At 39.4% G+C, this 144,179-nt stretch overlaps 3 protein-coding genes and 2 long non-coding RNA genes across 22 annotated transcripts in view; 3 read left to right on the forward strand and 2 right to left on the reverse strand.

Annotated features, from left to right (window-relative positions):
- Positions 1–3,184: 3,184 nt before the first annotated feature.
- Positions 3,185–55,124, reverse strand: GPR63 (G protein-coupled receptor 63). 4 transcript variants are annotated; one of them, XM_058734750.1, is made up of 4 exons: positions 54,753–55,124; positions 54,247–54,324; positions 49,161–49,271; positions 3,185–8,696 (listed from the first exon to the last, which is right to left on the reverse strand). In XM_058734750.1, exon 4 carries the CDS (start codon positions 8,546–8,548, stop codon positions 7,289–7,291), a length of 1,260 nt encoding a protein of 419 aa, XP_058590733.1. In that variant the 5' UTR covers positions 8,549–8,696; positions 49,161–49,271; positions 54,247–54,324; positions 54,753–55,124; the 3' UTR covers positions 3,185–7,288. The 4 variants fall into 4 exon arrangements, with proteins under 4 accessions (XP_058590733.1, XP_058590730.1, XP_058590734.1 ...); XM_058734747.1 differs by having other exon boundaries at positions 54,243–54,324; XM_058734751.1 differs by lacking the exon at positions 49,161–49,271.
- On the forward strand, positions 55,124–106,131 carry LOC131514578 (uncharacterized). 2 transcript variants are annotated; one of them, XR_009263137.1, is made up of 3 exons: positions 55,124–55,241; positions 75,722–75,884; positions 105,643–106,131. It is a non-coding gene; the product is annotated as an uncharacterized LOC131514578 (long non-coding RNA). The 2 variants fall into 2 exon arrangements; XR_009263138.1 differs by lacking the exon at positions 105,643–106,131 and adding an exon at positions 96,249–100,063.
- Positions 106,132–108,457: 2,326 nt separating this feature from the next.
- Positions 108,458–115,996, reverse strand: NDUFAF4 (NADH:ubiquinone oxidoreductase complex assembly factor 4). The gene is made up of 3 exons (XM_058734752.1): positions 115,763–115,996; positions 115,148–115,251; positions 108,458–110,530 (listed from the first exon to the last, which is right to left on the reverse strand). Exons 1-3 carry the CDS (start codon positions 115,896–115,898, stop codon positions 110,243–110,245), a joined length of 528 nt encoding a protein of 175 aa, XP_058590735.1. The 5' UTR covers positions 115,899–115,996; the 3' UTR covers positions 108,458–110,242.
- Positions 115,997–116,095: 99 nt separating this feature from the next.
- LOC131514580 (uncharacterized) lies at positions 116,096–117,907 on the forward strand. The gene is made up of 2 exons (XR_009263139.1): positions 116,096–116,367; positions 117,722–117,907. It is a non-coding gene; the product is annotated as an uncharacterized LOC131514580 (long non-coding RNA).
- A 25,367-nt stretch (positions 117,908–143,274) lies between these two features.
- KLHL32 (kelch like family member 32) overlaps positions 143,275–144,179 on the forward strand; it is a 241,027-nt gene continuing 240,122 nt past the window's right edge. For 6 of the 14 annotated variants that reach the window (XM_058734758.1, XM_058734755.1, XM_058734756.1 and 3 more), the window contains exon 1: positions 143,300–143,736. The gene's annotated coding sequence lies outside the window, so the exon portion shown is untranslated. Of the gene's footprint in view, positions 143,737–144,179 lie in introns of all 14 variants that reach the window. The other 8 variants (XM_058734767.1, XM_058734769.1, XM_058734762.1 and 5 more) reach the window with 5 other exon arrangements.

The following is a 144,179-nucleotide window of genomic DNA, read 5'->3' on the forward strand; positions in this document are numbered from 1 at the left end:
GAGCTCAACTGCTTTTTAGTGGTAAAGTTTGGGTGATGAACTAAAAACAAAACAAAACAAAATGTATTTCTTTAAAATGTAAACATTCGATTATTCTCTTTTCTACTAATAAAAATGCAGCTATTCGATTAAGGTATCTTCCAGGACCATGTACCTGGCCTCTGCTTACTTGATCACTGTTTTTTCCAAACCTTGCAACCTTCCTGTCCAGCCCTCCTGTCCATAACAGTGAAATCTCACGGACTCAAAGTGGAAGGAGCTCTACAGTTGGGAGCTATCAGTTGGCTTTGAATCCCAGCTGTACATCCTAATTGCTGTGGGAATTTGGGCAAGTCACCTGGTTGCTCTAAAACTGTTTCTTCATCTGTTTATTAGGGTACAGTGTATTTGCCAACCTCTAATAGAGGTACTGTCACAGGTGGTCAATAAGATAAATTACACCATTTAAAACATCTTTTCAGGGGTGCCTGGGTGGCTCAGCCAATTAAGCATCCAACTTCAGTTCAGGTCATGTTCTAGTTAGCTGTTCATGAGTTTGAGCCTCCTGTAAGGCTCTGCACTGACAGCTGGGAGCCTGGAGCCCGGAGCCTGCTTCGGATTCTATGTCTCCCTCTCTCTCTCCCCCCGAACCTGCTGTGCTCTGTCTCTCTCTCAAAAACAAACATTGAAAAAAAAACACGTTTTCATAAATATATAACAAACTATAGTAATGGGCTTTTGGTACAGTATCTTTTTCAGCACAAGAATTCAGTTGATTAAACAATTCTAATTACTATACCAATCATGCGTTAATGGATGTCTTAAAACACTGCCATCTTATGTGGGGCTGAAAGAGATCTAGTGACACAACAGGATCGTCAAAGCTCGCTCAGGGACTCCAGAGCTCTTGATTTCATCACCTTCACCTCTTCACCCCCAGTCTTACCTACTATAGATAAACCCTGGTACTTTAGACAAGTCAGCACATAATGGAACCTCAAGTGTGCACCAGGGTAAAAGCTTTTCCAAAAGGGATTCTGGGATCTATGCAATTTAAGGGAAGTGTCTGGGTGTCTAAGTGTCCCCAAAATTTCTGTCACAGTCAGCAAGGTCCATGAAGGTTCTCTGCCATGAGAGATGGTGTGCCCGAGGCTGCCAGGGGCCCACTCAGCTTACCAGTCTCTTTTCTGATGTAGCAAAATAGAGTTAACAACTTAAAACCAAGAACAAACCAATCTACATTTTCTGTTAATATCCACAACTTGGTGTATAGGTTTTGCTGCTATTATTATCTAGTGCATGCAGTCACCATCCAGTATTAGGTGTAAGCTCTTCTCAGTAAGGACTCAGTTCTGTTATCAGAGAATAATAGGAGCAAGGTAGCGTAGAAAAAGATGAACTTCAGCATTAGGCCAAAGCTATGAATCCAAGCTATGCCTCAAAAAATTAATCTCCTGGCAACATAGTTTCATCTGTTGGATAAAGGAGAAAATATTGTGAATTCAAATAGATATGGTGTATTTTGATAGAAGCGGCCAAAAACGGCACTCAACATTATTACTATTAGCATAATTTTATGCTAAGTGTTTATATGGCTATAAGTGCTTTTAAATTCTTTAAAAAGACATCATCACAAACGTGGAAGCTTACATAAAAGGAAGTTGGCTTACATAATCTTCTGACCAATTGTTATTCCCTTTTGGGAAGTTTCAAAATAGATACAGTGAAAACCAGAGGTAAATATGGTGTGCCATGATTGTGATTTGAATAAAATGCAGTCAGAATGTGTACTCCACCCTCTGCAACAAGCTTATCTTTGTCATTTTACTAACCTCAACATGTATTAAATTTTTTAGACTAGCAGTGTAGCATCATAGGAGGATTTTATTACATCTTAAATTTGGATTTCACCATTATAATGGTCTTTTGATGCATCAATTTGTCTAGGCTACAGTCTCCAGTTAACCCATCAAACATTAAGTGTTGTGAAGATATTTTGTAGATTGATTAAAGCCCATTATTAACTGAGGAATTATCCTAGATGATCTGGGTGGGCCTGATTCAATCAGTTGAAGGGCCTTCAAAGCAGAATGAGGCTTCTCTGAGGAAGAAAAAGTTCTACCTATGGGCAACAGCTTCAGCTAGTACTTGTGATTTCGTTTGCTCTGATGGCCTGCCTTTGGGATTTCAGATTTGTTCTAGCCAGCCCTACAATCACATAAGCCAATTCTTAGAATAAATCTCTTAAGAAATATCTTATACCAATTTTGCTTCTTTGGTTAAATGCTAACTGACATAGCCATAAAATTTTTGTTTTTTTTCTTTTTGTATTAAATCTAATTGACTGCACCTTGATATCTACATTGCTCCTAAAGGTTCTCTTTATTATGTATGAGTTGAGTGGGGTTCACCATAGACATGAAATGTTCTTTTCATTTTCATGGTAGATATGAAAATGTCTTTTTGTGTGTGGGGTTTTTTTTAGAATTTATTTTTGAGAGAAATAAAGTGCGTGGGTTTTCTGGGAAGGGCAGAGAGGGAGGGGTACAGAGGATCGAAAGCGGGCTCCGGGCTCCGAGCTCACAGCTGGGAGCCAGAAGCAGAGCTCGAACTCACAGTGAAGTCATGACCTGAGCCAAAGTCAGCTGCTCAACCAACTAAGCCACCCAGTCACCCCAAAAATGTTTTTAATTCAATGTGTTCCTCTACTCCACTGTATCTTTCTATTTCAGAAAAAAAAACTGTCAAATGTAGATTCAATGACAATCTTCTTTTATAACTTAAAAAGAAATATATTTAGCTATTGCATGAGTGAAAAACAAGAGCAAATAAAACCCTTATGTCTAATTGGCAAGAAGTTGAAACTCATGTACAAATAATTGATATTTCTTATCGATTTAAAAGTGCATCTTAGAAAGGCCTTAGGTTTTAGAAATGGAAGTGCAGTCTGAAATCATTTTGTCAAAATAAGAGCAGACATTGTCATTGCTTTGCCAAGTGACAATCCAATTTTAAATAATTCAGCAGTAAAATTTTCATAATTCTCCTAGAGAGAATTCCTTAAAACTGGTTCTTAATATCAGTGGTCTTTTGCCAAGTTTCATTTCATCTTTAACTTCTCTGAGAACTTCTAAAACTGGAATATAATTATATACACACAGGCTTTGAGAGCTAATTTGAAAATAAAAACCCAAAGGAAGCAGGGTTTGAAACTCAACTCAGATTTTAATTTAACCGAAAGTATTATTCATGACAAATTTTTCTAAGATAAGATGAAGTAGTCCTTTTTTAAAAACTCCACTTTTAGCAATGTTAAATATTTACTCATCTTCTTATTGGGAGCTCTTTTCCTGGTTGTAATAACAATATGCACAAATAACCATAGTTTTTATTTTTGAATTACAACCCAAAATTCAAAGGTTTTTTTTTTTTTTTTCATATAGGTCAGGGGCTTTGTAAAATAAATTAATTTTAATTACAAAGGACTAGTACCAATATATAGCTAAGAAATGTATTACCATTTACCTGAAATAACAAACATGTGCTTTGATATTTTTATGATTTAAAAACTGAGTTTTCAAAGAAGGCTGTTTAGCAGTACTATGGTTGTGAAAATAAATTTGAATTAAGCAGTCCTTTAAACTTAAAATTCACGGTAGAATAAAATGTCAAGCAGGTAAAATTTTTTCTGTGATATATACATAAATATTTTCATGTAAACAAAAGCAAAGATTAGGAACAAATTATCTTTGTCAGCAACCAAAATACATATATTAAAAAGGTTATTTTATTTTCTTCATGCTTCCATTGAACATAACTGGCATAAGCAGAGCAATAATTAGATGAGTCTTTACATTCCCCTCATACTCTTCTGGAGATTATATACAATAAAGACATCTCTCTATAAGAAAAGAAAATATTAGAGGAACCAGACTCTTGAAAGTCATGACTTTTAAATATTAAGTCACTCTCTTTCCTCTACCGTGAAACAATATGGTCTACCAGAATTTGCCAGCTGAGAGAAGGTGTGGCTAACACTGGCGAGATCCAGCACTAATGCATATGGCAGAAAATGAAGCACAATGATGCACAGACTCTCCCCTCAATGTGAATTACCCATACACTAGGAGATAATGGCTTCCAATGCAAACATAAAACAGGCAATATTAAAATGCATATATTTTCAACAGGAGTGCTTCTTGAAGCACCAGCATCAGAATCAGGAACCCAGGGACGTGCATCAGGATCCAACTGAGCGCTCAATAAAATAAAAGCGTTCATCCCTGGGCCCCACCCCCAGACCCTCTGGGGAACCCAAGCATCTGTAGTGTTAACAAGCTCCCCTGGGAATAGACACAATTTCGTATTAAAGTTTGAATATCCCTACTCCAGACTACTGAGGATTTCTTTTGTCTCTTTCTCTTGACCACAAATATCTCATTGTCTCTTTCACGCCTCTTTACTTATTAGCCAGAAGGAAAATGAAAACAAAAACATTTCTGATTATGTCAGTCAGCGGCGATAATTAGTAGTGATACTTTTTTTTCCCTCAAGGAAACACAGGGAAATAGGCAACATAGGATTCTGCACCTAAATTTTTCAAAGGTACACCAGAGTACTTTTTGTTTAAAGCTTTCAAAATGTATACATAATAAAAACATTCAAAATGATTTGTAAACTGTCCTCTGATCAAGAGTATCCAGTGTGAAGAGAACCGCTGTTCAGTGTTGTTGCTGAGTTCTCACTAAGGCCCCACATGGTCTTCTTTCCCAAACACCAAGCATCTCAGCAAGCGCTCCGTGCTCCCACCAAATGATGCTCTGCCCACCAGGCAGCATAAAAGTACCCAAGGGTGGCTCATAAAAAAACAAGGACAAAGAAAGCAAAGCACAGTTTCAACTCCTATCACAAAAGGAGTATCGAGACCTACTGCCAATGTAAGATGAATACAGATCGTGCTGACTTTCCTTAGAGAAAGCCAAATATACTTATTAATATCTGCTTGAAATCCAGTTTATATTGAAAATGGAAAGCATGATTCACTTCCATGTGCTTCTACGTATCTACTACAGTGTTTATGTTCTGTAAGATCCCTAGTGGACAAAACAATTTTAATCTGTGAATAATATAAATTAGAAACCAAAGAGGTAGGTGATTATCAGCAGAAGCTGATCCCAAAACAACATGCTGAATAATATGCTTTGAGAACCAAAAGAGTTCTTTACCTGGAAAATGAGTTCTAATACCATTACAACTGTCTTAAGAGCAGGGTTCCCCAAGTCCTTTGTGATGGAACCTTCCCAAGTCCTAATTCCTGATACTGTGCTATAGGCTCTTCAGACATTCAGTAGACATTCCATTTTAAGAGACAGATAATAAATAAAATGTAAAGAAGTAATACTGTAAGCCAAAGACTGATGCTGACATCAGCTGGACTCTTCACAAATCTCTACTCTCATGTGGAAAAAAGCACATTAAAGTTGGGCACGATTCATTTAATCCAGCTCTGTGGTTGTAAAACTGAAGAAACAGAGGCTTTTTCCCCACTGGCTCACAAAGCACTAAGATTCCAAAAAGATGCTATAAAAATCCAAAAATGGTTAACTTAGCTATTTATAAAGCCCATGAGGGGCGGCTGGGTGGTTCAACTGGTTAAACATCCGACTTCAGCTCAGGTCATGATCTCTCGGTTTATGAGTTTGAGCCCTGCATTGGGCTCTGTGCTGACAGCTCAGAGGGGCAGGTCTTCAGCAAGAGAAAAATAGTTTGAAACCCCAGATTTGCCCTATTAGAACTTGCTCTATGCTCAGACCAGGGCTTATCTTTGCCTCTTTGTGGGAGACACACTTTTGAGCATATTCACAAATTCCAGCCCTGCTGTGGGCAAACCCCAGGGCAGTAATGCTGTTCCGCCCAGAATATTTAGAAACAGCTGGACAACTGGAAACCTCTGAAGCTGCAAGGCCAAGACTTCCACACAGCTGTATTTAACTTCTCCATAATTGTCAGTCACTTGTTTTGAAAAAAAAAAAAAATCACCTTATTTCTTTATAGCCTTATTTATCTGAGATCTTTAAATTCCAAGGGTGATTGTGAATAATTTCTTTTGTATCTTCCACACTTACTGCAATGTTTTCACGTTTCTTTTGGTAATAAAAAAAAAGTGAAGCTATTTTTAAAAGGAAGGTTTTAGTCTAAAAAAATTACATGATACCCAGAGTTCCTTCTTGACTATGAAATAATAAACCAGAATGATATATCTATGTGGCACAGTAGAACAGGAGTCTCAGGATTCAGACAGATATTTTGGAGTCCAGCTCTACCATTAACCTTGGGCAGGATTTTAGTCTCTCTGAGACTTGCTTTCTTCACAAAAAAGAAAATACTACCCACCTCACAGGATGCTGTGAGGATAAAATAATGCACAGTGCCTGGAAGATGGTAGGCGTCCAATAAATGGGAAGTCCTTCTCCCCACTAGACTCTGTGAGAATTCTTGAGTAAAGGAAACACCAGCCCACTCAACTCAATCCCATTTAAATTAGCAGGGATGCTCTGTCTCCTCGACTTTGCCCTATTTGCTCCAAAGAATCACTATCGTGCTTAGAAAAATGTCTACATTTTTATGTTCTCTCCTTTAAAACTGGACATGCAGATAAAACATATTTTAAAAACTATCTTCCTAGAAATGATAATGCAATGTTCCCTAAAGCACAACATGTATAAAAACAATTCTGAAAAACATGACTAAATCAGTTTGTACATTATTTCTTAAAGTGCACCAAAGTAAATATTAATGACCTTTAAAATGTCACTAACCCCCTTGGGTTATTTTTTTTTTAATAAAAGTAAGTATTTATCTACTGAGACATAGGTGGTTTTGGCTCCAATGTGATGGCAAAAAGCAGCAATGTCTTCCAGAAAAAACCTGATAAACTCAATTAAGCATACCTTAGCAGCATACAAAACACCTACAATTCAATGTAACTGCAGGCTCAATAAGCACAATCCTGATTCCTGCTTCAAAAACAAAATCAATCAAAGAAACAAAAAAACCATCTCCCCACACTAAATCAAGGATTTCTCTTGAACCTTGGAGGTAACATTTGTGATCATTTCCCTATTGTGTATCCTCGGTAACAGAATTATAACTAACCACCATTCTTTCTTTACACTGCACGCACACACACACACACACACACACACACCCTATAAAAAACAATGAAATATACTTGGAGAACCCATGTGAGAGAAAACTCAAAGTCCGATAAAGAACAACCATCACCCAAAATGTTAGGCAGTTCCAATATTCACACCACTGTTCGGTGTTCCCCACACACATAGACAGCACTGGGACGGATTCTTCTCCTTGTGTGGCCAGGAAGACTCGGCAAAAACTTGAAGGATTTAGGCATCATGTCCAGGCAGGCGTCATGGAATTTCTTAATCCTCCAGTAGTAAATCAGTGGGTTCAATGCAGACTTGAGGTAGCAGAGCCAGAGTAGCCAGGTGCTAATCTCAAAAAAGTTGTGCTTATAGTAAAAGTGTTCACTGAACGTTGCCACAAGGCTGTAAGTGGTGAACGGGGCCCAGCAGATGATGAAGACAGCAAAGAGAATCAAAATGGTGGTGAAGGCACGTGTTTTAAAGCCCATGTCAATGCTCATCTGGAAGGGTCTCTGTAGACTCATGAGACCCAGTTTGCTGGCCTGGCTGAGGCATATCCCCTCGGGGTAGCTATGGATCCTCAAGGCATTGTGCCGAAGGGTGTTGAGTATGCCCATAAATGAATACAGTATCACCAGGAAGGGTATGAAGAAAGAAACTAGAGTAATCAAAATCACATAAGCTTGATAACCTGGATTGGTTGTATACCCAAACACACACTGGGGGGCTCGAGAAGGGATCTGCAGGTCAGGGTTTCCTACAGCCAAAGGAAAAGCTATACAAAAGGAAGCCGTCCAAGAAACAGCAATTAGAATCTTTGCCCTATATGGATTTAGTTTATCCTGCCTCTGGACTATAATAAGGAACCTATCAATGCTAATGATGAGCAGGATGGCTACTCCCTCTATCACAAACAACCAGAAAAACATAGCAGATACCCTACAGAAGAATTTCCCAAAAATCCATCTTGTAGTAAGAATAGTTACCAAGGCAAAGGGCATGTTCAGCACTGCAAGCAACATGTCTGCAAATGCCAGGCTGGCAAGGAGAATGTTAATTGCAGAGCGCATGGCAGCTTTTTGGTAAACCATCAAACAAACAACCAAGTTCCCAAGAAAAGATACAAACAGAATAAATATCATTATAGCAGAAAGAATGATCTGGAGAGGCAAGTTTAGGCTCTTAAAAACTGCTGGTGTTGGGGTTACAGCTGTGCTATTCACTGTCAAGGAACTGATCCCAGTGGGAGCCATGGTTTCCATACTGTATCTGAGCAATGGACCAACGCCGTGATGTTGGAATGGCGGAGGGACCGTAATGTTCATGTAAGTGTTTTCATAGACTACAAATGTTGTGTTCGTTGCCCCAGTATGGGACGCAGTCAACACTGCAGAGAAGACCATGGTTTCAGCAGGATGAAAGGCGCTCGCAGAGATGTGGGCGTTCTTCAAGCATTTCAACACACAGCAGCAGTATCATGTTTCACTGATGGACTTGGAAACACATTCTGGAAAACGGACAGAGTTCCATCTTCCAAAGGAGACCTTTTCCCTGCAAACAAGCCCAAAATACAAAAAGTAAATGAGAAATGGGCTTTGTAAATAACATTTAACTTCTTACCTTCATCATGAAATACCACTTTTTTAAACCGTGAAAAATACCTAAGTCTCTTAGCCTAGTCAGCACTAAAATATTGTTGTTCTGTTTTGTATTTGTCAACCATGATGGAATTTTCATGACATTTATAAATAAAGTGAAAGTGAAGAGAATCAAACTGTATTACTGCCTCAAAAGCAAAAGTTACAACCTTCCAGTTAATTTTTCTTTTAAATTTCCAATAGCAGCATGGCCTTTCCACAGTTGCTATTAATAGAGATTTTAGTATCTGGTTCTCCTGAGATTACTAATATTTTTCTTAATAACTCTTTGGTACAGGTTCATATTCCATTTTTACAATAACACAAAAACTATTTGGCAAAGAATACTGAATTCAGTTTCTATTTAACACATGATAATCACACACTTTTGTTCTAACCCCCTATAGGTACTAGGTTATTTTCTATGAAGGTCTAAAATAAGTTTCCTGGCTTTCTATTTTTGTGTGTGTTTCTTCTCTGAAATCCCAACACCAACCATACTGGAGAAGTTATTCAAGAAGAGAAGAAAATTATACATTATAAGTCTTGGTCATATTTTTAAGACTTTTTTTTTCTAAAGCTCTCTTTGCTTCTCATAGTCCCTCTTCTTGCCCATGCCCATCCATTTCCATCTTTTAATTTCTGGTTTATATAATCTTCTCAGTTTCTTCTCCCTAAAACAGACCTGGCTAGGTGTTAGCAACTTGATAAAATATGTCAAACAAATAATAAAATGGGGATTCTAAAGGAGATGACCAGAAAAACGTTCCAGTATGAAGAAATCTACTACAGAAAAGTTACTAAGATATATGGTTCTCTTGTTCCAAAAAGTTTCTTATCACCTTTCTTTTATCCTTACCTCCAACTTCTTATCAATTTCTGTAACCCTAGAATTTTCTATAAGGGACTTTCTTAACCTACTATCTAACCTACTTTTGTGGTATGGGCTCTTCTTTCTTTACTGGGGAGGTAACCTTTTTAATAGAAAGGACTCTCTTTGTATTCCTGAGTAGATTCTTTTAATAAATCTCTTTTAATAAATTTTAATAAAATTCTTTTAATAAATCCCCAATATTGGGGGGGAAAAATAAATGCACAGAAGTTTAAAACAACACTGTAATTTGTTCATTATCTGAACTTAGAATTAAGACATCAGTTTTAAGTGAAAATGCAAAAAAATTCACTTACTTCTTGGGGTATGAGGGGTGGAGGCATCCCACTTGCAAGACCAAGATCCAGCACTGGACCCAACTCACAGGCTCTCTACATAGTTGTATCTACCCCTCTTCATTGTCTAGGGCTGCCTTTATGAATAAAGAGAATACTAATCTGTTCAAAATATTAATTTATTTATTCTCATTTTTATAGCTTAAGTTCTTTGTCCCTATTAGGTTTTTATCCATCTTCACATAGTCACTTTCAAATGCAAAATATATCTGAATAAGAGACCACACTAATCCAGTAACTTTCAAACTTTATTAACTACAAAGGTCCAATGTGTAGGGAGCAGTGGCAGCTGGAAAGCTTTACAATATAATCACCATAAGTCTCTTTAAAAACTACCTAAATATAGTGGCGCTTGGGTGGCTCAGTCAGTTAAGCATGTGACTTGGCTCAGATCATGATCTCACAGTTTGTGAGTTTGAGCCCTGCATCAGGCTCTATGCTGATAGCTCAGAGCCTGGAGCCTATTTCGGATCCTGTGTCTCCCTCTCTCTCTGCTCCTCCCCCATTCCCTCCCTCTCTCTCTCTCTCAAAAATAAACATTAAAACTTTTTAAAATTACCTAAATATAATAAATAAAATTGCCTAAACATGCATACAAATAAGAATAAAGACTGTATTTGCTACACAAATCAGTTTCAATACATCTATCTCTAAAGAAAAACCATAAAGGCAAACGTGTATCTTTTTTATGTTTATTTATTTTTGAGAGAGACCAAGCATGTGGGGAAGAAAGGGGCAGAGAGAGAGAGAGAGAGAGAGAGAGAGAGAGAGAGGAGAGAGAGAGAATCCCAAGCAAACTCCATGCTGTTGGCACAGAGCCTGACACAGGGCTCGATCCCACAAACTGAGCCAAAATCAAGACTTCGATGCTTAACTGACTGAGCCAAACAGGCACGCCACAAATGTATATCTTAAGCCTAATGTAATAGCTATAATTGTGTGTCACCAAGTAAAACAAACATATTTCCATCCTAGAGTAGTACATGATTTATTATTTATTTTTTCTTATTGCGATATAATTGATATATAACTTTGTTTCATTTGCACAACATAATGATTCAATATTTGTATATGTTGAGAAATGATCACCACCATATAGTTAACATCCATCACCACACAGTTACAAAATTTTTTCCTTGGGATAAGAACTTTTAAGATCTACTCTCTTAGCAAATTTCAAATATGCAATACAGTATCATTAACTATAGTCACCACACTATACATCACCACGACTTACTTACTTTTTAACTGGAAGTTTGTACCTTTTGACCCCCTTCACGAATTTCACCCACATCTATCCCCCACCACTGGCAACCATCAATCTTGTTCTCTTGTATCTACGAGCTTGGTTATTGGGGTTTTTCTTATTTTATGTTTGTTTTAGATTCCATTTAAAAGGTCATATAGTATGTGTCTCTGATGGGTTTCACTTAGCATAACGCCCTTGAGGTCCATCATATTGTTGTAAATGGCGAGATTTCACTCTTTTTATGGATAAAAATGGATAATATTCCATTGTGTATATATGCCACGATTTCTTTATCCATTCATCCATCAATGGACCCTTAAGTTGTTTCCGTATCTTGGTTATTGTAAATAATGCTGCAATGAACATGGGGGTGCATATATCTTTCTGAGTTCATGTTTTTGTTTTCTTCAGATACTCAAGAGTGGAACTGTTGAATATATGATAGGTCTATTTTTAATTTCTTGAGAAATTTCCATACTGTTTCTATAGCAGCTGCACCAATTTAGATTTCCACCAATAGTGCATGACAGTTCCTTTTTTTCCACATCCTCACCAATACTTATTTCTTGTTTGTTTGATAATAGCCATTCTAATAGGTGTGAGGTAACGTCTCACTGGTTTTGGTTTGCATTTCCTTGATGATTACTGAAGTTGAGCATCTTTTCATTTACCTGTTGGCCATCTGTATGTCTTCTTTGGGAAAATGTCTATTCAGATCTTCTGCTCACTTTTTATTAGGATTTTTTTTTTGCTGTTGAATTATAGGAGTTCTTTATGAATTTTGGATATTAACTCCTCATCAGATATATGATTTGTAAATATTTTCTCCCATTCAGTAGGCTGCCTTTTTATTTTGTTGATAGACACACTTTAAAACATTTGGTCTCCTTGACCATGTTGAAGAACAAAAACAAAAAATGGGATGGAGCCAAAGAGGAACCACAATTTAGAAGATGCTTTTTAGGTTGTTATATAAACATATACAGTCATAATATTTTTCTGCCATCAAACCCTCCCATTACTATAAAAACTTCTAACTTAATTCAAAAATTCATTCATCAAATATTTATTCAAGTACCTTGTATGTACCAGGCACTAGAGAGGCAGAAATTAATAAGTGGTTCCTGGACTTCTGGTTAAAAAGTGCAGACCAATGGAGCACTTGGGTGGCTCAGTTGGTTAAGCGCCCGACTTCAGCTCAGGTCATGATCTTACTCTGTGTTGACAGCTCAGAGCCTGGAGCCTGCTTGGGATTCTGTGTCTCCCTCTCTCTCTGCCCCTCGCCCCACTCAGGCTCGCTCGCTCACTCACTCTCTCTCTCTCTCTCCTCCCCCTCCAAAACATAAACATTAAAAAAAATTTTTTTAAGTGCAGACTGACCATAGACCCTGCATCTCAAAATCATACTTGAAATGTCAGTAAAGGATTTTCTAAACAAAATGTACATCCCAAAGGACAAAAGGTATGAAGGAAATATACACTAATAGATAAGGGATTTTTTTTAAAGTGTCTCAAGACAAAAAGCAGATAGCAACATGGTAGCTGACTGAACAGAACAGAGACCTCTTTATCCTCAATACTTCCAGGGAAATAAGCTTAGAAGAAGCTGACACACCCTGTAGACATATCTCCAGAGCAACTCTGGATTGGAAGGTAGGATTACAGAAAGTAGGTGGCACTGAAAACTGTTAAACTGACTGAAAACCCATCTCCAGAGCCACCAGAACCCCACTCCATGCCCAGGTCTCCCCTCTTGTGAGCAACCACAGGAAATCACACACTCTCATTCCATCAGCACAAGTCTGTGGCACAACTGAATCTGATAAGCATAAACTTAAGAGTATCAGTGCAGGGCTGAAAACAGAGAGACTCCATGAATAGCTGCACATTCCATAAGAGCACCTCGCCTTCTTCTCCACCCAAAGTGCTGTTCCCAAAGCACCAGCAGCCTGGCATGTGCTACCCATGCAGGACTAAAAGGTTTGTCGATTCCAATAATTAGAAAGCCCTAGAGTAAAAAACTCTAGATTCTAACATTTGATGGCACCCTAAGAAAAATGCTACCTTGGTGCCCAATCACCTTGCATACTGAAGTCCACCCACTATCAAGCCAACCCATGCACATAGAGCTTTGCATCAGCTTTTTGGTGTCTATTAAATATAAATGGTCCATTTCTCTAATATATAAGGAAGCTACAAAGGAATTAAAGGCAATTTTATAGTTAAACATTAAGAACCAGAATTTATAAATATCAAGGAACACAGCATGCATGGACTTAATAATGCCTTTGCCCTGGTATCTATACAGTGTTCTTTATTCACTGTACTTCTGGCTTACCAGAATGTAAATATTCTCTGGCCTTCTTCTTCTTACTTTGAACCATAATAAGCAAAGCAGCAGCTTTGAATGCTCATAGTAACTATGTTAAAAGATTCTTCCCTCTCAGGACTCCTCATCAAATACAATTGTGATCTGAAGTTTCTTTGTAATTTTATATAAAACTAAATAAAAGTTTTAAAAATTTTTAACGTTTATTCACTTTTGAGAGGCAGAGACAGACAGAGCGTGAGTGGGGGAGGGGCAGAGAGAGAGGGAGACACAGAATCTGTAGCTGGCTCCAGGCTCCTTCCGAGCTATCAGCACAAAGTTCCGTGCAGGGCTCATACCTAGGATCCATGAGATCACGACCTGAGCTAAAGTTGGACGCTTAACCGACTGAGCCACCCAGGCAACCCTAAATAAAAGTTGTACAGGGGTGCCTGGGTGGCTCAGTCGGTTAAGCATCCGACTTCGGCTCAGGTCATGATCTCCTGGTCCATGATTTCGAGCCCCGCGCCGGGCTCTGTGCTGACTACTCAGAGCCTGGAGCCTGTTTCAGATTCTGTGTCTCCCTCTCTCTGCCCCTCCCCTATTCACGCTCTGTCTCTCTCAAAAATAAATAAACGTTAAAAAAAATTTTTTTTTAAAGTTGTACAGTTAAAATATGCATTTCCAAAAAATAAAATAAAATTTACATTTCCAAAGGAAATGGGACAGTAGCAACATGAGAACTAGAAAATTAGCTTATTTTGATAATATCTGTATAAGAGTCATAATGTTTAATCTATCTTTATTTGCCATCAGGGGAAACTCTTACTACATTTTCCAAAGAAGAAGAACTTAAAATTCTGTGTAAATGTGTGCATACATGTATATATACACACCCTACATGTAATGTGCACATGTAAAACTCACATAAGGCAGAAGTAATTGGACTTATGATTCTTTCCTTCTTCTTAAGGGATCTACAGAAACAACACTGGGGTAACTAGGTTAATGATATGAGGAAAGTGTTTTACATTTGGACTGTGCCAGAATGCCACAATTACTGGGGTATCAGTGCCTAGAATGGACAGTGGAGGTTGTAGTATTCTCTGGCCTTACCTGCTACTGCTACCTTATTCTCTGCAAAGATTATATTCTAGAAGGCATAGACTGATTTTATTAATTTCACAGTTCCCTCTATTATGCTTTGCATACAGCCCAATACATATTTAGAAAATTAAGTTCATTTGCACTGTTTTGTGAGATTAAGGAATTTCTTCTTTACTCACTTTAATATTTAATTATGTGACATATGCACATAATTTTTAAATAATCAAATGATTTTTTTTCACATTTATTTATTTTTGGGACAGAGAGAGACAGAGCATGAACAGGGGAGGAGCAGAGAGAGAGGGAGACACAGAATCGGAAGTAGGCTCCAGGCTCCGAGCCATCAGCCCAGAGCCTGACGCGGGGCTCGAACTCACGGACCGCGAGATCGTGACCTGAGCCGAAGTCGGACGCTCAACCGACTGAGCCACCCAGGCGCCCCTCAAATGATTTTTTAAATGACAGTTGAGCCCTGTACCACCCTTCACCAATCCATTACCATTTTCTGCAGTAGCCATTTTTAATTATTTCAAAGGCTTTTCAAGTACTTATTCTTTATATATCTAAATAATATGAAGAAATTGCTACCTTTTGATTCATCAATATTATATATTAAATCTTGACTTCCTATTAGAATAGATGACAATTTAGATGTCATAGTAACTCCAACTTATTTCTGCTCCCTTCATACTACCAAAATCTTATTTGAAAATTTGAATTACAATAGACATTAATATAAACATTAATATATTTATATAAATAGTATATCTGTCAGTAAACCAATAGAATATTTTTCTTTCATATATAAATTTTGAATTTCCTAGAATTAACTTATTTTTTATTTTCAATTTTTAGAAGTAACTGCCAATAATTTTTTTCACCTGTTCCACCTGATAAATTCTATACCTACAAGTATTTAATTTTGAAAGGCCAAATTTATCAACTACATTTTTATATCCGAGTCATACTTTCATCCTACTATCCCTCCCTGGAGTGGTTACTTCCCAGATCTGCTATGCAGAAGGCAGAGACACCCTTTTACTACCATCCTGGAAATCCTCCTTTCTGCTTTTGGCTCTTGGCTTCCACATTTCCTAGGCCCTTTTTCTTCCACTTCACTGCTTCCTTTATTTCCTTCTTTCCCAGGAACTGTTTGCTCAATTGCTTTCGAAGGAAGAACACAAGGAAAGTAAATTTTGGGGCGCCTGGGTGGCTCAGCTGGTTAGGCGTCTGACTCTTGATTTCGGCTCAGGTTGTGATCCCAGGGTTGTGGGATGGAGCCTGGCGTCAGGCTCCATGCTGAGCATGAAGCCTGTTTAAGTTTCTCTCCCTCTCTCCCTCTGACCCCCTTCACCTCTTTCTCAAATAAAATTTTTTAAAAATTTAAAAAACAAAGGAGGTAAATTTTGAGTCCCTGGATGCTTGAATAAGTCATTATTCTGTCCCTTAATTGCCCTTGCTTAGAATTCTCCAATAAAAATAATTTTCTCTGAGAATTCTGAAGGTGTTCAGGTGGTTCTCAAAGGTAAGGGTTCATAAGAATCACCTGGAGCACCTGTTAAAATACAGACTGCTGAACCCCACCCAGAGTCACTAATTCTGTAGTCTGTGGTGGGTCCCAGAATTGCATTTCTGTTAGATGGGGGTGGGGGGGTGTGTGGAAAGTAAATCGAGAACTTTACATTTCAGACACAAGGGTTAGATGAAGAACCAAAAAGCTTTATTAACCACTATGAAAGTAACTTCTATCTGCTACAGCCCCAGAGATGACATTTCTGAAAACTAAACCAAAGTCCAATCCTGTGGGTGGCTCTATCACAATGTAAATTGTATTCTCAATCTTATAGAGTCTTCTTCTGTTAAAATTAGAGCACTGATTGGGAGGGAATCAGGGCCTGAATATTGACATGGGTGTACATGGGGATTTTGATGAAGCTGAGGACCTTGTTCTGTGGTCTTCCTGGCCAACAGAAATGGCCTTTCCTCCCCTTAAATAAAGAGGTTAGTCTCTCGTCGCCTGAAGAGTCACTGAGAAAGGGCCTCACCTTACGTAGTTCTTTGCAAGGGACTTTTGCTCTTCCTACAGCCCTTGCCCCACCACCTCTATTGTTTCTGTACCTACAACCAGACTAAAGTCCAAGCAGAATCCAGAGGATGAAGCACAAAGTGTGACCTAGGAAGAAGTACCACTTACATAAAAAGAAATGCAAGGGTTGCCTAGGTGTCTCAGTCGGTTAAGCATCCGACTCTTGATCTTTCAGCTCATGACCTGTGCTGAGCTCTGTGAGCTCATGACCTCACAGTTGGTGAGAATGAGCCTACATGGGGCCCTCCACTGACAACACAGAGCCTGCTTGGGATTCTCTCTCTCCCCCCCTTTCTCTGCCCCTCTCTTGCTCGCACGTGCACTCACTCTTTCCCTCTCTCAAAATAAACATTAAAAAAAAAAGAAGAAGAAAGAAATGCAAGACTTTTCCAGTTAAAAACCAGGGAATATGAATGAAAAAGGATTCTGAAGGTAATGAGTCAGGTCAGAAGGAATATATTAGATCAGATCAAATTTATTGATATGGTCATAATAAAAAAGGATTCTAAGATTCTTTGTGTTAGCTCAGCTGACTAATAATGGCTCTAACAGTTTGCTCAATTAATTAACTGAAGGCTGGTCCCAAAAGTCACTTACAATAGATGAAATTGAGATCTCTTAACATCTTTGGTATAGACGAAGCTATCCAAAGACTTGGGCAGATAGGAATGCTGGACTGGATTTATCATATAATACCTGTTCACCCACCTCTAACTGTCACCTGGTAGGATCTAGAGGGTACTGCTTCCACCAAGGCTTTAAGAGATTCACTGATTAAGAGAACCATTAGCATTCTTGAATCTCTATCAAAGCTATTCTTTGCAGACCAAGAGTGGCAATGGGCAATGCTGCCATCCAAGAACTGGGGTTCCTGAATTAAATGGGGATGGCAGTACCCCAGAGTGGCAGGAGCTAGGTGAGAGCACTTAACCAGAGATGAGGTGAGCACAGTTACCATAATGCAGCAGAGCAAAAGCTAAGTCTGACCTGCAGGATCATTGGTGTCTGATCATGGTGTCTCTAAGAGAGAAATAACTAGAAGCTTATCAAGTCCTACTTGATATGTATAAGCATCAAGGCTATCAAATAGAAAGCAGCAGCCCCTTGGGGTGCCTGGGTAACTCAGGAGGTTAAGCATCTGACTCCTGATTTCAGTTCAGATCATGATCTCACAGTTTGTGAGTTTGAGCCCCGCTTAGGATTCTGTTTTCCTCTTCTTCGCTCTCTGCTCCTCCCCCCACCCATCCCCACTGTCATAAATAAATAAATATTTTTTAAAAAAGAAAGAAAGGAATTAGCAGTCTCTCAATCATTTCCCAACTTGAGCCAGTACACAGACCTAGAGCCCCTTGAGTAAAAACAAGCCAGGTCCCCTTCAGGAAGGACCTTGCTACACAGCCCAATCTGTACTATAAATTTTCTTACCAGTCTTCCTCAAAAAACCTGCAGCCAATTACCAGAGTGACTATACACTGAGGAAGGAGAAATAATCAGAATTTTGTGGGATTGCTGAATATGGCTCTGAACCGGCACTCATTTCTGGAGACCCAAAATGGTACTGTGTTGCACCATTCAGAGTAGAGGCTTATGGAAACCATGTGATTAATGAAGTTTGAGCTCAGTTCCAACTCCCACTCATCCCATAACTCATGCCTATATTATTTTCTGAAATATGGAGTTGCAACAGACATATTCAGTAGCGGGAAAATTCCCTTACTGGTTCCTTGACATGTAAGGGCTATGATGGTTTCATTCCTGTAGAGAATACAAAAATTGGGATCACCATCAAGGATTGGAAGGATGAAGATGATCCTTCCTATCACATCCACACTCAACTTGCCTATCTGGCCTTACAGAAACAGATGGGTTTTGTAGACAGCAGATGCTGTACCAGATGTGACTTCATTACTGGAGTAAATCAATACATTCCCTGGCATGTGGCACACAGCTATTGATCTGGCAAATTATTATTTTTTTCTTTACCTGTGTTACCAAAGAACATCTGAGCAGTTTACCTCCAGCTGGCACCCTACTGTCCTACCCCAAGGCTCTATCAACTCTCCAGCACACTGTCAAAATCTAGCCCACAGAGACCTCAATTGCCTTTGCATTCCACAGAATGTCATGCTTTCAACTACAGGCTGAGTGAACAATAAATAGTACCTACTCTCTACACCTTGGTAAGATACGTATGTCCTTTCCCTAAAGGGGAAAGATTCCTGCAAAACTTCAAAGGCCTGCCATCTCTCTACATTTTCTAGGAGTCTTGTAGTATGTCAAAATATCTCTTCCAAGGTGATAGCTGGCTCCACCTATCACTAAAAATCTAGTCCACCCCTTAGTAGGTTTTTTTGAATTTTATGGGTATGTTATTCTGACCCATTTATCAAATAGCTTAAAACTTTTATTTATTTCTGGTTTTGTAGTTGTTGTTGTTTCTTTCACACTAAACCAACATTGATCTTTATTAGTGTATCACACTTTTCTTTACCCGTTTCCTGTATAAAAGTCCTTGAGGATGCAGGCTACCACCTATCTTCTCTATAACCTACCAGGCCCAACACAAAGCTATGTACTCGTGATGCTTAAAATGCAATACGCACTTGTAGCACGCTTTACCCATAGAGAAGAAGGTGAGCAGCAAACCAGCCAGATCATGGATCCTTTCAACAGGTGGGCACAGCAAGGACCTGGCTCAGGCTTCTCAGGTCTCCCATTAAAGACCTCTGACCACTCCCGGTCCCAGCTCACTCTGAAGGCTGGCCTGGAGTCCACTGAGCCCAGACTACTGAGAAGAGTTGAGGAGCACCAACTTGAAACAATTACTACTCTAGAACTCTTCTGTACCTTAACGAGCAAAGTCAACACATAACTGGCTACTGGGAAAGACCAGGAGAGGACTAATAGAATAACCCAAGTGTTCTAGCAAATTCATAACTGACAGAGCAGAATATAAACAGGTGAGAATTTGAAATACTGTCCTTACTCAGACTGTCTGCTTCTGTCTTGAACAAAGTGTAAGTCTACAAGAAAGGAGAAAGGAGAGCTCTTGTCTTGACTAACTGAGCATCCTCTCCTATTCTGAGCCAGAGGCTCTACTAAAAGGAAAAAAGGTCTCACACCACTGTACGTCCTGATATTTGCCACACTCTTAGCCAAAAACAAAAAAAAAAATTTCACATGGCCCCAAAACCTCCCTCCCTTCACCCCTACCTTTCCTCTCATTAAGAAATTAAATGGAAAACTTCACCCCTACCTTTCCTCTCATTAAGAAATGAAATGGAAAACTAAGAGAGGAAAGAAATGATGTATCACACAAAATCCATACTCTTTGCCTAGATTAGACTCTGACTACACATCTAGAGATTCTAATTGGAAAAGAATGGTAAACAAAGAACACACCAGGATGGAAGCAAATAGGCTGAGTATACTCCTGAGTTCTGTTAGGAAGTAGGTGGAACCAGAAATAAAGAACCAGGCAGTTCACCTAAGAGACAGCCCAAATTTCAACTTTATTTCATTAAAAACAAAAAGAGTAGTCACTTTCATTGGGCAACCTGCTTTATAACTAAAAAGAATAGTCCAGAGATAAATTTGTTTCACTATAACAATGTCTACATTTTTTTTGGCTGAATTCTGTTATTTTTGGTTTACCTGTAGGTACAGTAAAAGGAAGCTTTGAACAAACTAACCAAAAGAAAATATGTAACAATCAAGTGGAGAGGATGGGGTAGAGGAGGTCTTATTTAAAGTTTTTTATTTATCTTTTAATGTTTATTTATTTTTGAGAGGGGCAGGGGAGGGCCAAAGAGAGAGGGAGTCAGAGAATCCAAAGTGGGCTCCGTGCTGTGAGAACAAATTCCAGTGTGGGGCTCAAACCCACGTACCACGAGATCATGACCTGAGTCAAAGTAGGACGCTCAACGGACTGAGTCACTCAGGCACCCCTAGAATTATTTTTACAAAGAAAAAAATCATCACTGAACAAAATTTCACCTATTTTAGAGTATATCTAACTTAAAACCTATATGCAGTAAAGCTAAAGAAAAAAAATGTGTGCACAATTTAAATACGAACTATAAGCAGTGTTCTATTTATAACACTGTTCCATTCCCAATATATTTCTAATTCCAACCAGAATATTCAGCACAAAAAAGAATTTTTTTCACTAATGTTCAATTTAGTTCTTCCGTGGACATTTGGAAAATCAGATTAGTAAGCATGAGAATTTATTTGCATTCATGTTACTTTTCCCCACAAACACTGAGAAATTAAACTAAATGTCAGCAAGGGTCTGTTTCAGAGAAGAATATTCTAAGTGACATCTGATGACAATTAAAACTGAAATTCGAGTAGCGAGAAAGGTCAGCATTTAATAGAAAAGTAAATTAATTATAATTACGAACCAGGAAAATATATTTTTAAGTGGTTAATAGAAGATTAACCGAAGGAAACTTTCTAGAAATACAAAAAGCAAAAAAAAAAAAAAAAAAAAAAAAAAGATGAGCCCCACTGGTGACAGGTTTTGTTCATATTCCTTTTGTCTCTTATTTCTAATTCTTATTCCTTGGCTCACATTCGTTAGGTCATTGTTCTACTGAGAATCTTTACCTGCCTTGAAACTATTATTGGGGAAAATGCAGGCCAATTTAATTTCATCAGCCTTTTTGAATAGTTCACAGATATGCTATTTAACTACCACCGATGTTTCTCACAATGGTATTTGACTGAAAATTCAACATTTGGAAGGAAATACCAAGTCTTATTAAATAGTGAACCTGGAATCTCAAATCATACTGCCTAGATCTATAACCGCTTAGTTAAAACTTGAATATCTCCTCTTATCACCTATAAATTATTTGCACAGGGCAAGAGTGAAAATAAGTTTTGTTTTCATAAGGGACTATATTGGACATTCAGATTGAAATCCACATGCTCATTAAAAGCAATATAATCTAGTCTGATTTTGAAAAACACAGGTTTTTAAAAAAGGTTTAAAAGCTTGGTTCTTTTCTTTGGTGCCATTAGCAATCTCCTCCTTGCTTGCTCCAATTACTCCCTGATGCAGATACCTGCCAAATGTCTTTCAATGGTCCAAACCTTACTTCTGAATTTCAGCCTCAAGTACCCAACTGCTCATTTAACATCTCCACATGGATATCTCAAAAACACTTCAAACTGTGCACATCCAATTACATGTGGGGTAGGGGTACAGTACCCTGGGTGGCTCAGTAGGTTGAGCATCCAATGTGGGCTTAGGTCATGATCTCGTGGTTTATGAGTTTGAGCCCCACATTGGGCTCATTGCTGTCAGCCTGTCAGCATCCTCTGTACCCACTCTCTACCCCTCCCCTGCTTGTGCTCTCCCATAAATAAATAAATATCTTTTTAAAAAAAGATTTAGAAATGTGGGGTAAATATTACTGCACATCAGTGTTCCCATGTTCAGTGACAATTGCCACCCATCTGGTTATACATGCCAGAAACAAGAGTCACCTTGACATCTACCTCCCTCAGCTCTAATTGTCAATTTTGACTCCTAAATATTGTTCCTATCAAGCCACTTGTCTCAAACTCCTCTGCCATTATCCTGGTCCAAACTATCAACAACTCTCACAAGGTAGGACTTTTTGCCTAGGTTATTCACAACTGGATTCCCAACACCTACGACTGAGCTACCACACAGTTGGTGTTCAGTAAACTTTTGCCAAATAATAAACAGCCTCCTGCTACCACCTACCCCCATTCCCTGTTCAATTCACAAATTCTTACTCTTCCATTACAAGAGGAACCTTCTCTTGGTCCCATGACCAAGCTATCCACCACCCCCATTCTGTTGTCTCGTTTCAAAATGCACTTCTCTGTGACAACCCTCAGTCAGCAGTCAATTTACAGGTATCCATGGCATCCTTTGATTCATGCCTGTGCCCAACCCTGCCATGCCCCTGCCCCAACTAGAGAGCAAATTCCATGAAGGTAGAGGTGTGACATTTTTTGGTCAGCACGGTATCCTTGAACTCAGTTAAGAGCCTGGCATATAGTATATATTCAATAAAAAGCTACTGAGTCATTAAGTTAAAAAAATTCTGACATATTCATAAACCAATGTCGCCTCTTATGCCGTTATGACATCCTTAAAAGAAGAGTTTATTCAAATGCATTGCCTTTAGAGTTCTTTACTGAAACATTTGGTATATCTTGTCTATTTTGGATGCAAGCTAGAGATTAGCATAGGAATACACAGAGAACAGATGAAATCAAGTACCTACTTGGATCCAAACCTTAGGGCAGTCATCTGTCCTGTAAGTAATGAGCTGGAGAATCTCTATAGTCTGAATGGCCCAATGTGATAGTATTAGGAGGTGGGGTCTTTGAGAAATGATTAGGTCATGATGGTGGAGCCCCCGTGAATGGCATTCATATCCTTACAAAAGAGGCCCAACAAAGCTCACTTGCCATGAGAGGATATAGTGACAAGCTGGCAATCCGCAACCTGGAGGGCCCCCAACCCAACCATGTTGGCACAGTGAACTTGGGACTTCCCGACTCCAGATCTGTGAGAAGTAAACCACCCAGTAAATGGTATTTAGTTACAGCAGCCCAAACAGACTAAGATGAGAAAAAATAGAGGAACACAATTATATTAAACCCATAGTCTAGAAATTATGTGAAAGGAGGTATTAGGTTCATAAACTAGAGGACTATGAATCTAAGATTAAAACCTGAGCAGTAATAAAAAATAAAACATTATAGTAAAAATCAGAGCACCATAAAACTCTCACAGACTATAAATGGGCAACTAGGGAAAGAGAACAGGGTTGAGAGTAGTTGGGAAAATTTTTTGGACTCTGTTTACATGCCTCTCTATCTTCACTCCCGCCCCTGCCACCTGTACCTCCATAAATCCCTTCGACCTCAGCTGTTTGCCCAAATCTGACCCTGCAGAAACCACAGAGGTTCCAGCTCCTCCAAACACCCAACTCATATCACCCACCGTGTTGTGGGGCATGGGATTTGCTTCCCACTGGCTGCCCAGAGTAGCCCCTTAACCCCAATCCAAGGGTGAAGGTAAAACAAACCCCCATGGGGTGAACTTCAGCCTGAGAGACATAGAAGATGAAAAGGACGTCTCTCTCCCTTATGCCCCTAAATGACCACCAGGCCCAGGGAGAGTTCTTTAAAGCCCATCTAGAAGGTAATTCACTTGATGAAGTCGTTAACACACCACCTTGCATTTGCTTTTCAACTTCCTCCCTGTCTCACTTTCCTATCCACCCCCCCCCCCTTGCTACCCTAGGATTTCACTTCTCAATATAGCATTCCAGGGGCACCTGAGTGGCTCAGTCAGTTAGGCGTCCGACTCTTGGTTTCAGCTCAGGTCATAATCTCACATTTGTGAGTTCAAGCTCCATGTCAGTCACTGTGCTGACAGCGTGGAGCCTGCTAGGGATTCTCTCTCTCTCTCTCTCTCTCTCTCTCTCTCTCTCTCTCTCTCGCTCTCTCTCTGCCCCTCCCCCACTTGTGATCTCTTTCTCTCTTTCTCTCAAAAATAAATAGACATTAAAATATATATACTCCTTTGCATCAGGCTATGGTGTCTTGAAAACCCCAGCTAAAAAACACAAAAGCACTGAAAAAGAGATACTAATCTAAAATACTACTGCCACTACTTTTCGTCCTAATTGCAGTTAATGGCCACACCATCCATTTACTTCAACCTAAAACCTGGAAGTCAAACACTGTTTCTTCTCATCCTTCTATCAGCACACCAAATCACTCTACACTGCCAATTCTGCCCCCCACATAGTTCTTTGTTTTCTCTCCTCCTTACCCCCCATATCATGTCTCCAGTCCACGTAGGAGCCTCCTAAATGGTCTTGTCCTTCCTTTTTATTATATTTTTATTTTAATTCCAGTATTATTAGCATTCAGTGTTATATTAATTTCAGTTGTGTAACAGTGATTCAACAGTCCTACATACTATTCAGTGCTCATCAAGATAAGTGTACTCTTAATCCCCTTGACCTATTTCACCCATCCCCCTACCACCCACCTCCCGTTTGGTAACCATCAGCTTTCTCTGTAGTTAAGAGTCTGGTTTTTGGTTTGTCTCTTTTTTTTCCCTCTGTTCATTTCTTTTGTTTCTTAAATCCCACATATGAATGAAATCATACAGTATTTGTCTTTCTCTGGCTTATTTCACTGAGCATTATACTCTCTAGATCCATTCAAGTTGCTACAAATGACAGTATTACTTCCTTTTTATGGCCAAATAATATTCGTGTGTGTGTATGTGTGTGTATATTCTATTGTGTGTGTATATACATATACACACGTGTGTATATATACATATACGTACACATATACATACATACATACGTATATATACATACATCCATCTTTCGATGGACACTTCAGCTATTTCCATAATTTCACTATTGTAAATACTGTTGCAATAAACATAGGGGTGCATATATCCTTTCAAATTAGTGTTTTCGTATTCTTTGGGTAAATACCCAGTAGTGCAATTACTGGATCATATGGTAGTTCTATTTTTAATTTTTTGAGGAAAAAACTTAAAAAATTAATTAAAAAAAATTTTTTTAATTTGATTTTTTGAGGAACCTCCATACTGTTTTCCAGAGTGGCTGCACCAGTTTGCAATCCCACCAACAGTGCAAAAGGGTTCCTTTTTCCCCCCACATCCTCACCAACACTTGTTGTTTCCTGTGTTTTTTATTTTAGTCATGACAGGTGTGAGGCAATACCTTGTGTTTTTGATTTGCATTTCTCTGATGATGAGTGATGTTAAGCATCTTTTCATGTGCCTTTTGGCCACCATGTCTTCTTTGGAAAAATGTCTATTCATATATTCTGATCATTTTTTATTGGATTATTTGTGGGGTTTTTTGCGTTGAGTTGTATAAAGTTCTTTATATATTTTGGATACTAACTCTTTATCAGCTATATCATTTGCAAGTATCTTCTCCCATTCCGTAAGTTGCCTTTTAGGCTTGGTTGTTTCCTTTGCTGTGCAGAAGCCCTTTATTTTGATGTTGTCCTCCCTTTTTAAATTCACCTACCAACTGTGGCCAGATGAATAATTGTTTTAAAAAAATCACAATCCTAATCATTTAAACACCTGATGGATTCAACTACAGCAATAGTGGTCAACCTTTTTTTTTTCTCCTCAACAAACCTGAGGAAATCAACATACTCATAATTGATAAGAATTCAGGAGCTAAGGGAGTACATTAGGATGGTCACTCAAAAACTGTTTATCAGAATTTGTAAAGGATGCTTGAGTAATTAAGACAAGCTTCCTTCTTCTCTGCTCTCCCAGATTATATTATATCCACTTGTTTTTCTTTTTTGTTGTTATTGTTTTTGACTAGTACCTCTTCTCCCATCATTTGATAAGGACAGGGTTCCTGAGCCATGGAGGTAGTCGTGTGACTACCAAGCACTCCATCTTCATGCAGTGACTGGTCTGAGAATGGGCCCATGACACCTGCTGGTCCCTCTACTTAAGAAGACTTCTACATTTCTATGTCAGGTCACTCTTATACACTCTAACACTTCCTTTAAGAAATCATTCTCTCCAGGAATTCTTCTCAAGGCTGCAACCTGGACTAAGCACTCCCTCTTTATATTCCAACTATATTCTACGCACACCTGTAGGTTAGCATTCTGTTTCAGTCACATTATCTCCCCAAGAGAAAGGAACCTGTTAGGAAGATTTATCAGGCTTTTAACTAAGGCCAGAGAGTGAGGGAAGACTGATTTTAAAAAGTAAATTGGGATTCCTTTGGAGGCAATACATTCTGTTATGGGGTGCCTGGGTAGCTCAGTCAGCTGGGCATCTGACTTCGGCTCAGGTCATGATCTCACAGTTTGTGAGTTCAAGCCCCAAGTCGAGCTCTGTGCTGACAGCTAGGAGCGTGGAGCCTGCTTCGGATTCTGTGTTTCCCTCTCTCTGCCCCTCCCCCACTAATGCTCTGTCTCTCTCTCTCTCTCTCTCTCTCTCAAAAATGAATAAACATTAAAAAAATTTAATTAATTAAAAAAATACATTCTGTTACATATAACTACCAAGTAAAATACCCATCTCTATGAATCCCTTTAATAAAGTAATGGAGCTGTCTTACACTTTTCAAGATTTAGAGATAATTTTATACTTAGAGGGGGAAAAAAGGTACCAAAAAAGAACATTTCCTTTTCTTAATCATCTACTTTTACTTACCATTTCCATATATATCAAATGCTGACAACTCTTTAAGGATCTTTCAACTTAAATGACCAATATTTAGGGACCTAGTTAACTCAGTAAGACATGATTCAGTCACTTTAAGTGTTATTTATGAAGACTTTAAAAACATAGAGAATTGCTTATAATGTAAAAATCATAAAAATTGCTTTCACAGCATAATTATAACTCTGTTTTACACACACACACACACACACACACACACACACACACACACGCTCAAGGGAAATAATCACCCAAATGCTGACAGTCATATGTAAACAGTGGTAGCAATGTGGGCCTTTTCTTTTCTTATTGCATTTTTAATGTGCTTTTATTATTTCTATGAGAAGTAAAAATAATTAAATTGAACCCCACAGAGTAACTTCAATGTATTGAAGAGAGCACAAAGCCATGCCTCAATGAAATTCTAATACAGTAAAACCTCAGCCTATAAGAATTATTCATTATAGCCAAGTAACACAGCTCAACTGAGGTTAGTGAATGAACTTCACCATCTTTTGGACATATTTCAACAAGTACTATTCACTTTCCTAGCCTCTTTAGTTACAATGCCGTGTTGTTAAAGATGCAGATCAGATGTGCAGGACACAGGGCTGAAGGACCCAGCTTTGTGGCTGCTCTGCTACTGTTCACCTTGAGAGCTCCCAGAAGACTGCAGAAAGACAGGTTCTGAATGGGTTGCCTTCCTTAGTGGGACAGATGGTGGTCCCTGGGAGTTAGTGAACTGTATGTGAAGCCCACACTGAGGGACACATTTCAAGGAGGCTCCCACCGTGTGCTTTTTCAGGCTAAAGCAGAGAAGAGCAGGTAGCTAGCTATTCCACCCCAGCCTCCACCACCCCAGGGAGCTATTCCAACATCTGCTTTTGATTGCTCCTCTTGGTGGAAGTGTCTTCAGCCTCTACCCTCACCAGTGCTGCTACTTCCTTCAGCAGGCTGCTGATGGTCTAGGAAGGACTTCTCCAGAACACTGGCTATCTCTCCTCTTTCCTCCTTTTCCTGTGTCGTCTTCTGTCTCCTATCATTTCACTCATACTGTTTGATTTGAATAAAAGGCTAAGCCTTTAGTATGAAGCCATTTGCTATCCTGTCCCTTCTATATGAAATACAAAATGAAAAGCTGGCAAATCTGTAATATTACCTAGGAACTTGCTACTCAAAGGGCAGTGTGTGGACCAGCAGCACCTGCATCACCTGTGGGCTTGTTAGGAATGCAGAACATCAGACTCCAGATCTACTAAATGACAATCTGCATTTTAACAAGATCTTGAGATGGAAAAACAGATGTTAGTAAGGCCTCTCTGAGCATATTTTTATACAGTTTTGACTTTTGAACCATTTAAATATTTTATATATTAAAAAAAGTACTAAATTGGTGGGATAAGTATGTCAACTCTCAAAATTTAACACACACAAAAATAAATGAACCTGAACCTATATGCCAAATTGATAAGCACAATGAAGAACTTATCTTTTGAATATAGTACTCTATTGTATGCCCTTAGAACACCCTGTATTTTAAGGGGAAAAAAAAACACCTGCAAAGAAACTCTGGACTTTAATTAGCATAATTGTTGTTAGTAATGATAATGATATTTGGTAAAATTATTTTGTATATGTAACAAAGAATAAAGCATTTGGGGGCACCTGGGTGGCTCAGTCGGTTAAGTAGCCAACTCTTGATTTTAGCTCAGGTCATGATTTCACAGTTTTGTGGGTTCAAATCCCGTGTTGGGCTCTATGCTGTCAGTGAAGAGCCTGCTTGGGATTCTTTCCCTTTCTCTCTCTCTCTCTCTCTCTCTCTCTCTCTCTCTCTCTCCCCGCCCCCCACCCTTCCTCAGTTTGTTCAAGCTCGCACTTTCTCTAAACAGATAGATAGATAGATAGATAGATAGACTTAAAAACTAAGTCATTTGTATATTTACAATATACAAATTATAAATTTATATATAGGTGCCCTCCCCACCTAGCTCTATCCACACTGAAGGGGTCCAGAAGCCCCCATACTCCAGATACAATGAGCACATTCAAGTCTTAGTTTCCAAACACCACTGAACATCAAAAGAAACCAAAGCTCCTTAGAAAGGTGGCTGACCCCAGGTCCAAGATAGGAAAAGTATGAGACGAGGCTCAAGTGCCTCAGAGAAGTGTTCAAGACTAATGAGGACCTGACAACCTCACTTCCATCTCTAAAAGCTTTGAGGATCTTTTCTTTACACTTAGTGTCCTTAAATTTCTTAAGAATTAGTCTGAATTTGAAGTTATCTTCATCCATTCCGATGGGCCCTCAGAACTTGTCACTCTGAAGATTCAGATTATGCCTCTGAGCACAAAATAAGTTTCTATTATTAATTTGATCTTTTCAACTCTTCATTAACTCTGTCATATCTTTTGGAATTCTAAGTATGTGGTCATTGGGATCAACTTGACTAAGCCTATCTCTCTGCTCTTCTTCCAAGTTTCCAGCCTCTCTTCTTGTACTGCATTCTATGGGATTGCCTTATAGGTCTTTCAAATTTTCCATTGCACTGTTTTAATTTCAGCAAACAAATGTCTGATTTTCAAGAGTTCTTCCTTATTCTTGAACTGTTCCCATTTTGCTGCATCCTGTTATTGTTCAGACGTCATCTTCTTGAAACGCCCCTCAAGTTTTCTTTTATGTATTCTCCTCTATTTCTTAATTAATCACTGTTTCTCCCAGGAACATTTGTTCTGTTTATGTTACCACTCTTGTACTGCTGTTTCTTTTCATGTATCTAATGCATGTTTCTGAGTAAAGGACAGGGTAACTTTTTCCTCCATGACTGCTGTTGGGTTTCCTCTGTTTTTCTGTGGTCTCTCATAATAAAGCAGCTGGCAGAGAGTGCTATATGTGGAGAGGCTGGACTCCTCAAAAGACTGATTTCCTTTTAAGGTAAGCAGGGTGTGGGCTTTCAAACACCAAGAAGACAAGGGCTTTGTTTGGGGCAAATGCACTGCCCTTATCAGCTCCAAATGTCCACCAGGCAGTTCCTTTGATTTCTTGAGAAAATAAGACTCTAGTTTTCAACTCAGGGGTAAAATGATGGGCTGCTCTATTCCACACAGTAGGGTTGCAGGTAGAGGAAAAACAGTGCAAGTGTGGGGTACAGCCTAACTATTCATTCCACCTCCTCCATTCATTGTACTTAGCACCATCAATCTTTCTTTTAAAATACCTATTATGACCAATGGAAGTCTGCACAAAACAAAACGTGATGAACTTTAAAGTATTCTCAATATTCATGCTAAGAAATTACTGAACCCATCTGCTTTTATTCTTTTTCTTTTTAGAAATCTCTGTAAAATTTGAGATGGAGAGAAAAATCACTCTGCCATAAAAAAACATTTCATTTCTCATTTTATAGTACACATTCTTGAGTATCCCCTACAAGTTTGTTTTACCTTTAAGATGTCTTCTGTTCTTTGGCTTATCTCTGGGCAGTAGCTATGGTTTTTTTTAATATAAGTGTGAACATTAAGGCAAACATATGAGCATCTGTATAAGTCTACCAGATACTCAATTTGTATTAAAACAAAGCCTTATGTGAAGATTGGCACTAGCTCAAATGTAGGATATAAAATTATTGTAAAAATTCAACGAAAAAACACAACTCTGGCATTATTTATGCTAATTCAAAGTAAATAAAACATATTTTATGTACAATGACATCCAATGGTACTCAGAAAATAATCCAGACTTCTCTGACCTCCAACTTTCTACCTGAAATATAGATATATTTATAGATATATTTATAGATATGTATGCCAATTATATATATATATATATATATATATATATATATGTATTTTTTTCGAGCCAAAGGAGAAGATGTATGGTGTTCTGGAGTGCTGCATGGAAGTACTTTCTGCCCGAGTCACATTCCTCTTCCCTTTGGTCTCCTTCCTGACAGCGGAGAACACGGCAGAAACCACTCTTGTGAGAACATTTCTCTGCAGGCTGTCAAGAGAGGAGCTAAAAGTAAATATCTCCACCACTCTGATATTCCTACTGATCAACAGCAGCCATGTGAATCCGTGCCAGCTTCAGAGTTGCCAAGTCTTATCCCGCTAAATTTGTCTGCGCCTGCTTCCCTTACTTGCAGGCCATCATTTATCACTCAGCAATGCTGTCACTAGCCCCATCTCTAGTCCTATCACCTTTATTAACTAATTAATGTCGGCTTTGTTTACTTCTACATATCAAATACTTAACTAGTGCTTACATATCAGCAGAAACCCTTCCAGAGCTTCACAAATATGAAGTAATTAACAACTTCAGAAGATAGCATCATAACCGTTCTGACAGATGAGGAAGCTGAGCTACAAACCAGGCCACTTGCCCAAGGTTGCACAGCTATGAACAGCAGCGCTAGGATTAGCACCTAGGTAACCTGGCTCTAGACTGTGAATCACCATCCCATTAGGGAGGGGGGGGGAGAAAGTCTTATTCTAGCATATGAGAAAAAATTTAAGATGTGCAATTACAGCTACCATTTCTTAAACACCCACCATGTACCAGACCTTCAATATATTATTGCTAATCCTGACAAACCACCTTCCCCATTGTGAAGAAAAGTAAACCAAGGCTCAGAGCTTGACATGCCTCCGATCACATAAACAGTGGGAAAGCTGAAATTGGAACCCAGGGCACCCCAGCTCCAAAGTTCCTGCTCTTTACAAAATGCTTTGCTGCCTCCCTCATCATCCGAGGAAAGAGAAAGAGACTTTTATTCCATTTAATACAGCAATCTGTAATGTTAAAAATGCCGTCCCTAGATTTGGCCTATGCTCCTGGTCGAACGCCTTGAGGATTTTATTTTTAGAGCAGCCTTTCCCAAAGGCTTCTATTTTTCTTCATAACACCATTCCCTGAGGGCCAGACTCAGCATGAGAGCAGACACTATGTTTTATGCAGAGTTGATGAAATGACCAAAAAAAAAAAAAAAAAAAAAAAAAAAGGTAGGGCAGTAACTAAAACAGGGACATTTCTGGGAGCAAAATCCTAATTTCCACAATTAAAAAAGCCAAAGTATCCCTGACATGGCAAGGAAAATTCCACTATCTCTCATCCTCAGACACTAGTTTCATAATGTTGACTAAAAATTAAACTGTCTGATTTCTTCAAATCTAAACACTTGGTTAGAGTTGGATAAACTCTGTGAATGGAGAATGCTTTAGATTTTTAAAATTTTTTATGGGCATGCTTTGGAACTCTGCAGCCAGTCTAAAAATCACTTACCCTTAAATTCTTTCAAAATGCAACTGGTAAAGTTGCCATTCAGCATTTATACGACACTTCCAGGAATGACACTAAGTTAACTTCATGGGAGGAAGGTAAGACGTTTAATTCCTCTTTTATATTTGGGGAGGTTTATGAAGAGATACTTATCCCCAGGGAATGTGATATATCACAAAGGACAATCTGATCCTAAGTTAGTGATTTGGATGGATGTGACAAAAAAGTTAATGACTCAAAAATGGTATGCCTCACAATCTAGACTTGAGGCCATGCTCCTAGATGATATAGTACAAACCAGTAACTGAAGAGATTTTTCACAGTGATTAATCACTGAACACAGCATGACATAGAGAACAATCTTCTAGAGCTCCTGGCTCCTATCTCTACATGACTGTTTAATACAATCTGCTTCATGTTAATATGGGCTGTACTGTGCACCAGATACCAAGAAAGAACACAAAAGGAGATACAACTGCTGCCTTCAAAAGTCTTGAAATATTATAAAGAATGGAAAGGACAATTATTAAGTCCATTAAGGCAATAACCCTTTATCTTCAGATGTATGAATTCTTGTTAATACCAACCATGTTATACAGTTCTTGAAAGTCAGTAAGAAGAGAGGAGCTGGGGGAAGGGATGGGTGAAGGGAATTAAAGAGTACACTTAACATCATGAGCACTGAGCAAGGTACAGAATTATTGAATCACTATATTGTAAACCTAAAACTAATATAACACTGTATGTTAACTATACTGAAATTAAAATTAAAAACTTAATAAAATTTAAAAACTTTAAAAAAAATAAATGAGAAATAATGGAGAGTAGTAAATAAATCATAAATATAAGATGCAAAAAAATCAAGCATCATTTCAGTGTTCAATCTCGCTAAAATTGAAATTAAAAGAAAATTACAATGTTATTTTTGCCTAACAAATTTTCAAAGGTTTAAAAAAGATGAAAATAAGTCTAGGAAACTGATACTCCACCAGTTAATGCAACCTTACAGTATTTCAGCAGGCTATATCAACATTCTTAAAAATATCCCCAGGGACTTCCTTTCCTGGAAAAGAAAGACAAGCTTGTGGTAGACCAATGCTCTCACCAAGAACAACTGAAAAAGCTGGATAATTTTTCTTTAAACTTCTTTGGGGGTGCCTGGGTGACTCAGTCGACTGAGCATCTGACTCCTGATTTCGGCTCAGGTCATGATTCCAGAGCATCAGGCTCTGTGATGAGCATGGAGCCTGCTTAAGATTCATTCTCCATCTCTCTCTCTCTCTGTCTCTCTCTCTCCCCCTCTGCTCCTCTCCCTCCTCTGGCACTCTCTCTGTCTCCCTCTAATATAAAAAATAAAATAAGTAACTAAAAACTTCTTTGAAGGCATCTAAGAGTTACCAAAGCAAGGAGAACTTGAGAGGTCAAGATCTCAGAGAGAAGGAAGCACAGAGAAACGTGAGGTGGCTCTGCATTTGATGATACTTTTCCTCTGAGGTCTGAGCCGGTTCTAAAATGCCAGCTCAGAGGCTTTCTCAAGGCAGTTGAGAGGCAAAAATCCTGAAACGTGGCAGCTGAAAGGCTTAAAAGCAGCTGAGAAGCTTAAAGTTGAGTAATAGAGGCAGCTGGGAGGCTGAGAAGCTAAGCAGAGCACGGTCTGTACTAGCGTCCCGCAGCTGGAAGCTGGTGTTCAGGGCTCATGGGAGGGTGGTGGAACGACTTCCAAAGGACTTCATTCTCAGACAAGGCATGGACAGGAAATTGAAGGGCTCTCCTAACAACCAAACACCAACCTAATTGGCTCAAGTTTGGGTTTCTTAATTAAGTTTCCAAATGAAGTTTATTTTTTAAGACACAAATGGAACATCAAAAGCACTAGCTATGAAGAAAAGATTGATAAATTGACCAAAACAGATCATTATGGAAATGAAAAGGCAGGTCAAAAGGAAAAAGACACTTGCAATCACATAACTGACAAAGGACTCATGCCCTGAATATATATATATATATTTTTAATGCTGATGAATTTTTATGAAAAACACAAACACATCCAGGTGAGAAATGAGCATAGGAACTAAATAAAAACTTCACAAAGAAAGATACCCAAATAGCCACACACACAACAAAACAGGTGCAGTCCCTCATTATTCACCAGGGAAATGCAAACAAACAAAACAAAACACAAAAAAGGCAAATCTAACAGAATGGGTAAAATTAGAAAGACAGAAAACAATGACTACTGGTCACGACGAGGTGCAGATGGAACTCTCATTCATTGCTGTTGGGAGTGGAAAACTGGTACCATTTATGGTAAATTTGCAGTTATGCCTGCTCTATAACCCAGCAATCCCACTCCTGAGTATACGCTCAACAGAAATGTTCACATTTTCTATACTACAAGTCAAGTACAAGTATATTCCTAATGGCACTATTTGAAATAGCCAAATATTAGAACAGACATGCCCATCAATTGTAGCACTGATTAAAAAAAAAAAGTAGCACTGACAAATGTGGTATATTCATATAATGAAATACTGTACAACCATGAAAATGAACAAGCTACTGCAACATACCACATGGATGAATCTCACAAATACAATACTGAGCAAAAGACATGGACACAAAAATGTATACACAGTATTACTCCATTTACATAAAATTCAAAAACAGGTAAAATGAATCTTTGGTGTTGGTATTACTGCTTACCTTTGGGGAAGAGTACAATTAATGACTGGGAAGGACCTTCTAGGAGGTTCTGGGGTTCCTAGGATGATGGACCATCTGTGGTGGTTATATACATGTATTCACTTTTTCAAATTTCACTGAGCTATGCCCTTGATTTGTACACCTTCCTGCTTATATGTAATATTTTTTAACTTTATTAAAAATAAATGTATTACAAGTTTGTAGACATTTTACTTCTCAGGATCCATTCTTAAATTTTTTTTAATGTTTATTCATTATTGAGAGACAGAGAGAGACACAGTGTGAGCAGGGGAGGGGCAGAGAGAGAGGGAGACACAGAATCTGAAGCAGGCTCCAGGTTCCGAACTGTCAGCACAGAGCCCGACGCGGGGCTCGAATCCACAAACCACGAGATTATGACCTGAGCCAAAGTCGGACACTCAACCGACTGAGCCACCCAGGCGCCCCTCTCAGGATCCATTCTTAAGAAATATTTTTAAATACCCTTTAAAAGTTCAAGTAATTAAAGTATATATAAAATCTTCCAGACCTTGGGTTAGGCGAAGAATTCATAGATATGACACCAAAACAGCAAAACTCAAAAATTTTGCACTTCAGATAACATAATTAAGAAAACAAAAAGCCAAGAAACAGACTGAAAGTATATGCAAAACTCCTATCAAATAGAAGACCTGTACCCAGAATGTGCAAAGAACCCTCATAACTTAATAATATTCAAATCCATTTGAGAAAGGAACAAAAGAGATGAATAGACAAATCAACAAAGTAGATATACAAATACCTAATAAGTGTGTGAAAAGATGTTCAACATCACTGTCATTAGGGAAATGTATATTAAAAATGCACTGAGGGGCACCTGGGTGGCTCAGTTGGTTAAGCATTCAACTTTGGCTCAGGTCATGATCTCACGGTTTGTGAGTTCGAGCCGCCTCGGGCTCTGTGCTGACAGCTCAGAGCCTGGAGCCTGCTTTGGATTCTGTGTCTCCCTCTCTCTCTGTCCCTCCCCTGCTCATGCTCTGTCTCTCTCTGTCTCAAAAATAAATAAAACATTAAATTTTTTTTTTAAATGCACTGAGGGGGCACCTGGGTGACTCAGTTGTTTAAGCATCTGACTTCGGCTCAGAGCATGATCTCACGGTTCGTGTATTCGAGCCCCCATTGGGCTCTGTGCTGATAGCTCAAAGTCTGGAGCCTGTTTCAGATTCTGTGTCTCCCTCTCTCTCTGCCCCTCCCCTGCTCACACTCTGTCTCTCAAAAATAAATAAATATCAAAAAGAAAAACTCACTGAAATATTTCACATCCACTAGAATGACCATAATAAATGACAGACAATAACAAATGTTGGTAAGGATATGGAGAAATAGGAACCCTCATATACTGCTGGTAGGAATGTAAAATGGTGGAACCATTTTGGTAAACAATTTGGTAGTTTCTCAAGTAGTCCAACATAAAACTCCCATACAACTCAGCAATTCCATTCCTAGGTATCAACCCAAGAGAAATGAAATGTGTGTTCAGACACAGACTTGCATGTGAACATTCACAGTGGCATTATTCTTAATAGCACAAAGCTGGAAACAACCTAAATGTCCATCAGCTGAAGAATGGATGGACAAAATGTATATATCCCTACAATGGAATACTGTTCAGCAATGAATAGGAATAAAGTACAGATATTGCTATGTTGTTAAGGATGAGCCTCAAAATATACTAAGGTAAGCAAAAGAAATCAGTCACAAGAAACCACATAATACATAATTTCAATCATATGAATTATTCAGAAGAGTCAATTACTTGTATAGAGAAAGAGAGTAGATTAGCAGTTGCCTGGGATTAAGGATGGGAGGGGAGATTAACTGTAAATGAGTGTGAGGGATCTTACCTGGGGTTAGAAAATGTTCAAAAATCAATTATGGTGATGGTTATATCACTTGGCAAAATTACTGAACACCACTGAACTATGCATTTGAAATGGCTGAATTTTATGAAATGTTAAATATATCTCAATAAAGCTGCTGGGATGCCGGGGTGGCTCAGTCGCTTAGGTGTCTGACTTCAGCACGGGTCATGATCTCATGTTTCGTGAGTTTGAGCCCTGCATCAGGCTTGTGCTGACAGCTTGGAGCCTGGAGCCTGCTTCATATTCTGTGTTTCCCCCTTTCTCTCTTTCTCTCTCTCTCTCTCTCAAAAATAAGCAAACATTTAAAAAAAATAAAACTGTTAAAAAATTTCATGTACATGATAGCAAGAAAATAAAGCCAACCTATTCAGATTAAGGAAAGAGTTTGAGCTAATTATGTGCTTTATATCATAGAATGCTATACAGCCATTAAAACTATTTCTGAAGAGTATTTAATGACATAAGAAAATATTATGCAAACATGTTGAGTGAAGGAAACAGACAAAGCTGTTTATACAGTATGCTCTTGCTATGTTTTTTTTTTTTTAATTCTTAAAAGGGACTGGAAGGAAACACATCAAAATATCAATACATGTTTCTGACCAGTAAGTTTCTTAGCAATACTTTTTCTTTGTATTTTCTGTATTTTTATGTATTTTCCAAATCTTGCCAAATGAGATTTCCTATATTCAAGAAAAAATTCTGCTTAAACAACATTTTCACATAACATTTTCAATGATCATTAAGATATTTCTTTAAAAAAAAAACTCTATTCCATAGGAAAGACATTACAGAAGCAAAATAAGCATCCTTCTAGCTCATGATGCCTACTGGCCATAGCTAAAACATAATACAATATTTGAAAATTTAGAAACTGGTGACCAGAGGAATTAATCAAGTGTACCATCCTATTCCATTATTATGCAAGAAATGTACTCCCATCGATCCTTGAAGGGTATAACAGACTTATGAGAATAGAATTTGTTATCCCCAAAACCATAAATTTTAAATATGATCATTTATCTAGTCACTACTTTTTAAAGTACCCCATATTTCCTCCAATTATTCACCTACTAAAAAAATTAAAAAATTAAAAAATTTAAAACCATACACACACACACACACACACACACACACATACACACAAGCAAAAAAACAAAAAACCAGTGCCTACTTTTTCATATTAATCTCTATATCACCATTCTGGTTCCCAGAAACATTCCCTGGGAATCAATGCAATTTAAAGCAAAAAAAAAAAAAAAGCCAAAAACAACAAATAAACAAACCCTGCCTATTTTTATTTTCATGCTAACTCAAGAGTTTTTAATTTTTTTTAACATTTATTCATTTTTGAGAGACACAATGTGTGTAGGGGAGTGGCAGAGAGAGAGGGAGACACAGAATCCAAAACAGGCTCCAGGCTCTGAGCTGTCAACATAGAACCTGACATGGGACTCGAACTCATGGACCCTGAGATCATGACCTGAGCTGAAGTCGGGATGCTTAACTGACTGAGCCACCCAGGCACCTCAAGAGTTTTTTCTTTTAATCCCACTTTAGCATCATCAGAATTTCTGGGTACAACTCAGCTATACTCCACTCTTTGAACCTGTTCTCTTAAAATACTGTTTTAATGTTTATTTATTTTTGAGGGAGACAGACAGACCATGAGCAGGGAAGGGGCAGAGACAGAGGGAGACACAGAATCCAAAGCAGGCTCCAGGTGTCAGCACAGAGGCACCCAGGTGCCCCTAAACCTGTTCTCTTAAGTAACGCTCTACCCATCCTATCTGCATGAGAATTAGAATTAATTTTTCATTAATAGACACAAAGTTAGCACAATGAGAGTTTGTTTCCAAAGCCTTCAAATAAATTTATCTAATCAAAACTGATGTTTTCTACTATCGTACTGGTATTTCTTCTCCACTGCCTCTTACTGCAAATGATTTGGCCTGTCCTTTGGAAGGAATAAAAAGTCAGGGCCACCATAAGTGTCCAACTGAGCAACTTCCATACTCTTCCTCCAGATGCCCACCATGTTCACCTTAGCAGTGAACCTGGTTCACTTACAGTACTTGGTTGCTATTTACAAACTGTGTCACAGGGCAGATTACCTCATCTCTTGGTTCCTCAGAAAAATGGAGATCACAATAATACACCTTAGTTCATGAAGCTGTTGTAAGCGTTACATTGAGACAGAAAATGTAAAGTACTGACGCATTATCAGTGCTCAATAAATACGAGCTAGCAGTTCAATTCAGGCCAAAAAAGAAAACCATGTCCTCTACAACGCCAGCACTGCAGTGACATTTGGGATGCTACTCCATTACCCTTGCAAATGACTGTTTTCTCTTTCTCACCCCAAACTGAACTTAAATCTGTTTCTCACTTCAAGATTCTGCACTATGATTTTGACATACCTCTGTTTCTCTCCCTCTGACCTTCTCCACTCCAGCATCTGCCCCCTTTATTCAGAACGGTGACTTTTAATAGTCTTTTTTCAGAACAAAAGAGATACATACAGCTTCTCTTGTTCTTTCGTTGCTTCAAACATGATGGAAGTCTATATATTCCTTCCTAGACCTTTCAGAAACAGTCCATTACAACCATGCCCATTTTATTCCCCCATCTCTAAGCGCAACTGAAGTATAGCCTATTTCTTTTTCGTAACAACATGATTTGTGACTGTGACTATGACTGCCCCTGAGAGCTCAAGCCAAATCAGTTCAACACAAATGTCTAGGGCATCAACCACGTGCCAGGTCCCGTGCTGGATTCATATGACATGCTACCTGTCTACTAAAAATAAGTGGGGACAAATATGCTTAGGTCGTAGTCTCTTTCTTCCTACACATCTGGACAATGTCACTGCCTAAGATGGTTCAAACATGATCTCTTGATATAAGACAGTTTATGAGACTCCCTACCCCACCACTTTACTACCTCACCTCACCTGCAACAACTAAACATATGTTCTCTTACGGTATCATAGAAATTTCACAGAATGTGGAATCAGAAGACCATAATGATATCACAAGAGATCTCAAATAATCTCTTGATTATGTATGTATAGTGGCCAACTGTATCTTTTCTTTTTTTAAAGAAGGCTGCTCAAATCACTGGCCCCTTGATCCTGTCATATGGAAATTAATTAATTACCATAGCAAATTCCAATAATGAACATACAGGAAAATATGCAATTACTAAGCTAGAAGATAACACAGGAGTAACAGCACCGAATTAAAGATCATTCTGTTGTTAGTATGCCATTTCAAAATAAGATTGCTGTAGAGCAATGTTGACTCATCCTCAGAAATAATGGCAAATCTGTTTGACCTTGATTCACTGCCATGATCAAAATAATTCTGGTTAACTTGGGAAGATTCTGAAAAATCTAAAGGTCATACTTAAAATACTTAGAGTCAAAAATCTATGAAGACTTTAATTTTAGTATTCAAAGGAGCCACCAGACAAAGACGAACAAAATGTCAATAGAGTCATTCCATGCCAACTGAAATTACCTTCACTTGCATATTTTGCCCTGATGCGCAGTCTTCCACCATGCTACCCATGCATTTTAAACATCTTATTTTTAAGTAATCTCTACACCCAACGCAGGGCTCAAACCCACAACCCCAAAATCAAGAGTTGTATATTCCACCGACAGCCAGCCAGGTAGCCCACTACCCATGTATTTTATATAAATCTTTGACATATAATTTTCAATCTGACTTATAAATTTCTTTAAATCAATTTCCTTCTTTCCTTTAACAAATAATTATTAAGCACCTGCTCTAAACCAGCTTCTAAGCATAGCATACAATGGAGAACAAAACAGATCTCCTGATCTTACGTAACACAAGTCTTAGTGTGTTGACTCATTGTGATGGACAGGGACATAGGGTGCCTGGTTTAAATGTTATTTCTAGATGTGTCTGTGATGGTGTTTCTGGATAATATTAGCATCTGAATTGGTAGAGTAAAGAGACTACTCTCCCCAGTGTGGTTGAGCATTATCCAATCTATGCAAAGTCTAAACAAAAAAAGGCAGAGGAAGGGGGATGTTGCACTCTGCCTGACTGTGCTGAAACACCAACCTGCTTTCTACCCTCAACTGATACTTATATCACTGGCCCTAACTTCCCGGGGTCTCCAAGCTTGCAGATGGCAGATCATAGGACATCTCTGCCTATAGAATCATATGAGCCAATTGCTCATAATAAATCACATGTATCTCCTACTGTCTGTTTCCCTGGAGAACCCTGACTTATACCAAGCACACACAAACATAAAATAAACAACCAAAGGATTCTGTGTGCTGTGAAGGAAAACTCAGGACTCTCAAAGAGAAGAAAACAGAGAAAACATCATTTCTCATCTATATGCATAGACTTGCCATAGTCTCTGAATCTCATGCTCTGTGTTAGTATGCTACTATCCACAATAATGAGCCCAAAAGTACTAGGCTAAAGACCAGTATAATTTGGTTTTAAAGTTATGGTTTATGTTGTATTCAGTTTTATTTTTGGTGGGTGAGGTGGGAGAAAACAGGTCATAGACAGTTAAAAATAATAAAATAAAATAAAATAAAATAAAATAAAATAAAATAAAATAAAATAAAATAAAATAAAATAAACAAATAAATAAATGAAGACTAAAAGTGGGAATGTTTCATTGCAAGAATAAATAAAACTTTATGAAATGCACATGGTCCTAAAAAAAGTTTTCTAAAATCAAATTTTTGACAAATAATTTTTAATTCATAAAAATGGTTCTTGAAACCTCAGTAAGTGAAGGATTCCACTGAATGTTACCCTAAAGCAGAATGCATGCATAAAAATAATTATCTCCTCTAATCTAACCTTATTTCCATTTCTGTTATTTCTAAATTTAAATTTTCAATCAGGTTTGCTGTACTTCCAACAATGGGAAAGGATCATTCTAAGTAAAAAGTGTTCCACAACTGGCATTCTAAATTCAAAGTACTGCATATCACCTCCCAACCCCACCCTGCTCTCCCCTCCTACACCACAAATCATGCCTCAGCAAACAAATCTTTTAAAGAAAATCTGCAATATTCATTTTGAACCTTTAGAAATTAAAGAAAAACAAAATCAAGGTGATAAAATAGTTGCATTCTAAACACCAAAGAACAATTCCTCATCATGCACCACAAAATCACAGGGAGAAAGGATTTGGGTTGAGGTTGTGGTGTTTGTTCATTAGTGGGCTACCCACTGACTTTACCAGTGATGCTGCTAGTGATGCTCTAGTACTCTGCTCAAAGATCAAAGCATCAGTAAAAGCCTTACAAGTTTACAAAGTGCCTATGCAACTGACATACAGCTGGTAAGACCAAGTGCCCATAGGGACTTCACTAGCCAAATGTCAACTGCACATGCAGTAGTCGAAATTGCAATTCCTAGATTGCCTCTTACACAAAAAAAAGGGAGGATGGAGAGCACTAAATGTTGCTGTACAAACGTCATTGCTTATACTTACGTGGGGTTTTTCCAATTGTATTATAGTTTATTCACGTCCACTTCTCATTTGATTTCCCCTATAGCAGATACAGCGTTATAAAGGAGTGATGCCAGAAAGTGGTGTGTGTGTGTGTGTGTGTGTGTGTGTGTGTGTGTGTGATATCTATAATCAATAAGGGCAAGAACCACTGCACCAAAAGGGCCCAAATGTAGTTTGCCTAATGGTTGATTAAACAAATGTAAAAATTCTTCTTATATGCAGAATACATATTATGCTGGAATTGAGTAGAATGCGCAGAATTTAACATAGATTCTAGAAGGGGCAGCATTCAGTGAAATGATCAATCCAAGTCTCAAGTTTATATTAGATAAACAGAAAACTCCCCTTCGACAGGGCCACACACAAAATGGATGCTTTATGTAATGTGGGTTTTCATATGAGTGTTCTGTCTATTCGTTACAAAAAATTACCAGAAAGATCTTTTCCTGGAATTTTATTACAATTTAGAATCTAGATATGAACAAAGACCTTAGCAGAATAAGATTCTAATATTCAGAAATCATTTCCATACTGGTGCCTTGCTATGCAAGATGAGGAAAATTAATAGGATAAAAAATGGACTTTAAAACTCAAAATGCAAAAGAAAGATTATTTCATAAAAAGAGCAGAGAAAATAGTAAAAGCTAAGTTTATGACATGGGTAATTAGCACCTGATGAATGGAATAATTATCCAAAGGTATTCAAGTTAATTACTTAGGCCTTTTTTTTTGGCTTCATTTTATCACTGTATCTAAGTTTTTATAGCTAATCCACAGTAACTGAGCATGGAGAAATAAATTCTGACGTTCTTAAACTCCTATTTTAACTGCTCATCACAACCAAGGCTATACCCACGCATCTAATCTACGTAGGGTTAAAGGGAAAAAAATGAGTATGTTATAACAAAAGAGAAAACTATACGCTTCTTAAAATATTTACCAAGATGTAACCATTTGAAATAATCATAGAATAATTACTCCTTTTCAGAAGTGAGCCCCCCAGAAGAACCCTGCCGCTTGCCATCTTTCACTTGCTGCTTTTGAGAGTATAAATAAGGGCAATGCAGACCCTGGGTAGCTTTTAAACTTTCCCTACTACCATTTTAAAGGCAGAAATCTGAAGCAACAGACAGCTAAATGTGACTGGCAGTGTTTTTCAAGTTCAAAGATGTAACCAGGTGTAACCAAATAATTGAAAAAATAAGATGCCTGCACTAACTCCCTAAAGAACAAAACCAAGATTAAATACTAAGGGAAGGTAAACGAGATGAAGTTTATGGCTTAGGAAGAGAAAGTGCTAATACCAATATTTCAAATTTATCAGCAGAGGAAAATAAACTATAAAATTGGAGTTAAAACGGGAAAAAATAAGAGGCTTGCCATCATATGCTGACATATTAGTGTCTGCTTTTTCTTTTCAAAAGCAAACACCTTATAGTTAGTAGCTAAGGTTTGCATATTAATCTGAAAAACAAAGATATCCTATTTTGGACATGTCTACAATCTCAGAAACAAAGTTTCTTCAGTACAGTCAGATTTAAATTGAATTTTGAGTTGGGATTATAGCATTATAATATTTGTCAGAAAACCCCAACAGCAACCAAGCTTCAAAGGGCTACATTTGCTGTGTGTTTGAAATGAATAAAAAATTCCTCCATGCCAAAAGGGCAAAGAAAAAGAAAACTGTAGGTCTTGAGTCTGGTGCTAGATGGATGATTTCCCCAAAGGATTTGTAACTACCAATTAGTACTGAGATTTCTTTTTTAATTAAAAAATAAATAAAATAAAACCTTCAAGGAGAAATCGGATTTAAAATGTGTCCAGGTCAAGACAGTGCCCAAGCTAGTCGCAGAAGCAAAATACGTTTCCCCTCTGGAGGAACCCACCTTCAACCCAGGCCTGATACAAGTACCACAGATAAAATTCCAAAGAAATTGAGCAGCTCATAGTCAAAAATCATAACCTTAAAATGATAAAAGCAACATTAGTGATTAAGAAGCTGGGAGTGGGGGTTGGGGGGGCAGACAGAAACCGACCCATCAAATGACTTCAGTTATAGATGTTATTAGAATATAAAATAAAAAATTGTTGATATTATGAGTAGGAGATAAGCAAATACGAAACAGAATCAAATAAGGTTCTAGAAATACAAATACAATAACCAATATTAAAAACAAAATCAGCAAAGTGAAATATTAGACACAGCTGAAATGAATTAGTAAACTGCAAATAGAAACATTAGTTTTTCCAAATGTAATCAAGACATTAAAGGGGTAAGAAACAAGGAAAATACAGAAGGCCTAACAAGCATGCAGTTAAGGTTCCAAAAGGAGATCTTTAAATTAATAGAGAGGAAATATTCAAAAGATAAGAAACAGAACTTTTCAGAATTCCTAAAGATGCTAGTTCCCAAATGTAATCTGTCTAATGCCAAGCAGATTTTTAATTCATATCCAGAAATATCAGACTGAAAATTCAGAAACAAGAGAGAGCAAGTAGGAGAATATCTTTAAGAAGAAAGAGAATACCTGAGTATCTTTAAAAGATCTTAGATGGTACTAGAGGGGAAGACAGATTTCCGTACAAAGGAAAACAATTCACTTGACTGCTTAATTCTCAATGGCAACAGTACAATTCTGAAGACAATGAAAGTATATTTCTTGATGCGCACAAAGAAAATAACTGCCAAATTCAAATTCAATAACACGGAGTCTTTCCAGAACCAAGGTGGAATAAAAGGATTATCACACAAAAATCTGTCTCTTTCTTCTCTCACACACACACCCTCAATAAAGTAAAAGAAAAGCATATACTTCAGGCAGAAAAAAAGTGATCCCACATAGAAGGTCTGACATCCAGGAAGGAATGGTAAGGACAGATACAAATACATGGTTTAACACCTTTATGTTAACAACAATTAACATTTAACTTAAAAGAGAAAAAAAAATAGGCTACAACTAAAATACTCATCAGCAAAAACACATAAGTTGGAAATGAGTATCATTAAGAGTTAAAAAATTCTAAGGAATTTGCGTGTTTTTAAAAGAAGAATGAGGGCCCCTGGGTGGCTCAGTCAGTTAAATGTCACGTTCATGAGTTCAAGGCTCACGTCAGGCTCTGCACTATCAGTGTGGAGCCTGCTTGGGATTCTCTCTCTCTCCCTCCTCTCTCTCTCTCTCTCTCTCTCTCTCTCTGCCCCTCCCCCCCACCCACATTCTCTCCCCCACTCACTCTCTCGCTTTCTAAAAATAAATAATAAACTTTAGAAAAAAGAAAACAGAAAAAAAGGAGAATGTATTAGTCTGCTAGGACTAACATAAAATACCACAGACTGGTGGTTTAAACAACAGAAATTTACTTTCTAATAGTTCTAGAACCTAAAAGTCCAAGATCAAGGTGATTATCAGTGTTGGTTTCTGGTGAGACCTCTCATCCTGGCTTACAGACAACCACCTTCTCACTTTGTCCTCACATGACCCTTCCACTGCGCATGTGCGGAAGGAAGAGAAAGATCTCCGGTGTCTCTTCCTCTTTTTTATATGAACACCAGTCTTAATTAGATTAGGGCCATACCCAATGTCCTCATTTAACTTTGTCTCCTTATAGGCGCCGTCTCCAAATAAAATCACATTGGGGGTTAAAGCTTCAGCATATGAATTCTGGGGGGACACAATTCAGTCCACAACTTTAGACAAGATATTAACTTTAGACAAGATTAATACAAGTATGCATAGAACTGTCTGGGTATCTACTAAAAAAGTAGATACTGACTATGTAGTAATCTCCTAACCCTCAAAATAAAAAGAATAGTAAAGAAAGTGGAAAATCAATCTATCTAAAAGAAAGCAACAAAGGAGAGTAGAAAGACACAGAAAAAGAACAGAAAATACATAATAATATGAGAATAAATGAACCAGAATATACCAGTCTTTATTCTAAATATAAAAAGACTAAACTCTGAAGCAAAGATCCAGCTATATGCTATTTACAAAAGACACATCTAAAAACATTAGCTATGTCAAGTTGATCATAGAGAACCCTATATCATTTTATTAATATCAAAGAAAAAATATTAAGTCAAATAGAACTATTAGAGATTTTTTTTAATGTTTAATATTTTGAAAGAGAGAGAGAGAGAGAGAGAGAGAGTGAGTGGGGGGGAGGGGGGCAGAGAGAGAGGGAGAAAGAGAATCCCAAGCAGGCTCCACACTGTCAGCACAGAGCCTGACACAGGGCTGGAACTCACGAACCATGAAATCATGACCTGAGCTGAAATTATGAGCTGGAGGCTTAATCAACTGAGCCACCTAGGCATCCCAGCACTATTAGAGACTTAGAAGGTCATTACATATAATAAAAAGTTTAATTTACCATGACAATATTTAAAAGTCTGATTATAAAGCATCTAATATCAAACCTCAGAATGTATAAGCAAAGGTAAATAATCACGATGAAATTGACAAATCCATTATTATAATTTCTCAGTAAGTGAATGATCAAGGAGACAAAACTGCCAATAAGTATAAATATTTAAACAACACAGTTGAAACTTTCATCTTATGGATACCCATGGACCCACATGCAACACTGCACCCAGAAACTGGAGAATACACATTATTTTCAAGTTACATGTGGAACATTTATTTAAAAACAGAACGTTTGTGCTAGCCCATGAAGCTTACATCAAAAAGCATCAAAGAACTACTATGATAGAAACCACATGCTCTGACCACATCACAAGTAGAGTAGAAATCAGCAGCAACAACAAAGTATATTTAGAAGCTAGAAATCACAGCAAACGGCACTATATGATAGCAAAAACACTACACAAAAATTCATTTTTAAAATTTTTTTTAATGTTTATTTATTTTTGAGAGAGGGAAAGAGACAGAGCATGAGTGGGAAGGGGCAGAGAGAAAGGGAGACACAGAATCCAAAGCAGCCTCCAGGATCAAGCTGTCAGCACAGAGCCTGACACGGGGCTGGAAGTCACCAGATGTGAGATCACGATCTGAGTCAAGTTGGATGCCTAACCAACTGAGCCATCCAGGTGCCCCCATAAAAATTTCTGATAAGCAGCTAATGTAGTGATTCAAGGGAAATTAACTATCCTCTAATAAGGCAAGATTCACAGTTAATGAGCTAAGTACCCAACCTAAGAAATGAGAATAGCAGAATAAACCTGAGAACACAGAAGAAAGACAATAAAAGAGCAAAAATGAAAGAGAAAACATGATAGAGATGACCAGCAAAGCCAAAAGCTGGTTCTCTGAACAGATTAAGAGAAATTATATATCTCAGGACTAAAGGAGACCGAGAGAGAAATTAGCAAATCAGCAGTTTTTTTAAAAAATGGGACATATCACAGATGCAGCGATAATTAAACAGATAAAAGAATATCAGGGAGGGGCGCCTGGGTGGCTCAGTCGGTTGAGCGGCCGACTTCAGCTCAGGTCACGATCTCGCGGTCGGTGAGTTCGAGCCCCGCGTCGGGCTCTGTGCTGACAGCTCAGAGCCTGGAGCCCGTTTCGGATTCTGTGTCTCCCTCTCTCTGACCCTCCCCCGTTCATGCTCTGTCTCTCTCTGTCTCAAAAATAAATAAACGTTAAAAAAAAAAAAAAAAAAAAAGAATATCCGGGAAACCTTATGCTAATACTTTACACTTCTGAAAACCTAGTTATAATGACAAATGTCCCTTAAAGCAGAATGGATAAATTGCAGAATTCATACAAAACACTAAACAAAAATGTAAACAAATGATAGCTATGAACATTGATAAATCTCAAAAACGTAACAGCAAACAAATAAGCAAGCATAAAAGTATAGATAATTAATATAATTCCTTCTACGAACAGTCCAAAAATAACCAACACTAAAGAATATGCTGCTTTAGAGATAAAGCAAGCATTGACTTTAGGTGGAGAATGAGGAAACAGAGGGATTCTAGGTATATCATACTTTTTAATTCTGGTAGTAGGTCCATGGGTATTCAATTTTTTTAACTTATAAATATCCTTTATGCATTTGTATATGTACAATGTACTTCACAATAAATGTTCTTTTAAAAAATTACATAGTAAAATCAGTTTCAATAGCATATTCTGAACTTGACCATGTAAACAGTGAACATTCACATGGTCTCATGAAAACAGTTTACCTATTCAGTCTTTACCTACCTGTGACATTCCATGCCAAACAAAGATATGGTTCTTATTCTCTGAGATATTACAGAGGGGAATAATATTCACCTAAACAAAAAATTCATCCTGAAGTACATACCAAGGGAACAGAGAACCTCAGAGAAACGAGGAAAGCAAATTATTTCAGCGAAGAAAACAATGCCTGAAAAAATAACTGGCCCAGAAAATATGTTTGGTACATATGGGTTTACTTTCTCTTTCCTTTAACATCCAGGACCAAATCCTAAAAATGAAAAATATACATGAAAATGCAAACGTGACTCTGCCTTCGTTAGGGTCATGTCTGATGGCTAACTGTCACTATGGTCATAAAAACAACGTTGAGAATTTCTCTCTACATGTAACCATCAGTCTACACATGACCTTTTCCTGGGTTTTACCCATTTTAGTATCTCATTTTTTCCCTAGAAGTGACTATGTTTCTGTGATGGCCAGAGTGATATTTATCTGGTTTCAAAATATAATTTCTGGTTAAGATGAGGTTTCAGGGGCACCTGGGTGGCTCAGTCAGTTAAGCATCTGATTTTGGCTCAGGTCATGATCTCACCATTCACGAGTTTGAGCCCCACGTCGGGCTCTGGGCTGACAGCTCAGAGCCTGGAGCCTGCTTGGGATTCTGTGTCTCCCTCTCTCTCTCTGCCTTCCTCCCAGTCTGTCTCTAAAATAAAACAAAAGCATTAAAAAATTTCAAGATGAGGTTTCATATTATTGACAGAAAGAGAGAAAAATACAGATGAACATATAGGTAAAATATAGATATATAGACATACACATACACTCAGGACACTAAGAGTCCCAGAGTTGGCAGCAAAGGACAAAAAGCAGAATATTTTTAAATCTTAGAGATGACTACACAGGAAACAGTATCTACTTGTTCTACCATGCATCAGATTTGCGGGCAGGAGGTCAGACGGTAATACAGTAAGGAGGCTGAAAATGAAAATGGAGCGAACGGGGGTGGGGGGCAGAGAGAGAGGGAAAGGGAATCCCAAGCAGGCTGCACAGTGCCAGTGAGAGACCGACATGGGGCTGGAACTCACAGACTGTGAGATCATGACCTGAGCTGAAACCAAGAGCCGGACATTTAACTGACTGAGCCACCCATGTGCCCCAAAATATTAATAATTGTTATCTGTTGGGGTAATTTTCCTTTTTTTCTTTTCTTTTGATTTGGGGTTTTTTTGATTTTGTCTGGATTTTCTACATGTTCTATGATGAACATGTGTCACTTTCATAAGGAAAAAATATCTATTATAGCATAAGGATAAAAAGTAAATATTTGAGGGGCCCCTGGGTGGCTCAGTCAGTTAAGCCTCTGGCTTAGGTCATGACCTCATTGTTCCTGAGTTCTAGCCCCTCACTGTCAGCACAAAGCCTGCTTGGGATTCTTTCTCCCCCTCTCCCAGCCCCTCCCCCACTCTCACTCATGATCTCTCTCTCAAAATAAACATTTTTTTAAAAAAGAATAAATATTTGAAACTTTACAATAGCAACTATTTACAAAATATGGAAACAAAAATGAGAAGTTCCCAACATCATTAAACCTCTCTGTGGGAACAAATGTACCCAAAGCCTATCATGGAAAATGGGGGAAACTTTCAACCCAAACTCCTTTTATTAAAGAGCTCAATAATTCAAAAAAAGGAAACATGTTTGAAGAAATACTGAGTGGGAACTAGCTGAAAGAATTAAAGAACAGACTTTCTGCTACTGTTAGACAGTAAAACTTCAGAAGGCACTACTATTTGTGCAAACTTAATCAAAATGGAGCAGAAGGTGGCCTGCTTCACATACAGCCTAGAAGTAATGGCAAAAATAAGCTAAAATGATGAAAAGAACAGATTTTTATTACAAGTAAACACTTGTGGTTGTGTACAAAATGCAACATTTTTCCCTCTGGAAGACAATGGATGATCTGGCTGGAGTCGCCCCTTTCCACTCCACCTGCCTGTGAATCTGTATCCTCCGGAGACGATCTTAGATCAAAAACCCTGCAGCTGACACCCTCAGCCACTGTACTGAACACCTGACATGAATGTTAGTTAACTGATTCTTAAGTAACTTTCAGTTGAAACTCCTATTCTGATCCAACTTCAAGCATCTTTAAACGCCTGCGAATGTTCTTTCTCTAAAATTTATTAAAAAAAAAAAAAAATAGGAAGAGGTGAAGGCATCTGCTTTCGAAAGGCAGCAGCTAGAATAAGGTATCACGTCCCTTCTTCGGTACCACGTCCTCAAGGCAGAACTTTAGAATTTCTACATAAAAAATTTTTGCCTAAAATATTTTTTCAAGGCTTTAATGATATAGACAAGACTTAGTCAATTCAGAGAAAAGCTTGGGTCAAAAGCCCCAAATGGTATGTAAAAACTTACGGTTAAAATGACACATAAGGGTTTCAACTGAAAATTACCTAAGAATTGATTAACATACATGCCAAGTGATTGGTTATTTGTACACTATCCAGCTGGGGATGTTTTTCAATCTAAATTGGGCCTGGAAGAATATAATTTCTCTAGAACTAGCACTCAAAGGAAATACTGATAATAATAGTGTTATTATTAATTTCAACATGGGACCACTAGATTACCCTCTTAACTGCAAATACACCTCTTCTGCCTAAGATCTGAGAGCTATTTTAAAATCCAACCTTCCCAACTTTTCCTTACATTTTTATTAAACATGAATGAGCTTTCCAGTATATGAAGCTACAGTTTCATGCTTGAATTTTCTGAATCTTCTGTCACAGACACAGAAATGGGAACAAATTACTTTTACCAATTCTGTCCGTATTTGCCAGCATAGAGGCTAAAAGGCACTTTATCCTATGTGTCGAAGTCAAAGACTGGAACAGCTCACTGTCAGCTTCAGAAACCATTTTTTACGAGCGTGGCACACTGCCTCAAGCCAACTAAACACTAAAGCATGTTGGGCTGCCTAAACTGCAAATTATTTGGAATGTTCTCCATGTTTTGTGGTTGTGAAAGTACCCATTTTGTGGATCATCCATTTAAAATTACGGCCACATTTGACCTTAAACAAAAAATTCCCAGGAAACCGAAACTATAATTGACCAAGATCCCAACATTTCTGAAAGACCATGATCTCAGGCTCATAATCAAACATCTCAAATCTTATTTTTTAAAAGCCAAAGAGACACAACATAAACTCTGTGAAACACTTTACTGTCTGTTTCAAGTAAACACTAAGAACTCACCCTAAAATACACCTCATACTTGCCAAAAAAATAAAATAAAATTGCCCCCCGTAACAAAGGGCATGTGTGGCAAATATAAACACAAATATAAACATATATTTTTTAAAAATGCCTAGAAAATAAAGCAAAAACCTGTCTAAAAGATTATTTCATTTCTAATTTTCATACACATATGCTGCAATGTAGCAGCTTCAGGTGTGGAATGTGAGGAAGAAATACTCCAAAGCTTGTAGTGATTAGAGCACTGGATCATAGCTATTATTTTCCCAAGCATTAATGGGTACCTGTCTCAAATCAAATACTTAGGACATTGTTTCACAACTTGGAGTGCCAAAACTTCCCAAGCTTTGCCTGGCATGCCTTTGAGATCTACTCTCTAAGTCTCAGGCCTATGGAGAATGCCCTGAAGGTCATTTTTGAAGTGTTAAAAAAGAAAACATCATATTGACAAGCCAATTTTTTCCTAGGGATTCTTCCACTGAAGATAAATTACTGAAGCATAAGAAATGTCTGGTTCAATCATCCACTGATGGGATAATTCAGTCCATTTTAATAAACATGTGGTTAAGATCATTGGCATATGGCTTCCTGGTCCAAGCCTTGTGCAAGAACAAGAACATGTGGGAAGATAGTATTTTTTAACTTAACTGATACTGATGAAATTGATGAAAATGCTGAAGAGATGACAAGCCTTAACAGGAAGTATTTTTAGCTTCTGATCTTTCATATCTGTGTTCCTGGTGCATGTATATTATCAAGTACCTGAACAGTTTTCCCTGTTTTAGATATACAGATATATAAATATGTAAGTATAGATAGATGTGGACTATTTAATTATATATATAAATTTGTGATATATATATAGTTTCAAAAAGAAGCATTGAGGGACACCTGGATCACTCAGTAGGTACAGCATGCAATTCTTGATCTCAGGGTGGTGAGTTCAAGCCCCACGTTGGGTGTAGAGATTAATTTTTTTTAAAAAAAAGCATCATTCATAAAACAATCTCTCACATCAAATAAACCATATATAAAATCTCAAAATTGTTAAATTTCCTAGAAAATTGTAAATTCTAGGAACTAAGTCCCATTCACCTTGGAACCCCAAATTCTTACTGAACGCAGTTCTCTCTTGTCTGGACTCAAGCAAACTTAAGGTAAAGTGGTAACTTCAGTTAGGATCTTAAGTATGTGACTTTTTCTAAACAAATTTTTTCCCAAGAACATTCAGTTTGCTGTCAATTTTCAGAAAATGCTGGGATGGTGAGTTCTAAGTTTCAGTTCTGGTATACTTGAGAGCAAAGTAACAAAATTTGCTCAGAGATAAAAATTTACATACCTAACAAGATGTTATAATATTAATGATTATCCTGTAACGATTTCCTTTCAAAACTTCACCACCGCAAATATTTCCTATAATACTCCCTCTCTATTTTGGTAGTATTTTTTCACAAAGAGATTATCTGTTAACGCATATAACTGAGAATTTAAATACTTATGACATTCTTTTCTTTAAACAAGCTCCCACATTCTATTTTAATTGTTTAAAATAATCTGGATGATGCAATCAATTATATCACTAAAACTTTGGCTATGCAACACTTCACAAAATGTAGGGACTTTTCATCAGCATCTTTGATTTGCAACTGACATCAGATGTACACAGTGTGAGTGGAGACGACAGAAAGAGGAGTAGACAGGTGTAATAGAGACTTGGAGGTGTGAGAAAATGGGCTTCCTTCACCCACAGGACACATGAAAAAAGAAAACTTACCCATTTGTGTAATAAATGTACTCATATATTAGGTTTCATCAAATAATTACACAAATTACATACCTTATCCAGGGGTAAAATTGTCTGAAGTAATGTTGGATTATGCAAGAAACATCAGGGTTTGTTTTTGGTTTTGGGGTTTTTTTAATGATTCTTAGAAATACTACCTTAAAATTAGTAGGAGCCTTTTAATCTAACACATAACGAAAACCACATTCGCCAATAAGCAAATAAATAAAGCGAAATCCTATTTTAAAAAGGTACAGTTAAAACCTTGCCGGGAAAAAAAAAAAAAAAAAAAAAAAAACAACTGCATACCTACTACGGGGGATACCTGTATTCCATAAGTGTCCAGACCAAATCTAAATATCTTACCAGAGACGAAAGGATCAGTTTGAAATTTTGGGTCAGACCTAGAGGGCATATCATAAAGATATATCTCTGGGGGGTTTTGTACTTGTCTGTGTATGTTTAGTACGTCAAGGATATTAGGAGAAGGAGAAGGAGAAGGAGAAGGAGAAGGAGAAGGAGAAGGAAAGAAAGAATGTTTCAAAAGGGGCGGGGAAGAGAGGACTAAAATCAGGGCGACGCTGAAAACCGACCAGGGCTGAAAGACAGACACACAGCGCCGCAAGCTTACCCACATGTAAGAGGCAAGCTCTTAGAACTGTTAGAGCTCCCGGGGAGCTTCCGGACTTGGGCAAACGCGGTCCATTTCACGCCTAAACAGGGACGAGAGCACAGTGTAAAAGTTCAAGAGGATTCCATCCCCTTCCTCTCACTCCTGGCACTTAGCTTCTGGAGGAGAAAGCCCCGCCGAGCAAAAGCTGGCGCTGGGGGGCCAACCTGCAACCGCCCAGTTTCCTAGAAGGCCCAACTGCTCCAGCGGGCAGGGGATGGCGCCAGGGGGCGCCGGGAGGCGAGGCAGGCGGCACCCAGGGAAACCGAGTCCCGGTCGGGCCCCCACCGTGCGGCGCGGGCAGCCGCAAAACCTTCCCGAAAACCCGAGCCTCTCCTGCACAACTTCGGTCTAAGCAAGCTGCTTCTCCGCCGCCACTCTGCCCGACAGCACCGCCTCCCCAGCGCCGCGGAGCGACGCGCTCCCGGCGGGTGGCTACCTGTCCGGGGGGCCGCGGACCCCAAGTCTCACCTCATACAAAGGGATGCGCGCGGGCGCCTGCAGCAGAGCCCAGGGAGCATGGCCCCCTCCAGTCCCTCCCGGAACTTTCCTGACATAGCACTTCTCTCCGCTGCAGAAAACGACGCTTCGAGGCAGAGGAGGAGGAGGAAGAGGAGGAGGCGGTGTGGCGACCCAGGCGGCGGCAGCGGCGGCGGCGGGAGCTGGAGCAGAAAGTGAGGAGCATCGCGGGCGAGCGCCGCCGCCTCCCAATCTGCCGAGGGGTTCCCGCCCCCAGGGTAACCAAAGCTCCCTCTTAAAGGCGCCCGCCGCGTTTCAGGACGTGAGGGCTGGGGGAGGAGGGGAGAGGGGGCGGAGGCAAGTAAAGAGGGAGGGGGCAGGCGGAGACGCTGCGATTCTGGAGGCCGCCGTCCAGCCTGCCCCAGGGTTGCTGCGCTCCCGGGTTTCCGGCCGCTCCTCCCGCTCCTCGCCTTGTCTGGTCGCCCCTTCGCCTGGGCAAAGGTAGGACAAGTGCTGGCACCCAGCACCCGAGCGCCGCTCCCGCCGCTGGCTTGTGCCCCACCATTGCCCTGGAACGTAGCCCAGTCTCCTAACCGCCCCCATCCTTTTAGGGTCCTGCCTTCCTGACCCCCACCACAGCGCCGCTGTCGTCCGCGCCCCCAAAGCCCTTGTGCGCCGCTGGCGACTGCCCAGTGGAATTGCGTTCCCTCACGTGTGTCAGGCATGTCCTCTCTATCTTCCACACAGTGGTGAGGGTCTCCCCGGGAGCGATGAACACTGAAATAACCAAAGGCCAGGCCAGTAGGGTCCCCTAGACTGACCCCTGGAAGTGTCACTGGCAAATGGCATGGGAAATTTACCAAATGTCCTGCTTTGCCCTATGCTTTGTTCTCTTCCAATGGCCAATTGCCAGATGGCCTCCAACTGGATTACTAGAACAGTTGACTTTCATCAACAGAGATTAGTTGTAAAGATCCTCAAACTCAGAAAGGCTCTCCTGAAAAGATACCACCTTAAGACCTAAATGAGGCTGGGAAATATTGCTTTCAAGTGACAAGTGATACTATTTTTCCAACTATCATCAACATTTGTGATCACTGCCGAGACCACAGTGGGGTATGCGCAGTGTGGAGATGCCCCAGAGACACACAGCATCAGCAGCCATCAGCCTTAGGAACAGACCACGGTAACAGTGGGTGTGGGCAGCAAGAGAGCTTCTTTTTCTACCTCATGCCTCCAGCTCTGGCTTCTTAGTACCTTGGGGCCTCAGGATAGGGTGTCATTTGTATCCTGGTACCCTGCACAGTGTCCTCTGGCTGACCTGGAGATGGGCCCTCAATTCAAGGTGAAGATCCAGCCTGGGCCACAAAGAACTCCCCCGACCCCCGCCAGGGGATGGACTCAGAGGGAGTGGTAGTTTCTCCATGCACACAAAAGCACCAGCATCAAGGAGCCTGAGACTGGACGTCAGTTCTTCCTCTCCTGCCACCTGCAGCTGCATAACAAGCACATGCTGACTTGTGGAGGAAGAGGACAAGGAGACAATGTGCAAACGATTGGAGCAACTTCTTTTATAATGCGGAGCAGAAATATGCCTTGGGCTCTCTAGAAGCAGGAGACTGTGGTCGTTGAGCCATGGTCCTTGATCATGACCTGAGCCAAAATCAAGAGTCAGAGATTTAACAGATTGAACCACCCAGGTGCCCCAGGAGATATCTTCCTATTATGATAAACTCCAATATAGTCAGGATAATTGGATGTAATAAACACCCAACTCAAAGTGACTTAAGAAAACCTACAGTGGAAGAGGTTAGAATGTATTGGCTCACATGTTTAAAAAGCCAAGAGTAGATCTGGGGGTGTTTAAAAAAAAAGGAGAAGAAGAAGAGGAGGAGGAAGAAGGAGAAGAAATTGTTTTTTAAATCTTTTTTTTTTTTCTCCAGATGCTCAAAGAATGTTAGGACTCCATTTCTCTCCATATTGTGGCTGTGCTTTCATTGGACTAGTTTTGTTTTCTCTAATAAGGGCCTAGACTGACAGCCCAGCATTAATTTCTCCTCCCACCTCCTTAGCAACTGATCCCACTAGCAAGGAATAAGTCTTATTGGACTGACTTGGGTCCTACACTCATCTCTGAACTAAGCATTATAACTGTGGGTTTGAACATACCCTGCAGATTGGGGTCACTTGACTGTCTGAAAAAGATCAAGGGAGCTTTAGTGTCCACCACACCCCCCCACACACACACACACACGTAAATCACATGAACTGAGTTGGAGAGAGGAGGTTTCCCGAAGGAAAATTTGTTTTGCTAACAAAGAGAAAATGAATGTTGAGTAGATAAAGACCATAGATGACCCACTCCCCACAGCCCCCCATTTCACACACACACACACACACACACCCTCACCCTCACACACACTCACAGCCCCTTAGGGACTGACTAGCTCTCTGTGTCTTCTGCCAATAGCCTCAGGACCAGAAGAATGCTGATGATCATGGGTTGTAAGTAATTGAATCAGTTATCCACATCCTTTGACCTCAGAAGCCCTGGGAAAGTGCTCAGTGATGTTTAACAACCACTTGCAAACAAATGGTGTCTAGGACGTAATTGTATTCAATCATTTTTTTTCTATCCGCATGCCCCCACCCCCCCATTCCTTGTTAAACTTTATGTTATTATATAATCAATTCAACTTGATAAGGGCCCATGGAAATTTCTTATTACCTATACAGTATGTTCATTCAACTTGAAAAAGAAATGTGGCCTGTGAATAATCACATTTCAGTATCCAAGTGACACAGGGCCCAACTTCATTTCAAACTCCAATAAGTTCTTTATCTGCTCAGAGATAGCACAGAGGAGTTTATATTTTGCCTACCAAAAAATGCCAGTTTCAGCTTTTTTTCTTCCCACCAAGAACTTTTCTTGTGGTTGCTCATAAAAACGTTTTATATTTTCTTCCTTCATCTCTCTATTTTATGAAGTTTGTATGTATCATAGAAAGATAGACTTAAAAACCTGGAAGAGTCTTTAGAATTAACCTAAAACAGCCCAGTTTATTTCATGGATAAAGAAATAAAAGCTAAGAGACTGACCTAAGGTCATGCAGCTGTTTTTAGCATCTGTGACATGCCCAGCTCTGCTACACATTTCAAATAATATAGATACAAAAGTATACAACATAGTCACTGTCCTTAGAGAGTTAAATTCAGTCAAGGAGACATTAACCATCTAAGATAGAAGACAAATTCAGAGAATCACAGTATATCATACAATTTAGGATTAAAAAAAAATGTGTGATGAGCTCAGTGTGTTAACTATAAGCATTGAAATAAGAGACACATAAGCTGGAGTAGTCTGGGAAATGCTTTTTAGCCAGGAACCACCTTGACAGCCTCTAAAAAATACATAGAAAAAAAAATGGGCTTCCCATGTGAGAAAACAAACAAAATGAGAAGTCAGTGATGAAGTAAAGATCTTGCCATGTGTTTGAAACAGAAAGAAAATACTTAATAAAGATTAAGTATTTAGTATTAGTATTAAAGATTTAGTATTAGTATTAAAACACTAAATAAGATTAAGTATTGTTGTTAAACTTATGTTTTATTATGTTATGTGTTCTCAGCTATAATGTAAATTTTTTTATCTTACTTTGGATTATGTTCAAAAAAAGTTCAAAAGCCCCTAGTTCAGAAGCCAGACAGACTGGATATGAAACTCTGCTTTGTAGCAGGACATTGATCAAATAACATCTCTCCAGGCATTGGTTTCTTTATGTGCAAGAGATTTTCGGCACTGGCCTTTGTACAGAGTAAGACTATAAATGGTACCTCTTATTTGCTGGCTGAATTGGAGATGATTTCATATTAGAATCACCTGAAGAACTTTTTCAAAATCCCAGTACCTGGGACCCACCCTTAGAGAATCAGACATAATTCTAGGATAAGAGTCTGCACATCAGAGTTTCAAAGCTCCCAGGTAGAGTCATCTCTGCAAGCCCCTGGGCTGGACCCATAGCAAAATACATCTAGCACCTGAGGAGCCTGGTGAAACACTGCCTATTTCTTCAGTAGGCACATTGATCTTCATGATTTATGTCTCTGTTTCTTTTGCCAAGCAATAGATAGCATGCTAGATCATCAACAGAATTCTAACTACTTTTGGCTCTGAAAGTCTTCAACTGTGGTGCAAACTGCTTGTGGTTTATCTCAGTCAGTAGCACAGCATGGATCCTGAGTCATAATCTCTTATGCATCTCTCCAAGTGTACAATTTATGGTCAGTTAGCAGTATACAGTAGTTTCTGGAGGTGCTAAAAAGCAGTAAAATACCACCAAAAAATCCCTAAGGAAGAGGAAAAGGGCTAGAAGCAAATGGCATTGGAAATCCATAAGCTAAATAATTAACAAATGACTCATTAAATTCAGCTATTTTCATCCTGACTTTTAATAATACAGTTTCTAAATATACTAATTACTGATGTACTTTTTGTAATCTTACATTTAGGAATCCCTCAGTGTTTATATCTTATACATTTTTCCCCTATACAGTCAGTCCCCTCTGTGTATGAAGTGGGAGGATCTTTCTTCAAATACAAAGTGTCCAAGAGACTCAGAACCAGTTATTCTGCCTAGTTATGTTGTCTGTGTAAAGCTTGACTTTTTTTGTATTTGGTTGGGCAAAGATAATGAACATAGAATACTTTTGAATCTCTCCAAAGAGACAGAGCAACTGAATAAAAATCTTAAAACCTAAAATTTTAACAATTAGACCTTATATGCAACATGATATGACAAAAAAAGGACCCGGAACCACTACCGGGTCTTCTTGCCTAAGAAATGGAAGCTGAATCTAATCAAGCCTCTGGAACTAATAAGAAATATAGGAGACCGAGGATCGAGTTTGAAAACCACCTCAAGGAAGGAATCAGTCAAATCCAGAATGGCAAACATTCAATAGAAAAAATGACCTCGTTTCACTACCAAATCAATGGCACAAAGAAACAGGGTCCTTCTTTAAAGAAGAAAAGAGATTTAAAAATCATAATCATGAAATGTAATGTGTGGACTTTGTGTCCTTTTTTGAACAAACTACCTGTGAAAAGAACCATGAGACTATCAGGAAAATCAGCTTATAGACTATTAGATAGTATAAATAAGTTACTGTTAATTTTCTTAGACGTGGTAATGACAGAAGAGTTCTATACAAAACAAAAATTTCATCAGAGGTGCATACTGAAGAATTTTAAAATCCTGCTCAAAAAAACAGAAGGAGTAATAGGTGGAAAAATGACTATAATTTTTATAACTGGAGATGATACATGGAGGCTTATTATCCTTTACTTCTGTTATTGTCTATGCTTGGAAAGTTCCCTAATAAAGTTTGTGTAAAAAAAAATTAACAACTTTCTCTTTGATGTTGAGTTAACCTTTTATTAAAATCCTTCTCTTGATTTTGCTAATCGGACAATGACAAATATATGTGAGTCTGGGCCCGGTTACATCTTGAGTATCTTTAGAAACAAGTTTCTTTTTTTTTTTTTTTTTTTTTTTTTTTTTTTTTAACATTTTTTTTTTTAATTTATTTTTGGGACAGAGAGAGACAGAGCATGAACGGGGGAGGGGCAGAGAGAGAGGGAGACACAGAATCGGAAACAGGCTCCAGGCTCCGAGCCATCAGCCCAGAGCCCGACGCGGGGCTCGAACTCACGGACCGCGAGATCGTGACCTGGCTGAAGTCGGACGCTTAACCGACTGCGCCACCCAGGCGCCCCTAGAAACAAGTTTCTAGTCTCAGAAGTCTTTTGTTATAATATTTTTGGCCAGTATTTACCAGTCACATTCAAGGCATAGTACTGAACCAAAATAGTGATCAGTGAGAGTCTCTGTGGGAGGAGTCCACAACCATCCCACACAGCTGGCTCTCCGCATCACAGGTGCCCACTCTCCAAGTATCTCTGTGCCTCAATGATTATCTCCAGTGACCAGCTCTGGCTACCTTGATTTGGAATGTCCATGATTAAGTCTACAGGTGAGCCCATAGGAACTAACTGGCTGAATGCTTTTATCCTTTTTGTAAACCTTAGTGAAGACATGATCTTTTGGCCTTTTCCCTTTCCTTACCTTACCCCATCACACTATTTCCCACCCCCCATAGCAGGCCTGCACTCACACATACACATGTGCGCACACACACACAGTAAATAGGCATTGCAGAGGTAAGATCCAGCAATCCAAGACCAGTGAGACTAGATGGAGAGCAGCTACTCAGCCTGCTTTTAGTCTGTGTCTTAGTCTGGTGTGCCTCCAACACTTGTATCTGGACTAGTATTGGTTCAATTCAATTTTAGGAGACTGTAAACTTTATTATGTCTATTTAATTTATTACGAATTGAAAATATAACTATTACAACAGTCTCATGGACATTACTTCTGTCAATGAAGATGGGTTGTTTTTTACTTATTTATTTATTTATTTTGAGAGAGAGAGTGAGCAGGGGAGAGGGAGAGAGAGAAATCCAAGCAGGCTCCACACTGCCAGTGCAGAGCCTGCGAGGCAGGGCTCAAACTCATGAACCATGAGATCATGACTTGAGCCAAAATCAAGCATAGGACACTTAACCCACTGAGCCACCCAGATGCCTCTGAAGCTGTTTTTTTTTTTTTTTTAATGAGTCAATTAAAAAGATTAAGTCAGTAAAAGTACAGATATTTTGAGAATAAGACAATATTCATGAAAATGTTTCATATATGACTAAAGGTTTTGAAATTCTGTCTTCATCTATAGAAGGAAAAGAGGCCTTATAGCTCACACACTGCAAGCCCAATTGAGCAGGAGCTTAACTGGAAGTGCAAGATAGTAGTAGATATGCAGTAGATAGATAGATAGATAGATAGATAGATAGATAGATAGATAGATAGATAAATAAATCCTGTGAAAATCACAGGTTCTATTTCTAGTGCCGCCATGATGGAGGGACCTTAGGCAGTTGGTTAGTTAACCTCTTAAGCCCTCAGTTTCTTTACCTGTGTATTGGGAATAAGAATGAAGTATTATGAAGAGTAAATAAAACATTCATCTAAATCGCTTGGTCTCTGATAGAAAGTTAATATCCATGCATGTTGGAACTATGACGAATGACACCAAGTTCATATTTTTCTGGGCATTCTTTTTTCTTATTTCCTTTTAGAAAGCTTGGAATTATAGCAGCTGATTTTAAATTTTTCCATTGAGAAATATAAATAACAATTTTCAATATCACTGTCACTAACTGAGATTTTTTTCAGGATGAATTTTTTGACCAGTGAAGTGGTTCTTATCTGCTGATAGTAAGTTATATCATCTATCGTTTTTAAAGTAATCACTCATTTTTCATATAATTGATACTTAAAACAAAATAATTATAATTAGCCCTTACAAAGGTATCACTTCAGTAACCTTTTTTTTAAAAAAATAGGCTTCATGCCCAGTGCAGAGCCAAACACGGGGCTTAAACTCAAATATCTGAGATCAAGATCTGAGCTGAGATCAAGAGTCGGATGCTTAACTGACTGAGCCACCCAGGTGCCCCATTATTTCAATAACCTTTAAAGAATATTTAGAAGATATAAAATTTGAGCATTCTAGTTTTTTAAACAAAGATAATGGATAGACATTTATTTGAGTGTAAAGGAATTTTATTCCAATTTGTAGGGTTTTTTGGAAGTCATAACTTAAAATCCTCCAGTTTAGGATAAAAATGACTAAGAGAAAACAATTCTCAAAATTACTGTGTAAAATCATCTTAATTCTTTATTATACATAATTACTTGACATATAATTTTTGCCTTCTAAAGATTCTCTGCTGATATTAGATACATAACTTATATAGGTAATGGGCAAAGTGGTAAAAAAGAGTCTACCAACAGAAAGGAAGGTGTTGAATAACAACGTGATGGTCATTAAAATACACCAGTCAGCTGTTCTACTGCAGGAACTTGACCTCACTGCCCTAAAGATCCAGCCCTGCATTCACTAAGGTCACACTCCCCTTGGCCTGTCCTCAGCCAATGACAGAGAATGGCTGGGGCACTACTGTTGCCCATTCCAGCAGACATAGAACTCCTCTAATGGGCAGCTTTGGCTCCAGGACTCCTCATCAGCCTGACCAAAACTTTCTGAGAACTGTGCTGCAGTCTGAGATTCTTCATACCCAACCCTCCTTTCTCCTTGCTCTCCTTGCACACTCCTGAGACCTACATCGTGGTCTGAAGGCTCTTGCTACTTCCTACTTCCTCTTCTTTATCTTTCAGTGATATTTCCACCAATAAATTTCTGATGCACCTCATCCCATCCTAGTGCCTTCTTCTTGGTGGATAAAGACATGTTTGTTATTCAGATAACATGAATCTGACAGCTAGGAAACAATTTAAAGAACATAATTGAGGTTTTATTAGAAACTGTAGGAAAATTGTAGCAGAGCCAGCTTAGGGAAGCCACAAGGAATTAGTGTATACTTATTTTTCTGAATACAGAAAGACTTCTTTGAAAGACCATCATGTGTGCACATTATCTGTGGAACAGTGAGAAGCCATCTGCAACTTGAGAAAAGGTGTGATGTGCTTACAGTGAGACAGAGACCAGCATCAAGTGCTGCCTGGAAAAGAGGGCTAAGTGTATCGGCTTTATGGAGAGAGAAAGAAGAGAACACGAAACAGAAAAAGTAAAAACTAATTTAGGATTCCTGTTTTGGTAAGTCAAAGAGATAACAGCAGTGCCCACGAGAAGAAGAGAAAGAAAAGAACTATTTTTAACTCACTGGAGAAGGGGTTGGGGAAAAGGGAAGAGATGATTCACTGAACAATGTTCACCAGAATTCTCCTAAGCAGGAATGTGTCATTGTTTGGGAGAATAAATTGATGAGGTCACTTCATATAAGTGAGGCCATTGAGGCTTAGATAACAAACATGTGTCAAAACATTCCAGAAGGGATAAGCTGGGTTGCATGGACAAGGGATGGGATGCTATTGCTCCTGAGATTAACAAGGAGAGAGATGAGTGAAGAACCAAAGACAGGAGGGAGAAAGAGAGGGAGAAGCCCTGGGACTAGGTAAGGGGAAGCATCAGTGAAAATCCTCAGCAGAGGGTTCCTCAAAGCCTTGTGAGAACTCTGATAAGAGCAGTGTTGCCTGTAGTTATTTGTGTTACGAGACCCCAAACCATTCCTTCATTCATCCTCTCTCCAGAAATTCATTAATGTCTGACTAAGCTACACATGCTTTTAGGGGCTTGTTTTTGTTTGTTGTTTGTTTGCTTTGAGAGAAGTCAAAGCTGAGGGGTGGTTGGGTGGCTCAATCAGTTAAGCATCTGACTCTTGATCATGACTCTCAGGTCAAGATCTCATGGATTGTGAGCTTAAGCCCTGCATCAGGCTCTGCACTGACAGCTTGGAGCCTGCTTGAGATTTTCTCTCTCTCTCCGTGTCTCTCTCTCTCTCCCTCCCTCCCTCCCTCCCCCTCCCCCGCGCTCTCTTGCTCTCTCTCAAAAATAAATAAACTTTAGGGAAAAAAAAGAGAAAGAAGTAAAAGCTGAGAGCCCCATCTGGGTCCACAGGGTAGAACAGAATCTCTAAAGTAGCAGAAGCGTGGGAAGTAGATGTGAGCAGACTTCATAAACGCTTTAGGAATTCTCAGAACTCTTGAGAAGGCTTCTGACTCCCATGGCCATGAATTTAGGGCTGGTGGTATTGAGCTCATTTGATCTGGCTCATAAGAAGACAAGGCCCTGTTCGAAGTCTGGGTGACATTTACTATCACACAACAGAACCATAGAATTCTTGAATTCATTTCATACAACATCTTTGCTCTTGATAGTTAAGGAATTGAGGCATAGAAGAGGCTTAGTTCCTTTAGAAGCAGATCCTGAGAGGATATGAGCACAAAAACTTAATTTAGGAGGTGGGAAAATGAGATTGGAAGGAAAGAATCATTAAAGGGTATATTTTCAAGTAAACTTCCACTGTATTCAAGTAGAATCAATACTGCTGATGAACTCTGGAGCCAGTACAGAGCAAGCATTTCAGAGTTATCCTGCCCAAGGATGAGGGAGCTGGATATTTAGCTCCTACCAATCACTAGTTGAGTGGGAAGTGGTAATTTTCTAGAACGTCTAGCCTCTCCTGTGCTGGGGCAGAACTCTGGGGTTCCAGAGGTGTGAGAAGGCTCTCAAGCAGAGATGCAGGTTCCAACAATCAGAAGTGTAGCTAGCATGCATGGAAATATGATATACCAGGGGAACTGGCAGGGCACTGACAGCATCTGCTACAGGACGGTAAAGAGACTCTCCAGGAATCTCACAGAGGAGTCAGAGTCAGGACAGGAGACACAAGCATTGGGGTTGGAGGTGGAGAGTGGTACGATCTGGCTGAGACTTAGACAGACCTGGGTTTGAATCCCAGCCCTGTTCTTTAGATTCTGGGCAATCTTAGAAACTACTTAGCCATTCTGAGCTTCCAACTGCCTCATTTGAAAACTGGGGATAACTAGCTTGCAGGGTCGGTGAAAGCTGAATACAGAAATATCTGTGAAAGAAATAGCAAATTGCCCAGAAGACATGCAATAAATGGTGACTAATATTTTTTTTAGAAAGAGAGTGAGAGGGAGAGAGAGCATGTGTGAGTGGAGAGAGAGAATCTTAAGCAGGCTCCATGCCCAGCGCTGAGCCCAATGTGGGGCTCAATCCCCACCATTGAGATCATGAGATCATGACCTGAGCCGAAATCGAGTTGGACGCTTAACCAACTGAGTCAAGATGGTGACTAATATTAATAAGTATTATTTTATTAAATAAGATGATTTTGATAGGGTCATAATTAAGAAACAAAAGGGGGAGCACTTGGGTGGATCAGTATGTTGAGTGTCCAACTTTGGCTCTGCTCAAGTCATGATCTTGCGATTCGTGGGTTCAAGCCCCAAGTCAGGCTCTGTGCTGACAGCTCAGAACCTGGAGCCTGCTTTGGATTCTGTGTTTCCCTCTCTCTCTGCCCCTCCACTGCTCATGCTCTATCTCTATTAAAAAAAAAATTTTTTTTTTAATTTTTTTTTTAACGTTTATTTATTTTTGAGACAGAGAGAGACAGAGCATGAACGGGGGAGGGTCACAGAGAGAGGGAAACACAGAATCTGAAACAGGCTCCAGGCTCCGAGCTGTCCGCACAGAGCCCGACGCGGGGCTCGAACTCACGGACCGCGAGATCGTGACCTGAGCCGAAGTCGGACGCTTAACCGACCAAGCCACCCAGGCGCCCCTCTGTTAAAAAATTTTTTAAAGAAACAAAAGTATGCCTTCAGCCATACTATGGGGAATCTCCCCCTCCTTACCCCTTGACCTTTGATCTCCACCCAATTTCAGTTATTAACATTTTGTACTGATTCTAGGATAGTTTGGTGTGAAATCAAACTTGAGTCTTACACTTGATATAGAACTAAAAACATGACTCCTTTTAGTAATGAAGACTCCTTTCTTATATATTTAAATTGTCCAGGGATGATATAATGTTGATAGATGTTGAAGCTAGAGTAGAGATACATAGGATTTAGTGTGTTATTCTTTCTACTTCTGTGTATGTTTGAAAAGTTCCATAACACAAAAATTCATTAAAGTTTATTCTAGTCCCATTAAAACTTTGAACTCACAACCAACATTTCTTAAAAATTAAACATCAGAAAAGTTAGACACAGATTTTTATAAAGAAAGATGAAACTGAAAAGAATTGTATTATTTTCTACTTTGTTATTTTTGTTAGTTTTTAGAACAAGCTAGCCTTATATACGGGGATGTAAGCATGAATGAGTGCAATTTAATCAAATTACATTTGATGACAGTTCAATAAACAAGCATTTCACTTAGGATGGGAAAAAAAAAGAGGTATCTTTTTTTAAGTTCACAGGCCCCTATTTAAGGATATATTTCTGTAATGACTAATCATTAAGAGAAACAATGGAGGGGGGAGATGAACTTAAGATCAAAGTTAAAAGTTCTTCTTAGACTTTTCTCTGGACACGTTATATGTATTTTTTTGGTTTTTTGTTTGTTTGTTGAACTAGTGGTCCATATGCTTTGGAAAGTAACTTTACAGCCAGATCTGCTTTGTTTTCTCAAAACCATCCTTTCCGTTATCTGGGTGAATCAGATTGTAGAATTAAATAGTGATTTTTCTTTTAGTTTTTTTTTTTTGATGTTTATTCATTTTTGAGAGAGAGACAGAATATGAGTGGGGGAGGAGCAGAGAGAGAGGGAGACATAGAATCTGAAGCAGGCTCCAGGCTCTGAGCTGTCAGCATAGAGCCCAATTCAGGGCTCAAACTCATGAACCACGAGATCATGACCTGAGCTGAAGTTGGACACTTAACCAACTGAGCCACTCAGGGACACCTGTAATTTTTCTTTTTAATATTAAGTTATAAATAAATTACTAATATCGAAGGCTGAGATACCTGAAAATCAAGAAGGAGGGATAGTATGAGATACACAAAAATGAGAATAATTGTTTAGAATTTTTTCAGTTTATTTATTTTCAGAGAGAAAGAAGTGGGGAGGGGCAGAGAGAGAGAGGGACAGAGAGAATCCCAAGCAGGCCCTGCACTGTCAGCACAGAGCCCAACATGGGACTCCATCTCACAAACCAAGAGATCATGATATGACCCAAGATCAAGAGTCAGATGCTTAACCAACTGAGCCACTGAGGTGCCCCTAGAATTTTAAAGTTATTGTACAATATCTCTTACAGCAATTCTCCCTCTAAACCAGTTCTTCCCTCAGTCATATTATTCAGTGCCCAGCACTGTGGGAAGTCAACAGTGAACAAAACAGTCAAAACTATTGCCCTCAGGGAGTGTATGTTTTCCTGGGGAGATACAATAAACACAATCAATAAGTGAAATATATGGTATTTTACAAGGTGACAATTACTATAGAGGAAAAGAAAGTAGGGACGGGAGATCAAGAGGGTTGGAGGAAAAATTAATAAATATAACCACAGAGTGGTGGAGCAGTGACTATCTGCAGAAAAGTGCCCCAGGCAGAGGTAAACACAAAGTGAAGCCTCCTGCTGAGGGGCTGGAATGGTCAAGGAACAGCCTGGGGACCAGTGTGGCTGGAGAAAGGGAGAGAAGAGTAGATAAGGTCATAAATGTTGCTGAAAGTATGTTTCAGTGGAACATTAGTCCTTTAGACAATTTGGGAAATACTATAGTCTCTGTTCCTTTTGCAGAATCACATCATCTGCATGTTACATGAACTAAGTCCTGCCAAAAGCAATCTGTTTAACATTTATAACCCATGCAATGGACTGAATATTTGTATTCCTCCCAAATTCGTATGTTTTAATCCTAACACGCAGTGTGATGGTATTTGCTGGTAGGGACTCTGGGAAGTGATTAGGTCATGAGGACGGAGCCCCCATGACTGGGCTTAGTGCCACAGCCCCAGAGGACTGTCTCACTCTTTCTGCCATGTTGGGGACACAGCCAGAAGACAGCCAGCCGGCTGTGAACCAAGAATCAGGCCCTCACCAGCACTGAATCTGCTGGCTCCTTGATCTTGGATTTTTGGCCTTCAGAACTGAGAAATAACTGCTTGCTGTGTAAGTCACCCAGGATATCATAATAATTTGAACAGACCAAAACAACCCAACATTTCTCAAACTTTCCTGACCACAGATCTCTCCTACATCAAACACCTATTTTTGGGATACACATTTTGAGAAAGATTTTTCTAGCTTATAAACTCTTATAATAAAGTGGATTCTTCTTTGTATCTGGTTAAATACATTCTCAATAAATACTTGTTGAATGGATCAACCCTCATTAGGCCACAATTACCTAATGCACAAGCTTATTGTGCCTTAAAGGAAAATGCCAAACTAGTCATTTCCTTTAGGTCCTGTTTCCATGTGCAGTGGGCACATAAGCCTTCAGTCTCCTTTAGTAAACCTACTGGACATTTTCCCTCCCCTGTCCTTTCCTGGGTGAGTAAGTTAGGAAGTCCAGCAGCCTGAATATACTCAGTTCAAGTGACTAGCAGATACTTCTGTGGCTTAGCCAATTCTGTCTTTACTACAGTCTTTTACTATAGTCTTTTACTCCAGTCTTTTTTTTTTATTTTTTCAGAGAGAGCACGAGTTGGGGAGAGGGGCAGAGGGAGAGAGAGAAAGAGAGAGAGAGAGAATCGTAAGCAGACTCCATGCTCAGCACAGAGCCTGATGCAGGGCTTGATCCCACACCCCTGGGATCAAGACCTGAGCTGGAATCAAGAGTCAGATGCTCAACTGACTGAGCCACTCAGGTGCCCTGTTTTTACCACATTCTTGACCTGAAGTATTAGATACTCTCCTGGTTATTAAAGAATAAGCCTATCATTGTTTCCCCAATTGGCTTAGTCCCTCCATCAGCAAGGGAGCCCCAGAGGGGAAAAGGAGGAAGTAATGGAATTTGGCAAAACCTCACACTAACAACAGGCACTCCTCATTCTTCTCCTTCAGGCACAGGTAATAGATAGTTAATTTATGTGTACCATATATCCACAGTTTAAATAATTAACAATACACTAGAAGTGCTTTCAAGAGGCTTATGGAGTATATGTACTATTTCCATTTCTAAGGACATTACATTTATTTCTGAATAGTTAAGAAATTTACAAAATAACAGATACCAATTTAAGTTCTGAAGAATGACCTCTTGTTAAGATAGCAATAACTGCATGAATATCCTTTTTTAAATTAATTTTATTTATTTATTTTTTAGAGAGAGAGAGGATAAGAGGGGCAGAGAGAGAGAGAGAGGGAGAGAGAGAATCTTAAGCAGCCTCCATGCTCATCACGGAGCTGGATGTAGGGCTCAATTGCAGGACCCTGTGTTCATGACCTGAGCCGAAATCATGAGTTGGATACTAAACTGAATGAGATACCCAGGTACCCCAACTGCATGAATATTCTTAAAGCACTTAGTGCTAGCCCACGCCTCCTTCGCTCACAACTGGTTATATATTTACTAAGACTATTCCATTGCCAACCATCTAGGGAATTCACATTCCCACAGGGGACTACACTCTTCAGCTGGTTTCATGTGTACATAGTTTGTAAAAAAAAGGCATCAATTAGTATGGACTTCAGTAGCAAATATCATAGCTCTTAGCAATGTGTCACCTGTGTGACTTTTTTGTTTGTTTCAACCACAGAACTAAGAATATAAAGTTATGCATATGCTTGTTTTGTGTGTGTATGTTTTGTATATAAAACTAGGAAAGCATCAAGGCTTTTTGTATTGACTGTTCCCCGACCAGTCTTTTAAAATTTCTGACATAGGAGCCTTGTCTTCTACTAGAATTATTTCTAAATAAAAACGGGAATCTAAGTTTTCCTTCATCAATGTACTCCTCATAGAAATTTTCCTAGGTGGGGCGCCTGGGTGGCTCAGTCGGTTAAGCGGCCGACTTTGGCTCAGGTCATGATCTCGCGGTCTGTGAGTTCGAGCCCCGCATAGGGCTCTGTGCTGACAGCTCAGAGCCTGGAGCCTGTTTCAGATTCTGTGTCTCCCTCTCTCTCTGACCCTCCCCTGTTCATGCTCTGTCTCTCTCTGTCTCAAAAATAAATAAACGTTAAAACAATTTAAAAAAAAAAAAAAAAAAAGAAATTTTCCTAGGTTCATGAAGTGGGGCAGGGCATGTATGAGGATGTTGATCGATGGTTTGTGGTAGTGGAGAGTTGAAGATAACCTGGATGCTCATCATTTGGAGAATTAATGTTAAATGTAGTAGACACATGTAATGAATTACCACACAGTGGTGAGAAATACATGAAAATGTACTGTTAAGTGAAAAATGTGAGAAAGAGTACAATACTCCTTATGTAAATTAAAAGCACATACCTACAGACAGCACTACATACTTCTCAAAGTCCTATATCTATTCAAAGACATTTTTAAAACATTAAAAGTGACTGTCAGACATCCAGGGCTTGGATCAGCTGGGGTCCTCGGGCATCTTTCTCAGGCATCTTTCTTGGGCATATTTCTATGTAGTCTCTCTATATAGTCTTTCTTTTTATCTGGTTAAATAGTCTTTATAGTCTTTCCAGTGTGGTGACCTCAAGATGACCGGACTTCTTACAGAATGTGCTTTCAGAGTTATATAGTACTGGTTCTCAAACTTTGTCATACAACAGAATCTCAGGAGGGGTTTTAGAAACACGTATGTCTGAGATACACCCCAGAGTTTCTGGATTCAGTAGGTTGGGTCGTGGTCCAAGAGGTTGAATTTCTAACAAGTGCCCAGGTAATGCTGACATTGCTGATACTAGACTGACACTTTTTGAGAACCAAGCTATAGAGGAAAGCATCTGAAAGCTCAGGGAGATAGGACTCTTGAAATGCTTTGAGCATATTCAATATTTTCAGCCATCTCCTAACCATACCCCTCCAAGAGGCCTCAAGGTCCCCCTTGTCACCAAGGCATTAAGAAATGCATTGAGAAGGGGGCATCGCCATCTTCCATAGCCCTAGGGTAGCTATCCTGAGCAAACCATAGATGATGGCAGAAGTTGCTTCAGTGGATTGGGTTCCCTGATCTCAGTGCTCTTTATATCCCTATAGACTTATGGATTTTATTTATTGAATACATTGTAATTAATTATATCCTCATTTTTTTTTTTTGGTGCTCAAATTATCCCAAAATTTGGCCTATGGGAGTTTCTTCTGGCTGACTTTTGTATCTTTTTGACATAAATATAAATCCAAACAAAAATTTTCTCTATAAAATAATGATGATACTTTCTTTTAACAAAAATTTTTTTGTAACATTTTACTTTAGTTTTTGAGAGACAGAGAGCAACAGAGTATGAGCAGGGAGGAGCAGAAAGAGAGAGGGAGACACAGAATCCAAAGCAGGCTCCAGGCTCCTAGCTGTCAGCACCAAACCCGATGTGGGGCTCAAACTCATGAACCATGAGATCATGACCTCAGCCAGAGTCGGACACTTAATCAGCTGAGCCACCCAGGCACCCCTAATGATGATAGTTTCTAATTTTAAATGCTTAAAAAAAAAAAAAAAAAAAAAAGAACTAAAATGCTGGACTATATTAGTATACCAGACAGGGAAGTGATTGGAGTTGGTGTGATAAGGTCTTTGTGTGTACAGGAGGGAGGCACATTGCTCTTATCTTAAGAAGGATAAGTAGGGGCACCTGGGTGGCTCAATCGGTCGGGCGACCGACTTGGGCTCAGATCATGATCTCACAGCTCGTGAGTTTGAGCCCCGCGTTGGGCTCTGTGCTGACAGCTCAGAGCCTGGAGCCTGCTTCAGATTCTGTGCCTATCTCTCTGCCCCTAACCCACTTGCATTCTGTCTCTGTCTCTCTCATAAATAAATAAACATTTAAAAAAATTTAAAAAAAAGAAGGATAAGTAATTATTTTTCAGAGACAAACACTAAATGAATGAAAATAATGTATAAATTCAGCATATGTGGAGGAGGAAAATGGAATAAGAAAAAAGCAAAAATAAATAATTCCTAACAACTAAAATCAGTCTGTCCAAAACAAATAAGGACAAAACTAGAAGCACAGAAGTGGAACAAAAATAGATGTCAAAAAATTAAGATGTAAAGATAAATCCCAATATACCAATTAACATAACAAAAAAATGTAAGTGGTTTAAATCCAATAGCTGAAATATCTCTTTCTCTCAGTGCTCTTTATATCCCTATAGACTTATGGATTTTATTTATTGAATACATTGTAATTAATTATATCCTCATTTTTTTTTTTTTGGTGCTCAAATTATCCCAAAATTTGGCCTATGGGAGTTTCTTCTGGCTGACTTTTGTATCTTTTTGACATCATCCAATTAGTCTTTGAGTGTTTGCCTGCTTTCTGTCATAAGAAAAAGGGAAAAGTCAAAAGAAAGTACTGCTTTACAGAAGAATGCAGGCTAATAAATGCAGTACTATAGCATTAGAATAATCATCATTTTGTGATTCCCAATGTATTATCTGATAACGGGAAAAATTATAAAAACCATTACATATTGGTGAGGAAAAATATATTCTCAGAGGGCAAAATTTCATCCCACTGATCATCTAGTAGTGAACAGAAAATGTGGGTTCATCATGGAGATTTCCAGGAGATAGTAAGAACTAACTTGTCATTAGTTGTGTCATACCTGGTGCAGTCAGATCATCAGTATACTGTATCACCTATGAAGAAGTCCTACCAATAATGTTTAATCTGATTCTAATTAAGCATTAAGACACAACTTCTGGGGGAGCCTGACTGGCACAGTCAATTGAGCATCCTTCTTTGGCTCAGGTCATGGTCTCATGGTTCCTGAGTTACTGTCCCACATTGGGCTCTCTGCTGTCAGAGGGGAGCCCACTTCATATCCTCTGTTCCCCTCTCTCTCTCTGTGCACCTGCCCTGCTCATGCGCTCTCTCTCTCTCTCTCTCAATAATAAATAAACATACAAAATTTAAAAAATAAAAAGACACAACTTCTGGCCATCCTCCTGCCCCACACCCACCCCCACATCAGCAATGGTTGATTACTTCTACAGACCAACTCTCACTCTCCAGCAATGGTGAACCACTTCTAGAGACCACACCTATCATGCCCACACCTTTTGCACTGGCAGGTATTTCTAACAGACTAGCTCTGATCACACCCTCTCATAAATTGCTTCACCACTGGAAGGCTTTTGAAGAGGACTTTCCCTCTGAAGAGGTCTGAATCTCAGCCTTGGCAGTGAGAGGTTGGGGGGGCTAAGCACCTGCTACTTCTGGACTTCTCACTTTAATCTTTCACTTCTTTTAGTAGATAACTACCTTTTTCTACTTAATAATTCTTTATATTAAATTTTCCTTGTTCAAATAATTGGTGTGATTTCTCTTCCTGGAAGTACCCTGACTTATGATACCATATAAGAAACAAGAGCAGTATTCATAATACACGAATGACCCCTACAAATCAACGTGAAAAAATACAATATAACAGAAAAATCAACAAAAAGTGTATATAGGCTTTTCATAGAAGAATAAAATTAATGTCCAATAAACATACAAAACATAAAAAATGTCCATTTCATTAGCATGTCACTTCACAGTGATGTTGGAGAGATGTTACATGCATGGAAACACATGTCACTGGTGAGAGGCAGTCCAATTTGGCAATATCTCTAAAAGTTGAACATTGTTATAGCAGGTGGCCCAGTAGTCTCACTCCTGACTATGTACCCAAGAGAAGCTCTGGGCATATGCCCACCAGGAGACACAAGAAGTCTCCTACCTCAGTATTCATAATAGAAGGTAGGGAGGAAAAGGAAAAAAACAAATGTCCATAGGGATAGCAGCAGCATGGATGAATAAATTGTGGTGCATTCACATAACTGAATATCAAAAGATGTTAATATGAACTCTGAAAAATGCAACACAATTGATTACTTTTGGAGATATAATATTGAGTGAAGAAAGCAAGTCCAAGAAGATCGCTTACAATATACTACTATGAGCATTTTAAAGTTCAAAAACAAGCAAAACTGAACAATGTTTCATTAAGCATCAGAGACATATGTGTTAAAACTGCATTAAGCACATAATATACATTGAATTACATGTCAAATAATGTATTTTTTAAAAATAATAAAGAGACATATAACAACGCTCTACACAAGGCTGTGATAAACAGAATGAGTCACACACACGATACTCTGCCCAGAAACGTAAAGAGAGTCAGTAGTAATAAGTGACAATGATGGTGTGAGTCATGGAACTAGACTGAACTAGATTCTTTTTTACCAAATCCATAAGCAAAAATCTGAAAATGATAAATTAGCAAGAAACACATCAGCATTTTATTTTGAGATAAAGGCGGAAAGGAGTGCAAGAGGATGGGGGAAACATTAACATAGTTGTATTTGTAGAGTGGGATACAAGGAGGGGCCACGGCTTGTTACCCTTCATCCTCGTCCTTCCGTGGGTTTGTTTTTCTTTTTAAAAATAACTTTGTTTATGTATGGGCCTTAATAAAACATTTTTAATTGTGTAAAAAAAAAATTAGAAAACCATGAAAGAAATGCTTGGGATTAGAGTGTAGACAGCCTGGGGATGGGAGTTGGAGTCCTGGAGATCAGGAGCACCGGGCGCTGGAAGACTTGGATTCTAATCCGGACTCTGCCACCAAAGGGTTGGGTTCCTTTGGTAAGCGATTAAACTTTCTGGTGAGACCACCTCATCAGTACAATGTGAGAGTTTGACTAGGTCATCATTAAAGTCCATTCCAGTTCTAAAATTCAATTGTTCTACTATTATTCAAAGTAACATTATAAATCTGACCATAATGTTATCTTTGTTAATGTTTATTTATTTTTGAGAGAGAGAGAAAGACGGTGAGAGAGAGAGAGAGAGAGCATGCACGTGCGTATGCGCCCACACAGAGGGAGAAGGGCACAGAGAATTGATTTGGGCTCAGACTAGTGAAACCTGAATCATGACCTGAGCTGAAGTCAGAGACTTAACCGACTGAGTCACCCAGCATCCCCCCTCGTAATGTTATTATCTTTTAGTGAGCACTCACACGGGCCCTTCAACACCATCTCTGTTAGACTTTCCATGCCTGTGGCCATGGGAACATTTGCTGAGAAAAAGTCCCTTTACACTGGGGATCTCCCAAAAGTAATGGGAGACAGCTCCCCTTGTGTTCTCTGCTGTAAGGCCTGTCAAAGAAGTTTGTTCTTGGGACAGGAAGGAAGGAGGGCTTGGAGAGGCAGAGTGCTGCACATAAGTCTACTTCTCTTCAATCTCCCTGACTCAATATTACAACTCTTTTATCTTGCTGGAGGAACAATTTAGTTGCCTGTTCCACACCTCTTCTGCTTCACACCTGGATTGTACACTTTGAAATTCAAGGCTTAAGAAAATAGTACATCCTACATTAAGGTTTTTCTTCTTTCTTAAGGTCTTCTCCTTTCTTAAGGTTCTGGAGGATCTACCTACTCTGAAATCACTACCCCACAAGAGCAATGGTCTCAGGGGAGAGAGTCTGTCAGCCTGGAGGAGTGAGTGCACCCAGATACCAGGTGAATCCTCACTCTTGCTGAGCCAAAGAGACTGAGGCACAAGTAATCCCACTATTGACACTTCAACAGTACTCTCCAGGCTCCACTTTTGGCCCATCTTTTAGACCTATTTTCATTTGAATTTTTCTAACAACAAAACAAAACAAAACAAAAGCACTCATGGTAATTCTTGATTCTCAAAGAAAATTGAGGGTTTGAATTTTAAAATTGAAGTTAATCTTTTATATCAGTATTCCTGGTGAATCATCTGCCACAAACCATGTACTGTACTACTTATTGGTTATGTTTATCATTCTATTCTGTATCCTTACAGGCCCTGGGTACCAATAAAACAAAATTATACCACTCAGAATCACTCTGGGCAATTTTAACTCAGCCTTCTAGGATATTTTGTTGTTTGGGTTGTTGTTTTCATATTTCTTTTTTTTTTTTTTTTTTTTTTTTTTTTTTTTCAACGTTTTTAATTTATTTTTGGGACAGAGAGAGACAGAGCATGAACGGGGGAGGGGCAGAGAGAGAGGGAGACACAGAATCGGAAACAGGCTCCAGGCTCCGAGCCATCAGCCCAGAGCCTGACGCGGGGCTCGAACTCACAGACCGTGAGATCGTGACCTGGCTGAAGTCGGACGCTTAACCGACTGCGCCACCCAGGCGCCCCTGTTTTCATATTTCTAATCCCATTAGAAGTTGTGATTAAGTGTGCCTGTCTAGCTTCTATTTCTTTTTTATAACCATGTCACCTAGAGTGGCTTTTATGATATATTTTTCCCAGTGAAATTTAATTATATGAGCTCATGGTTATCGTTTAGAGAAAACTTATATGAGTGACTAACTTCAACCAAACTACACGAGAGTCATAAATCCCTACAGCCTATGCTTGGGTTATGAGAGAAAAATTCATGGCAAGTTGTTTTTGTAGTTCATCCAGATTGTAGTTGATTTTGTCAGTCTACCGCACATGCAATTGCAAGATGATAAGGATCTATTATTTTGAAAGTGAAGCCATCGTGGTTTTGATTTCACTTCATTTAACGCAAGTAGTTATCAGACGCTTGTTTTGTGCGAAGGATTGTGGGCACTGTCAGGGTACCAAAATGAGTAAAACAGAATGGCTGCTTTCCAACATGGGAAGCTTTCTTCTAAAGCAGATGAAAACAAATGCTATAGAGTAACAAAACCAAATATGGCGGCAGCATGGAAGGAGAGAGGCTTCATTTCACCCCAGGGATTTTGGTAGGCTTTTGGGAGGAAATAAGATTCGACTGCATCCTTGAAGAATTGATAAGAACTTCAGAGGAGGATATGTACATGAGATAAACACAGACTTCAACAAAGAGAGTTAATAGTCTTAGTATAGAAATACATATATACCATACAATTCATAATATGTATCACAAATATAGCAAAAGATTACCATCTTCAATATATATGTTAAGAAAAACTCTAAAACCCCCAATAGAAAAGCAAGTAAAAAGATATATTTACAGAAGAAAAAATGTACGTGATTAATAAACATAAGAAATATGTTCAAGCTCATTTCTAACCAAGGAAATGCAAATTCAAACAATTGCAATTTTTTAAGCATTTCAAATTACAAAGAGTTTTAGAAGATACTCTTGAGGACATACAAGATATAATAAAATGGGCATTCTTGCATAAACTGCTATAACTTTTCTAGAAAACAATTTCATAATATAAATTAAGAGCCACAGAAAGTTTATATCTTCTGTCCCCCCAAATAATTCCACATCTATGATTCTGTCATGAGGAAATAATTGAAGTGTGTCTAAGGTTTATGTGCAATGATTTTCACATAAAAATATCCCTAAAAAGGCAGAATGGTTAAGTTATGCTATGCATTTCTGATGAATTATCAACTCATACAAAATGATGTTTGGGAAGAATTTTTAAGGACACAAAAAAAGGCTGATGATTTATTATTGAGTGAATAAAATAGGATACAAAATAGTATCTACAGTATATTTCCAGCATATATCTTGGAATACACATGAGAGAGAGAAAAAGAGAAAGAGAGAAAGAAAGAATATACAGAAATGAACCAGAGTGGTTATAATAGTTATTTCTGGATGAAATTGGATTTGTTTTCTTCTCTACATTTTATTTTCCATTTTCCTCAATTGAGCACATAATGCTTTTATCATTAGGAAAAATAACTTTTTCAAATGAATTCGGAGCCCTTCTATCCTTTCACCTTCCAACAAACTGTGCAAACAAAGCCACATGTCTGTGACAGTGCTGGTTTCCACCTTGGAATGAACATTACCTTTGCAAAGCTTTCAGCATTCATAGCACTTACCCAAATCAAATCCAAATCTGCCCTCTGCTGCTTCTACTTCACAGAAATTTCTCTCAAGGCAAGACCCCTAAATTATCATCAGAGTTACTTTACTACTCCACACCCTAGGCCTTTTATTGGAGAATTAACACAAAAAAGAAAAAAATGGGACTTCGATATCACTTTATAGCCAGGAATTACCTCAGCCAAAACCTTTTTTCTTTAAATTCCAATCTTCCATTTGTGCAAAACAGATCAGTTGCTTATATAAATCTGAGTTTCCTATATCCAGTCTATTTAGAAGGAGAGATATCTGAAATCTGTGACCCATGCACTGAAGTTTGGCCCTATCCAAATAAACCTTCATCATATATAAACACTAACCCTTTTAAACCAGAATTAAAGAATGATGGGTAGGGAGTAATTCCCTATATTTGAGGGAATCCCATAAATCTAGAGTAATCTTATTCACTCTCAGTATTTCTGTTAGATTCCATAAGACCAAAAAAAGTGCAGATGTTGGATTACAAAGTGTAAAAGAAAGAAAGAGAGAGAGAGAGAGAGAGAAAAGAAAAGAAAAGAAAAGAAAAGAAAAGAAAAGAAAAAAGAAAAGAAAAGAAAAGAAAAGAAAAGAAAAGAAGGGGGGCATCTGGGTGACTCAGTCAGTTGAGCATCCAACTTCAGCTCAGGTCATGATCTCACAGTTCATGAGTTCAAGCCCTGCGTCGGAGGGCTGACGGCTCGGAGCCTAGAACATACTTTGGATTCTGTGTCTCCCTCTCTCTCTGCCTCTCCCCCACTCGTGCCCCATCTCTCTCTCTCTCACTCTCTGTCTGTCTGTCTCTCTCTCTGTCAAAAATAAACATTAAAAATTTTTTTAAAAGATACACCCTTCATGGAGAAGGGTGTATTACCTTCACAGAAAACAAGAGCAGGTGCATTGTTAGTGTTTGGACAGAGGCCAATATTGACTAAAACTATATAGCTGGTAAGAAACCCGGTCCAAAACCTCAAACATGAAGTCAAAGTCACCTAATTTTCATTAATTCGATCCATGTTCTGCCACAGAACCTATCTCACTGGAGGTCAGTTCTACTTGGGTCATTAATTCCATCCCAGAGCTTCATCAGAAAACAGAAGGCATTCATGATACCTGGAGGAAGAAGTCCTCTAATACCCCTTTTATCAAGGTTGCTGCAGGCATCTTTATTAATCATGTCTGACATGATCTGTTAGTCTCTTTGATTGTATGCCTGGAGTAAGACACAGGAGTCTCCCAGGAGGCTGGCAGCTGCGGTACTGATGACCTCACCTCCATAGGTTCACCTTGCAGCCAGCCCAGGAACTACCCAGAAGCTCTGAGCCCCTCCTATTCCCTGCTCTCAGGGGAACCTCATTCCAGGCTGAAGAAGTTCCTTCTTGTCTGGGCTTATCCATGCCACTCTGCTTCTTTCCCCAAACACTACACTCCCTCTTGTATTTTCACAATGAGCCATGAAGACCCATTATACCCAGAGCCTAAATCTTAAAATCTTAAAACTAGTTTCTCCTTCCTTGGTGGCAGGAAGGGTTGACTCTCTAGATTCTCCTGGATGCTGAAGGAATATTTCAATGTATGTTTCTAGGGCATCAACAAGAAAACAAAATAATAGGAATATGAAGTGTCCAAATTGAACAAGTCTGAACATTCACATCCCACACTCTCCACGTTTATTTTCTCAAGTCATTTGTGTGTATGTGCCTCACAATCAAATTATACCAGTTACACATTATTTTCATCCACTCATTCTTTTTTCTTCCTCAAACTGTTTTCAGGTGCCTGAAATACACACACTTTCACACCTCTTCTCTGTTTTACCAGTTGAAGCAACTTCGAGAAGAGATATTCCTTTATATTTTACCCATGTAAATCTTACCTTGTTTCTTTTCAAGTTATTCTAAATTCTTGATGTCGCTCTACTTCCATTCACTATTTCTAGTTTCTTTTGATCATCTTATGGAGTTGGGAAGTGCTGTCAGGATAGGAGGTCTAGTAGGGATGACGTCTTCCTGTCAGTATCCTGCCCTACAAGTCCTTCTTGAAATGCCCCAATATTCTGTTCTACACAAGTGATGAACTCCCTGAGTCAAAGAGAACAATAAGTTAATGGAGGTATGCACCCTCTCACACCCTAACAAGATTGTGCCTTCTTGCAGTAACTTTGTGACCTCTTCCTACCATTAGATAACTTCCATTCCCCTCTGGGTGCTGAGGACTGACTGGCCTGAGAAATGTCCCCATGAGGACATTCATCATTCAACCTTGAAAGACAAACAAATTTTGGCATTTCAGTGTTTCCAATACACTTCTTTCTACAGAAGGTATGTCATGAATGACACTTTTAAGGCTTTCTAGCTTTTCATATTATTTATGGTATTAGTGAAGGCAACTGTTGCTGTAACAGAAACCAACTCAAGGGCAGGACAGAAGCCAAGAATCCGCAAGCACACATGAATCTCTCTCATTCTCTTCTGGGCTTCTTCAGTGCATCTGCTGGTTTCTTGCCTCTTGGTACTACGTCCCTGGGTCTTTCATTTTTCCATTCATGGAGCAGCCCCCACTTACAAACAGCTGCTTCCTGTTTTTGCTGTTGTTGTTATTGTTGGCTTTACTAGCAGAATCTAAGTGGGTTTTTTTTAATGTTCATTTATTTTTGAGAGAGAGAGTGCGTGCAATTGGGGGAGGGCAGAAACAGAGGGAGACACAGAATCTGAAGCAGGCTCCAGGCTCCGAGCTGTTAGCACAGAGCCTGATCTGGGGCTCGAACTCATGAACTGTGAGATCATGACCTGAGCTGAAGTCAGATGCTTAACTGACTGAGCCACCCAGGCGCCCCTAACTGGTTATTTTTAAAGATTCTTGCTTAATTTCCACAATATTCAGAAACATTTGGTTTATTAAACCAACCTAGGGTCCAAGTTTTGAATCTGAAATAATTTTTCCCTTTTTTTCACCTGTTAAGATTTTTTAAATAAAAACTTAAAAACCAAACAAACCCTCAAATGCAGTAGCAGTATGCTTGGATTTGTTTCACCCATACTGAGTTTTAAGCAAACAACATAGCTCTTCTCAGGCCTACTCCACTCTGGCTTAAATGGAGATGACTTATTTCACCATTATTAAAGAAGTGAAAAGATCCTAACTAGATAGGATGGGGTATAGCTTTGATTGGCACTTCTAATTTAGTTCAAGGAACCCAAACAGCTGAATCAAAGGTAGACCAACTCTCCATTAAAGGCAAGTGTCCTCCCTCCAGCCAAAGCCAGCCAGCCCAAGTGAGGAGGAGGAGGAGGAGGAAGATGCCTGGAGCAGGAAGTTACAATCTGGGGGGCTCTGGGCAAAATCTTAGGGAGGATTATTTTTCTTCCTCATATTCAACTACTGTGTTCCCAGCCTCTCTTTGTTTCTTTCAGTCACGTCTAAATCTGAAAGATGCTTTGGGGCCTGGAATTTAAATTTACCCTAAATTTCCTAATGAGTTTTGCTTAGACTGAAGCATACGTGTTGATGCTTAGCATGATAATGAAGACATAATCATTAATTGGAGGAGAACACAGGTAAAATGCTTTATGTTGAAAGAGATGAGGGAAGAGAGTCTGGATACTGTGTGAAGAGACCAAGGGTATGATCTGGAATGTGAGGTTAAAATACAGCCTGAGAGGGCTTCCGCCCAAACCCAGAAAGTGTCCCCATTTCTGCTAAAGAAATACATCCAAGCAGTTCTTTTGCATCCTACATGAGGTTCCGAAAGAGGGATGGCTTTGCTGTAGTTCACAAATAATTTGAAATGTAAATGCCTTCTCTGAAACACTGTGTTTCTATCATCACCCATTTCCCATTAATGCAACCATGGTTTCCACGACAAGTATTCACAGACTTCTCAACTAGTGAACAAGCCTCTCATTCTTGCTGTGTTGCAGGTTGGGAGGCTGCTGTAGCTGGTGGTTAGGTTCGTAGGCTCTGGAACCAGACCACCTGATTTGTCCTGCTGGCCCCTCCATGTAAGCAGGGCAAGTTACTAAACTTTCTGTGCAATAGTCTTGTCTTCTGAAAAGTGGGAATAAGAGTAACAATGCCCAATTCACAGGAGGTTCAAAGAACTTCAACAAACATTTTTCAGACAAGTGCCTAGCAAACTCTAAATTCTTGCTGCTCATAAATATTGCTAGAAATTATCTCACAAAAATCAATGAACTTTTACATACATGAGGAAAATTTAAAGTTTGACAGTATAGAAAAAAATTATAAATCTTGATTTTAAAAGTAAAAATCACCTTTTACAAGTTGCTTTGTGGCCCAAATCTGGTAAGAGTTAATGTCTGAATTACATTTAGGGCTCTCATAAAGAAACAGTAACCCTTGCCTTGTTTTCAAGGTCAGTGTATTTTAGAGAAATAAACCTCTTGGCGTCAGTCTGAAGGGGAACAGAATATGCTCCCCCCCAAATATGTCACTTTGGCATATCAATTATTTTGAATTAAAGTTACTTAAGAAATAGCTGGTTACAGAAGGACATTCTGACCTCCTTTGTCCTCTGAAAACAGGAAATAATATCCCAAGTGAAAGTTACCTTCCCTGTACCAGGAAGAAGACAGGCATCCTTATCAGCAGAGCAGAGATAAGGAATTTAGGGCCGAGAAGGCTGTGTAAACAATCCTTGTTACTGCTTTACTAATTTATTACCCTAAATCCAAACCCCTTTGTCTTGTCTATTCTTCACAAAGTTATTGTTTCTTTGTCTAAAAGGTATACAAGCTGCTTGATCTAGTCCCTTCTTTGAGTCTCATATTTTTTATGAACTCCTGTACACACAAAATTAAATTTGTTTTTCTCCTGTTAAGCTGTCTTATATCAGTTTAATTACTAGGCCAGCCAAAGAACCTAGAAAAAAGGAGTGAAAAGTTTTCCTCCTGTACAAGGTCTTTAGTGGCCACAATTTCTTGTAACCTTGAAAGACAGGGTGAAGCATCCTCTTCACCAAGTCATCCTGGGTCATGGGACTCACTAGCCAGTTCTACAGCCAAGCATCTGCTGGCGCAAACCTATTACTTTTTTTCCCTTTTTTTTAACTGAGATAGATCTGCTGTGCTGACTGGATACAAAAATTTCAGTTTCATCCAGTGTCAAATATTTTAGGCTTATAAAAGCATGTTTTACAAACAGAAATTCGGTAAGTCTAGAGTTATGGTATCGAAAAAGAGGAAGTTCCCATCACCTTTGGTCATTCAAAAAGCCAACATATTGAATATTTGGGAGCTCTCTTGTCTTTTACTTTATGGAATGAATGAGAGGATAACTTCAAGAATGATGAGGCCATGGGACATGTAAATTCAATGAGAGAACACACCAGAAAAGGAGTTTGGAGAGAATCCAAGAAATCTTGGTATGGAAAACATGACACCAGAAAAGAAACTGGTATTTACAAAGATGGGCAGCTTGGTCATTAGATGTAGAATGTAATTTCTATTAATAATAAAAATAAATATTTTTATGTTATAGTATAATTTTAAAAATTGTTTTACATAGGTCAAAACTTAAAAAGGTAAAAATGAAAGCAGATGGAGATGTTGGAGGATGAGATCATGAGAGAATGCTCTTTTTCTTTATTTTTGATTTTATCTGTTTTGGACAATAAACTTAAAAGCATAAAAGTTATAGGAAAATATTGCTTTCCCTTTATTAATTTGAATGTTGCTTAAGGCATCTCATTAACAAAAAACTGAATTTAAATTTAACTGTAAACATTTCAGTGCTGACCATTAAAAGTCTTTCTAATTGAAAATGGATCTGAGAATTTGAAATAGCCCTGAAGGATTCAAAGAGTACCCCTTAAGAGTTACATTCAATTCATCATTTCAGCAGGTTTTTAGGCTATAAGTACCTCCAAGGGGCTATACATTCAAGGGAAAAAGTGAACTGTCAAACTTAAAAGTGCATCTTAATTGCTTCAGAAATAAAAATAACTTTAGAAAATAAACATCTTTGGTTCCCAACTACCAACATTAAAACATCTATTTTAAATGCCCTAAATTTCCATGTCATTGGTTTAAAACTGATCTTGTCAGCAAATAAACATTGAGAACAAATACAATACATTAAGACTTAGGAATCCAATGGAAATCCAATGGTAAAGGTAGGGAACATTCAAGAGATAAATTACACATCAGCAGAGAAAAGTGGCTCTATCTCCCCCTCTTAAATCGCAATGAACATTTCAGCCCTAAACTTTTTCTCAACTACTACTTGTTTTCCAGCCAATTTGCCTGCCAAGGATGAATAGGAAGATTAGTGAAAATGTATGCTTACTAAATAAGTTAGAATGAATATAAAACATTTGATGTTGTCAGCTTGGTCATGAGTGCAATAGATAGGGTCACACTACAAAAATGGTGACCAACTCTACCTGGGGCTTCAAGGAATGTTTCACAGCTAAGATGGAAAAATTAATTTTCTCTTATAGACCAATAGCCACAGATGATGGCTATTGCTAGAGTCTGCTTTGAGAGGGATTATGAGGTTGCCTCCAAAATTAATCAGTGTTGTTTGACATAGTCATGAGGTGGCTGTGTGTGTGTGTGTGTGTGTGTGTGTGTGTGTGTGTGTGTGTGGTAGGTGGAGCCGTAATAATGGCTTAAGGGCAAATATTTTACATCCTACAACATCTCCTTCATGCCAGGCCTAATTACCTGCAGTATCCTTAATGTACCCTACTTTCTCTAATCCCTCTGCCTTTGCTTGTGCTAGCCCCACTGCCTGATAAACCCTCCTGGGTCTGGGTTCACTGCTAGGTGGCTCTGTGAGTTCCAAGTCAAGACTTGGCAGCATGAGTAGAGACAGACAACTCTCCTCTTTCTGATCCAGACCAAAAACAATTAAGGAAATATAAAAATAGGACAAAGCACACATCAACCCTGGAAATGAACCACTGAAAAACCAGAAATTTCAAGAACTATCTGCTAAGTGCAGTACTGAGAGGTCCAGATTGAGGAACAGCACAGAGTCTGCTGTGCAATTCATCACACTATGGAAACAGCCTAATCTCTCAGAAAACTAGGTGTGGAAAAAAAAAAAATTTCACAACTCCTTGTTTGGAAGGACCAACACAGGCTGTGAGATAGATGGGAGGGTTTGGGGACATCAGTTCAGCCTGGCTTACTCACAGTGTTAGGAGGGAGGGTGTTAAGGGTATAGGAAAGATCCCAGAGTAAGGACAGCCCCACTGAGCAGGGCCAACCATGGAATGGGAATGCACAAAGCACCTGAAATACAACTGGAACTCCGGCCAAGCTATGTTGAGGGGTCAGGATCTAAGCAGAGTGGGTCTACACCTAACAATGATCCTTGTTTGTTTCTTCCACAGAAAAAAATAATTTATTTTTTAATTAAAAATAATAATAAATACAGCTGATCCTTGAACAACATGGGTTTGAACTACATGGGTCCACATATATGCAGGTGTTTTTGATAGAGTACAGTACTATCAATGCATCTTCTCTTCCTTATAATTTTCCAAATAATATTTTCTTTTCTCTAGCTTTCCTTATTGTAAGAATATAGCATATAACACATATAACATATAAAATGTGTTTATTGACTGTTTATGTTAACAGCAAGGCTTCCAGTCAACAATAGGCTATTAGTAAAGTTTTTGGTTATACGCAGACTTTCAAGTGTGTGGGAGGTTAGTGCTCCTAACTCCCCCATTGTTCAAGGCTCAGCTGTAGAAGTATTATTATAGTTGAGGAAAACCTGGGGTGCCAGGGTGGCTCAGCTGGTTAAGCTTCGGACTCTTGGTTTTAGCTTGGGTCATGATCTCACGGTTCATAGGATCGAGCCCAGCCCGGGGTTCTGCGCTGGCAGTGTGGAGCCTCCTTGGGATTCTCTCTCTCCCTGTCTCTCTGCCCCTCCCTGGCTTGCACTCTCTTGCTCTCTGTCAAAATAGATATATAAACTTAAAAAAAAAAAAAGGAAGAGGTAGTGAAAAAAACTCTTTCATTAGTAAAAAACAGAAAACAAAAAAGGAAAACCAGAAATGTATAAAGTACAAAGCATGTCTGTCTAGTTCTTGCCCAACATATACATGCACCCACGAAATAAACTTTCAAAAGATCACTTTTTATGGTCTGTTTTATAATACTCCAAAAATGTTGTATGTGTGTCAGATTAAATAAATCTATACTCACATATTGAATAACTGGGTTCATACTGTTTTGCAATCTGGTGTTTTTACTCAAAATATATTTTGGAAATCATGACAGCACATTTTGATCTTTTCATGACTATAAAGTATTCTTTTGTATAAATGTACCATGATCTACCTAATTTGTAATTTATGAATGTATAAGTTGTTCCCAATGTTTCTGCAAATATAAACAATGTTGCTGTTGCACATGTGTAACTATTTCTAATGGACAAATGCTTAAATGTACACTCATTTGCTCAAGGAACACATATATTTTTAAATTTAATAGATATCGTCAAACTCCCTCCTACAATATATACAATATAGGAGAGACCTTTCCCTCCTATATTAGAGGAATATCATCCATCTAAATGCCTAACAGCAGAGTACTGCTTAAGGCAATCACGTCATACCTATATGATGATATGTATATAAATAGTTAAAATTATGGTATAAAAGAATATTTGAGCATGTAAAAATACTCTGATGATATTGTCAAGGAAAAAAGAAAGATGCAAAAAAGAATATATAGTATGACACTATTCTTATGAACCTTTTGTAAACTTTACTTTTTTTTCCACTAATAAAATGAGGATAATAATGCCCATCCTACTTTGATAGGACTAAAACAAGGTAATTTTCTCGGGAATGATAAGTGAACCATAAAGTTTCTGACAACTTACAAGATCCCCTATTTGAAACTAATGCTGACATTTTCACAAAACCTCTGTCAATGCAGACCAAATCCACTGGGTTTAGTACCCAGAAGGCCCACAGGAGGTATCGTGAACGGAACACAGTTTTTGCTCTGGCCATAGGCTGCCTCACACTATTGGCAAACATGGAGACCTTGAGGACTTACAGACTCAACATAGCACAGCCTGCATGGGTTGGCAGGGGTGTGAGTTTTCCCTCAAGAGCTCTCCTGGGCTCTTTTTCTTCACTATCACAACCTACCACTTCTAAGAGTGGTCACCTTTTCCACAGAGCTCTTCTGACCACCCAGGTCTTGAATTATTTTTTCTTTTCTTACATTCTTCTACACAACTGAATACCCTATCACCCAATGCCTTACACAGGTTTTGTGGATTTTTTTTGGTGTGTTTTTGTTTCATTGTTTATAAGCATACATATGCTTATTCACTAACCATTTATTAGCAAGCAAGTGTAAAAGTAACAATTACCTGACCACCATTAGGGTGACCATGTCCTTTGTCATCCAAACCTGGATATGTTTGAGAAACAGGACGCTGTTAACAAATACACAAGGACAGCAGTCATAAACAGGGACTCCCCACAGAGTCTAACTTGGGTTCGTTGAATCTCAGCTTTCATTTGTGATGCAGTCATGATCACTAGCATGTTCAGTAAAGGTTCAAAGGAAGCCAATGCTAAGATTCCAGAGGCAGGATTTTGTCACTCTTTTAGTTGACAGAATGTCAAAGGTATGACTGGCTATGACTGGACACTGGGTTGCTTCAGAAGATAGTCCAAGCCAATATCCTTAAGGTCTTGCTAGACACTTATAAGTAACTTGTTCATTAAAAGATGCAGGATCTCTCCAGACCCATGCTCATGAAATTAATATGCGTATGATCCACCGAGGGATCTTGTTAAGTGAAGATTCTTACGCAGCAATCTTGTGGCAGGGCCTGACATTCTGCATTTTTGACAAGCTCCCAGGTCACACAGGCATTTAATGTGTTGTGCATGTATGTCACTTTGAGTCAGACAGATTCAGTCCAAATCTTTGTCCTACCATGGACCCATTTGACCTGTGTGATTTTAGACTAATTATTTCACCTCTCTGGGCCTCAATTTCTTCATTTGAAATATGGGAATCATTGAATTTATCTTATAAGATTATGAATGTAAAATACCTTACACACCTTGGGTGTTCCTGGGTGGCTCAGTCAGTCGAGCATCTGACTCTTGATTTTGGCTCAGGTCACGATCCCAGGGTCATGGGATCAAGCCCTGAGTTGAGCTCCATGCTTAGCAGAGATTAAGATTCTCTCTCTCTCTCTCTCCCTCTGCCCTCTCCCCCACTCATGCTTTCTGTCTCTCAAATTAAAAAATAATAATAATAGTAACTCACACAGTGTCTGCCATAATATAACGTGGCAACAAATGTTAGCATTGTTATTATCGATATTGTTATTTCTGCTCTCATACTTAAAGTCAATGATTAGGTCTTATCCCTACAACATTAAGGATATAATATCTCTTATAAATGAATTTATCTAGATTTCTGTATCTTTTGTAAATTTGGTCCAGTATTATTTTCTTCAGATAACAAATGAAAAGGCAAATACTTCTGTGGGGATAGAAGATGGGAGGTGGGAAGTTCAAGTGGGAGGAAACAGCAGAAACAAAGAATACCATCCTTCTCAAGAAAATATGCCCCAGACCTGAGGCATTATTAACCAGGCCAAAGTGCGTCAGAAGGAAAACAAAAATAAAATCTTCACAGCAGAATCTAAAACAATGAGAGCTGAGATATACAAAAATATCTCAAGTCCAAGTTGAACCCTTTGGCATTTGTATCACATTATGAGCAGTTCCCAGATATTGTACTGCCCTCTTAATCAGCCGAGCAAGTGTCATTCAGAGTTTAGGTCTGCACAAAATGTCTGGGCTAAAATGTGACTTAATGATGTCAGAGACTCTCAAAGCAGTTTACAAGGAGTGAAGCAAAACAGCGCTTCCAGTCTCCAGGGTGCTTATACTCAGAGGAGAGGTACTGAAGCATACAGGAAAATGTGCAGCAATTGTTCTCAGTTTTAGAATGATTTAAACAACTTCAAAATCATCCTTTGTTTCATATAGCCCTACCTGCATGTTTTTAGCCCAATCGTGGGAGAAACAATTGGACCGTTTTTATTTTTATTATTTTCAGCATATTTACTTTGAGAGAGCACAGAGGAAGGGGAGAGAGAGAGAGAGAGAGAGAGAGAGAGAATCCCAGTCAGGTCCCATGCTGTCAGTGCGGAGCCCAATGTGGGGCTCGAACTCACGATGGTGAGATCATGACCTGAGCCGAAACCAAGAGTTGGACACTTAACCAACTGAGCCACCCAGGCGCCCCTGGACAGATTTAAAATAAATCCCTCCTTTGTGGCTGGTAACAAGTTGCATCTGAGCAGGGGTGCTAATTGGTAATGTTATAGACACATGGGGCCAACAAGGTCTCCTGAGCAGTGATCAGCAGACCTGATGTCTAATAAGAAAGGGAACATTGGGGATTAATACTAGAATGTATCTATTTTAAAGGGATACATTTAAAAGAGTAAACCATGAAATGATTCCATCTTCTTACATAAAGCACAAACTGTATTTTAATGCTCTATACTTAGCATTCAATAAGTTGAAATATCTAGTATGAAATTATTTTAACCCCACTAAGTGCTTTGATACAAAACTGACTGCTCAAGGAACTCAAATTCATTAGCTTCATTCAAGTTTCGGGTTTTCTTAGACTCGGTTAAATTTGATATTTCAGGTGGTAAGAAGAACTAGCTTTACAGCAGGATTTCAGTGCTATGTTGGGTGTTCTGTTTAAATATTTGCCTACTTACTAACCATAATCAATTGCAAAAATACAACTGATGCACTCTGATCATGCTCAGAAGCTTAATTCCTCCTACAACAGAGTGAAAGCTTAAAGGATGGGAGGGGTGCAGTAAAAGGGAAAGAAGAATCCTTTCACCCTGTGTGGAGCCAGCAGCGATGCCCAGGCTTTGCATTCCTTATGCTACAGTGTGTCTGGGGTCAGCTGCTCAGTAGCACTGCTGCTAAAAATAGCCACAGCCTGGACATTACAGCACCTAGACAATTCCTAGACCAGGTAACGTTATACCCTCAGCTTCCAAAGCCCTCCTGGCCTATTAAAGGATTTGTGTACATGCTCCTCCCCACAATAGAAAACTCTGGGAAGACAATGATATAGGAAGAGGCATCCTTGTGCACATCCGGCCTCATCCTTCACCTGGGAGGAAAGCTTAGGGTTTGGGTCCATTTTTATTTGCCTTAATTAATTGTTTTGAAGCTTTTTAAAGTGTCCATTGTAAATTCACATAAAGTCATCATGAGTGTTCACTCCATTTTATCCTAAAAGAAAATAATGTTTGGAGGTACATTATACACAAAGCTTTTACAGTGTAAGAAAAAATATACCTTAATCAGTCATAACTATATCATGCCTATCGATATCTTTTGGGTTTATTTCTTGATAAGTGAGATTTTATAAAATCTCATTAATTTTCATATTTTAAACCTGTATGTCACATTAATTCACAAAGCTACAACTTTGTATATTCAAGATTTAGAGGATAAACCTCTTTACTTTGTAAATTCAACATACCGCTTTCTGCTATCGTTTCTTTCTACCACCTAAATGGAGACTATCATTCTGTTTCAGTGTTAGAAAAATCAAGGCGAAACTCAGCTATCTCAAGCATAACTAAATAACTGATTAAACCTACCCATAAAATAACGTTTGGAGGAAACTACATTTGACAAAATATTTCAATAGTCTCCATCTTTAAAAAGATTCAAGAGACTTCATGGCTGTCCTAGAGTTTGGCAATTCATATGCCTGGATGCATAGAATTGAATGAGAAGATCTTTAAGGATCCTTCTGAGCTCCTGGATCTGCAGAACCTCAGGAGTAGAAGCAAACCAGGAGTTTTTTTTACCAGATAGAGTAGCCTATTAGTGCACAGAATCTAGCTTGTCTTTGTTGCAGCAATGCCTCTAACAGAGCCCACAGCTGTCTAGAGCCCTGTTGATAAATTAACACTGGGCGAGTGCCTGCCACACACACACGGCATTATGTTAGGTGCTAGGAGGAAGGAAAGATGGACACAGGTCCCACCCTGAAGAAGTACAGGTAGTGGGAAAGGATTAAGTACCTATTTTCAAGTTTGCTATATGAAGCAAAGGCTATGCAAAAGATACCAGAGACATAAAACAGCCAACTTTCTAAAAATATACATATGAACTAGCATAATCTACCATAAAAGAAAGGTGGGTGGAAACTACAAAAATAAACATATAGCCACATAGATCACACATATTTACATATATATATATATATATATATATATATATATATATATATATTCTGTATAAAACACATATATATTCTGTATAAAATACAGAAACAAGGCCAGATATTCAGAGTGAGAATCTGGATTTGGTCAAATTAAGATTATTTTCTTTTTATATTACCATATTTTCTAAATATTCAAAATTGAGTGGCTTTTACCTTTATAATTTAAAAAATGTTATTAAAATATAAAATAAACTTAAGTCTGGACTCTCAAACTTTTTCATATTTTTTAAAGCTCGTTTATCTCCAAGGAATTTGAAAGTACATTTCTAGTCTAGAAATCAAATAAAAAATGTAACTAATGGAATAAATCCTGCATTTTGGACATCATATCTAATCTACCTTATTAACATGATGAAAGAAGAACAGAAAATAATGTTACAATTTGTATTCTGGTCTAAAATCTTTCTGGGCTTCCAGACATTATGATGATGAATATTTTAAATGCATGCATGAATGAACCAAAATTTAATGTAAAATTATAAGTGCTTCTATCACAAATACAACCAGCTGTGTTTGGAATTTATGTCTTGATATTTTCAAAAACCAACAAATTTAAATGCATCATAGAAGCTAATTACTTCCACAACCCATTTCCTGTGGCCAGTGACAGAGAAAAATTTGCAGATAAAGCCAGATTTATTTACTCTCACTGTCTTATTCAACAAACCTATAAAAATATTTGTTACTTGTCAGTCACTATGCTGAATACTGGGAATCCAAAAAAGTAACATGAGTAATTAATAAGACAAACAATCTGACTTTTAAAAAGTACAAAACACATTATGTATTTTGTATGCATTATGTATTCACCCAAATGACCCAGATAAGACCAACCTTACGAAGTATTGGTGAGGCTGTGGACCAACTGCAAGTCTCATTAATGGTGGGACAGAAAATACTACCACCTTTTTGGAAAACTATTTGACAATTTCTAATAAAGTGAAGCATATGCCTCCCCTACAACCCTGCAATTCTACCCCCAGATACATACCCCGGAAAAACGAGTGCATGTGTCACCAAAAAAGACATGCACCGGAATTCAGTATCAGCTTTATTCATAATAGCTCAAGACTGGAAACAATTCAAATATTCATCAACATGAAAGTGATATATTCAAACAATGGAAAAATAATTAGAGCAACCAGTAAATACAGTGACACGAAAAAACCTCACGCTGAGCACAAGAGTACACACTGAATGTTTCCATTTATTTGAAATTCAGGAATAGGCAAAACCAATCTATACAATAAAAGTCAGAATAGTGGTTGGGGGGCAGGGCAAACACGACTTTTGGCTGAGAGGGAGTAGAAGAGAACTCCCTGGGGTGATTGAAATATTCTACATCTTGATCTAGATTAGTGGCTACATGGGTGTATATGTAAGTAGAAAGTGAGCTGTACAGTAATGATGTGTGCATGTTACTGCATGACAATTATACCTCAACTAAAAAAAAAAAAAAACAAAACATGATTCAGTCCCTATCTTCAAGAAGTTATAATGGGAGGGAACTAACAGTAGTACAATGTGGTAAGAGCAGCAATATACGTAGTGAATGGAGTATCCCTGGAGCTCAGAGGAAGATCAAGGAATGGTGTCTGGGGACAGCTCAAAGGCACCATAAGCAAGTATGGAATTGGTGTTTGATTATGACCCTCACACCGGTGAAGTCTCTCAAGGATATCACCATTTTTCCGATTTACTGGTATGTTAGTATCATTTTTCAAAATATAACTAAATTTTCATCCCAAACAATCCACCACAGGTATCGTAGGCGTTATTGATTTGTCCTTAGGCTTCATTTGCCATGTTTTGTCACACAGTTCAATTTACTCTGACATATGTGTGTTGGCTCTTTAGAGTCCCTTGTACTGGTGTGCTGGAGCAGGCACAGAGACAGGTGAGACAGAATTCCAGCTTTCAAGGAGTATATACTTTTTCAAAATACCTCTCCTATCCACCTCTTTTCCATTTCCACTGACCCTGTCTAAGACCAGTTCTCTTTCCTGCAACACCCAGAGATGTCATAACAGAATCCCACCTAGTGCCCCTAGTTCCCAGGCCCAGGTGTCATGTCACAGCCATTCTCATTAAGTTTCTTTGATGTTCTAAATCCTTCGGTGACTCTTCAGAGCTAATACATCAAATGTAAACTCTTTGTCGTGGCATATAAAGCCCTCCACAATCTGGTTCCCTCAATATTACTCCAGAAAGGGTAATGTCTACTAAGAGGTATTGTGAAGACACATGAGAGAAAAACAATTCTTAGCTTACATTTCCTTCAAAAAAAATTTTTTTTAATTTAAAAAAAAATTTTAATATTTATTTATTTTTGAGACAGAGAGAGACAGAGCATGAGCAGGGAAGGAGCAGAGAGAGAGGGAGACACAGAATCTGAAGCAGGCTCCAGGCTCTGAGCTGTCACCAAAAGAGCCCGACGCAGGGCTCAAACTCACGAACTGTGAGATCATGACCTGAGCCAAAGTCAGACACTCAACCGACTAAGCCACCCAGACACCCCTAATTTTTTAAATGTTTGTTTATTTTTGAGAGAGAGAGAGACAGACAGAGTGCAAGCATGACAGGGGCAGAGAGAGAGGGAGACATAGAATTTGAAGCAGGCTTCAGGTTCTGAGCTGTCAGCACAAAGCCCAATGCAAGGCTCTAACCCATGAACCATGAGATCATGACCTGAGCCCAAGTCGGATGCTTAACCGACTGAGTCACCCAGGTGCCTCCTTCAAAAACAATTTTTTAATGGACACTTTACGGTGATTTTTTAAGTGTATCATAACAATTCTAGGTATGATACATACTGGATGTGTCTACAGGGAAATCTGCTCTAGTCTGAATGTGATTGTTCATTCATTTGAAAATCATTTACTCCTTGGGGCACCTGGGTGGCTCAGTTGGTTAGGCGTCCAACTTTGGCTTAGGTCATGATCTCACAATTCATGAGTTCAAGTCCTGCATCCACCTCTCTGCTGTCAGCACAGAGCCCACTTCAGATCCTCTGTTTCCCTCTCTTTCCCCCACTTGCACTCTCTAATTCTCTAAAAAATAAATAAACATAAAAAAATAATTTACTCATCATTTTCTCTGCTCCGTATTAGAGGAAATGCAGGAAAGACCACTCTAGTTTCAATGAGGGAAAGCCCAACATCTCAAACTTATATACATAGTTTTTCTTTCTTTCTTTCTTTCTTTCTTTCTTTCTTTCTTTCTTTCTTTCTTTCTTTCTTTCTTTCTTTCTTTCTTTCTCTCTCTCTCTCTCTCTCTCTCTCTCTCTCTCTTTCTTTCTTTCTTTCTTTCTTTCTTTTAACTTGATGAACTCCTTCTACCCTACAGGGACAAGCACAACTAACACCCACAATAGAGTTCCCTGGTGCAGTCATAATTTCCCAAAAAAGATGCATTAAGTGGGATATTGGAGAGTGTCCTAAAAGACACTTAGTTTATCAAATATTGAAAGAGGAGGAGGAGGAGACAGAGAAGCAGAAAGAGGAGGATGAAGGGGAGGAAAAGAAGAAGAAGGAAGAGGAGGAGGAGGAGAGGAGAGGGAGAAGGATGGGATTGGGAGAAGGGGAGGAGCAGGAGGGGGAAGGGGAGGATGGAGAGGGAAGAAGGAGGGAGAGAAGGAGGAAACCTTGAAAGGGTCAATCTGTTGCTCTCACCCATAGGACCTTTGAGGTCCTTTCTTCTTTCTTTATCTCAGGTTCTTCTTTCATTATCTCAGATTTTATAGTCATTATGCCCTCAGATATCAGAATCTAATAAATGTCACAAACCCAACATCATTATTTAAAAACAAGGCATTGCCACTGTAAGCAAGACAGCTTATATACATGGCAGTATCTTTTAAAATACTCTGATTTTTCTTTTGCTAGGAATACCACGCAAGGATCTTTTTTCAGCATCTACAGTGGGTAATGTCTACCAGAGAAGCAAAAATATAGTTAGCAGGCTTGCTTTTCTGTCAAAAGTGATCTAGTTGATCATTGTTACACGTTCGCCATTGACGTTTTGCATCTTTTTTCTACTCTCCGTTCTAGTCACAGCCTTCTGGCAATATGATGTTTTCAAGCACAGATTTGATATGCATGAGCCATCAGTTTTTCCGGTGATTCATAATCTGTAATTTTAGAAAGATTTGGTTCTTTATCACTTGCCTCACTTTAATAAAAGATCTTTGGTAGTATTTTCTAAAGGTCTTTTGGAGACAAAATCCCCTAAACAATTTCCAGTCTGTGAAAGTGACAAACTCATTTAAATAATCAGTTCAGAACAGCATTTCTGTTTATGGGTAAGAATGCTGCTCTGATATTTAAAGTGGTTTAAGGAAATTCAACCAGTGAATATAAAATTAAGCATAATTGCCTCCTCTCTGAGAGGGCACAGGGGTGCAGGGAAACTGGCAAGTCAGAAGCCATGTGGTGCTGTGACTTGCTCTCAGGAGTAATGCTGAATACTGAGAAGGTTTGCACTTTGCAGCCTGTTTACTGACTGAATTCGCAAGTTTCCCTTTCCCCCTTTCTGGTGGTAGCCCACTTACGTATGCCATCATTGATCATTCTGAGGCTCCTTGACCTTTCCCAATATTCCACTGCAAGTCAAATGTACAATTTCATACTAAGAAGGACACTTTCTTGCACTAAGTGCAGAGCTTTGAAAGTGTGAAAAGCTTAAAAGCTAAAGTTGTACAACTCGGCTCATTTTGGCTAAAAGGTTGAATGTTTGCTTGATTATCTGAGAAAAATGCATCTGGTTGTTTGCAGGGGTAAAAGGGAACTGTGAGAGATGTAGACAGTCTATCCTCGAGCAACTTTCCAGGCAGTAGAGGCTGGATTACAGAAGAATTCCTTAGAACACCTGGGCAAATTCTGAATTTACTGATGCTCAGCAAAAATCCCTGCCCCAAATGGTCTGACTTGCCCACAAGGGCCCCAATTCTGGGGCCTCAAGGAGTGCCACACAGATCAGAGGGGAAGCTAACCCAGGCCTCTTTGACACAGGAACCATCTTCCTCAGATTGCCTTCATTCCAGATCAAAAGTTTCATCTTGAGGATGGGAACATGCTGGCATGTCGGGCAGGGCTAGATCCTGCGGGCTCAGCTCCTAGGATGGAAACACAAGCCTTGCCCTTGGGAACCCGATTTCATCTCCATGGAAGGTTCTCTTGACATGGAGCAGGAGGTCTGCCCACCAGCCAATCACACCAGCAAGGACAGCAGCTTTGCCTGTTTTGTTTTGTTTTCACAGAAGAGTACATTTCACAGAACAGTAGCACCAGTCTTTGTGAACTGTTTCTCCACATTTTGAAAACCACAGCCATCTTTTTGCCTGACCCGCATTTGTTGAAAACTTTAATGGGTGGCCAGCATGGACGGAAATTACCCTGTCTCTAATTCCATTTTCATCATCAAATCCAACAATGACTCATTATGGGTTGAAACGTTTATTCAGAACTGCTGAAAAAGTACAGCTAGTTGGACAGCTAGAGAGCCTTTTTCATTTCAATGGGAAATAAACACTGAATTCTGATGGTAACAGGCTACGTTCTGCCTTGAAACCAGGCATCACACACGTGTGATTTCAGGAAAACCTGAAGGCCTTATTCAGGTTAAAGTGAGCCAGAAATGTAACAGCTCAGAGGTGTGTGCAATTTTAGATTGAGTGAGTGTTCTCATTATAAGGTAAAAATAGAAATACCTAGAAAATATTATTGTGTTGTTCTGAGGTAAAGCGAAGAACAAGACTGTGTGACTTCAGTTTCTTCTGGAATCCTTTTGAGAGCTAGATGTTTGTGAAGTCCTAAGTAGAAAAATGATGAATGAAGATAAATGATTTGTGAAATTGTACACCATGTTGAAAAATAAACATTTTGCAAAAGAAAAAAAATGAAAAACAAAACAAAACAAAACAAGAAAAACTTCTGGGAAAGAAAGAAGTTGGAGTTGGAGTCCACAGAAGGAAAATAGCTTCACCTCTCTTCCCTATGCCCTCAACCACAACAGTGAAAGTAAACGAACTGTGCTGCAGATATTAGAATTATTTTAGAGCCTTCATATTGTATTTTCATCCCTCAAAAATGATCATTTTCCTCTTTCCCTTTTAGAATAAGTAAGGCTGGGATGCCTGAGTGGCTCAGTTGATTGAGCGTCTGACTTTGACTGAAGTCATGATCTCCCAGCTTGTGGTTTCCAGCCCCACATGGGGCTCTGTGCTGACAGCTCAGAGCCTGGAACCTGCTTCGGATTCTATGTCTCCCCCTCTCTCTCCCTCCCCTGCTCACACTCTGTCTCTCTTTCAAAATAAAAATAAAGACTTTTAAAAAAAAAAATTTAGAATGAGTAAAAATATTTACACATGAAAATACTATTCTTGAAATTCCAGAGGAAAACGCAGTTCAAACCATCTTCAAATTCTTGCCAACTTTTCCTATTTTCCTTTTCGAAAAGAGCGCTGACCTCCCCTCTCCTAACTGACAACGGGGAAGGAACGTTTTCAAGAGATACATGATAAATTAGCTTTGCTGCTCCACCTTCACCTTTGAACAAAGAGGTTTCTAATACTGAGGTGTCTGGTTGCTTTTTCTCATTCTTTGATGTTTCAAATAGGCCGGAAGGAAATCTAGGACAACTCCCCTCAGCCCCACCCCCACCCCCACCCAAATCCTGAGTTAATACAGCAGACGGTGTGGAGGGAGGCCATTCTTCATCTTTCATACCTGTAATTGTTTGCAGGGCACTGCACAGCCTTCAAGGGCTGACTGATAGGGTGTCCACTTAAGAACACATGCTGTCACAATCAGCTGGGAAGGAGAGAAGCCCAGAAAAGGCCTGTGATGACCTCTGGCCACTCAAAGTTCTCTCAGTCAGAACTACCAGATATGAGAAGGAAGCCACACCCACATGTGCCAGAACCTTAGCTCTCTGTGTGAGACCTAACCAATAGGACTAATTAATTCTGCCTAAAGTAGAATTAGCCCCAGTAGTAGCTGAGCCTTAAAGAATGCTAAGGGTCAAATATTTACTTGATTGTGTCTTCATCATAACTGTTAGAATCAACGTGATAGAACTGGAGAAATACCTTTGAAAGCTCTAAACACTGTTAATGATGAATAGAATAAGAATAACGCACCAATATTGCTTTCAGGACATGACTATACAGGGGTTAAGTGATGGCAGAGGCTAGTCGGATGGAAAAACAGAGGCTCAAATATCACAGTTACTTTCTTACTTTTTGAGGATTCTTGGGTGTATTTATTGCATATGGAAAAAAATATGGAAAATCATAGATATAAGTAACATGATAGCCAAGACCAGTTCATGAGGATGAGCTCAGGTAAAAGCTGTTAAAGCCCATCTCCCTCCCCTCAAAGCAAAACTTTGCACTGCCCTTCCTGGCTCCATCTTCTCTCCCTTACAATCACCGGAACAATCAACCAATGTGCCACAGTAAACTTAATAAGATGTTGTTAACAGAGGAGAGAGCTTTTGGTACCTGTCTGTAGGAGTGTCATTTAGGGAGCTGACCTTTCTTCCTGGAGCCCTTGAGATGCCTGAGGTATGAAGGTCTAGTTAATTCGCATTTGAAAGCCTCTATCAGCATCCATCACCAAGGATACTATGCAGAACCATGTGTGTGCACCTCAAAGGCCAGCATTGATTCATCAAAGTTACGGCAAACAGCAAGACTGCAGAGTCTCAAGATAGAACATGATATAAGATAGGCTCTAGCAATACAGGATAGTCTAGGCCCTCCAAACATGTTAAATAAAGAAACCAAAGGCATAATCCTTGGTAGGGGGGCAGAGGGATGTGGGAGAAAAGAATGCAAGGCAAAGTATTGACTCAGATATGAGTAAATTGACTGACCATTTCCATATTCTCTATCTCACCTCAAAACCTTGACATAATGTGGCTGGCTCTCTCTCTACTAAATGTTTGCTCACGGTGAATTCCTACCTTTCCCTTTATGTCCAACCCAATAACCGCTTAGCCTGTAAGATTCATCGTGGTATTTCATTTCCCTTTGAAATTTATCTTTCTGGGAAGCTTAGGCAATGGTTATATTTGTTTCTAGCCTCCAAGTTAAAAGGAGGGGCACCTGGGTGGCTTAGATGGTTAAGCTTCCAACTTGGGCTCAGGTCATGATCTTGTGGTTTGTGAGTTCGAGCCCCATGTCAGGCTCCATGCTGAAAGCTCAGAGCCTGGAGCCTGCTTCGGATTCTGTCTCCCTCTCTCTCTGCCCCTACCCTACTCATACTCTGTCTCTCTCTCTCTCTTTTTCTCAAAAATAAACATTAAAGAAATTTTTTTTAAAAAAGGAGTCTTGGTCGTTAGGTGCTGAGCATTACAAGTAGAATACAGGTGTGGTAATGGTGAAGGTATGGTAGCCCACCATCACTGTGGTCAAGACCTGGGCTTTCGACAGGAAGTACTCCTACCCTAGCCCCTCCCCCACTGACTAGCAATATGATCTTAGGTCAAGCAAGTATTCAGCGCTCTAAGATATTCTCACCTGGAAATTGGGGATAATAAAAGAAGTTACCATGTAGAGTAATGGTGAAGATAAAATGAAATAAGGAATATAAAGTGCTTACTACTATGCCTAGTAAATGATATACACTGTAACTATAATCTATGATAAAAGTAATATCTATAATAATAATCTATATATATAATATATTAATATATATAATAATAATCTATAATAAAAGTAATATCATTATTATTATCACCATTATCATTATAAACTCAATGTTTCATATACTTATAATACTCTACAAAGGAATAAAAGGTTTTACTTTTGGGCTTCCCACAGATTATTCATTTCATAAAAATTTACTACCATTGGAGTCAGATTGAAATCTCCCAAATGAAAATTACAAAAATGGAAGCTGCACTAGTGACAATAATTTTAAAGGAGTTCAGTTTTGCTCTTTGTAAATTCGCAGGACAAGCAAAGATATGTAAACATGCACGTCTCTCTAAGTGGAAGTCCAGTTGGAAGAAGAAGGGATGCATTTGTAATAAGCATAATCTCCTCAAATACCTAGCAATGTGCTAAATCTTTAAAGCGATTTTGGATTTTAAAAGCAAATTATTCTCCAGAACAAGTTAAATGAGTTCTCAGTACTTGCCTCAAACTAAGAGTTTGCTTATATACCTATTACTTGCTTTCTTCTTAGAGATCACTTTTATTTAAATGGTCCGTTTCTATCTGGTACCCCCAAACACTAAAATACCAAGTGATGGAGTCTGACTATATTGCACTTTGTATTAAGTTAAATGTTTAAGAATGAATCTTCTTTCTAATATCCTATATTTCATACTGTCTCTTAAGTTACCTCAAATCAAGTTTGACACCTTCCTAAGTTAATAACATTCTTTTTATAGAATTTGCTTTCCCTGTAATTGATTAAACTCTCAGTTGGTGAAATCACTTTATTTTATACTCATAAACTGTATTATACATTCTGAAAAAAAATTCAAAATTGTGATAAAAGTTCATAAATCTGAGGGCACATGTGAAGTAATGAGGACTCAAACTTACAAAGTTTTAGGGCGCCTGGGTGGCTCAGTCGGTTAAGCATCTGACTTCAGCTCAGGTCATGATCTCACGGTTTGTGGGTTTGAGCCCTGCCTTGGACTCTGCTGACAGCTCAGAGCCTGGAGTCAGCTTTGGATTCTGTGTCTTCCTTTCTCTCTGCCCTCCCCCTGCACTCTCTCTCTCTCTCTCTCAAAAATAAATAAGCATTTTAAAAAATACAAAGCTGTAACAAAAATAGCAAGAAAAAACTTTTGCAAGAGACCTAGAAACCAGTATTTTTAAATCACTATCACAGTTATGATAGGGAAATATATTAAAATTTTACATTGCTACGATGATGTGGCTTTTATTTTATTCTAAAGATAGTGAAGATTGGACCCTTACTTCTTATTATTTTGATATATTCTAATGGCTAAATAAATAGTGGGGGAACTTCATTGGTGGGAAGATGAAACTGAGAATGTTTAAGTAACTTGTTCATCAGCGGGAGAAGCTGACATTTGAATACAGACGTGCCTCATTAATATGCTCCATACCCTCTAATTCACTTATGAAAAATTATCACAGGTATTACCTATGGGTTGTGAATATATTCAAAGCACTAAGAAGTCTTAGTGCTTTGGATTAGAAGCCTTAAACTTAAACCAGACCTCTTGCTAATTTTATTTCTAAGGGCAAAAGATTCTAAAATCTTCCAAGGTTTCCAGGTCATTTTTAGAAAATTAAGTGATGTTACAAGATAGGTGTAACATTACATTGTGAATCAGGGAATCAAGACCCTGAGTTCTAGACTCTGCTTTTAATTATTTGACTTTACACACCGTACCTGAACTTGCAAAACAAAAGAGTTGGACCTTATCCTAAGATACCACCCAGTGCTATGGGGTGTTTCAATGGGGACTGCACCTAATTATCATTAACAGAATTGTTCAGGCTATTCCACAGCACAAATTAAATTGTGCTTTATGCAATGTAAAAAGCACCAAGATCACATTATGTCCCTACAAATAATTATGTGCGGCTAAAATCTGACATAGGTTGGTGCTATGGGTTGAACTGTGTTCCCTCAAAATTCGTGTGTTTAAGTTCTACCCCCTAGTACCTCAGAATGTGACTATATTTGGAGAAAGGGCCTTCAAAGAGGTAATTAAGGTTAAGTGAGATCATTAGGGTAGGCCCCAATCCAATGTGCTGGAGTTGTTTGTGTTTTTTTTTTTTTTAATTTTTTCAAGTGTTTATTTATGTTTGAGAGAGAGAGAGAGAGAGCGCACACTTATTTATGTTTGAGAGAGAGAGAGAGAGCGCGCACATGCGTGCACAAGCGGGGGAGGGGCAGAGAGGGGCGAAGCAGGCTCCAGGCTCTGAGCTGTTAGCCCAGAACCCCATGTGGGGCTCGAACCCAGGAACCATGAGATCATGACCTGAGCCGAAGTTGAACGTTTAACCAACTGAGCCATTCAGGAGCCTCTTCTTCTTCTTCTTTTTTTTTTTTTTTAACTTAAAACAAAACAAAACAAAAGTTTTATTATTTATTTTTGAGAGAAAAAGAGAGAGCCAGCGGAGGGAGGGGCAGAGAGAGAGAGAGGGAGACAGAGGATCCAAAGCAGGATTTGCACTGAGCGCAGAACCTGATGCGGGGCTCAAATTCATGAACCTTGAGATCATGACCTGAACTGAAGTCCGTCACTTAACCGACTGAGCCCCCCAGGTGCCCCCACAATGTGCTAGTGTTTTTTTGGTCACAGGTACAGAGGAAAGACTGTGTGAAGACACAGCAAGAAGACTTCAAACTCAGGAGAGGGGCCCCAGAAGAAACAACTGTGCTAACACCTTGATCTCAGACTTGTAGACTCCAGCACTGTGAGAAAACGTCTATTGTCTGGGCTACCGGGTCTGCGGTACTTTGTTACAGTAGCCCTAAGAGACTACTACAGCCCACTCTTCTGGCTCTTCTGCATAGCAGCTGCACAAAGGATTCTAATGTCTATAAATATAAACACTAGGTATAAAAAACATTAGGTATCTAATGAAATATGAAGACCTGGGACCTTGCCAGAGGTCACACTTCTTAAACACTAAAGAAGTCTTTCTTGGGATGGCATGTTCTGTTCCACACACAAGCCCTGTAGTGAGTGTCCCAGGGAGAATCTCAGCCTACGCTTGCTCCAGCCACAGCAGTGCTCTGCAAGGAGAAATTAAAAATAGAAACTGTATCTACCAGCCTAAGAGTATCAAAGACACACAAAAGGCAAATCCTTTCAATAGCCTCTCAAGAAAAGTGAAAGTATGTTCACAGGGCGTGGAAGACCTTCTGTCTATAGTCACCAACTATGCCTTAGAGCCAGAGGGACTGGGCTGTCTGGAAACTTAATTCTTTGATGAACTAATTACATTTCTATGATTTTCCCCCTTACATGGCAGCTTCATTCTCCTTGGGACGGTAGCATTAATTAAGGCAAATAAACCCTGCACAGGAGGCTTCTCATCTCTCTCTCCTTTGAATTCCCATTGCATTGTGTTTATACTTCTTAGGGCCCTTATTAAATTCTGCCCTGTAGTGGGGTAATTTGTACTCTTCTCTTATCTGAGCAGGAAGCAAAGACTTTGTTAATTCCTTACCATAACTTACCTCTATACTCAGCTCGGAGATTGCACTCAATTAATACTCAGTAATATTCATTAAAAAGAATTGAACTAAATTACCATTCAATAAACCCCTGAAGTGCTATTTTGCACTTTAGGTCATAGGTAAATACATACATCAGGAGGAGACTTCATTGGGAGGACTGGAGTTCACTAGGAGAAAGTCATGAGAGATGAGTTTGGAGAGATTAAGCAGACACGGAGCGCCTTATAATTTAACAAACTTGGATTTTATCCTAGGGCCGATGGGATGAATTTAAAGCAGGGGAGAAACAGTTTCATATTTGCATTTTTAAAGAAAAATCAGTCTGGATGCCAGTTGGAAAACGAATTATAGAGAGTCTTGACTCAGGTCTAGAGTTGAAGGTGGGGGTGAGTTAGAGAACAGCCAGAGGTGTCTGAGTTTTGCAGTCTTTGTCATTGAGACACTAGTGGAATCATTGCCAAACCAACCAAACAAAGTACAGCTGGGCAAGGGAAGAAGGTGAGATGGCAACTTGGATTTTAAAAATTTTTTATTGCGGTATTAAGCATAACAACTCAAGTATGTAAAATACTTTATTTTGAAATGCCCAGCTTGATATAGATATACATATGTATATACTAATGCAACGTCTACCCAGGTCAAGACAGAGAACACTTCTAATACCTCATGCCCCTTCCTAATCAGTAACTTATTCACTAAAAGAGGAAAATTAGTCATTTTACAGAGAAAATGTGAAAGATGCCACCTCAACCTAGCTATCAAAGTTAACACCATCAAAATGAGACAGATTGGCAGCATGCGTTTCATGATATGATGCACCGCAAAGGGCAAAGATGGCAACAAATTCTTTGACGCTTTTCCCATAGAGAGGTGTGGACTATGTGTGTCCTCTACCCTTGAATCAAGGCAGGCTCTGTGACTGCTCTGACAAATAGAATAAAGGAGTCATGTTCTGACAATCCGCTTTCTTTGTCCTGCAACATTTGCTTTTGGAACCCAGCCATTTGCTGCAGCTACAACAAGCTCATCCCACATGCAGCGCTTGCCTATGGATGTTGCCATCCAGTCTTAGCTGAACTTTCACCCAACAACCTGCGTCAGCTGCCATGTGAGTGGGCCATCTTGGACGCTTCAGATGACACCAGCCCCGGCCATGTCTCTACATGAGAACCCAGGGCAGAAACACCCAGCTAAGCTCCAACAATCCACAAAACCATGAGAGACAATAACAAACTGTTGTTTTAAGCTGCTAGATTTTGAGATGGTTTGCTGTGGAGCAAAAACAACAGATAACTGAAATAGCAGCCAACATTGTGAAACTGTAAGCTGTGTAAAACTTCATCTTCCCTGCTGCATCCCCCAGCTTCTAGAATAGTAACTGGCACACCGTAGATAGATTGATAAGTGTTTGTGGTGAATGAATAATTAGCAATATTATTGATGTAATTACTGACTGATTCAAATGACTTGAAAAGCCACTTTTAAAAAACTATTAAGCAGGGACACCTGGGTGGCTCAGTCGGTTAAGCGTCCAACTCTTGATTTTGGCTCAGGTCCTGATCTCACGGTTCGAGTTTGAGCCCCACGTTGGGTTCTGTGTTGACAGCATGGAGCCTTCTTGGTCCTCTGTCTTCCTCTCTCTCTGCTCTTCCCCAGTTGCTCTCTATAGCTCTTTCAAAATAAGTAACAGTACACTGGAAAAAAAAAAAAACAACCATTAGGCAAAGTTTAAATGTCTTCTTTTGGCTTAATAAATGACTTGAGCAAGCAGAGAACATTAAAAAAAAATCATACTATTAATCTCATATCTACATTCAGAACTGGGTCATACATTTGACCTACCTAAAAGCGGGTCTCTTAAAAAATAGAATGTGTCAACCTAAATATTTAAAGGTCTCATTAAGGATGCTGTTTTGAGGCTTTATAATCTTTTACATCTAGTCCTTCAAAAAATCTTTTATCTTACCTTTTGCTATTCCTCCAGAAGCACCAGGGCCAGCAATAAAGGGAAAAGATGCAACAAAAAAATAACCTAAGAGGAAAAAGGTACTCATTTTGCTTTGATGATGTATTTCTGGGATTCTTATAAAGCAAAAAATAGTTTCCCATTCTCTGATCCCCCCCCTCTCTCTCTCTCTGCTTCTCTTGCTCTTCCTCCACTTTCCCTCTTTCCCTTCCTCTCACTTCTTTCTTTCTATAAGACAAACTTTAAGTGGTTTTTCCATTTCTAAGCTTCTTATCTGAACTAATAGAATCAGTTATGGACCAGCACTGGCATACAGAAATGATTGAATAATGAATGGATGACGGCCTAAGGAACGATGAATAGAGTTAATGAGAATGAATATTCTATGCAAGGGTTTTCCTATGCCAATAATAATCTATATAATAAGTAGGAGCCCATTTGTATTGTTTTTTATTTGGGTAATTAAAAAGCAGCATCTGTTTATATGCTCATCAATCCATATAAAGACAGGTGAGATTATAATGTCATATATTGAAAAAATAAAAATAAATACAATTTAAATATCATACAAAAATATACTGTTGTGTAGTGATCATCACTGAAAAATGAAGGGGAGTTATAGATCATTCTAAAATTAAAGTAATAATCCTCATTACATAACTCAATTATTGGGCGATTTGTATTATGCTTACCTCAAAATGCAGTAAGACATTTAAAGAAAAATTTGGCTCTAAATGGAATTTTTACTACCAAACATACATGTATTAGATTTAATTAATATTTACCTTTCTGAAATAAGAGAAGGGCCTGAGGCTTATTTTAGAAATAAATAAAACTATTGTTTATTTGTTTCCTCAGTGGCCCCCTCTGTTTCCAGCTGTGGCTGTCAGTAATCAATCTTTCACTTCACATAGGTCTTTTTATTCGTTTACTTGCTTTGGAGTCATACTCAGAGTATATCCCTAGTCAGGTGGCATTGTGGTTTTCCTCTTTCAAAAGTAGATGAACTCTTCCAAAGGTATATTCTCTCATGCAACCAAGAAATCTTCCTGCTCAAGTCTGTACACTACTATTTCCTTTCATTTCAGGCATTCCGACTCAACCCCCAAGTACCGGCTTGTCCCATTTTGACTAAATTCTTGTTCCAAAATTATTCATCTTTCTAATGACCTACCTGTTGCTTTTTTTCCCCCACAGGAAGCAAGGAGGAAGCAATTTTGGTATTACCAACTATATACTTCACATCAACACACTAAAAAATTAGAGCATCGTGTCTGTTCAGGATACTGTTCTTTTAACTGGTGAGCTCCTCTTCTACCATTCTCCTCACAGGTATTCCTGAGACATAGTTCTGTTGGAGCACAGACAATGGCGAAGAAAGACCAAGGAATTAGTGACCCAAATGCTCTGCTTTGGTTTTTATATAGGGATTTAGATCTAAGTGCTTCTGATATTTCATCATTTCCCCTAACGAGTAATTCAGGCCTATTTCTTCCTAAAGCAGAAGATATGGAATATTCAGATAAACAAATGGATAGATATTCCTTCTAAGTATTTAATGGATTGGTCTGCCCCAATTCAGGGTGCTTCGAACTGCTTCAGTTCTATACGTTCAGTGATGGGTACCCAGTTATGGGTACAGAAGCTTCCTAATCACTAATTGTCCAGGGCTCTACCCTCCTCTTTTGGGGATTATGGGTGTTTTAAGGGCTTGAAGAAGATAGGGAGGGAATGTCCATGTACAAGCATTAGTTGGGGCCAATCAGAGCCCTCTGGCACAGATAGGGGTCATTGGTGAGATGGCCTTCAAGACCTCCATTAATGCCTTTTGTGGTTAGGATGACTACACATCCTAGTTTACCTAAGATATTCTAGTTTATGCTATTGTCCGTATTGTTCTAATGTAACTGGTGCCCTTTTCACTCTCAAGTGTCCCAGTTTGGGCAATAAATTATATGGTAACCCTGTTTATCAGAGAGCTTTACCGAATGTACCTACTTTGGCAGCTTTTGTTTTATGGGCTCTCTGGACCTGTTCTCCTCCCCACCCTATGATTAAACTTCCAGCCTCCTCTCCTAACCCCAAGTCTTTTCATCCCCAGGAATTCTTTCCCTCCTCCCTTTTTCATACCTGGAAAGCTTCTCTCCTTCAAAGCCACCCTCTATCTCCTGTTCCTTCATTTTTTTTTTCACAATAAACTTTAGACCCAGACACTGCATCTATTTTATCTCCACAGATGGTCAGCACACACTGGACATTAAATATTTTTTTAATGCTGCCATACTAGTCATTAAATATTTTTTAAAACACCCCCCCTCCCCCGATCTAGAAGCCATCAACAAAGGCATCTTTCAGACTTACTAAACCAGTCTATCATAGCAGAGAGGGCCCAGACATGTTTCTCATATATGGTGGGCACGGAGTAGTCCTGCACCTTGAATGCCATCACTTAATTCCTATAATCCCAAAGAGGCAACACAGTAAAACATTTAGGAGCACAAGATTTTGAAAATAATCTACTACTAAGGTTTAAATCCAGGTTCCAACACTTACTAATCTTTGAAAAGTTATTTTAGATCTCTGTGCTTCAATTTCCTCTGTAAAATATGATAAACAGTACTTCTCTTCCTGCCTATGGTAAATATCAAGCAAGTTAGTAAATGTAAAGCACTGAGATCAGTGCCTAGCACAGTCACTGCTTTTAAGATATTATCAGCTAGTGGTGATGCTGAGATCTACACCCAGGTTTTCTAAATCTAAACTCCATGCTTTCTGTGACACCACTACTACTCAAATGTTCTCTTACATATAATAAAAAGCAGTACAAGGCCAATGAAAGATATGGAAGTACTTTATTTTATCTTGTGACACCATATAACAGCCAGATTTACATACGTCTAACCACAGTGTGTAGTAGATCTGAATAGGGGAAATGGCTCAGAAATAGCAGTATTTGTAATTCAAGTATTGACCTTTATTTGATAAAGGAAAAGTTTTGTGGACTGACTGATTTTGAAATGCAATTTTATACAGTTGTTTTCTTAAAAGAACACTTTTGAACCAAATATAAACAAGGTACAGTTTATTCACGTAATGAACCTGCAGTTGAAAACAAGCTTAAACTTCCCCATCTCAGCCCATTTTTCTCTTTTCAGCATTGCAAATGCTTCCTTCCATCATCATGCTGATTTCCTTAGCATCTTCCATACCATTCCCAAGGGAATCCCTGGGAAGTAGTGCATGTCTGTATTCCTTCAGAAGGACACAGATAACCTGGAACTTTTCTTACCACATTTCCAATATTCCTGTAACTTACACTTCCTGCTCTTTTGAAATATGCTTCTTTTTGGCCCACCAGAAAAAACATAACACTAGGAATCTGAAAACCTAGATTTTGGACATGGCTATGTCATAAACTAGAGAATAAGCCTAAATAGGTCATGAAACCTCCCCAGCTCTCTGTTCTTAATTGCAAAAAACAAGTCCTATTTGTCCAGTCCTTTATTGTTATTTATGTTCACGGTAATCATTAGTTAAATAAGGCAGCATTTTGTTCATTTTTTAGAGAAAATTCAGTCTCCAAAAGGCTACACAATCCACCCAAGATCCCACGGGTGGTAATATGACAGAGCTAAACTTACATAACCTCACTCAAGATCTTAGTGCCAATACACACTGTAGTCATAAGTTAGTTCAATTGACGAGCAGCAATTTCCCAGGTCCCTTCCAATAATCACATTTCACGCTTCTTGCAATTTTTTCTCTCTTCCTTCAACGAGCATTTAAATGAGAAAACATACATATAATTCATCACCAAATTTCATTTACCATGGTTCTTTGATTTAACCATTCTTCACAATTTTCTTGTTATTTCTCTATTAAATCCAGAGAAGTTACTTTTCCAAACAGCTCTCACGACTGCCTGCTTCTCTGAAAGCTTCTGGATTACCCGTTTGTCAAAACAGAGACTGCTAAAATTTCATAAATATCAATTCCTTTTTATAATTTTAAGAAGTTATTCCATACATAAAACCAGTTCAAAACAAGAGAAGTCCTCACTGTTATTCCCTATAATAATAAAAATGTACTTTCTATTGATTTTGTGTCCACTTTCCTGTCTGCTTTCATTTGGGAAATACTGTTATCCTACCTCACTGTCAAGTCTGCCTTACCCTAACAATATAGTCACAAAAGGTAGGAAAACTCTTACTTTCACAATTCCATAGGAAGAATAAATTAATCACCTAAATTGGATGGCAAAACCCTGAATGTTAAATGAGGGAGATACAGGACATTTCCCAAGAGATCATATGATCAATTTAAAAGCTGATGATATGATGTGCTTAAATTACACATTAACTTTTTTGTTTATAATAAATGTATACATGTGATTAGTCCTGCTGATATTACACACGAACATATGCCTAAACCGGATTAAACTTTACAAGAAAACAAAATTCATTCTACCAGCAATCCTGAAAATTCAGCAGAGCTCAATAAATAGTATGCTCTCCCAAGGAGGGAGCTTTAAACACTCAGCAATTTGAAACTAAATGAGAAACTAAACAGGGCATGGGTTTGGGGAATACATATAGGAAAAGTAATTTCAACATTTTCTTCATTTTGGTGGTATTGCTTTCTTGTCTTCAGGAGGGATGATTTTGACTTCAAAAGTAACAAAATATTTGAGAAGGGATTTTACATCTTTCTGTTCTAGACAGTATTCTTCTGCTATTTTCTCAGCAGTCCACGTTTCTGGATAAAGTTTGTGATTATTGAGAAGTGTCAATGCCTCTACAATGGAAATTTTGCCTTTGGGAATGTTCTTAATACTCATCATGTTAAAGTCTTGGCCTTTTACCAATCTGAACTCCTTTGGCTCTTGACGTTTTCCAGCATCTGTTACCTAGTATCAAAAAAACAAAAACAAAGGGCTTTAAAGATGAGAGAAAAGATGTGACATCTACTTTCATGCTTCTCAAATCTCCACTATTCTTCAAATAAATGCTACATATGCTTCTCCAAACTACGCTTTCTCATTACAATGACCCACACATTCAACGGCACTTTTGCAAATCACTATTTTATAACTACAGCTCAATCATCATTAAGAAATCTAGGTAGTTCTACAAAATAACAATCAATTGCCTACCATCCACTCATCACATTATTTCATGCATATTAAAATAACAAAAATGAATTGGTTAGATTAAACCTGTTTTTAGGAGGGCAGAATTCTGATGCTGCCCTAATAACTTACTTGATAATCTCCATTCTGTTTCCTAGTTTTTTATTTCATATTCAATACCTCCAAACACCTTAAATGAATTCAAATATGCTAGGGATTTTGCCTCTTGAGAGAAAATAAACTGATACACAAACATAATAAAAAAACCCAACCTATGTACACCCATCTTTCCATCTGTCTGTCCCATCCAAGTATAATCCTTGTGTTGTGCCCTGTATTTCATTCATTACTTGGCCTTGCCGATCATTCCCTTCTCCTTTTTCTTTCAATTGTACCCTGCCTACTGCTGCTGTTTGGTCAAAATATAAAAATGCCATAGTCACTATCTTTTAAAAATGCCCACCAAACCCAGAACAACACTTTGTTTATGGCCAGTTTCCTTTTCTCTAGTTAAGCTTTAAAGATGGTATTCGTGATCTCTGATCCAGGATTAGATTAGATCTTAATGCAGAAGACACTTTTCAGGCTTCAAGTATACTCACTATAGATCTGATGCCATTGACCATAATAACCTTCCCCTTGGTTTCCATGCCACTCCTTTTCCTAGTTTTCCATCTGTCTCTCTAGTGGGTCCTTTGTTCTTGTGGACTTTTTCTCTTCAGCTGCCCCCTGAAGGTTAGTGTGCTCCCAGTTCTGGCCCAAGCCCTCTTTTCAGTCTTCACATTCTACTACAGTAATCTCCCACACACCCTACACTTCCATTATTATTTATGTGTTAATAACTTTCCAAGCTGATCTCAAACCTAGACCTTTCTCCTTACTTACAGATCCAAATTCGCAAATGTGTAAAGGGCATCTTTACTTGGATTATCTACAAGCACCTCAAAATCAACATGTCTAAAACTGAAATTACCCCTTTCCTCTGAAAATCCAATTCTATCCCATATTTTCTATCTCAGTGACCAATATCACTTCCCTCTGTATCTCATTCCAAAACTTAAAGCTTTTGTTACGTCATATTATACCTGACATCTCCCTCTCCCTCATGCATTACATCCAATCAATGATCCTACTGATAATGACTTCTAAGTCCCTCTTGAACACATTCACTTCTCTCCTGGTCACTACATCACCCTAGTTCAAGCCAAAGTCTCCTGTGGGCACTACTACGAAAGCCTCCGGACTGGTCTCCTTTGATTAGATAAAATGCACTTTATTCCCTTCCAGCCCATTATGAAGCCAATCAGATAAGAAACTCTTCAATGACATTCCACTGTCCTCAAGATAAAACCCAAATTTCTTAGCAAGACAAATAAGGATCTTCATGATTGGGTCTCTATTACCTCCATCCTATCTCAATTCTCCCAAATTTATTGCTCACACTTTCCCCTGACTGTAATGAAGTCTAACTGGTTCCGGAAGGCATAATACTCTTCTACCTCTATATTGTAACTCTGGACTGAAATATTCACTCAAACTTCTTCACTTTCCAAAATTCAAAGTTTCTCTTATCTTTCTTAACTTTCTCTTAACTTTCCCAGGTAATCCTTCTTCCACTCGATATACATTTTTATTCAATTTCCCTTCTGTTTAATATTAAATACTAAAATATTATGACACTGAAACAGTATCTGAAAATTCAACATCCTCTCTTGAAAAGAAAAAACAAAGCAAACAAAAAACTCTGAGCAAATTAACAATAAAAAAGTCCCAAATGTGAAAAAAGTATTTTTAATCAGAAACCATATCACTTTATTATAATTAAGGCTGAAACATTAAAGACACCCTATTTAAGGAAACAGCAGGATAGAATACCAATTTTCACTGCTATGTTAATGCTACAAACACAATAAATGTAGTAGTACACGTTATGAGAAAACTAATTCTATGCTGATATGAGAGAATCTTCAGAAAAATAATACAACAAACCGAAAAACTAATAGAAATAACCTTGCAATGTGGCTAGCTGTAATACAAAAATCACTCACTTTCTGCAAATTGGCAATAGTTAAAAACCTTAGGGTGAAAAAAGATCCTATGGTAGCAACCTTCCCTCTATCCCCCCAAAGCTGAGTAATACAAAGATGTTAATTCTCAAATTAACCTGTACATTCCAATTCAATTACACTAAAAATCCAAATCAGACTTACTAAAGAACCTGACCATTTGATTCTCAAGTTCATCTGGAAAAAAGTGTGACAAGTCATGAAACTTTTGGGGAGTAGTGTGGGATAGAAGGTTGTAACAGATATCAAGACACATTACAAACTTCCATTAATTAATATAGTATGATCCTAGTATCGAAATAGAAAAGCAGGTAGAACTGATGAATCCATAAACAGACTTGCATATATTAGTATTTTAAGTGAGTGGAGAAAAGACCTGGTTATTCAATAAATTATATTTAGACAACTGGCCATCCAGTTGAAAACATCTCCACACACCACTGTAATCTTTATGTAAAATAAAGATTTTAACAGAAAATATACAGTCATAACAGCAGGATAAACTGCTTTTATGTTGGAGTGAATCCAGACTTCCAATACCACGAAAAACAAAAAGACTAACATATTTGACAGAATTTTGAATAGCAATATTAAGTTAAAAAGCCAGACAAAAGGGGCGCCTGGGTGGCTCAGTTGGTTCAGCATCCAACTTCAGCTCAAGTCACAGTCTCACGGTTCATGAGTTCAAACCCCGCAACATGCTAACTGCTGTCAACACAGAGTCTGCTTTGGATTCTCTGTCCCTCCCTGGCTTGTGCAGGTGCATGCACTGGCATGTGCTGTCTCTCTCAAAAATAAACACAAAAAAGTCACCGGGCGCTGGGGTGGCTCAGTTGGTTAAGCATCTGACTTCAGCTCAGGTCATGATCCCACAGTTCTTGAGTTCGAGCCCCACATCAGCTCTGTGCTGACGGCTCACAGCCTGGAGCCTGCTTCAGATTCTGTGTCTCCCTCACTCTCTGCCCCTTCCCTGCTTGCACTATCTCTCTTCTTTAAAATAAATAAACATTAAAAAAAATTTTTTTTAAATAAACAAAATTGATATATACACAGTATCACTAATGTCTACAAACATCACAAATCGTTAAGAAAACTATGAATTACCCAAAAGAGAAAAAGGGGCAAAACATAAATAGGTACTTCAACCTGTTTTTCATTGTCATTCGAGTCCTTTTAGACTTTTCCCCCAAATTTTAATACCATATATCTCCTTGTGTATTGTATCTATGTAACTGTATTCATAAAAACTTAAATTTTTTTCACTCCCCAAGGGCCAGTTTTTTAATGCATGATTTAGTATAGCATGAGAGAAACAGCAGTCAGAAGTATTATTCAACACCTGTTATTGTTGGAAGTATTTAACACACAAAAAATGAACATCAACACTTCCATCTTTTTTACGGGAACATCTGGTGATAAATGAGCCCTATAATTGCTATTACATGCAACAATTCACAAACCTTATTTTACATCAGTTTTATTTTGCTTATCTAATGAAAATTACATTAATAAGTGTATCTGTGCAAACAGTACTACCAATCTAAACAGAGAGGACCAGAGAATTTTCGAATGGAAAAATAGCTGGGAGTTGTCATTGGCACTTTCCTCTCCTTTAATCCCACTCTTCCCCCTACTTAGATCCTTCCTGCCCCAACAAACTCATCTAGTTAACTCAGGTTCATCCCTCAGGCCTGAGCTTAAATGTCCCTTTCTCAGAAACCACCCTCGGTTGTCCAATCACAAACAGGTCCCTCTGTAGACTCACAGTGCCTATACTTCTCTGTCACAGTCGTATCAGTAATTATGTACTCACGGTTGCTCATCTGTTTAATGTTTGTGTCCCTCACAATATTATAAGCACTGAGAGCCAAGGACTAAGTCTGTTTTGTTCATATATATACAAAGCACTTGTGCACTGTATTTATATATAGATCTTACATATAGGTTCCCATTCCCAATGTATTCCATAAACTCCCAATTTTTACGTTTCCTATCTGAATATATCTTTAAAAAACAAAACACCAACAACACAACACTAAAGGAATCCCTGAGATTGGGACAAAACTCAACCCACTTAAAGATGAGAAAATAGTATTAAAGCTCTCCTCTTCAAATGACAATCACTGGAAGTACCTTACAAAATCCTACAATAATATCGCCACTGAGCTTAAGTTTTGCCAATGCCCTGTACATTGGTCCCAACTACACTGACAGTTTTAAACAGGCAGAGCGCTCACTCTCTTTCACTACCTACCACACTTCTCTTGTTCGTTTCCCTGGAACACAAAAAGGTTCAATTACTTATCTGCTGAATTAAAACATACATTACCTGCACAGAAGACACAGGATCTTTGGAATCAACATACACATCTCTTAGGAAGGACAGCAGTTTGTCATCTTTTCTAGCAACTTCTCCCTTAATTTCTGGATGGTCTAAGAAAAAGAATGTCACAATATTAAACCCAAAGAAAATTCCCTCTAAGATCCTAGCATTTAACACAAGTCAGCCACTTTTAATTTTTTTGCTTAATGAACAATCACTCGGACAATATAAGAAATATTGTACATGTAAATCAAAATGCTAGGTCAGGCCCGGCGTCCACCGTTCTGTGAAGACCCCTAGAGAGCACTTCCGAGGAACTTCTGACTCGGATTCCGGACCTCAAGCATTAAAGATAAAAGCCTCCGAGGGCCAGTGCGGCCGGGGTAGCGGCCGCCACCTCCGCAACTTCGAAATGGGCGGAGCCGCCACTCCACCGAGGGCGCAATGGGACAGTCTCAATGTCACCGGCCTGGGGGATTCACCTTACCACGCTCGGCGGACAAGTCACTGCGGCCAATCCCGGTCACCCCCGCCACTGGACCAAGATCCACGGGCGTGGAACCCCCAAGCCCACCCCGGGACCCCGCGCGCGGAGTCCAAACGCCCCCTTGCACCACTTACGGCTCATCTGCTCTCGCAGCAGGCTCTTAGTGGAGGGGTGCCTGGGAGCGGGAGAGGGCTTCATTTTGCTGATTTCCCGTTCCGCCCGGTTCTCTAGGTTGAAATTCCTGATTGCGCGAGACACAGCAGCCCCCATCTCCTCACAACATGATGCGCTCTGGGTTCACACCACACGTGGGAAGTCACCGGCACCGGCGCCCTCCTGGACGCATCGAGCATGCGCACGCGTGGGGTCGATCCGGCCCATTGCCGAAAAATGGGCGCCAAAGCGCGCCGTTCGCCCCCTAGCGGTCGGGAGGGCGCACGCCGCGTCTCCGCCCTGAGTGTGTCATAGCGAGCGCCTCCCTTCGGGACGGGAGGCTTGCGACCGCCTTTGGCTGCTTCCGGGGGGAGGGGCCTCGGGAGGGGGCCCCGGGAGGGGCCCCGGCCTAAGCTGAGACCCACGTCTGTTCTCAACCCTGCAAGTTCGGAAGTCGGGAGAGAAGCTTTAAAACCGTACCAGGCCTGACCTCCCCCCAGACTTTCTGATTTAATTCTAATGACCGGCGTTGGTTCAAGCTTTCCACGTGATTTCAAAGTTGCAGGCTGAGTAGAGAATCAAAGTGGTAAGGAAATCGAAGACCTTGACGTCCTTTCACAGGTCAGGGCCCCTGAAGGAAGCCGATAAAAATGGAACTGACTGCACCAGGATAAAGGAAGGTCCTAAAATCGCCCTTTCCTGTTTTGTGAGAGGAAAATAATGAAAGTGTATTCTTTCAGGGCACCTGGCTTGGCTGGGTAGATGAAGCCTGCAACTCTTGAACTCGAGGCCCACCTGGGGTGTAGAGATTACTTTAAAACATTGTTTAAAAATCTTAAAAACAAAACAAAACAAAAAAAGCAGTTTGATTTGCTTGTATCAGTTTCAGTCCTGCTGTCCTTTCTCTTTTGTTTATTTTTGATATTATTGTGTGTTATTTATGTATACTATTCAGTTCTGTGTCACCACGTCATTCCCTAACTTATTTCTCTTTTAAAGCCAGAGAAACTTCCCTGTAACTTAGTGAAAGGAATAGCCAGTAAGACGTTAGGAAAAAAAACACCAGTATTGTTACATACTCTCTCTTCCTGCCTCCCCCCTCCCCACTCCCCATTTGTAAACAGATTATTATGTTGCTCCTTCTACTTGAGATTCTTTAGAAATATTGTCATATATATGTATATATATATACATATATATAGTCATTAATCCATAAAAGATAAAAGGGACCCACTAGGAAGTAGCAGGGTTTCCAAAGTTACCATATTTTTATAGACTGGTTGTAATGTTTTTAGTGTCCTCATCTCTCAGCAAAATGAAGGTGGTTGTTTTTGACCAGTTAAAAGCAAGGGAAAGAATTGATGTAAAGAGAATTGAATCGAAGTAATTAAAAAAAAAAAAGGGGGGGGGGCAGTTTTATTTAAATAAAACTAATGGTTTATGTATTAAATTATTAAATTTAATACTTAATTATAAGAAAAGTACTGCAAGGAACATAGCTTCCACCGTTGATTATCACGAAATCTGTTTTTACTGGGATTGGTCTTTGACATTGATACAAAGCCAGCTTTTTCTTCTAGAGTTAGTTGGGAAGTTATCCTGCAGGTGGCAGTCTGCTCCAAGATTTCCATCTTTGAGACCTAGGCATGCCTAGAACTCCATGCTTTATAGCCTAGATACTCATATTTCTTTGTGTGCCAAGAAACTTTCATCTGCCTCATTATGTCCATGAGCTTCATCAGTTATGGTAGCGTGTTATACTCACTGCTTGTTAAAATATTTTAAAAGTAAAAAACTCATTTTCGTAGAAATTTTACCATACTTCTAGTAGCACATTAGATATACTTCTAGGAGCATAAAAGTAATGTGGGACAGAAGTTACAGGAAGTGTAGGGGGTTGTGGAGATAACTAAATGAAAGGATTCTTTGAATTCCCACAGGTAGGTAGAGTTTGGATCCAGTGTTTCAGAAACCTCCAACCTCCAGCTACTTGCCTGGTCCTGGTCTGGTGCTGCTCGAGCCCTTGGAGCAGAACTGGAGCAGAGGTACTCCCATCAGAAATGCACAACTGGCTGTCATCGTTTGGGAATCATCATGGAAATAAAGCCTAAGTCATAAATGCATAATTCTAGCTCTTCTTGTCAAAAGAAGCATAGGAAGTCAAGCAAAGGAAGTCTGGGCTCAGAACCCTTCCAGCTTCTGTAAAGGGATGCAGTCAGGTCCCCAAGGAAAGGATAACCAGGATACTGCTCAGAATTAATCATATCTCTCAACAGAATGTTACGATGGGTATTTATTACTAAATATCTTAACATACTAATGAAATAAACCCAGGGTCTTGCCAACACAATAGTATATAATTCTATGAGGGCAGAAATTTGTGTCTATTTTGTTTATTGCTATATTCATCACCTTGAACAGTGCCTGGCACATAGTAGGTACTAAACAAATGTCAAATAAATATCAAATAAACCCAAAGGCAAGTAGGGCCCCTGTGCTGGAGTCCAGACCCTAGACAGGTTTCCTCTGCCAGAAGTGGATTCTTGTGAAATTTACTCACTCTGGTCAAACCTACTCTCCTTATTTTAAATTTGGGAGGATAGTAATTAGTGGGTTTCACACAGTTTAAAAGTATAATATATATTATATATATGTGTGTGTATTATATCTAACACAGGTTTATTTCTGAGCTCTCCATTCTGTTCCATTGATCAATATGTCTGTTTTTATGCCAATACCATACAGTTTTATTACTACAGATTTGTAATATAGTTTGAGGTCCAGGATCTCAGCATGATGTCTGCAGCTTTGTTCTCAAAATTGCTTTGGAACCAGTAAATTTTTGAAAAACAGCAATGAGGAAGAACTTACCCTGTAAGATACCAAAATACAATATAAAACCTTACAGTGTGATACTGATACAGAAACAGGTAAATAAATCAATAAGTATAATGGTGACAAGACAGATCTAATTATGTACAGAGTGACATTTAAAATCACCCTGTATTGGGGTGCCTGGGTGGCTTCATCAGTTGAGCATCTGACTCTTGATTTCAACTTGGGTCATGATCTCATGGTTCCTGGGATCGAGCCCTGCATCAGGCTCTGCACTGACAGCTCGGAGCCTATTTGGAATTCTCTCTCTCTCCTGCTCTCTGTCCCTCCCCCCACCCAAATAAGTAAATTTAAAAGAAAACTTAAAAAAATAATAATAAAATAACCCTGTGATGTAATGATCCAAACAGATAGCCACATTTCCAATGTCATTTATTTACCAGTCCATTTCCCTTGCTCTCCACCCCCATTCATCACTTGCTGTTTTCTTGTTACTCTCCAGTTTTCCCTGCACCAGGTTGCTTTTATTTGTTTTTAAAAATGTTTTAAATGTTTACTCATTTTTGAGAGGCAGAGAGACAGAGCATGAGCGGGGGAGGGGCAGAGAGAAAGGGAGACACAGAATCCAAAGCAGGCTCCAAGCTCTCAGCTGTCAGCACAGAGCCCAACACAGGGCTCGAACCCGCTAACCATGAGATCTTGACCTGAGCCAAAGTCGGAGGCTTAACCGACTGAGAAACCCAGGCGCCCCAGATTACTTTTATTGTGTATCTACCCTTCCACATCCCTGGGATCTTACTTTTTATGGAAGTAAGAAATGTTCCATCATGGCTAGGTTTTGGTTTAATTATTTTTTTAAAAAAATTTGTTTTAATGTTTATTTATTAGTTTTGAGAGAGAGAGAGAGACAGTGTGAGCAGGGGAAGGGCAGAGACAGAGGGAGACACAGAATCCAAAGTAGGCTCTATACTCTGAGCTGTCAGCACAGAGCCCCACACGGGGCTGGAACTCATGAACCATGAGATCATGACCTGAGCCGAAGTCAGACGCTCAACCGACAGAGCCACCCAGGCGCCCCAGTTTTGGTTTGATTCTAATGAGGTAATTTTGTTCTGTCCTTAGCAATTTAATCAGTACAATAATTCTCCCGCTTGGCCCCAGCTACAGAAGGTATCCCTGACAGTTGGCAAGGAATTAAAAAAAAGTGCAATGTCATAAATAACAAGCAAATACTCAAGAAATAATTTTCATTTCAAAGATTATGAAACAGAGAATTCCAGAAGTTCTTCTTAAAAGCTATGAAAAGCAAACTGTAGCCAGAGCAGTTTACCTTAGCTAGTGAATCCAACGCAGTAACTTCAGAGCTAGGGCCCATGTTTGTTCTCTCCATCTGTCTGTCCATCTTCAGGTCTAGCCTTTTCTTTCTGATAGTGACTGTCTCTCTGTTTTGTTAACATCCATATATTAACATGATGAGTATGAATGATTGGCAGTAGACAGACCTACATTTGAATCTTGGTTCTATCTTCCTGAATGCATGATTTCTGTCTAAGTCCCTGATTTTTCTTTAATCAATTTCCTCTGTAAAATGGGAATAACAATACTACTCACCTGATAGGATTGCTGAGAGACATAATTGATGTGAAGGCACAGGACTTGACATGGAATAAACATACAAGAACTGTTAGCTATTCTTTTATATATTGAAAATATAATAGAAAACATTTTAATAGTAATAATTTTAAGTTTGGCTAGGACTTTATAGTAATTCATATTTTTAGATACTTTATTTCATTAATCCATTAGTGCAGTACTCTGTAGTATTTTATCCACATTAGAGGTATTTCAAAGGGGCATTTAGCTGCCTGTTGCTTATAAAATGGTGGATACCCTAGGAGGTATATGAAGTACCCTTGCTCATAAACTTTTGGGAGCACTTTCTTATTGTCAGTTTGTGCCCTCTTTATCCTGATAGTCTCTTTTTTGGCTAGCTTCTCCTTCTGTTTCTAGGAATTGCATACTTCCGCCTAAACTTGAGTGCACGCAACCCTTTGTTGAGTCTCATTTCTGTTGGATGTGCCACTGTTAGCCAAGGCAGGGAGGCTGGTGTGTTAGGCAGAATTCCATGACACCTAGTGATCCCGACCATAGAACCCAGACAAGCCTGCCCGGTCTTCTGATCTGCAGAACTATGAGATAATAAATAGATATGGTCTTAAGCCTCTAAGTTTGTGGTGACTACCTATGCAGTTATTCGTTTTCATAGAAAACGAATAAAACACAGCAGGTAGTCTGAGAGTAGGGTTGCAGGTAAAGTGGGTGGTCGTGGATCTACCCTTGAACCTGCACACCCAGGAGACTTCAGAGATTGCATCCTCCCCTCGCATCTCACTCAATATAGAAGTGCAGGACAATATGCCAAAGCGCTGTATGGAGCACTAAGGATAAAGTCAAAGCCAAATCCTTGTGACCAGGAGTGACAGTTCTGTAATATATTGTTATCATCACATGGGACAATTAACAGAAGCAATGTACTAGGAATAAAAACACAAGAGGATAGGGGTAAACATACGTGCAGTTACACAAAGATTTTGCCAGTAAAAAGAGAAAATCACAACTCCTGTAAGTATAAAAACACATGTCAATGATTTTGTTCAACTCATAAATGAGGGAACTGGCAAGATTCATAACCAGTTCAAAGAATCAAAACATATGCCATCAGGGATTTATGAAACAAAACAAAATACACACAAAAGGAGAGGGTGGTTAGGAAGAAAGAGGTAGGGAGAATAGAGAGAAGCTGTTGTTGAAGTCATCGCAGGCCAGCTAGTTAGAAGTCTCTAAGTGATGGAATTTAAAATTGGTCTTTATTTTTCCTGTGTGTGAAGGTCTCTTGATGGAAGTAAGAGTCCTAGGCCTGTTTTAGAAAAATGATTAACATCTACATAAAGGGTGGTTTGGAAGAGAGAGACCAGGTAAGATGCTGCTATAATTGACCATGTAGAAGGTGAGGTTGTTTTGTCCATTTTTTCTTAGAGATACTGTTTAATAAGAGATCTTAGGAGGAACACTGTTAGATATACCTTCCACTTAAGCTGGATGAATAAGACAGCAGCTTAGACAGCAGGATTTGTGATTGAGAGGCTGGAGCATGAAATTTAGTTCTCTGTTTTAATACTTTCATGCCACTCTTGGAGTAGGTAATCTTTTTCAGAGCTTTTGATTAAATAGAAGCTCAGAATGTACTCATGTGATCATGTCGACTTACAGGTCCCCAACCCATGGCCACAGGAATAGTAGCACTTCTACTTCCAGAGACAGCTAAAAATACCAGTTCTGTCTGTAGATCTCAGCAGTGTGTCTAGTAAACTAATATGTGAGGTTTTTGCTTTCACTGAAAAAGTAATTCATGTACCGGGGCGCCTGGGTGGCGCAGTCGGTTAAGCGTCCGACTTCAGCCAGGTCACGATCTCGCGGTCCGTGAGTTCGAGCCCCGCGTCAGGCTCTGGGCTGATGGCTCGGAGCCTGGAGCCTGTTTCCGATTCTGTGTCTCCCTCTCTCTCTGCCCCTCCCCCATTCATGCTCTGTCTCTCTCTGTCCCAAAAATAAATAAAAAACGTTGAAAAAAAAAATTAAAAAAAAAAAAAAAAGTAATTCATGTACCTAGCTAGCTACATTTTGATACAGAGTTTGAATGTTTTCTGTAAGAAATTGCAAACGAGAGGATATTGTTATTTATCTAGCAGCATCGCTCTGTTAAAAACTAGTGGTAACCACTTTAAAAATAACTTGATGATGAAAATTTCAAACATTATTTAAATATGCTGAGTTTAGTATACTGAATGACCATGTACCCATCACCCAGTACCAGTATTTTTCAGTTCTTTGCCAATCTAGTTTCTTCTATGTTCCTTTCCATTTTCCCACCTCCCCCAGTTTTGCTGAAGCAAATCCTATTGTCATTTGAAGAGCATCTTACCAAAACCAAGGACTGCTCTTTTAAGACATAAGTATAAAATAATACTTGTATTTTTTAAAGAGCTTTCAAGGACAAAAAAGTACAGACTTTTGGATGGGTTTACATTTGGTAAATTTGTTACTGTTTGTTTTCAGTGAACTTGAGCAATAAAGCCATAATATGGCTGTTAAACACTTCATGCTCAAAAAGCTCTTGAAATTGTGTCTCGCCCTCTCTGCACACTTCACTGCCTACAGGCTTCCCTCTCACTGGCTTTCCTCCCTCTAAAAGGCTGGAGCGTTTGCTGTTCATCAGAAGAGTGACTCTGTAATCTCAAGATGCTGAAACTCAACTCACCCAGCTCATTTCTGTATCAATTCCTGCTACAAGGCCATTTTTGTTTTTAACTGGTTGGTTGAGCCAGATGACAAGTGAAATATGATTCATGTGAATAACAATGTCCCATCCCTGCTCCCTTGCCAGCCCCCCACCTCCACCCCCCAAATTAGGGTTCTGGTTAGTGCGCAAGATGTACAACTAATAGTGCTACTTTGCATGGGAGTGATTAATTTTGCATCTTCCAACTTAGAACCCAGTAGAGCAGACAGGGGGCTCATATAATACTCATGAATAGTAGATCATGCAGCAAAATTCCTAAACTTAATGCATAGGACAACTAAGATCTAGGGGTGTGGTAAGCTAAATAATGGCCGCAAAGACATCAAGGTTCTAATTTTTGGAACCTGAGAAAGTATCTTAAATGTAAGAAACTTTACACACGTAATCAATTTAAAGCTCTTGCTATGAGGAGATTATCTCGGTGGGCCCTAAATGCAGTCACAAGTTTCCTTATAAGAAGGAGTCAGAGGAAGATCTGATATAGAATGAAGCAAGCTGCTGCCTTGCCTGCTTGAAGGTGGAGGAAGAGGCCATGAGTCTAGGAATGCTGGAGAAGTCAGGGACACAGATTCCTAGAGACTCCAGTGACAACAGGGTCCTGAAGACATCTTGCTTTGGGCCAGTTAAACTGATTTCAGACTTCTGATCTCTGAAACTGTAAGAGAAGAGATGTGCATGGTTTTAAGGTCATCAAATTTGTTATAATTTGGTACAGCAGCCACAGGAAACTAAATCTTCACTGTCCTGAGATAACATGGCCAACTTGAGGGAGATCTGCACTAGACCCCATGAGTTTTGACTCCCATTTTAACAAAAAAAAAAAGATAGCCACCCCACTATTCTAATATTTACTAGGCAGCTCTAAGCCTTGGTTGCAACAAGGACAGGGAGAGACAGTGGGGAGCCTCCGATTGCCCAGGTCCAGCTCACAGGTCAACTGGGAGTCATGTCACCTTGATAACCTCCAACAGTGTTCCAGGCCAGCAGAACAGAAAGTGAAAAGACTCTGAGACAGAAGCATGCCTAACATGGTACTCATGTGCACTGGCGTTGCCCCTTCTATAACTAGCTAAGCCATAAAACCCCCAAAACAGACCACAGACCAGCAAAGCTACCAATCATGTAGCTGTGTCTCTGATGCCAAGCAAATACACTCCTTGGTAGTGTACAAGAAAAATTGGAGGAAATTTCAAGATGAACGGATGACTTCCTACATCAAGGTAGCCCAAGGTACAGAAGTACAAGCTGATGTTAACATCAAGAAATATTCCTGGAAAAGGAAAACACCAAAACTTTGCCACACACACAGAAGTGTTCAAGGACAAATGTATACATTTAGTGATAACACTGGTTTCCCATAATGATTTGGCAGGATTAATTTGTGAGATATGTAAAAAATGTCACACAAGTGTTATTACCAGGGTTCTGTCACCAGCACGCCTCTCTGCATTTACAGTGGTGAATTACAGTGCATGCTTGGATTCATGCGTCACCTTACACTTTTGAATGCTTCCGTCCACTAAGCCCTTACCAAAAATAGAAAGACTAAAAGAGAAAAAGACAAAGCCTTTTCTCTCTCCATCCCACTTAAACATAGCACTAATCACTTGGGCCATGGAATTCATCACTTTGAATCATAGGATGTTGGAGCTTAGAAATAATCTTTCATAATCAGCTCATTTTTCAGTAAGAAACAGTCCACTGTCCACCCACTCCTGCCCCCTCCCACTCACCACTTCCTGGTGTTGGCTCCAACATGTGTCCCACCTGCTCCTAGCCAGCTCTCTCTAGATGAGTTTGGCTGTCCATGAAGACCAAAGTTTTGTACTTGTGTCTATCTGAATTCTAGTTCTTCGGGAATACAAAGAACTAGTTCTTTGTTCATTTGTTGGAAACAAGAGAAACTGAATGTCTACTTTAGCAAAAAAAAAAAAAAAAAAAAGAAAGAAAGAAAGAAAGAAAGAAAGAAAGAAAGAAAGAAAGAAAGAAAAGGTTTATTTGAAGGTACTGAGACCTTATAAAGGAAATGCTTAACAAGGGCATCTCCAGAGGTTCTCACAACAGGAGAGGTGAGCTGTCACCATTTGGTGACTCAAGTTCAGCTGCCTTCTGCTGCTGGAATTTTTTCTGCCCCAGATTTAAATTCCTAACAAGAAGGACACTAACTGACTTGATGTGAGTAATGTACCCATTTTTTGGTTGGGATGAAGTATTAGGCATCCCTACCAGAACCACATGGAGTCAAGGGCAGTAATCAGAGACACTGCATAGAGAAAAGCACTCCTGTTTTTCCTGCATAGTTTTAAAAAAAGCTGCTAAAATTAACTGTTCTGCTGTGGAATTTCACATGTGGCTTATTTTGGGGTCTTCTTTCTGGTTTTGATTACCCAGTTTTTACACTTAGCACCTTGTGTGATTGGTTTTGGACTATGCTTTGCATCCCAGCTTATCCCACGGTTAAAAAAAATTTTTTTATGCTTATTTATTTTGAGAGAGAGAGAGAAAGAGAGAGAGAGAGAGAGAGAGAGCATGCGCACACCAGTGGGGGAGGGGCAGAGAGCAAGGGAGACAGAATCCAAAGCAGGCTCTAGGCTCCAAGCTGTCAGCACAGAGCCCGACACGGGGCTCGAACCCACAAACTGTGAGATCATGACCTGAGCCAAAGTCAGACGCTTAACCTACTGAGCCACCCAGGTACCCCATTATCCCACAGTTTTAAAAAGAGCAAATCTGCTACCTTGATTACCTTGGTCAGGACTACTCTTTAGCTAAGGCAGTCCGGTCTCTTAGCTCCATAATGAACAACTTGGGAAGAAACAGACTCAGGAGAAATGGGATGACTTCCCTGAGATTCTACAGATGGTGAGGGACAAGTTTAGAACTAGAATCCAGGTGTACTGATTCCTCATCCAGTGCTCTTTCCTACTGGATGGAGTTACTTTCAGTCCAGCATTTGGGAGCTAATGAGAAAAAGGAAAACAGAGGTATTGCCAGGGAATCAGCATATTCAGAAAAGACGTAAAAGTGCTGTGCCTTTTGTATGCAAGGTTGGGATTGTGATTTGGATACATTAAAAGTTAGAATGTCAGCAGTATTGTCCTGCTGGAATTGTATAATTATTAAGAAGATGGATGGTAGTTTTGAACAGAAAGATTTAAAGGACTATACTTTTTTTTTTTTTTTCAACGTTTTTTATTTATTTTTGGGACAGAGAGAGACAGTGCATGAACGGGGGAGGGGCAGAGAGAGAGGGAGGCACAGAAGCGGAAACAGGCTCCAGGCTCTGAGCCATCAGCCCAGAGCCTGACGCGGGGCTCGAACTCACAGACCGCGAGATCGTGACCTGGCTGAAGTCGGACGCTTAACCGACTGCGCCACCCAGGCGCCCCAGGACTATACTTTTCCACACATGTGACAGGTGGGAAAAAAGAGGTCAGGAAGTGGACCGGAGGTATGTGCCAGGAGTTTAGAGACGCACACACAGCCAGTTTGGGAGTGAACCAGGCTGCCATTTAGTGAAGCTCTATTGTGACAAGGCACCTTCCATGACCCAATGACAACACCTTCACTTTGGGAGTGAAGAGCTACACCAGGTTTCTGCGTCCACAGCAGACCTCTTTACTACCTACATCAGGCCCCTTGTAGAGAGTCTCCCGTCTTTGGAATCAAGGAGTGTCATCTGAGAAGTCCCACACCTAGGACCTCCCTGTTTTTCATAATCCTGGTCTTAGGGGCAGAGAAAGAGAAACATTCTAACAGAAGATATAGCAAAAAGTAAACAAAGTTTTCCTCTTTCCGTTGCTAAGTCAGAAAGGTTACTCAAGGAGAATATGCAAGGATGTGTTTATACAGTGGGGTTAAGACTGGCTCCCTTGTGTATGAGAGAAAATGTAAACAGTACTTTAGATAAGCAACAATATCTACAGCATTTTGTGTGACCACTCTAACTTGGGTTGTTTCTTACACAATAAATATTTATTTATTTATTTATTTATTTACGAGAGAGTGTGGGAGAGGGGCAGAGGGAGATAGAGAATTTAAAAAAAATTTTTTTTTAACGTTTATTCATTTTTGGGAGACAGAGAAAGATAGAGCATGGGCGGGGAAGGAGCAGAGAGAGGGAGACACAGAATCTGAAGCAGGCTCCAGGCTCTGAGCTGTCAGCACAGAGCCTGATGAGGGACTTGAACTCCCAAACTGAACTGCGAGATCATGACCTGAGCCAAAGTCGGACGCTCAACTGACTAAGCCACCCAGGCGCCCCTATTTATTTATTATTTATTTATTTATGAGACAGTGTGGGAGAGGGGCAGAGGGAGATAGAGAATTTTTTTTTAAGTTTTATTTTCTTTATTTTGAGAGGGAGAGAGAGAGAATCCCAAGCTGGCTGTGTGTTGTTTGTGTGGGGCACCACCAGGGAGGGGGGAGGGGCTGGATCTCAGGAACGGAGAGATCACAACCTGAGCCAAAATCAAGAGTTAGCTTAACCGACTGAGCCACCCAGGTACCCCTGTTTTACTTTTGCAGTGGTTTTCCCAATTCTAGTGCAGGACTCCTGGGGCAGTATCATCACTTGTCTCCATGTATCTATAGCACTTTATATGGTAATTTGCAAATAGCACATGCTTAGTAAGTGTTTGTTGCTGACAATAAAATGCAACATTATATATTTTTTTGGTTTATTTTAAAAATCACTTGTACCTTAATGGAAGTTACTGATTTCTCAATCTCTGCTGCATTTCCACATGTAATCCCTTAAGCCTTTTAAGTAAATCCTCAGTATTAATAGAAATATGATTTTAATCTGGATTACCATGAAGCAATTAGATTTGGCACACCGTTAGTTGATAAAATTAGAGACATATAGCACTAGAAGAGACTCAAGCTTTGGCTCTCAAACAAATGCTGTCCGGGATAACTAATGGCTAATTTTATTTAAAATATTGCTATTTACTAAAATTACAGTCATGTATGTATGATGTATGGTTAATTCTATGTGAATATGTATTGTAAAATAAATATGGTTGATTATATGACTAGTTCAATGAAACAACTATGTTTTAAATATCTTTTTAAAAGTGTACAGATAGTACTTTAAAATTCTGTATGAGTTTGCTGGGGCTGCTGAACACACTACCACAAACTGGGTTTTAAACCATAGAAATTTACTGTTTTACAGTCCTGAAGGCTGGACATCTGGGATCAAGGTATAGGCAGGGTTGCTTCTGAGGGCCTGAGAGAAAATCTGAGCCAGGTCTCTCAAGTAGCTACTGATTGTTCGCTGACCATCTTTGGTGTTCCTTGGCTCATAGAAGCACCTCATTTCTGCCTTCATCTTCACATGGTGTTCTCCCTGTGTACATGTCTATGTCCTCATTTCCCCTTTTGATAAGAACACCAGTCATGTTGGGGGCACCTGGGTGGCTCAGTCGGTTAAGTGTCCAATTTCGGCTCAGGTCATGATCTTGTAGTTTGTGAGCTTGAGCCCCGTGTTGGGCTCTGTGCTGACAGCTCAGAGCCTGGAGCCTGCTTTGGATTCTGTGTCTCCCTCTCTCTCTCTGACCCTCCCCTGCTCATACTCTCTCTCTCTCTCAAAAAAAAAATTTTTTTTAATTAATTAAAAAAAAAAAAACACTAGTCATGTTGGATAAGAAGCCTACCTCACCCCAGTATGACCTTATCTTAACTAATTACATTCACAATGACCCTATTTCCAAATAAGGTCACATTCTGAAGTATTGGGAGGTAGGACTTCAACATGTGACTTTGTGGGGGTGGGGGAGGACACAATTCAATTCAACCCATAATACGTTCTTTCTTTTTTTTTTTTTAAGTTTATTTATTTATTTTGAGAGAGAGAGACAAAGTGTGAGCAGGGAAGGGCAGAGAGAAAGGGAGAGAGAATCCCAAGGAGGCTCTGCACTGTTAGCACAAAGCCTGATGTGGGGCTCGAACGCACAAACCATGAGATTATGACCTGAGCCAAAGTCAGATGCTTAACTGACTGAGCCACCCAGGCACCCCAACCCATCATACATTCTAAATCGTTAAAAAAATTTTTCTTTATGTCTAACTATTTACTTGTTCAAATCAGGTCCCATTTCCTTTCTTCTTTATGGGGAAAGTGGGCTTGATTCTGCTTCCTACCTATGGCAGAGATGAACCTTGCTTTCTACCCCGTTTTTAGCTCCTACTCAAAGTAGGAAGACTGACTCATGTAATCTGATAAACATTCATTAGGCCACATTCTTTTCGGTGAGGTTATTAGACCTCAGGATCTGGGCCTGAACCTCCTTCTTTCCCTTGTAGTTCTAACTGCCATCCTGAAAACAGATCTGTCAAAGGTTCTGCTCTTCTTCCTGGAGGAGGCAGGCCCAGCCAGCTACCCTGCTTGGTCAGATCTAGCTCCACAGCCAAGAAGCAGCTGGCTGATTTCCTTCCATGGTGCATCCATTCACATCACAGTGTTAGGGATGGAGTCAAAAGCCCCTTGCAAACACTGCAGCTTCTGGTCCTAAGTCCCATGCTTACCAGTCACCCTGCATTGGGATAAGGGGAGGGAGTGGTTTTTATCAGGGCCTTCCTTGACTTTAATGATCCCTGGCCCAGGTGAATGTGCTTCAGAGTGGTCTTTCTTTCAGCTGAAGGTGAGATCTTACACTTACGGATCTTACACTCAGGAAAGGAGACATAGGATGTCTCAGTGAAGCCATAAGTGTGGGCCCCATGCTCAAACTCAGTTTTGCCCCTGCATTCAGGTTTCTCAGGCATTTGATCAAATGTTAGAAAACCTGCTACATTGTTTCCCTGTGGCTCTTATTCCCCGCCCCCCCCCCCCCCCGCATGCAAACAACTCAGTGATATGGCAAGCCTGTTGGCATCTTTCCCTTTTCTTCCTCCATACCTCACTGCTGAAAACAAGTAGAATAATTCTCCACCAAGAAAAGCACTATATCCTCCAATATTCAGCCAAATGTCCTGCCACTTACTCGTTGGAGCTGTTGCTTCCTATCTGTCTATCTTGGCCCTCTATCCTCTCTTCATCTTTCAAATCCCTGACCTCCATTGCTGGCTTTTGGTAACTGCTTCTCCTTCTTGGATTTGTGATTCTGTAGAGCACTGTCCGTGATTTGCTGACTTTGGATTCCCACTTGATGCTCAGCCCTGAACACTCCTCTGTCTTTGACATTCTGTGTAGCTTGGGAAAACCTCTAACTTAGCCTCAGCTGTCAGGCCAGTCCTCCTTCTCTTTTTTTTTTTTTTTTAATTTTTTTTTTTTTCAACGTTTTTAATTTATTTTTGGGACAGAGAGAGACAGAGCATGAACGGGGGAGGGGCAGAGAGAGAGGGAGACACAGAATCGGAAACAGGCTCCAGGCTCCGAGCCATCAGCCCAGAGCCTGACGCGGGGCTCGAACTCACGGACCGCGAGATCGTAACCTGGCTGAAGTCGGACGCTTAACCGACTGCGCCACCCAGGCGCCCCAGTCCTCCTTCTCTTTAAGCCAGGGCAGAGGGATGTGGAGCCTCTCCTGCACACTCCTATTCTGGGTCCTTTGCCACCAGGAAGAAGTGTGTGATGGAGAAGCTATGCTATTGCTGTCTGCTTCTGCTAATTCTCCACTTCCTGGACCAGCTCTGAAGTTCTTGAGCCTCATCAAGCATGGATTTGTAGATGTTTATAATCTTGCTAAGATTAGGAAGTAGCATTAAAGGTGTATTACCAAATGGCCTTCTTAACATGCCTGCCCTGTTTAAGTACATCTAACTCCGATTACCCTTGGCAACACCCCAGCACTCCATTCAGTAAAATGAATCCTGCATATCCTCCTTGACAGCAGTGGATAATCAGACAAAATTGAGATCTGTTTGCACTTGTCTGGGAGACTCAAACTAATTGCTGTAGCCAGTCACTATCTTTGAAATATATGGTGGACCCCATCCTGACAGTTGCTGATGTTCATTTTTAAATTCATACATACCAGTGGTATGGCAAATATGTAACACTTGGATCTGCCAGGAGAAAGGTTCTAATTTGTAGAGTTTGTTCATTTACACAGTATAAATAGTGCCACCTTAGCTAATGTCAACCTGATGTTATAAAATTCCTGGAAATGTAACAGTAGCTTTTTGCAAGTGGTACACATTGGCTCCAGCACACTGCGGTATGGATGGGTGGGGAGGGGCAGTATGTAAGCTTTATTTTCATAAGTATTTGTTCATCTCAAATTCGTAAGAGTTAACTGTTTAGGACTAGAAAAGAACTCTGAGAGAAAGCAGTGATTTTGAGAAATGGCCTGGCTCAGATTATCTCCAGGTTTTTCCTGGGCACCAAAGCTTTCATCATGGGCCAGGCCCAGCACTGTTCCACCCAGGGGGAAGGGCATGGTAGGCGGACTAGTGGTCTTCAGAGATGCCCATGTCCCAATCCCTGCAATCTATGTTACCTTACATGGCAAAGGGGAATTAAGGGTGCTAATCAGCTGACTTTAAAATAGGGAAAGTATCCTAGATTATCCTGGGTGGTTCAATGTAATCACAGGTGTCCTTAGAGGTAGAAGAAAGAGACCCAGAGAGACAACAGCGTGAAAAGGATTTGGCCCAAAGTTCCTAGATTTGAAGGTAAAGGACCCACATGCAAAAGAATGTGGAGAGTTTCTAGAAGATGGCAGAGAAGCAAGAAATCAGATGATCTCTCCTAGTGCTTCCAGGAAAGAACCCAGCCCTGCTGACGATTTGGTATTAGCCCAATGAGGTCCATGTTGGATTTCCAACCTATATACCGTAATATAATAAACTTGCATTGCTCCAAACTCCATATTTGTGGTAATTTGCTACGCAGCAGTAGGAAACTAATACAAAGAGCTATCACTATTAAGCGCTACTGGGGACCCTCTGCATTTGCTAAGAATTTGCTTACTTTTGGCTCCTTAGCTAGCTGGCTCCAAGTCCTTGGTTCTGCAACCTTAACTGTGATTATTCTGCCTTTGGCCCTTTGATTTTAGTTACACAGCCCATTGAGCAGGTACCCAGCCTTGGTGCCCTGCATCGTATTCCTCGTGAGGGAAAAGGGTATTTAGTTAGTCATATACTCAGCAGTGTTCCTCTCTTTCCCATTTCCTCAGCCCCCACTGCATTCCATATTTCTAGTACCTAAATCCTGGATAATTACAATAGCCTTTCCTCCAAACCCTCCTAAGATCAACCCTCCTGAGATAAAAAATGAATGTCACCAGTGTCTCCTGACTAAAGTACAAACATCTTGGTTGGCATTCACAGCTTCCCTAATTTTGCCCCAGTCTACTTTACTGAAGATATTTCTTGATATTCCTCTACTGAAGTGTGTAATCCAATCACAATGATGCCTAAAGCTATTTTTCATTTCACGGCTTCTTAATTCATATCCATCCATTCATCTATCCATCCATCATCTAACAAATATTTACTGAGTGCTTTTCTAATACCTCTGCTGAGCATGGTAAATGGTACAAAAAAGTAAGACCAAATAAAACAAGTAAAACAATGGTTATGCTAACTAAAGAACTCACAGCCTAATGGAGGACATTAAAATTCAGTACACATAAATTCAGTAACTTATGACAATGGATGATAGTGATACATGCCAGGTACCCTGGGAGCTCAGCATAAGGAGGGGCCTAGCCTATCTTCTTTGTAATTCCTTCCTCCACTCAGAGACAGCTACACTTTTTTTTTTTTAAGTTTATTTATTTATTTTGAGAGAGAGAGTGTGTGTGTGTGCCCAAGCAGGGGAGAAGGGGCAGAGAGAATGGGAGAGACAGAATCCCAAGCAGACTCCATGCTGTCAGTACAGAGCCCAACTTGGGGCTCTATCTCATGAACCATGAGATCATGACCTGAGCTGAAATCAAGAGTCAGATGCTTAAATGACTGAGCCACCCAGGCACCCCAGAAGAAGCTATATTTTAAAGGGAAGGGCGCTATGCTTGGGAGTTAGAAACCTGGATTTCTGCTCCAATTGTATAATTTCTTGGTGAATTAGGTGAATTGCTGAGTACTTATTCATGATGGGATAAAGGTGATGTACAATACCATAGAATTGTGAGTAGCAAAAGTGTGAATTATTAATGCTCTGTAATCTTAAAAAGTACTATGTACACTTGATTCTAAGTTCACTTATGAAAGAGAGGAGAACATGCCACACTGAAATGTACTACTTTGGCCAAAAGATTATAATATATATATATATATATATATATATATATATATATATATATATATATATTTTTTTTTTTTTTTTTTTTTTTTTTTTTTTTTGCTGAAGGCAATTAAGCAGTAAACACATAAGGAGCTTCTTTTCTTCCCTCTTTTTTAAAAACACAGGACATAAATTACTCTTAGTGGAGGTGTTTCCCCCCCCCCCCCCAACCAGGAAGAGAACAACCCTTATCACTAGGGACAGAAAGTCAATATGGAGATGTGTCTGGACAAACAAACCTTACCTTTCATTAGTTTACCACTATATTGACTTTCCCATAACTGACCACTCCCAGGAATCCAAATTCCTTTTCCCTTATCTTGTCACTTCTCCACAATTTATTGTTTTTTGTTAAAATGGTATATAAACCCCAGGGTCTAACCATTTCCTTAGGCCTTCAGTTCTTTTCTATGAAGGCCTCTGTGTGCATAAACATTAAAATATTGACATCAAATAATATTTATATGCTTCCCCCCCCATTAATCTGGTTTTTTTTTTTTTTTTTTTTTTTGTCAGTTTAATTCATGGTCTCAGTTATAGAACACGAAAGGGTAAAAGAATAGCTTTTTTCCTTCCCTGCACTTATTCAGATAAAATCTATTATTTATGGCTTGGGTCATATGACATTTCCCCCTTCTTATGTATATATAGTATTATTTTTTAGTGGTCATCATTAAGGACTTTTCCCCCCATAAACCGCTTGTACAAAAATGTACAAGTCAATGAATTATTGTGACATGAACAATCCTGAATCTTTTCTAGAGTCAACAATATAACCAGCCCCCCAGGAGTCCTGTGTGTACCTCATATAAGCACTTTTGATGTGCTGCCATATTAAATTATATGGAACTTGAAGACAGGCATATTAGCCAAGATTCTTACGTTGGAAATGATAGAACTCAAAGTAACCTAGTTTAAACAGGAGATGACATGTTGCACACAAAAGCAAATCATGGGAAGTATGGGGATGGAGCTAGACTTGGGGTGACTGGGGATGAAAATACTGTCACTTTGTCTCTCTTCCTCTTCTCTCCTTGTTTTCCTCCCTCTCTGCATCTCTTTGAGTGATAGCCTCACTGTCTCAAGATGCTTCCTCCCAAACCCTTTTACTTTATAGTCTCAGACCAGAAAAGAAATTATCTTTCCTTGAGTTAAAAAAGAAAAACATCCTGGGGCACCTGGCTGGCTCAGTTGGGAAAGCATGTGACTCTTGATCTTGGGGTTGTGAGTTTGAGCCCTGTGTTGGGTGTAGAGATTAAATAAATGAACAAGAAAGAAAGAAAGAAAGAAAGAAAGAAAGAAAGAAAGAAAGAAAGAAAGAAAGAAAGAAAGAAAGAAAAAGAGAAAGAAGAAAGAAAAAGAAATCATTGTTACACTATATGCTAACTAATTTGGATGTAAATTTTAAAAAATAAAAAAGAAAAGAAAATAAAGGCAGACATTCTGGCAAAAAGCCCTATTGTCTGGCTAACCTGAGTTACATGCCCACCCCTGGGGTCAAGGTAGAGGGTTTGTTACCAGAAGAAGGATGAGGCAAGAGAAAGGTGCTGATAACAACAGACAGTAGCCACAACACGGGGATCATTTCCTGTTCAATGCCCCAAGTGATCATTACATTCCCTAGAGAGAAGGCAATCCCCTCTTTAATGTCGCAGGAGTCCTGTCATCGTAAGGGAAGGCAAAGATGAGAACCGTGTTTAGGATAAAAACATCAGAGGCCTGGTGATTTTTAAGGACAGAACTGCTTTTGTTCTTCAGACTGTCTCATAGGCCTGCTCTCTGCGACTCGGGCTGGAGTCTAGAGATGGGTCTCTGTTTCATCACAGTTGACATTTGGGGCCAGATACATACTTTTTGTTGTGGGAGGCTGTCCTGGGTTTTGCAGAATGTTTAGCTGCATCCCTGGATCTACTGTCTAGATGACAGTAGCACCCTCCATCTACAGTCATAAGAAATAATAATATCTCTAGACATGATGTCCTCTGAGAGACAAGATTGCCTCTAACTAAAAACCATTGGTCTGGAAGAAAGGAGCTACTTAAAAAAATAATAATAAACATTAAAAAAGGTAAGTGAAGAGGAAAAGAGCTGATGTCCAAGGCAACAAGGGGAAGAGCACTTACTGGGTCTGCAGCAGAAAGGTCGCCCCCTGTGTTCCCAAGGATGTGTTGGGAAAGTTAACAGAGCTCCCTGGTAAAATTCATCTGAGACAACTTGAAGTGGGATTGCTGGTTTCTGTTAAGCAGACTGGCTGAAGCTGGAGAAATGGTTTTGTTATTTTTCACAGTTATTATGACCTATTTTACCTTTAGATTGAGGTGACTGGGAAACTATTAAAGTTTGAATGAAAGGATAATTTTAATGAATAGAGTTAACATTTTTTTTTCTTAATGGCATGATTAAATTCATACATTACTGCTGTGGAATTAGAATTTTAGAAGTGTCAGTTACATTAATCTACATTATACTACTGTAAAATCGTGATGGATTTCCTGGGAAAATGGATCCCACACAGATCCTTCTAAGATTAGAAACTAAAACTTTCATGTATCATCGAGTGTTCAATTTAAATTCCATGGTAAATGGCCTAACCATGAGAGAATTATCTAAACAGGGTTCCTGAGATATCTTTACATTCAATGGGCTACTCACCTCTTTTTGTAAGAATTTATATCATTGGAAAGAACTTGTATTATCTTGTCTTAAAATAACAATTCTGATTCAACCTGAAATGTGCTTTGCAGCAGTAAGGGAGCAGGAGAAGAGATAATAAGAGAGAAAAAATGCAATGCTTCAGGTAAGTCTCCATTTGAAAGATGAAGATCATGAACAGCTATTGTTTTTGGCCTGTGTAGCATCCCTTGCCCCTCATTTAGGGAAGAGAGCATCGCTGCTCCTTTTGGGAACTACTCCTTCCCCATTCCATTCCACGTGGTCCTCTCTTCCCTCCACCCCACCTCCCCACCGCATACTGATGGGCTCAGAACCTAGTCTGGGCCAGTTAGACTGCCCTGGCAATTTGCATCTTGGATGGAGTGATGTTATTTGAGTTCCAAGTCCTTCTCAAAGATTGGCTATTTGTGTTTTCCCTCCTGCTACTTCAATTCTCTGAGCTACCAGTATCCTTCCCAAAATGTATATTCCTGCCTAAGTGATCCAGAGTCAGGTTTTGCCACTTAAAACAGAAGCCAAGGAATCTGTAACTGATGTTGGAGACTTCGACCAAAATATTGTGATTTGTTTCTCACTAAGGCTAAAGAGAAAGGGAGACAGTAAGGAAAGAGTATAGTATCAAAGCTAACAGATAGTCTCTTCTGGCCACATGTTGGAAGTATGGGATCCATTTACACATGTTTTCTTTCTTTATTTTTTTTTTAATCTTCCACTCACATTAAGCTTATGTGTAGGTATAGTTATGTAGTTGCCAATGTGGCTTGATTGATGTCAGGATTCCCAAAATGGGGGCGCCTGGGTGGCTCAGTTGGCTAAGGGACCAACTTTGGCTCAAGTTATGATCTCTTGGTTCATGAGTTTGAGCCCCTCACTGGGGTCTCTGCTGTCAGCACAGACTCTGCTTTGGATCCTCTGTCTCCGTTTCTCTGTGTGTGCTCTCTCTCTTTTTCTCTCTCTCAAAAATAATAAACATTAAAAAAAATGATTCCCAACATGTTTAAGTAATTTTTTCTGAATATGATGCCTACTATTTTCTTTTATTCTTTTTTAATTTTTTTAGTGTTTATTTATGTTTAAGAGAGAGTGAGAGTGAGTGGGAGAGGGACAGAGAGAGGGAGACACAGAATCTGAAGCAGGATCCAGGCTCTGAGCTGTCACCACAGAGCCTGACATGGGGCTCAAACTCATGAACCATCAGATCATGACCTGAGCCAAAGTTGAACACTTAGCCGACTGAGCCACCCAGGTGCCCAGATGCCTACTAGTTTCTAAAATGCAATTGAAAGTACTATAATATCCATTTTTATAAGTAAATTCTAAAAAGTGTTACTTTTCATTTACAAATGCATTTTAATATTATACATTGTATTTTTACTCATCAAAAGTTACAAACAGCACAGAAGGTTATAAAATAAAATACAAAAGATCCACATCACCCCTTTTCCCAAAGAGAATAAAAATTTCACATCTAGGGTATTTCTAGATATAATTAATATGTTTTTGTTATTGGTATTTCTTAGTACTTGGGACTATTCCTCATTCAACCGAGTAGGCATTTTCTAAAACTTGCTTCAAAGAACGGGTGACAGTAGAGAACACACCTTGGGAAAGAAACAATAAGCCAGATTTGCTTCTTATGGGTTTCAAAAGGCTAGGTCCCAGAGGAAAAGCAGGGTCTCTTGTGCACCCAGAAACAAAAACACTTTAGGGGAAGAACATGATGAGGAGGAAACTTCTGAACTGGGGGAGATCAGCTAGGCTTCCTTGAACTGAAGTGACAGGAAGATAGTAAAGATATAACAAAGATATCCTGGATCCTGCTTCAGATTCTGTGTCTCCCTCTCTCCGTCCCTCTCCCACTCACTCTCACTCTCTCTTAAAAATAAATAAACACTAAAAAAATTTAAAAAAAGAAAATAGTAGGCATAATATTCAGAAAAAAATTACTCAAACATTATGGTCCCTGGAGCCAGGACAAGGGGCCTGGTGGAGAAGAATCCTTAGGAGCTGAGTTGGCATCCGGAGACACTATCCTCCACCACAGTGAGCACTGCCTATCACCCAGGCTTCATTCAGCCGAGCCCAATACAACTGTCACCTGTGCTAAAGAGTGCCAGCCTTTCTTCCCAGTAATGTCACATCACCTTCCAAGATGCAGCGAGAGAGGACCCATCCGTGCCATGAGAGGGGCCCATCCTGACCCTGTTGATGGCCTAGGATGTGTGCAAGCCCCCTGGATCAGAAGGTCTGTGGTAGTGGTGTGACGGGAAGTCTCAGGATCTGTATGTAGGGGAGGCTGAAGGAAGCCAGCTTGAGATCCACCCTTGTCTTCCTGACCCAGTAAAATGGAAAAACACATGATTACACACACACCTCTCTCCTGCCTTCCCTCTCTTCCTACTTTTACACAAACTAGATCATATCCCTATTGATTTTCAACCTGCTTTTTTTTTTTCCTCTTAGTGATATATCTTTGGCATCAGTGTGTACAGATCTACTTAATTTCTTTTAGTGGCCACTTGGTATACTAATTATTTGATTTGTCTCCAAATGATGGACTCTAGCTCTCTCCCTCTCCCTTTCCATCTTTCCTTCTCTCTCTTTTGGATATTACTAAACTATCATGAGTGTCCTTCCACATAACTTTTTGCACTTTATTTGAGGTAACTGTTGTAGGAGGTCATGGAGATGATGTGACTGCTGGTTGAGAAGTCAATTGAGTTGGGTCCAGGCAAGTGGAGACTCGTCACCACCTCCTCTGTCCCTGGAAGGTAAATTCAGCCCACCTTTCCCCATAGTGGGAGCCATTGCAAGGACATAGGCTTGGATGGTACACATGATTGAACCCAGTCAAGGCCTCTGTATACACTTTTAAAGTTCTGGTAGGCCACCAGAGACAAGTCTCTTATGTAAGTTCCCTTGCTTAGTAAACCTGCCCCCTCACAATCTGGAATGTTCTGCCTCTTTTCTTTGGTCTCTCCTTGCCCTCCCTGTTTGGGGGCCAGTTTGTGAACCAACAGTAACCCTAGGATAAATTCTTGCAAGTAGAATTGCTATACCAAAGGTATATGCGTTTTTAATAAAGTGTAAATATTGACAAGTTGTCATCCAAAATGTTTGTATCCTCTTGCAATAACTCACAAGTTATTTACCCAGATTCTGTCAAACACAAGGTATTATCATATTCTTTACATCTTTGCCAACCTGATATATTAAAAAGAAACCTGATTTATTTTAAAATTTGCCTTACTCTAATAATGACTACAAATCCCTTTATATTATGTTTGTACTTACTTAGTACTGCAATTAAAATATTCTGTCTTGTGGGTAAAGACAATTTTCTATTCAGTATATTCAGCAAATCTTTAGTAAACATCCATTATGTGTCTAGTTGATTAGACTGAATTAGACTGAAAACAACGTAAGCAACACCAATGCTTGGTACCAGAGAATGTGGCAGAAAATATACACAATAAAAATGTTAATGGGAAAAGATTTTCCCATGGTATAACTAGTTTTGAGTGATACTGGCTCCTGATGAATGGCATGAATTAGCTACAAAATGTACCCATATGTAATTGAATAAATTGAGGTGTTAGCCAGAGTTATTCCATATTTTCTGCTTGAAAACTGGATAATATCAGCCAGAAATCAAATTTGGTTTTGGCATAATTAATAATGATCTGTTCTCTCTAGAAGTATGGTAATTAGAAATCTGGCTCAATAACTCTTTAATGTCATCACTGGTTTGTGACAGAAAACCATGACTCTGGCATTAAGAGTGGCACTTCCTCATTTGCTATGGGACAAGGCAGCTAAGATAGGTGTTTGTTCTGGAGTTGAAGAAGGAGCTATGCCATAGCTTTCTTTTATGATGTAGTTTTAGGTTGAAATCTGAGCTGTCTAGAGACAATTTCAACCCTGATCATCACAGAGCTGTTAAAAATACAGATTTTATAAAAGCTTGATAACAGTAGATTTATGCTAGGCTTTCACATTTTGGTTCATGGACAAGCTGATGATAGATGGGGGAAAAAAGCTACAAAAATTTACCGTGTTCCAAAATGCTTCCTAAAGTGTGTTAAGAGGTAAGCTAAAAAAAAAAAAAAAAAAAAGTGTTCCATACTCAACAAAACTCTAGGATAGTTGTTTAAAAAAGTGAAAGAGGTTTCTTTATTACAAAATCTCAGTCTTTATTTGTTTTTAATGTTTATAAATAAATAATGTTAATAAATAAATAATTTATTTTGAGAGAGAGAGAGTGAGCGAGCACATGTGAGCCAGGAAGGGGCATAGAGAGAGAGGGAGAGAAAGAATACCAAGCAGGCCCCGTGCTGTCAGCACAGAACCAGATGCAGGGCTCAAACCCGTGAACTGTGAGATCATGACCGAAATCAAGAGTCTAAATTTAAACCGAGTGAGCCACCTAGGCACCCCAAGATCTCAGTCTTTAATACAACAATGTGACAGGGACCCAGTTTTCAGTCTTACCCTAACTCATTTGACGGGCTCCCTATTTCCTGTGTGAATGTATGTTGTTTTTCAGACACCCAGGGTCCACTTTTTGTTCTCAAATCTGGTGGGGTTGTGTTAACGGGTCCCTCCCTACCCCAGCTACAAGTTAGGACAACTGGAAGCTGGAATCTGAACCGGGAGTATCAAAGGACAATAGATTGGGGTCCACCCAAACAGCACTGAAAGACATCCTATCATGATATTTCTGCCCCGATGTGATCCTGTTATCACGGTGTCTGTGCCCTTTGGGAACTAACTACTCTAACGCTTGCAGGTTTCCAAGCCTGGTTGTATGTATTGGCTGCCCATAGATTCTTAGCACGGTTATCTTCCCATCAAATACCTTTTTGCTTAAATTCATTGGAGTAGTTTTTTGTCACTTTGCAATGAAAAGATCCACACTTTTTCTTTCTTTCTTTAGCTTATCTCTTACAATTTCACTAAATTGAAACAGAGACAATGTCTATTTATTGACAACTGAAAGCCCTACACCAATTACATTGCTTAACACATTCTAAGAGTTCAAAAAACATTCTTGAACAAATGACTAGCTTTTCAAAGAACGGCTTTTGGGAAGTATTGTTTTAAGCTATTTTCTCTATGAGGGAAAAGATCATATATAATGATACCCAACAGAGAAATACCTATTTGCTCTTCTAGTAACAGAGTATACTGGAATACACATTTGTGTTGAGTTTTGATCACTGTCTAACAAACCATGGAGTCGTCCAATATTTTAGATAAATAAAGGCTTTTTAATTTAAAAAATCTATACTTTAAATCAATCTTAAGGAGTCACTTAGGGGGAAAAACACCCTCTCTGAACTAGACATTTTAGTAGATATTTGACATATATTTTCTTAGTTCCTCAATATCCATGTATCAGTCAGCAATATTTATTGAGCCCCTAGTATGTGACTGGCATTGTGCTAGTGGGTAGGACTACCTATCACAAACAAGACAGACCCAGCTTGAGTAGTAAGAAACCTTACATAGTCACACAGACGGTGACTTAGTGGCATAAAGATTTTTGTTTTCTGTGTAATTGCAGTTATATTCTTTGTTCTATTTAACCATTTTAAATAAATACCTTCTATTTATTCCAAACAGTTAATCTAATCAACAGATGGGTTTAAATACTTTTTAAATTTATTTTGAGAGGGAGAGAGAGAGAGAGTGAGCGGGCACACAAGTTGGATAGGGGCAGAGAGAAAGGGGAGAGAGAAAGAATCCCAAGCAGTGTTCACACCATCAGCACAGAGCCCGATGTGTGGCTCAAACCCATGAACTATGAGATCATGACCTGAGCCATAACCAGTAATTGGACGCTTAATGGACTGAGCCACCCAGGAGCTCCTAGATGGTTTTAAAATTTTAAGTGCATTCAACTTAATAACAAATATTTTATGAATCTTAAAGAAGTGTTTATTGATACCAGTCATAGTATTTTGGGTTCAAACATGCTTTCACATTTATTCTTCTGGTATGAAACCACACCCCATGAAAAATACCAAATGCATATGAAAAATTCTAGAGAATAGCACTGCACCTAGTGTTTGTAGTCTGTCGTTTGTCATTCTTCCTCCTGCTTCTATCTTGGGGTCCAAGACTGCTAGATAAGTAGGCCTCCAGTGCCCTAGAGTCCGGGAATGATGGACTGGAAGCCAGAGAGTCAGGCCCCAAGGTATGGGGCAGGGGTAGCAAACAGCCCCATAAAACCTCTGGGTCTGAAAGTGAAAAAATTGCCGAACCTCAAAAATTGTTTTGAGGCTAATGGAAATGTTAAGGACATCTACAAGTAGATCAAGGCACTATTCCTAGCTCAAGTGTAGAACACAAACCTGCCAGAGAGGAGGCTTAACCATTCTGTGAAATTCCATCTTTGTGGTAGTTTAAATTTTTTTTTTAACGTTTATTTATTTTTGAGACAGAGAGACAGAGCATGAACGGAGGGGCAGAGAGAGAGGGAGACACAGAATCGGAAGCAGGCTCCAGGCTCTGAGCCATCAGCTCAGAGCCCGACGCAGGGCTCGAACTCACAGACCGCGAGATCGTGACCTGAGCTGAAGTCGGAGGCTTAACCGACTAAGCCACCCAGGCGCCCCTCTTTGTGGTAGTTTAAACACTGAACTTTAAACAAAGCACAATTTACCCCAATTTAGTTTCATTTTTCTTATACCTGATGGCTTAACTCTGCATCGGACCAAGGTTTTCATTGCAAAAGTGGAATATGGAATATTTTTACCTATTAAAGTTGTCCACTTTAAGTGTGTGCTGTAAGCATGTTATAATAGGAATGACATCAATGACCCGCAAGTGGCACAAGAGTGGGCCAAGCCCTTAAGTTTAACAGAGGTTGTTGTCTGTTTACGGTGTTAATGCTGAATTAGCTGTAACCAAAATACCCTTCCTCATTTCTCAGGTTCAGGGCTCCCATCCAACCTTAAAGTTACCGTGAAGTCTTTCCCAACATTACCATAAAGCCATAGAGGGGTGGTTAGGAATAGTGGCAATGTGAACTTTTCAAGTCAGTAGTGTCAGGGAAGCAGAGGGACAGAGCTCTGTTCCCGCCAGTTGCTCTCCAGCCATGGGAAGGGATTCTGGGAGCAGGTAGGTTGGGTTCTCGGGTATCGGTCACCACAGCTTCGGGCACAGGCCGACTGTAGTTCTGACCCAGCGGCCCACAGCGCAGGTGCCAAAGAGCACGAAGTCGGGCTGCGCAGAGGAGGGGGACTTCCGGGGAGAGCGGGAGCGCGCGCTGGCTCGCCGTCGGGAGCGGGGGTGGGGGGTGGGGAAAGCGCGGCGTGCGCGCCTCCCCAGCGGCTGGTGTGGGAGGAGGGGAGCGTGCGCGCGGGCTGGCCGGCGCAGAGGGAGGGGGCGGGCGTGCGCGCTGGCTCGCCTGAGGCGGGAGGGGGCGGAGCCGAATCACGGTCTGAACCCGCCCCGGGGTCCGCCAAGGTGCGTCTCCAGGCAGACGCGGCCGCCTGGGGCAGAGCTAGCTGGGACGCGCCACCTGCGGTGCTGGCTGCTGCTTTTTATTTACTAGCAAACACTGTTTCCCCGCGGGAGAGTCCGGGAGCGCGCGGGCACACACACACACACACACACACACACGCTCACTCACTGAACACACGCGCTCGCGCACACACATATACATATACGCTAGCGCTCTTGTCTTCACAACTGCATCCCCAAACCGACAGTGCGAAGCTACTGCGGTTTCCCTTAACCTCAGCATCGTGGGGGAGAAGCAGAGCCGTTGTGCATCAGGGAGCGCCCGGTGCCTGCGCTGCCGACTCGGGTACATACATAACCCAGCAGACCGCTCACCCCATCGGGTAAGCCAGTCTCTCCTTGTAACCTGTTCGGGGTAGGTGCCTGTGGCCCGGAGGGAGGGGGTGGGAGGCCGCTGGTGCGCCAGTGGGGGCGAGACAGGAGTTAAAATTTCAGGGGTATGCGGCCGGTGCAGCTCTACCAGCGTCGTCTAGCGGGAGCAATTACTACTCCCGTTACTTATTCTACCAACCGTGGAGTTGCTCCCCCGCCTTCTCCCCTTCCCCCAGCCCGAGACGTACTGTGCTCTTTGGTTGCCAAGGAGACTTGCTTAAACATCAGCCTTGGGCCGTCTATTGAAAGAAGTAGTTTTTTAAAAAATGATGTTGTTATTTATTACGTTCAAAAAAAAATAAAATACACGCTGAGGGCCATGTGGTGATTTGGCAACCGTTAATATGTATTCTGGGCATGGTTTCATTCAACTTCAAGGAAAGCGGTAATGCGC

The sequence above is a fragment of the Neofelis nebulosa genome, chromosome 6 (assembly GCF_028018385.1).
Source record: "Neofelis nebulosa isolate mNeoNeb1 chromosome 6, mNeoNeb1.pri, whole genome shotgun sequence".
Lineage (NCBI taxonomy): Eukaryota > Metazoa > Chordata > Mammalia > Carnivora > Felidae > Neofelis > Neofelis nebulosa.

Excerpts from the sequence above, each read along its gene's own strand:
- GPR63 (XM_058734751.1), bottom strand. The coding sequence starts at position 8,548 with ATGGTCTTCTCTGCAGTGTTGACTGCGTCCCATACTGGGGCAACGAAC.
- NDUFAF4 (XM_058734752.1), bottom strand. The coding sequence starts at position 115,898 with ATGGGGGCTGCTGTGTCTCGCGCAATCAGGAATTTCAACCTAGAGAAC. Across the intron at positions 115,252-115,762 it reads GCTGCGAGAGCAGATGAGCC|ACCATCCAGAAATTAAGGGA; the intron begins GTAAGTGGTGCA and ends TCTTTTTCTTAG. Across the intron at positions 110,531-115,147 it reads ATCCTGTGTCTTCTGTGCAG|GTAACAGATGCTGGAAAACG; the intron begins GTAATGTATGTT and ends TTTTGATACTAG.